This window comes from Microcaecilia unicolor, chromosome 13 (genome assembly GCF_901765095.1).
Source record: "Microcaecilia unicolor chromosome 13, aMicUni1.1, whole genome shotgun sequence".
In the NCBI taxonomy this organism is placed as follows: domain Eukaryota; kingdom Metazoa; phylum Chordata; class Amphibia; order Gymnophiona; family Siphonopidae; genus Microcaecilia; species Microcaecilia unicolor.
The window spans coordinates 46,937,535-47,081,713 of record NC_044043.1 but is presented as its reverse complement, the minus strand read 5'-3'; the positions used below and the strand labels follow the sequence as shown (position 1 = coordinate 47,081,713).

At 44.5% G+C, this 144,179-nt stretch overlaps 2 protein-coding genes across 3 annotated transcripts in view; one reads left to right on the top strand and one right to left on the bottom strand.

Annotated features, from left to right (window-relative positions):
- The window catches only part of PPM1D (protein phosphatase, Mg2+/Mn2+ dependent 1D), a 56,720-nt gene extending 11,753 nt beyond the window's left edge, over nucleotides 1-44,967 (bottom strand). The window contains exons 1-5 of one of the 2 annotated variants that reach the window (XM_030222279.1): nucleotides 44,141-44,967; nucleotides 30,260-30,488; nucleotides 25,562-25,686; nucleotides 3,216-3,406; nucleotides 2,702-2,944 (exon numbers count right to left, since the gene is read on the bottom strand). In XM_030222279.1, coding sequence (XP_030078139.1) covers nucleotides 2,702-2,944; nucleotides 3,216-3,406; nucleotides 25,562-25,686; nucleotides 30,260-30,488; nucleotides 44,141-44,648 — 1,296 coding nt within the window. In that variant the 5' untranslated portion in view covers nucleotides 44,649-44,967. The remainder of the gene's footprint in view (nucleotides 1-2,701; nucleotides 2,945-3,215; nucleotides 3,407-25,561; nucleotides 25,687-30,259; nucleotides 30,489-44,140) is intronic. The other variant, XM_030222280.1, reaches the window with a different exon arrangement.
- A 43,076-nt stretch (nucleotides 44,968-88,043) lies between these two features.
- Nucleotides 88,044-143,330, top strand: APPBP2 (amyloid beta precursor protein binding protein 2). The gene is made up of 13 exons (XM_030186288.1): nucleotides 88,044-88,207; nucleotides 116,208-116,296; nucleotides 117,772-117,923; nucleotides 118,280-118,403; nucleotides 118,925-119,093; nucleotides 122,541-122,630; nucleotides 124,880-124,947; nucleotides 125,024-125,129; nucleotides 125,790-125,914; nucleotides 126,268-126,353; nucleotides 127,009-127,199; nucleotides 132,556-132,721; nucleotides 139,680-143,330. Exons 1-13 carry the CDS (start codon nucleotides 88,070-88,072, stop codon nucleotides 139,931-139,933), a joined length of 1,758 nt encoding a protein of 585 aa, XP_030042148.1. The 5' UTR covers nucleotides 88,044-88,069; the 3' UTR covers nucleotides 139,934-143,330.
- Nucleotides 143,331-144,179: the final 849 nt, after the last annotated feature.

Genomic DNA, 144,179 nt, shown 5'->3' with positions numbered 1-144,179 from the left:
TACTGTAATACAGAAGATATAGAATGTGTAAAGGGGTCTTGAGAATTAGAGGAACACCAGTCTGAAAAACGTTTCTACTTAAGGGCGTAGGCATTCCTGGGAGACTGTTTACTGGACTGTAGAAGAACAGATTCCACAGCAGTTGATAAGTTTAAGAATTTGAATGGTCTCCGCTCAATTTCTAAGAAGTGAATGCCAGCCAGCGGATGTTTGGGTGAAAAGTGGTTCCTTGATCTTGTGCGACGAGGTGTTGGCGCGGAGGTAGTTGGCTGAGTTGTTGAAGAAGAGAAAACCAGGGTTTACAAGGTCAATATAGAGCTACTAGGAGAATTTGAGCTCTGTCCTGGCAAATTTTCTGAAGGGTTCTCGATATCAAGGGAATCAACAGAAAGGCGTACAGGAGACTCGTTGACCAAGAGATGAGGAACACATATTTGGCTATGCTGGGTTTGCAAGGGCAGAACTTCTTGCATTTGGTATTGAGGTCTGATGCAAAGATGTCTATAGATGGGAGACCGAACTTCGTTGTGATCTGGTGATAGTGAGGTTGAGAGACAGAGACCACTCATGAGGTTCTGGAGATGGTGACTTGAGTGAATCTGCTAAGACATTTCGGTTTTCAGGCATGTAAATAGCTGTAAGAAAGATGTTGTGAGACTGTACAATTGCCAAATGTGAGATGCTTCCTGGCAAAGAGGAAAGGAACCCATGCCACCTTGCTTGTTTATATAGTACATAGTGACTTGATTGCCAATCTGTATTTGTACTACTTGGTTGGAAAGTAGCACTTGAAGTGCTTTGTGAACTGCTCTCAATCTAAGTAGTTTATATGGAATGTTTGTTTGAAAGGAGTCAATTTTCCTTGGGTTTGAAAATGAGATGTGCGAGCTCCTCAGCATGTGTGGGAGGTATCGGTGGTAAGTGTGGTTTGCGTGTGATGCTTGTGGTTTGAAGATTCAACATAAGGTAATCTTGATACTAATTCCATCGAGTGTGAAGGTCCCATTGTAAAGGTCTCATGTTTAGATGCGCAAATGGAACAGCATACACCGATACTGCTATGTGTCCCAATAGGCGAAGAAAATGCTTTGAAGGAGAATGGGAAATGGAAAGAGTTGCTACAGTCAAGAATAGAATTTGTTGAGCTTGGAGAAGTGGTAGAAAATTGTGCCACTGGGGATGAAAGGATGTGCTCCTATGAATTTTAGGGACTGTGAAGGAGATGTGCTCCTATGAATTTTAGGGACTGTGAAAGTTGGAGAATGGATTTCTTGAAGTTGATGAGGAGACAGAGATTGCATGAGAAGATGTAGATGGCATAGGATGTTCTTGTGCAGATGCACATGCTGAGTTTGAATTGTCAGGAGGCTGCGGCTCTTTAGTTGGAGTTTTATGAAGAGAAGATTGAAGACCATATTGGGATTCCAAAGATTAGTAAAGACTGGATGTGGCTGAGGCGAAGTGAAGACCTTTTGTGTTGGCTGAGATGTAGAAAGAAGGCTATTCTCTGATAGGATAGGAGGACAATTGCTAATACGCTTCAGCTTGGCTGTATGCTTCCTTTTTTAAAAAGGTGGAGAGCCAGGGAAGGGGGGGGGGGGCGGGTAGGACACAGGTGGGATAATTAGCAAATATTGAAAAGTTTAAGAAAAATTTTTTGAAGTCTACTGAGGTTTGGATTTGAATGTTACAGTTGTATACGAAAAGTGTACTGGCTTTACCTATGTTTATGTAAGATTTGTGGACAGGTGCATCATTCTTATTGTATCAAAGCAAATCTGTATTTTTGAATTGCATAATAAAGACTTCTTACAAATAAAAAAAAAAAAAAAAAAAAGGTGGAGAGCCAGAGTCTTTAGAGAGAGGAGCCTGCTGAATTATTGAAGTAGGAGACCAACACTGATCTTCTATGTCAGAAGAAGAACTTGAGAGCAAACGCCTGGAGAGATGGTGGAGGTCTCACGGTAACATTTTTTTTTTTTGCAGTACTTGCAACGAGCTGCATTATGGATTAAGCCCAGACAAAATAAGCAGTGCTGATGAAAATCCATAGCATACATTTTCCTGCTACATTTTGAGCATCTCTTAAAACCCAGCTTGTTTTCCATAGTAAAAAGAAGAGCTGCCAAGGTTAAATTCAATTTTGAAAGTCGCAAAGAGAGACAAGGGTAATGTGCTGCCAACCGCTGTGGCAGTTAGAAAATAACTGATGCTCTTGAGAGGTTTAAATAAGGGCAGGTATTACTGGGCATGTTCTGAAGCCTCCTGAGCTATGTGACAAGGGCCAATCAGCGCCACAAGCTGTGGCATCACCCATTTGTGTGTGGCTGCTGTGCATCTGGCTTGTCCATGGAGAATGCACCAGCTTCTAATAGGTCAGTGCTTCCCCAGATTTATTCTGTTTAATGACACAGCTTGCCAGGTTTTCAGGATATTCACTGTGGGTATCCTGAAACCTTGCTAGCTAAGAAGTCAATAGGACAGCTTTGGGAATCCTTGCTATATTTTCTAGATGATAAAGATCAGAAAGAAGGTTTTGAAGTAGTTTAGAAGTCCACAGACAGACTACTTGGTGTAGCACTCTCAACAAAGCAGCTCAACTGGAATGCACCTTCCAGATCATGCTACTCCAAAAATGTAAATTAAAAAGATCTGAGCATGCACATCTGCACTGCATTTCCCTGAGCTGCTATAATATTACCTTGATTGGATGACTGGGGCAAGGGGATGCTGACATCAGATATATTTCTTGGCTGTTGTAGCAAGGGCTCTCTGCCAAGTTCAGGTGTAGCTCCTCTTCACCGACAGTGCTGCTATCTCTCCCAGACAGTGAAGAAATGCATATGACGATAGCACTTGTGTTATCTGCTCGGAGCATGCGCTGCCGCCAGCGCCCCAATGCCCGGTTTACCAGCATTTTGGCACAGGACTGGCCAGGTTCGCCCTATGGAATGGTAGTAAGAGGGGAAATAAGCAAGCATTAGGTTTAGATAGCAAGACATCAAGTTAACTACACAGAAGTGTAATGAAATCCTCAGTGAAGGTACTTTACTTGGAAGCAAGGAAGCGTTTAACGTAACTCCAAATGAATAGCAAATTACAGTCATTCAATGCTGTAAGTACAAAGACTTAGGGAAGAGGAAGGGAAGGAACAGGAAAAAATGCATAAAAGCACCAAGTTTTGTAAGTGTGGGAAGATGTCCAACTGTGCTCACTGTTAATCCTTTCCTCTCCTCCTGCTCCTGGCACATAGAAACAGCATCCTGGGGAGGGATCATATTCCAGAGCCCGTCACTGCCCAAGATAATGTACTTGTACCGATGGGGGTCAATGGTGTGCACACTGGTGTCTGGCTCAGGAGATACCACAAACTTGCCGCTGTAGAAATCATAACTCCACAGGTCACCTAGAAGGCAAAGGGAAAGGTGGAACACATTTTAACAAAGGGACACTAACAACTCATTCACTTCAAATGCACCGATCAACCTGTCATAGATATAAGAATTCAATCCACAAAGTCTTGATCAGACAAAGCAAGGGAACAGATAATGATTCTGAATTTTGAAGCATCAAAACACAGTTCTGATCACATTTTAAGGCAATGGAACTTTGGGTACACACACTCCCTACAACTGTACTGCCTGAATCTGTAGCTGCCATGCTGTATAATCACAAAGTAGTAAGAGACCACACATATCCAGTACTGCAAAAAGCAGAACAAGGAGAAATTATTATCTTACCTGATAACTATTTTCTTTAATCAGCGACAGTGTTCAGAAGCAATGGGTATTATTCCCTTCCTACTAGCAGGCAAAGGTAGAAAAAACTGAATTCTGCCAGTGACATCACTAGCATAAGCAAAGGTGCTCCCTGGAACAATCCAGTATGCATGTGCCCAAGCAGCTGAAGGTCCCTTTGTAATGCACCCATGTTCCATCAATCACTGCAGCTGCAATGATAATCAAGTGAGCAAAACACCCCAGAGTGGCACTCGCTACCCTGCATATACCAGGATATAGCCCTATCACAAAAACCTGTACGGCTGTCAAATCACAAAGTGAAATTTTTTTTTAAAGCACAGAAAACGAAGCACAACTTACACACAGAACCCCAAGCCGAGGACTTTCTTAGCGTCAGTTCCACTGTTCTGAACTAATGGGATGTACTGAAGCAAATCTATTGGGCAGGGGAAGACAAAGCCTCCCAAATGACGGCTCTACCAAAGTTTGAGTGAGCTCTGGCCAGCACATGCAATTTCTAGTGCTTAGCAAAGGAATGAAGCAACGACAGAAGATACTGTCCGGGCCTCCACCCAGGAAGCAACCCAAGCCCTAGTAGAGTGGGCTTTAAGGCCCTGAGGCACCAGACTATTCTTACCGATGTAAGCAGACTCAATAGCTGCCTTAATCCACTTCGCAATGGAGGCATTCGAGGCTGCCTGGTCCTTCCAAGGGCCATGGAAAAGTAAAAAGAGGTGGTCCAAGAGACAAAATTCCCTACTATCCTTGAGGTACCTGAGGAGCAGTGTCCTTCAGACGTCCAGACTGGGACCTCTGGCAACGATAAAGGAGGGCAAACACACCTCCTAATTCACGTGGAATGGAGACACCACCTTTGGAAGAAAGGATAGTACTGTGCGCAAGGACACAGAATCCTCCGAGGAAAGATGGAAATCCCAATATAACAAGGCCTGCAATTCTGAAACCCTCCTAGTAGATGTGATGACCACCAAAAATACCATCTTGAGGGTAAGATGGAAGCCAAGTGAAGGGGCTCAAACGGAGCCTCAAACAGCGCCCAGAGGAACTGATTTGAGGTCCCGACGAAAGGAAGGACAAAAGGGAGGGGGCGGAGATGCACCACTGCTTCAGAAACTGAGCTCTCTCTATGCAAAGTCAGAGAAATGCCCTTTAACTTCCCCCAAAAGCTGGACAACACAGCCACCTGGACCCTCAGGGGGCTTAAGGTCAGCTCCTGATCTAGGTTCTGCAGCAGAAAACCCAGACCATTGGGAACCTGAGCCCTCCAGGGAGACAGGGATTGTTCCCCACACCAGCATACAAACACAAACCAGAGATATAAGAACATAAGAATAGCCATACTGGGTCAAACCAATGGTCCATCTAGTCTAGTGTCCTGCCTCCAGCAGTGGTCAATCCAGGTCACAAGTACCTGGCAGAAACCAATTAGTAGCACCATTCCATTCTACCAAATCCCAGGGCAAGCAATGGCTTCCCCATGGCCATCTCAACAACAAATTATGGACTTTTCCTCCAAGAACTTGTCCAAACCTTTTCTAAACCCAGATACGCTAACTGCCATTACCACATCTTCTAGCAACGAGTTCCAGAGTTTAACTATTCTTCCAGTAAAAAAATATTTCCTCCTATTTGTTTTTAAAGTATTTCCATGCAATTTCATTGCATGTTCCCTAGTCTTTGTACTTTTCAACCTCCACCCGCACCACACCACTCAGGATTTTGTAAACCTCATTCATATCCCCCCACAGCCATCTCTTTTTCAAGCTGAAGAGCCCTAACCTCTTTAGCCTTTCCTCATATGGGAGCAGTTCCATCCCCTCTATCATTTTGGTCACTCTTCTTTGAACCTTTTCTAATTCCACTATATCTTTTTTAAGGTATGGCGACCAGAATTGAATGCAATACTCAAGGTGACATCGCACTATACAGCGATAGAGGCAACATAATATGGTTTTATTTTGTATCCCTTTCCTAATAATTCCTAGCATACTGTTTGCTTTTTTTGGCCGCCACCACACACTGGGAAGAAGATTTCAATGTATTACCTACAATGACACTTAGGTCTTTTCCTTGAGTGCTAACTCCTAGAGTGTTCCCTAGCATCAGATAACTACAATTCGGATTATTCTTCCCAATGTGCATCACTTTGCATTTGTCTGCATTAAATTTCATCTGCCATTCAGATGCCATTTTCCAGTTTCATAAAGTCTTCCTGCAATTTTTCACAATCCACATGCGTTTTGACAACTTTGAGTACTTTTGTGTCATCTGCAAATTTAAGCACCTCATTCTTGTTCTGATTTCCAGATCATTTATATATATGTTAAATAACACCGGTCCCAGTACAAATCCCTGCAGCACTGCACTATTCACCCTCCTCCACTGAGAAAAGGAGAAATTAGATATGTCCTGCTAATTAGCTTTCCTTTAGTCCCCTATCTGTGTGAGCGGGTTCCAGAGACGCCACCCTGCTATCTGTGTGAGCGGGTTCCAGAGACGCCACCCTGCTATCTGTGTGAGCGGGTTCCAGAGACGCTTTCCCATTATTGTGTAATTTGATTTTAGTGATGATTTCCTGCTGTTGTATGTGCAGATTCCTGAGACACGTTCTAGTTATTGTCTGAGTGGGTTCCTGCTTCACTTCCTTGCTTCTGAGTGTGCAGTTTCCTGAGGCTCTGTCTACATTGTGGGGTATTCTCTCCTTTAGCTTCCCTGCTTGCTCCCGCTTTGGAGGCACCCCAGCGCTAGTGATGCTGCCTTACTTCTGTTATAGTAATTCTGTTCCTGTCAAGTCTCTTCCTTGTTTCTGGGAAGTAGCTCAGTTTACCGGTGCTACTCCACCTAGTGCTCCGACTGCGGCCTAAGGGCTCACAGCTCAGATCATAAGAATTCGGGGCACTATACAGGGCCAAACTGAATTGATTACAAATATTTGGTACAGCCCTAATACCAGGGCATTTATCCCCTGAGAGACCAGGTCCCTCCAGCGACTGAAAAGGCATGCCGCCTTCACATTGGCTCTGGACATCATCAAGTCGAACTGAGTCCCCCAATGGTCCACAATGAGATGGAAGGCCTGAAGCCCCAGCTCGCATTCTCCCAGCTCCAGGAAAGAGCGACTGAAAAATTCCACCTGCACATTGTCATTGCCCATAATATGGGCCACAGAGACCCTGCAGATGCGTCTCCGCCCACATTACAGACTCACTGCCACCAGACTCCTGATTCCACCCTGCCTGTTGATATATGCCACCAACGTGGCACTGGCCGACATCACTCTGACCACTTTCCCTTCCAAGCGCAGGATAGCCTTGTTCTTCAAGCGGTTGATGGACCAGGATGCCTCCTAGCTTGACCACGTACCCTGTGCCACGTGCCCAGCAAGCTCCCCAACTGAGGAGACTCGTATCCATGACCAGCACCCAGAGGTGGATCCACAGATTCACCCAAATGTCCCACCAGGCCAGACTGATCCTCACAGTGGGTGTGAGTGGAAGAGAACGATGGAAGCCCTGAGAGCCTGCTGTAGAGGGCACATGTGAGTCCTCACCCACGGCACCAGAGTCGCAGCCATGCAGCCCAGAAACTGCAGAGTCCTAGACTGTGGGTCTTTTGAAATTCATACAACCAGTGCTTCTGTGCCCACTCCTATAGAAGAAAAGCATTCCCTGGCTCATATCGAAGGCACTCAAGCACCTGAGAGAAGGAGTGAGGTGGCACTTGGACTGATTCACGACTTAGCACAAAGACTCCAAAACAGATGACCTGAGCAGTGGCCTGACTGCCTTCCGCCAGACAGGGGGGTTCGGGTTCACCTGTACCATGAGGACTCAGAAAGTGTAGTTGAAGATTATCACCTAAGCCCCTATTTCTATTGGACATCTGCACCGGCGCAGATCCATGAAGGATCTTAAATGGGAATGGGGCTTGATATACCGCCTTTCTGTGGGGGTTTTTTTTTTCCTACATTCAAAGCGGTTTACATAGTATATACAGGTACTTATTCGTACCTGGGACAATGGAGGGTTAAGTGACTTGCCCAGAGTACACACCTTAAAGGAAACTCGTGTCTCTACTGGTCTATCAGCAAAGGGGAGACTAATCACATCTACGGGAAGAATAAATCTGCTTGAATCAGCCAGTCGTCTAGATACAGGTGAAACCGAACCCCCTGAAGCTAAAGACGCACAGCCGCCACCACCATCACTTTGCAGAACATGTGCAGTGCCATAGCCAGGCTAAAAGGCAAGGCCCAAAACTGAAAATGCTGCCCCAGCACACAGAAGCACAGATATCTCCTGTGATGAAGTACAATTGCAATGGGGAGATAAGCTTCTGTAAGGTCCAGGAAAGTCAAATACTCCCCTGGCCACACCAATGTGATAACCAAGCACAGAGTCTCTATCTGAACATGCTGGACTCTGAGGCAAGTGTTTGACCCCTTTGAGGTCCAAGATGGGCCAGAAGGAGCCACCCTTCTTCAGGACCATTAAATAGATGAAGTACCTGTCCAGGCGGCATGCTGCAAGCATAATAGATTCCACCACTCCTATATAGCAGAGATGATGAAGGGTAATAACGACAGCCTGTCACTTTAGAGCCAAGCCACAGGGAGAGGTCATGAAGGGGCAAACTCCAAGGAGTACTCCCTCAACCACTTCCAGAACCAACTGACCTGAGGTGATGTGGACTTACTCGTTGCTGAAGACTGCCTGCCTCCCACCGGAAATGAGGGACTTGGCGAGCCCTCATTGGGTAGGCCAAGTGGCTGCAGTCCCGCCTGAGGGATCTACTCTGCCCCACACACACACACACACACTTAGGCTGAAGGTAGATGAGTGACCCTGAGGCAGCCTGCCCTCTTGAGGCCGAGGGTCACTGTGCACCTTTGCTGCAGTTCAGGGAGGTGGAGAGCCAAGCCTCCTCTATATTCTGCATCTACTTCTCCAAGTCATCACCAAAGAGCAAGTGCCCCCCTAAAGGATAGTTGACTCAAAAGCTTCTCGGAAGCCACCCACACCCAGTGGCAAAGCCACAGCCAACAGCGATCCTCAATGCCGCCACTGAGCGGGAAGCCAGACTGACCAGATTGTATAGGACATCCGCCCAAAAAGGTCAACTTAGGCTCCAGGCAAAAAGTCTCACCTGCTCGTAGGAAGGGATAACATCCATTGATTCAGAACAGTGGAGCTGATGCAAAGAAATGACAATTAGTTAGTAGTCCTGGTATGCCACACTGCAATTACAAAACCTTATCTGTGAAAAATCTGAAGAAACCATTAACAGATAACCTTCGATGCTGCTGTCGATGGACCAGACTTAGAAGCGCCAAAATGTTTCTCATGCAGCACCTCTCGATTCTTAAGGTAAAATTATGTATAATCATACCTGATAATTTTCTTTCCATTAATCATAGCTGATCAATCCATAGACTGGTGGGTTGTGTCCATCTACCAGCAGGTGGAGATAGAGAGCAAACTTTTGCCTCCCTATATGTGGTCATGTGCTGCCGGAAACTCCTCAGTATGTCGATATCAAAGCTCCATCCGCAGGACTCAGCACTTAGAGAATTACACCCACGAAGGGACACTCTGCCTAGCTCACCACCGCCGAAACGGGGGAGGGGAATTAACCCAGCTCATCCCCACACAAGTGGGGGAGGGGAATCCGTCCAGCTCATCCCCGCGGAGCGGGGGAGGGACACCACACCCGCCGATGCGGGGGGATCTGGCTTATCCTGCAACCGCAACCGCGGGAGGAGCTGACTGACCCTAACACCGCCGAAGCGGAAGGGGTACAAAGCTGCCCTACAGCCGCACGAAGCGGGAGGGAGTGCCGGCAGAATTTTAAGTCTCAATCCAGCCCCGTAAAACGGAGGGGAGAGGAATGCAGCAGCTCACTGTAACACAAACTCGTCTCAACTCTTGAAGAATCCAAGTGAAAAAACTTGAACACGAAGTCTTTCTGAAGTAACTGAAGACTAAACTTGAACCTGAAATGCAACCAGAATAAAAACAGTACAGATATCTGGGAGGGGCTATGGATTGATCAGCTATGATTAATGGAAAGAAAATTATCAGGTATGATTATACATAATTTTACCTTCCATATCATCAAGCTGATCAATCCATAGACTGGTGGGATGTACCGAAGCAGTACTCACCCAGGGCGGGACATTGAAATCCCTGACCTCAACACTGAAGCTCCAAACCGGGCCTCCGCCCGTGCAGCCACAGTCAAACGGTAATGCTTGGAGAATGTATGAGCCGAAGCCCAAGTTGCCGCCTTGCATATCTCTTCCAAGGAGACGGATCCGGCCTCTGCCATCGAGGCCGCCTGAGCTCTTGTGGAGTGAGCCTTCAGCTGGATAGGCGGCACCTTCCCCGCGGCCACATAAGCCGCTGCAATGGCTTCCTTGACCCATCTTGCCACTGTAGGCTTAGCAGCCTGCAGACCCCTACGAGGACCTGCAAACAGGACAAACAGATGATCTGACTTCCGGAAATCATTGGTCACTTCCAAGTATCTGATGATGACTCGTCTCACATCCAGATATTTAAGAGCAGAGTACTCCTCTGGGTAGTCCTCCCTACGAAAGGAAGGGAGACAGAGCTGCTGATTCACATGGAAGCGAGAAACAATCTTGGGCAGGAAGGAAGGCACTGTGCGAATAGTCACTCCTGCCTCAGTGAACTGCAGAAAAGGCTCTCGACAAGAGAGCGCCTGGAGCTCGGAAACTCTTCTGGCTGAAGTGATAGCCACCAAAAAGACTGCTTTCAACGTCAGGTCTTTCAGAGATGCCCTCGACAAGGGTTCAAAAGGCGGCTTCTGCAATGCTCTTAGCACCAGGTTGAGATTCCACGCAGGCACCACTGAGTGCAGAGGAGGGCGCAGGTGATTAACTCCCTTGAGAAAGCGCACCACATCTGGCTGCGAAGCCAGGGAAACACCCTTCAGGCGGCCCCTGAAGCAAGCCAGAGCCGCTACCTGGACTTTAAGGGAACTGAGCGACAGGCCTTTCTCCAGACCTTCTTGCAGGAACACCAACACTGAAGAAATTGGAGCAGTGAAGGGAGAAAGTGAGCCTGCTTCACACCATGCTGCAAAGATACGCCAAACCCTGGCGTAAGCAGTAGAAGTAGAGCGCTTCCTCGCTCTCAGCATAGTGGCGATGACCTTGTTTGAGAAGCCCTTCTTCCTCAGACGCTGCCGCTCAATAGCCAGGCCGTAAGACCAAAGGGGGAGGGATCCTCCATCACCACGGGACCCTGATGTAACAGGCCCTGCTCCACTGGCAGCCGCAGAGGATCGTCGACTGAGAGCCTGATCAAGTCCGCATACCAGGGACGTCTGGGCCAATCCGGACCCACCAGGATTACCCTGCCGGGATGCTTTGCCACCCGGTCTAGCACCCTGCCCAACATGGGCCAGGGCGGGAACACATAGAGAAGCTCTTGTGTCGGCCACTGTTGGAGAAGAGCATCTACTCCCAGGGAACGAGGGTCCCGTCCTCTGCTGAAAAAGCGCGGCACTTGGCAATTGGCCGATGACGCCATCAGATCTAGGCTCGGCTGGCCCCAGCGCTTCGTGATGTCCAAGAACGCCTGAGCAGATAGCTGCCACTCTCCGGGCTCCAAGGTATGGCGACTGAGAAAGTCCGCCTTGACATTCATGACTCCGGCAATGTGGGCCGCTGAAAGCTGCTCCAGGTTCGCTTCCGCCCACCGGCAAAGATTCATAGCCTCCTTGGCTAGAGGGGCGCTCTTGGTACCTCCCTGGCGGTTGACATAGGCCACAGCCGTGGCATTGTCCGACATGACCCGTACAGGCTTCAACACCAGTACCGGGATGAACTCCAAAAGCGCCAACCGAATGGCTCTGAGTTCCAGGAGGTTGATAGACCACTTTGCCTCTGCAGGAGACCAGAGCCCCTGCGCTGTCCTCCCAGCCCGACAACGAGGCGTCCGTCGTGACGACACTCCACTCTGGGGTCACCAGAGGCATTCCCGCAGACAACTTGTCTGTCTGCATCCACCAGCTCAGTGCCTTGCGCACTGCTGGGTCCAGGGGAAGGCGCACAGCATAATCCTCCGACATCGGAGTCCAGCACTGCAGCAAAGAGTGTTGAAGTGGTCTCATATGAGCCCTGGCCCAGGGCACTACTTCCATCGTGGCCGTCATAGAGCCCAACAGCTGCACATAGTCCCAAGCCCGAAGAGGAGAGGCTACTAGGAACTGGTCCACCTGAGCCTGAAGTTTGACAATCCGATTGTCTGGCAGGAACACTCTGCCCACTTGGGAGTCGAATCGAACTCCCAGGTACTCCAGGGACTGAGTCGGGCGCAGCTGGCTCTTCTCCCAGTTGATGATCCATCCCAGGGAGCTCAAAAGAGCAACTACCCGGTCCACAGCTTTGCCGCACTCTGCATAAGAGGGGGCTCGGATCAACCAGTCGTCCAGATAAGGATGGACTTGTACCCCTTCCTTTCGTAGGAAGGCCGCGATGACCACCATTACTTTGGAAAAGGTCCGCGGAGCAGTAGCCAACCCGAATGGGAGGGCTCTGAACTGGAAGTGTCGTCCCAGGACTGCAAAACGCAGAAAGCGTTGATGAGGAGGCCAGATGGGAATATGCAGGTACGCTTCCTTGATGTCCAAGGATGCCAGGAACTCTCCTGCCTTCACTGCCGCTATAACAGAGCGGAGAGTCTCCATGCGAAAGTGCCGCACTTTCAAGGCCCGATTGACCCCTTTGAGGTCGAGGATAGGCCGGACAGAACCTCCTTTCTTTGGTACCACAAAGTAAATGGAGTAACGTCCCTTGCCAAGCTGACTTTCTGGCACCGGAACGACCGCGCCCAGGCGGATCAGATTGTCCAAGGTCTGCTGTACTGCCACAGCTTTGACCGGAGACTTGCAGGGAGAGAGTACAAACCCGTCTTTTAAGGGTCGGCAGAACTCTAGCTTGTAGCCGTCTCTGATGACTTCCAGCACCCACGCGTCTGAAGTTATTGTGGTCCACTCGCCCAGAAACGAGGACAGCCGTCCTCCAATCTGCACTGGGGCGTGGACCAAGGCCCCGTCATTGGGTACGAGACCCTAGGGGAGGACCGGAGGAAGCACCTCCGGGACGGCGGTCTCTGCGAAAGGAATGCTGCTTGGGGGAGAAATTCCTCTTAAAGGAAGAGGGGGCAGAGTAACCCGACTTGCCCGGGCGGTACCGACGGGCTTCCTGCAACCGTCCTCTGAAGGTACCGGGACGAGTACTAGCTCGAGCCCTGACCTCTGGTAACTTCTTGCCCTTAGACGTGCCGAGATCGGTCACGATTTTGTCTAGCTCGACCCCAAAGAGCAGCTTGCCTTTAAAAGGCAACCTAGCCAGGCGGGATTTAGAGGCGTGGTCAGCAGACCAATGTTTCAGCCAAAGCCACCGCCGCGCAGAGATTGTCTGAGCCATGCCTTTCGCTGAGGCCCTCAAGACATCATACAGCAAGTCTGCCAAATAGGCTAAGCCCGATTCCAGGGCCGGCCAATCAGCCCTCAAGGAATGATCCGAGGGGGAAGCCTGCTGCACCATAGTCAGGCACGCCCTGGCCACATAGGAGCCGCAAACTGAGGCCTGCAAACTTAAAGCAGCCGCCTCAAAGGACGACCTTAAGGCCGCCTCCAATCTTCTGTCTTGGGCGTCCTTTAGGGCCGTGCCACCTTCCACCGGCAACGCCGTTTTCTTAGTCACCGCAGTGATTAAAGAATCCACGGTAGGCCACAGATAGGCCTCACGTTCACTCACCGCCAAAGGATAGAGGCGGGACATAGCCCTAGCCACTTTAAGGCTCGCTTCTGGGACATCCCACTGAGCCGAAATTAAGGTGTGCATGGCATCATGCACGTGGAAGGTTCTAGGCGGGCGCTTCGTCCCCAGCATAATGGCAGAGCCAACAGGGGCTGAAGGAGAGACGTCCTCCGGAGAGGAAATCTTTAAAGTGTCCATGGCCTGTACCAACAGGTTGGGCAAATCCTCTGGGCTAAAGAGCCGCGCTGCAGAGGGGTCATCCGCTCCATCCGAGCGGGGATCCGTCTCCTCCAAGGAATCCGCAAAGGACCGTTGGGAGACCTCAGACACGCTGCCATCATCTACATCGGAGGAGACAAATTCCTCCAAGGCCTGGGAATCAACCCGAGGGCGTTTGCCTCTGGGAACCTCAACCTCTTTTCTAGACGAGGGAGCAGGGGCAGCGTTGTGCATGAGGAAGGCCTGATGCAGCAGCAAAACAAACTCGGGGGAGAAACCCCCCAGACTGTGCACTTCCGCAGCCTGGGCAACAGCCCTAGACGCACCCTCAACCGGCGCTCGCAAGAGCGGGGGAGAGACATGCTGCGCATCCAAAATGGCGTCCGGCGCGACACTCCGCGAAGGAGCCGCGCGGGAAGAACGGCTCTTAACTTTAGCTGCTTTTGTGCCGTCGCCCAAATGAAGGGCGTTCATGGCATTAATGTCTCCAACCTCAAGGGCGGCCCAAGAAGAAGCCGTCCGAGCCGCGTGGCCGGCCAAGATGGCGGAGGCGAGGAGCGGGGGATGGGCGTTTATGGCGGGAAAAACCGCCACGCCGGAGGAAGGACCGGGACATACATCGGTCACGAAACTGTCACCCGACAAGGGCGAATCAGGCTTTAAGACCCCCGCATCCCCTCTAGAAGCGCTCAAGCGATCCGGGGAGCGACCCTTTGCGCCCTTGCCCTCCGACGCCATATGCCACGAGGAGAAGAATCGGGGAACCCCCTGCCCGCTATAAAAAGGTAAAAATTACCTGCTGTCCGCTCCGAGCTGTAACGACCTGGTGTCCCAGTGAGTAGCTGCAATAGACGCTTAAATAAACGTCGAAATAAACGCCTTTAAGGACGTTCAAAATTTTTTTTTTTTTTTTTTTTTTTAACGGAGCCAGCAGGAGGGGGGAGAAAAGGAGGGACCTGGCACCACCAGGTTTGCACTTGCTCAAAAGAGCCCTCAACCCCAGGCACTCAACAAAACCTAAAAATTAGGCTTGGAGGCCTAGCCAGAGCTGCTGCTGTGTGTGACCACCACCTGCTGAGATAGAGAACATACTGGGGAGTTTCCGGCAGCACATGACCACATATAGGGAGGCAAAAGTTTGCTCTCTATCTCCACCTGCTGGTAGATGGACACAACCCACCAGTCTATGGATTGATCAGCTTGATGATATGGAAGAGTCCTTTTCTGCATTTAAGGATAGAGTTTACAATTAGAGGCCATACAGTCAGGTCCAAGTTATGGTAAGCACTAGTTGTGAGGGTCAGTCACTGACATGATCTTGCCACAATGAGAACATTTTTCTTTTAAACCACTGGGAGTTTGTTTGGGTTTTTTTTTTTTTTTTTTTGGGGGGGGGGGGGGGGAATATAGCTGCAGTGAAATCAAACAGCTCAATTTTGAGATGGTGGAAGAATATCGTGCAAGTCCAAGAAGTGAGTAAGCTATAGATTACCATTCCCTCCATTAGTTTAGCAAAGAATGGAATGGAGGCTACCGGTCTGTAGTTAGAAATCAGTTGTCTAGGTTGGTTGGGGTATTTTGGTATTGGTGTAATGATGATTTTGGCCAAGCTTTGGGGAAATATTCCTTGTCACAGTTGATAGAGACATAGAAACATGATGGCAGATAAAGGCCAAATGGCCCATCCAGTCTGCCCATCCTCCATAACCAACTCTTCCTTTTCCTAAGGGATCCCATGTGCTTGTCCCATGCTTTCTTAAATTTTGACACAGTTCTCGTTTCCACGACCTCCACCGGGAGGCCATTCCATGCTTCCACCACCCTTTCCATGAAAGAATATTTTCTTAGATTCCTCCTAAGCCTATTTCCTCTTAACTTTATCATATGCCCCTTATTCCAGAGTGTTCCTTCATTTGAAAAAGGCTCACTTCCTGTACATTAATGCCCCCGAAATATTTAAACATCTCTAACATACCTCCTCTCTCCCAGCGGATACACGTTGAGATTCATAAGCCTATCCCCTATATGTTTTATGTCCAAGACCGCTTATCAATTTTGTAGCCGCCCTCTGGACCAACTCCATCCTGTTTATCACGGAGACGTGGCTCAATGGTTCCCATGAATGGGATGCAAACATACCAGGCTATAATCTATTTAGGAAGGATAGAGAGGGTCGTAAAGGTGGAGGAGTAGCTCTGTATGTGAGGAATGATATCACTGCGACTGAAATGACAGGGACCTGGGGAAAGGAAGAAGCGATATGGATCACCTTAAAAAGAGATGATAGAACCTCTGTCCACGTGGGTGTTGTCTACAGACCTCCGACACAATTGGAGGAATTAGATAAAGACCTGATCACAGATATTCAAAAGTTGGGAAGCAAGAGAGAGGTGCTGTTGCTGGGAGATTTCAATCTGCCGGATGTAGATTGGAAGGTTCCGTCTGCGGAATCGGAAAGAAGTAGAGGGATCGTGGATGCTTTCCAAAGTGTTTTGCTCAGACAAATGGTGATGGAACCCACGAGGGAGGGAGCGACACTGGATCTGGTGCTCACAAATGGGGATAGCGTGTCAAATATCCGAGTGGGTGCCCACCTTGGCAGCAGTGACCATCAAACGGTTTGGTTTGATATAACAGCTAAAGTGGAGAGCGGCCACTCAAAACTCAAAGTCCTGGATTTCAAGCGTGCTGACTTTAGTAAAATGGGGGAATACCTGAGGAAGGAGATGATGGGCTGGGAGGAAGTACAAGAAGTGGAAGGACAGTGGTCCAGGCTGAAAGAAGCTATAAATAGGGCCACAAACTTTTATGTAAGGAAAGTAAATAAAAGCAAGAGAAAAAGGAAACCGATATGGTTCTCCAAGCAAGTGGTTGAGAAAATAAAGGCTAAAGAGTTGGCGTTCCAGAAATACAGAAAAACTCAAGAAAAGGAACACATGGAGGAATACCGGATGAAACTGAAAGAAGCCAAGAGAGAGATACAACTGGCAAAAGCGCAAGCGGAAGAACAAATGGCTAGAAATGTAAGGAGGGGTGACAAAAATTTCTTCAGGTATATTAGTGAAAGGAGAATGACTAAAAAGGGAATTGTGAGACTAAAAGATACTGCGAACCACTATGTGGAAAATGATGAAGAAAAAGCAAATTTGCTAAATAGATATTTTTGTTCTGTTTTCACAGAAGAAAATCCTGAAGGACCGCGATGGACTGGAAATAGAACAAATGAGAATGAAGTGGATAGAGCACCATTCACGGAAGAAAGTGTGTATCAACAACTTGAAAAGCTAAAGGTGGACAAAGCCATGGAACCGAACGGGATCCATCCCAGGATATTGAGGGAGCTCAGAGAGGTTTTGGCGGGTCCTCTTAAAGATTTGTTTAATATATCCTTACAGACGGGAAAGGTTCCGAGGGATTGGAGAATGGCAGAGGTGGTCCCTCTTCACAAAAGTGGTGATAGGGAAGAAGCTGGAAACTACAGGCCGGTAAGCCTCACTTCGGTTATTGGAAAAGTAATGGAAGCGATGCTGAAGGAAAGGATAGTGAATTTCCTGGAAGCCAATAAGTTGCAAGATCCGAGACAACATGGTTTTACTAAAGGGAAATCGTGCCAAACGAATCTCATTGAGTTCTTTGATTGGGTGACAGGAGAATTGAATCAGGGACGAGCTATGGACGTAATCTACTTAGATTTCAGCAAAGCTTTTGACACAGTTCCCCACAGGAGGCTCTTAAATAAACTGGATGGGCTGAAGATAGGACCTGAAGTGGTGAACTGGATTAGGAACTGGTTGATGGACAGACGCCAGAGGGTGGTGGTGAATGGAATTTGCTCGAAGGAGGGAAAGGTGAGTAGTGGAGTGCCTCAGGGATCGGTGCTGGGGCCGATTCTGTTCAATATATTTGTGAGTGACATTGCCGAAGGGTTAGAAGGTAAAGTTTGCCTATTTGCGGATGATACTAAGATCTGTAACAGAGTGGACATCCGGGAGGGAGTGGAAAACATGAAAAAGGATCTGAGGAAGCTAGAAGAATGGTGTAAGGTTTGGCAATTAAAATTCAATGCGAAGAAATGCAAAGTGATGCACTTAGGGAATAGAAATCCACGGGAGACGTATGTGTTAGGCGGGGAGAGTCTGATAGGTACAAGCGGAAAGAGGGATCTTGGGGTGATAGTATCTGAGGATTTGAAGGCGACGAAACAGTGTGACAAGGCGGTGGCCGTAGCAAGAAGGTTGTTAGGCTGTATAAGTCGTTGGTGAGGCCCCACCTGGAGTATTGTGTTCAGTTTTGGAGGCCGTATCTTGTTAAGGATGTAAAAAGAATTGAAGCGGTGCAAAGAAAAGCTACGAGAATGGTATGGGATTTGCGTTACAAGACATATGAGGAGAGACTTGCTGAACTAAACATGTGTATTCTGGAGGAAAGGAGAAACAGGGGTGATATGATACAGACGTTCAAATATTTGAAAGGTATTAATCCACAAACAAACCTTTTCCGTAGATGGGAAGATGGTAGAACGAGAGGACATGAAATGAGATTGAAGGGGGGCAGACTCAAGAAAATGTCAGGAAGTATTTTTTCACGGAGAGAGTAGTGGATGCTTGGAATGCCCTCCCGCGGGAGGTGGTGGAAATGAAAACGGTAACGGAATTCAAACATGCATGGGATAAGCATAAAGGAATCCTGTGCCGAAGGAATGGATCCTCAGGAGCTTAGTCAAGATCAGGAGGCGGGGCTGGTGGTTGGGAGGCGGGGATAGTGCTAGGAAGACTTATACGTTCTGTGCCAGAGCCGGTGGTGGGAAGCGGGACTGGTGGTTGGGAGGCTAGGATAGTGCTAGGCAGACTTATACGGTCTGTGCCAGAGCCGGTGGTTGGGAGGCGGGGCTGGTGCTGGGCAGACTTATACGGTCTGTGCCCTGAAGAGCACAGGTACAAATCAAAGTAGGGTATACACAAAAAGTAGCACATATGAGTTATCTTGTTGGGCAGACTGGATGGACCGTGCAGGTCTTTTTCTGCTGTCATCTACTATGTTACTATGTTTTATATCCTTCCGTAGGTGTGGTCTCCAGAATTGCACACAGTAATCCAAATGGGACCTTACCAGAGACTTATACAAGGGCACTATCACCTCTTTGTTCCTGCTGGTCATTCCTCTCCTTATGTACCCAAGCATCCTTCTGGCTATGACCATTGTTTTTTCTACCTGTTTGGAAACTTTAAGGTCATCAGACACAATCACCCCTAAGTCTCGCTCTTGCTTTGTACACAGAAGCACTTCACCCCCTATATTGTACCATTCCCTCAGATTCTTGTGACCCAAATGCATGACCCTGCATTTTTTAGCATTAAATCTTAGTTGTCAAATACTGGACCATTCTTCAAGCTTCACTAGGTCCTTCCTCATTTCATCCACACCTTCCAGGGTGTCCACCCTATTGCAGAATTTGGTATCATCCGCAAAGAGACAAACCTTACCAGACAGCCCTTCCGCAATATCACTCACAAAGATGTTAAAAAGAGCTGGCCCCAGGACTGATCCCTGCGGTACTCCACTGATAACATCCCTATCATTAGAGCAAGCTCCATTTACCAGTATTCTATGTCTCCTTCCATTCAACCAATCTTTAACCCAGTCAGTTACTCTAGGTCCCATACCAAGGGTACTCAGTTTATTTATGAGTCGCCTGTGCGAAACCATGTCTAAGGCTTTGCTGAAATCTAAGTACACCACATCTAGTGCCCCTCCCACGTCCAACTGTTTGGTCACCCAGTCAAAGAAATCAATCAAATTCGACTGACATGACATGCCTCTAGAGAAGCCATACTGCCTCGGGTCCTGCATTCCATTCAATTCGAGAAATCTCATGATCCTCCACTTTAGAAGCATTTCTATTTAGTTTACTCACCATCGAGGTTGAAAACAAATGCAAAAGGGGATGGATGTATGGTAGACCAAGACCCATTCTCAGAGGACAGTGTTTGTAAGGAGCTAGCTAAAATAAAAGTAGACAAAGCGATGGGGCCTGATGGGATACGTCCGAGGGAGCTCAAGGAACTCGGAGAAGTTCTGGCGGCTCCACTGACGGACCTCTTCAATGCTTCGAGTCAGGAGTGGTCCCGGAGGACTGGAGAAGGGCGGATATGGTTCCTTTGCACATGAGTGGAAATAAGGAGTAGGTTGGAAATTACAGACCTGTCAGTCTGCCCTCTATGAAAGAACACTAGCAAGGAATGTTGGTGGGGCAGTGGTCATTAAGTAGATAGGGCAGATATCTAGTATGCATTTGGAAGAAGAATACTTTGAAAATATGATGGTAAAGGCATATCATTGTGTGTTATCAAATTCCTTCCACATTCTATTTGAAGGGATGCCTTTTTTTTAGGAGACAGGAAGCTCTGGAATGAGGGGGCACAGGATGAAGGTGAGAGGATATAGTCAGAAGTAACTTGAGGAAAGTTTTCACGGAAAAGAGTGGTAAATTCATGGCATGGCCTCCCAGTGGAGGTGATGAATATAAAAACTATATCTGAATTCAAGAAAGCTCAGGGCACATGGATTGTATGGATGGGCAGACTGCATGGGCCATGTGGTCTTTATCTGCTTTCAATTATTTTTTTCTATATGAAGAAATCAAGCTAATATCTGGAGGTCTGCTAGAGCTCTCCCCTAAACCATCCCATGTAACCAGGCAAGAGAAATGTGTAGGAGGAATCCCAAGGCCAGACTCAAAGAAGCCCTTTCTCCAACCAAACTGGGACATTTGCTCATATAGGCTAGAACATTCAGAACAGACAGCATGACCAGGCATAAGGCCCAAACCTAAGACCTGGTGTAGTGTCATATTAACTTACACCCAAAATCTTAGAGACTTAACACAGTTTCATTTTAAAAACTAGGCCATAAGTGTAGGGCCTCTAGCCCTATGACGAATCAGACTCAAAGCCATCCTGGGCCATCGTGTACTATCATCAACCAACCCAGAGACTCATGGATTCCCCAAGGACCCAGATGAAAATGTGCTATACTGACAGAGGTGCTCGCTTTACTTCAACTGAAAATTCAGCTGCTGGACATCTATAGCAATGCAATGGTTGATCGGACACTTGGGCAGAGTGTGGGAACACTGATTCCACAGGCTGCTGCCACCACTACTGAAGCAGTACTCCAGCTCCAACCTGTGTGCAACAGCTGGCTTCCAGTGCCACCGCTACACGAATCTCCCCTTGTTTCTTGATGAAAGCCACTGCCATGACATTTGTTCAGACTGCCTTTTATTCAACTAGTATGCCACTATCATTCTGCCCGAACCCTTCACAAACTGGTATGTAGAAGTCACAAATTCCATAAATCAGATAGACTTTTCATATTGTTTCATGGGCCATACAAAGGGAAAGTGGTCTCAGTCTCTAATTGCTCAATGGATTAAGGAAGCAGTAGAAGCAATTTACCTCCTGAATTAGAAGGGGGTCCTAGCAAGCCTGAGAGCTCATTTGACTACAGCTCAGGTGACTACCTGTGCAGAAGTTTGAGTAGTCAGCAACTTGGTCCTCAATGCATTCCTTTGTGAAACATTACAGGATTGATATTCCAGGCCAGAGGAAATGCTGACTTTGACAGAGCTACATTACAAGAGGGGGGGGGGGGGCTTATGCCGAGGGGGATAAAGCTTTGGTACATCCCAGTCTGGACTGGTCTAGCAGGATGATAAAGAAGACAGCTTTACCCAATAGTTTCCTTTCCTTTTCTATTCTGCCAGGACCAAGCTCAGTCCCCAGCCCCCAAGATTCAGACTTGGCTCTGTCCTCAGGAAGACACTGCAGGGCAAGCACTGACTCAATACTTTCTAAGCCCTCTCCAAACAACAACAAGCGACCCCAAAAGCCTAGCTTACTCTAGCACAACTTGGAGGCTGCATCTACTGACCAGTGTTGCAACCACAGTATCTATGTGCCACCACATTAGCTACCACCAAGTGGGTGCAGATACACACCAGGTCATATAGGGCATCCACTAAAAAGGGCATCCTGGATTCTAGCCAAGCTACCTCTACAAAGGTAGGCAACTGCTGCTCCCAACCCAAGACAGCCCTGGCCACACAGGTGCTGTAGACAGCAACCTGGACTTCAAGAGCCGACATTTTGTCTTGCGGTCATGGGGATCTTTAAGAGCAGAACCATTCTCTACCAGGATAGCAGTCTTCTCAGTGGAGGTCCTCCAGAATGGAGTCTCTGTTCACAGGCCCCTCCCATGCAGGCACAGAAATGCAGAGACCTAATCAATTAAGGAAGTGAGCTCCTCCTAACTGAAAAGCCTCACCACCAGAGAATCCTCATTCTTGTCCAAAGACAACTCCATCTTTTCTTAGAAGAGAACCCCATCATTTGCGTCCTCCTCACCCCACATCTTCCATAGAGGACAAAGGCTGGATTAGAACCTGCTCAGGATCACCACCACTAGGAAGGCTGAGATTGTGCCCCCTCCCCAAGGCCCTTGGGACTCAGGGGGACCCCGAAAGGGCCAAAGTCCAACCTCTGAATTCTTGCAAAGCTGTATTAAGCAGTCCCAGAAGGCGTGTAATATATAAAGCTCCAGGTCCCATGAGGGTCCCAGAATTGGCATCCCCAGACTCAAAGGGCACTGAAACTAAATATAATAAGGAAACAGTCTGGGTCAGGCTGAACTCGCAATCCCCAATTGTGGAGGAACAAAAATTGTATCCCCCATCTCAAACAAGGCAATAGGAGCCAGCTGTGGTACTCAAGCAACTCCCACACAACCCCCAGTGCCTGCCTCCTGGTATGAACAGCTGCTGCATCCATTGTTGATGAAAGACTCCCTACTGAGAAAACAATTCAAGCTGCTCCCACCTCAAGCCTTGTACAGGCCTACTCAATTAACTTAACAAGCTAGGAAAAACCAGTATTAAAAAAATAAAATACTCGGGTAATTTAACTTTAAGTATGTATGCACCTCCTCTCTCTCAAAAAAATAATAATAATAAATTAAGTCTGTAGAGGTGAGCTCTGGGGAATAAGAGCATTGGGGGGGGGGGGGGGAGGAGACACCCCTGCAGGATAAGGCCTCTTGGAGTCAGCACCGACTAGTCTCACAAGTGAAGCCTGTGAGCTCGAGCTTGGGGCCACAGAAGAAGATCCATAGACCAGGCCAAGGCTCGACCTCAAGGACTGCAGACCATGGACAGCACCCTGGGGAGACAGAAGAAATAAATATCCTACTGCACTAGTCCAACCTGCACCAGTCTCTGCCTCCATCTGCTGATAGGGAGAGATAACCCCTCAGTTCGGACTCCCAGCAGAAAAATAAGGAAAGTTACATAGTAACATAGTAAATGATGGCAGATAAAGACCTGTACGGTCCATCCAGTCTGCCCAACAAGATAAACTCATTTTACATGGTATGTGTTACTTTGTATGTATACCAGAGTTTGATTTGTCCTTGCCTTTCTCAGGGCACAGACCGTAGAAGTCTGCCCAGTACTGTTCTTGTACTAAGTTCTGAAGCTAATGTCAAAGCCCCTTAAAATTTACACTCCAGCCCATCCCTATCTATTCATCTATAAGTTGATTTACTCCTTAAGCTTGTACTCCATTATCTCACTACATTTTCAATGCTCCCCTATTAAAACAAATAAGAAGAAATATTTTTGTCACTCAAAGAATAGTTAAACTCTGGAACTCGTTGCCAGAGGATGTGGTAACAGCAGTTAGCATATCTGAGTTTAAAAAAAGGTTTGGACAAGGTCCTGATGGATAAGTCCATAGTCTGTTATTGAGATGGACATGGAGGAAGCCACTGCTTGCCCTGGGATTGGTAGTATGTTAATGGTGCTACTAATTGGGTTTCTGCCAGGTACTTGTGACCTGGATTGGCCACTGCTGGAAGCAGGATACTGGGCTAGATGAACCACTGGTCTGACTCAGCATGGCTATTCTTATGTTCTTATGTAACACTGGGAGACAGGTCAAAAATTGCTCAGTGAAAACTAACTTATCTGCATATAAAGCAACCTGAGAAATTTGTTCTTAAATATTAAATTTCCTTTCCTAAAATTCTATTAGACCAGTCCACAACACACCTGGGAACAGCATAACTGCTGAGAGACCCCTGTACTTTAGAATTTTTGGTGACAGAATATGTTTACAAAGTCTGTCTCTGAAAAGAGGCCAGTGATCAGTGACATCTCTGATCCATCATTTCCTTTTTTAACTCTTCGTCTGAGGGGTTTTATTGTCCAGAAAGAGGAAAGGAGTCCACCTAGCTCATGGCTTTGCTATTATTTTTTCTCCCTTCTAGGAGTATTTTGCATTCTTCTTTGACATTTTCACTAGCAAGTGCCTAAGCTGCATCACTCTTATCCTTATGTTCTTTAAACCAGCAATGTCATAACTGGAAAATGTGTTCTCTGCCTCCATCTGCTCACAGGGTGGCATAACTCACATATCTGGACTGTTCTAACAGATGGAAGGAAAGGAGATTAGCCGGTAAGAAACTTTTCCTTCAGGGATTTACAATTTACAGAAGTGTATACTTTATAAACATGAATCATTTTTTCAGCATTGTTTTGTATGCCTAGGTACATTTTTTTTTTAAGGAGGAAGAATTTTTTGCAATTTATACTGGAGAGGAGAACAGAGAGAAAGAGGATCAGGAAAGATGCTGCAGGGCTAGCACTGCACTAATCTGTTCTCTCATCAATCTATTCTCTTCTCCCTTATGATCCCTACTTCCAACACAAGTTTTGCAATAAAAAGAACAGCAGCACTGTAGCCCCCCTGGCCAAGTCCTCCTTTTCTACTGCCCAGGACCAGAATGCCATGGTTTGAACCACACAGGAGGCCATAATGTTGTGCAAATCAATACATAACAACCTAACCCCAGGCAACAGAAGAGGATATAACCTAGGGTACTATGCTACCCTTCTTTTACTGAAAACCCCAAATTGTGCATACTGAGATGAAATAAGCACAGGCTGCTGCTTCTGCAATAAATGGTCTATTGGTATCCATTTACCCTGTGGGGAATAGGGAAATTTAATTCTTGCCACATGGATCTTTGACACAGGCTAAAAGGAAGTGGGGTTCTTTTTTAACTCTCCTATTGTTATGGCACATTTGGGTGAGATAATGGAAGAGGATATTAAGCTATTAAGTGGTGCTGTTCTTCAGGTCAGTAGTAAGATCTCTTGTTCCGAAAAGAGGAATACAGCTCAATACTTGAAATTCTTATTAAGAAGTGGAATCTGCCAATGGGTGACAGTATATTACTACATTCTCACCACTGAGAGGCCTCTGGGCAACTAGAATAGAGTATTTGGTGAAACCACTGACAATTAAAATTGAACTAGACACACTGCACATATAGTGGCAGAGTCTTAACTCCATGGTACTATAGGTACCGTGCCAGTCAGGAAACGGAGAAAATCTGGACTTGTGGAAGTAGACTGTGGCCTAGTACAATATATAAAATTAAAGGGGGGGAGGGGAGGACAGGAACTAGTCAAGCAACATATAGCACAAGGAATGAGTGTCTGCCTTTTTAAGTCAAGGAAAGTGAGACTACTGTAAACCCTTCCACCCACCAAATCTATGTAGCATATCAGAGGGACCAGGGGAAACATTCATCTGTATTCAGGAATCTTTGTACAATCACCACTACCCTAGTATAATGCAGGTTTCTCCAACATCTGATTTCCACAGAAAGAATGCACACACACAGACAAGCTGTTGTCTTTGATCCCCTCCCACCCCCAAACACTTACCAAGAGCCCGTGCCACTGCCAGAAAGGGGATCTGATCGATGACCGTGCTACGCCGCACAGGGCCATTGTGCGTCAATCGAGGCCGCTTCCACACCACCCGATTCACACCAGATTTATTGATCACACTAATAGAAGGGAAGAGGAAACTGCTTTATAAAATTTAATCTGACTGCACAGAGATCAGTAATTATGTAGTTGATACTATGATGTGCTGCTGTAGTCTGTGTATGGCAAAGGGTGGAATCTGCATGGCATTGCCAAACAGTAGCAATATTCTGTAATGTGAGTTTGAGCAGAGGGATCTCACACAAAAAGGGAGAGATTATCTGCCACAACTGTAGTAGAAGAAGAATCTGTATTAAATCCCACTCGCATAGGCCAAACTTTATTCCTAGGTTTATTTCCCAGTCTCTGGACAGAAAAAGGGTTGCTGAAGTGGGGCACCTTATCAGGTGCATATTTACAGTGAAATTTATTCATAGCTGTTAATTTCCTTTCCTTGAATACTGCCAGACCAAGCCATATAAAAAGGTTGTGCACCTTCCCAACCACAAAATGGAGGTAGAGAAACTGATTTGTTCCAGTGACATCACCTGTACAAGGGCTGGTGCAGGTTAAAATTCCCCAGTATGCAATTTCCAAAACAGAAGTGAATACTAATTTGGATCACTTGGGAAACCATTACAGAACCCAAATCGTTCAACAAAGTATATCTGCTTCTAGTCATTGCTACCCTTCTCAAGGCTTGCAGGCAATCCACCTCCTTGGCCTATATCCAAGTGTGGAATGTTGGGCAGGCCTGTCTCCTTTGACGGTGCAGTTGCACTCTATCCTAGCATTATTTTTTTACTTTCACATTTTTTTTATTAAAGTTTTTGAATATAAGTTACAACAAAGAAATTCACCACAAACATTTAAATACACTAACACCCCAACCTAAGCGCCCCTCCCCAATATACCAAAGAATGAACCGTGCAAAACACCCATCAGTGGTTCTTCACTGAGCGCCAATTCCTTTTAGAAACAAAAGCCCCCCCCCCCCCCCCCCCGAAAGCATAAAATCCACAGTTTCAAATATGGGAAAGCAGGAGAGAGCGCTGAATCTATGCCTCGTGATGATCAAAACAGCCCCAATGCCGGTCAGTTGCTCCAAGTTCCGAACCACCCGGAAGCAAGTTGCCCAATCATTGAAGGTGGGACTACTGAGTTGCTTCCATTTTGCAGCTATATCACATTTTACCGCTGCCAAACAAATCCTTTTAACTGTGGTTTGCCATCTGTGACCCCTTGCATTGCCAAGGCAAAGCAGACAAAATTTAGATTCACAACGAAAAGGAGTACCCAAAGCCTTTGATATCAACTTTATCCCTCCAGAAGGTTTGCAATTTAACACAAGTCAATCATATATGAAAAAAGGTCCCCCTACCAGACTGATATCTCCAGCAAACGTCAGTAGCCATATCTGGAAACATCACTTTCAATCTATCCAGCGTATAATACCACCGTGTAATTATTTGAAAAACATTTTCTTTAATCAACACACACACACTGAAACTTCTTTAATTTCAATGAACACCCCTTTCCACTTACTCATAGTAAGTTCTTCACCCAGATCCCTTTCCGAATTTAACATAAAGTTATACTGATGAAACTCCCTCCCAAGAAATCTCAAGATAAAGCCTTTTAGTTTACCCAAAGCCACATGCAAATTTTTAAGATGTTCTGTATCTTCAGGGTCCCACCCGCAGCCAATTCTGGGCAACAATGAAATGCTTAACCTGCAAATAGAAGAAAAGATCTCCCAAAGGCAGGTGATACATCTCTTGTAAATCTGAAAAGGGTAAGTTTCCCCCACGTCCAGGAATAAGGAAAAAAGGTATCAAATCCTCATATTCCCACCTCGAGAAAATTCTACTTTCCCTCCCCAAATGCTGATTCATAAGGTAGCGGGACCAATAAGGAAAACCTATCTATACCTCCATATCATTTGTTAACTTTCATCCAGATCCTCAACAAGTGCCTCATGAAAAGGATCTGAGAGATGTTACAAAATTTTTGCAAATCGTGGGACTTAGTATCAATGGTTGTTCCCATTTGGATTATTGATTACAGTTGGTGGTAAATCCAGGAAAGTGAAAGGTATAACTGAAGCCTGGAAAGCTCTAGCCGACTTAGGATGTACTAATTTTTCATGCTCCAGCACGACTTCTGCATCTTGCCAGGAGAAAACATCGAGTGGCAGAGGGTCCTGGGCAGTAGGTCTAAAGTAGCCTCCTTGGTTACACGCCTGGATACCTGAGGTCTTAAACTTGTAATGATTTTACATTTATTTCCATACAGAGAACACTGTTGGCTCTGGTCAATTTGTTTTTTTTGGTGCGGTCAGAATATGATAGTGGCCGATATGTTCCACTGTGTTTGATGTTGCTGTTACTCATGTTTCTTTTTCGCATTTTGCTGTTTTTATGTGGGGCTCCAAAATTGGAGATGTTGTAATAAAGATTACTCTGCTGTGGAGGGCCTCACAAGGGAGACAGAAATGTTTGGTGATCTGACTCCCCGCTGATAAGTACTTTCTTCCAGGAAGTGGGCTGGCAGCTAGGACAGAGTTCCAGCCAGGAGGGAGGAGGAAGAGTTGGGAGGGAAGGATAATGTATGGGTAAAGTGGAGCTAGCAAGATCTTGAAAAACAGTGATCTTGGAGTTCTCCCAAATAAGATCTTTCTGGAGGCGGGCTCTGTGCACCACCACTTCCTTCACAGAGAAATCATAGAACCAAGCGATATCATGTGGTACTGCATCCCTGTGTAGCCCGTGACTAGATAGAACTCTCTCCTTCCTGCCTTATTCCGCATCTTTTCTTACTGCCTGCCTCTTTTTCTGAACCCTCAAGTAAAAATTCACAAATCTTAGTGACCACTTGCTTACAGTCTTCTCATCCTCCGAGTATCCCTTTAAAATGCAAGTTACTCCTGTGGGACCAATTTTTCAAATCCTCTATCATTCCCAGCAAATGCTGGCGCTGCCGCTGAAGTTGTCAGTTTGAACAGTGCGGAGCTCGCCTTCCAAAACCCTCCACACAGTTTTCCACCTGTTCTAGTTGGCAACCTATTTTTTTTATCACCACTCCGTATCTCAGCCAGAGCAGCCTGATTGCACTCCGCAGTGCTTTCATCTCGCTTTTGAGAGCGTTAAACCATCAGGGTCATATCACGTTTAGTGACTTCCTCATTGCCTGCTACGCCGACCACAGAATCCTCCTCCTCCGAGTGCACAAGTGCCATCTTTGAAAGCTCCGCAGGTGACTTGCTTACTTACGAACGCCAGATGTTCTCCCGCCGCTACCGAGACAGAGTATACTGGAATTTTTCTAGACATTTTTGAGTGGCCATGATGCTCTCACTCAAGTAGCAAATTGAATGTTGTTATATTCAGTCTGGAGTGGAAAAAAAACAACTTTTATTCCGAAAGAGCTTAGAAGCTAATCATCCATCTCTCTCCTTCCTACCCTGGCATTCTTATAAGTGGATACACTATACAATATTAAGTTCTCATATGCTATAAAAGTGTAAAACACAGTGCTAACAAAGAACTTTCATAAATCCTTTCAAAAAGATGTTCCTCATATATATAAATTTATATGTAGGGACGTGCTCATATGTTTTCAAGGGAGAAACACAGACTCACTGGTCTTCAAAGTTGTCCGGGCATATAATCATAGAACGACTCCACTGTTTAAAGTAGTGCCCCCAAGTGGCAAATGGAATTTTTTATATAACAGTTCTGTAAACTTATCTCTTAACTTGCTAGATGAAATAAATGAAATGTGTCCCAATATGGTCCATGTTTCGCCGGAGCTGTTTCAAGACACTCACTATATAATCTTAAGACCTGAAGCAGGAATTGGTCTTCAATTCTTTTAAAGTTCATGTTCAGCCCTTTCCTAGTTCAGAGGTAGGATTATAGGATTCAGAGCGTTTCCCTTGTGCCCCCCCCACCCCAACCCCCTTTATGATAATACTCAGGATTCAGAGCGTTTCCCTTGTGCCCCCCCCACCCCAACCCCCTTTATGATAATACTCCTCCTCTTCTAATCTTGTTCAGAAAAGAAGGCAGACTGTATTTCCGGGACCATGGTGCCAAAATCTTCCATGGAGGGTCCTAGACTGGTCTAGCAGGATTTAAGAAACAGAAAAGAAATCAACAGGTGTGAATAAATTTTACCTTCCTTTCCATTGTGCTAGACAGGGGTTTCTCAATCCAATCCTCAGGACACACCAAGTTGATATCTTTAAAACCAGACTCTCAATTAATATGCACGAGATTGCTTTCATTGTATGCAAATCTATGCATGTTTCTCTACTTCCATCTATTGGTTGGGAAAGAACACAACCCAATCATATGAACTGGTCTAGCAGGATGAGTTACTTCTAACCTGCAAGCTGTGGATTAAATTGACAATCCCCCCCCCCCCCCCAACACACATTTCCAGTGAGAATTACATGAGGTTTCTTTACTAAACTCTACTAAAACGCATACAGACACGATGTAAAAAATATCTAATCAGCCCAGTGCTTGCACTGACCAACATAAAGCAAAAAATGTAAGTTTCAACAAATATAAAAAAAAAAAATGTCAGGTTTCAGCCATTCAAGCAATAGAACAAAAACAGAATACAAAGTCAGATGCAAAAGGGTACCTGCCACCAAGCCCCTCAATTCGCTCCCTTTCCTTGGGAAGTTCCGGCTTGTGGTCTTGTGTGACCTCCACGGCTCTGACAAAGTCATCTCTTGGGTTGTCCTGAACTCCCACAACCACTCCAGAATCTCCAACATGTGCAACATACATCTTACTCCCACGGATTATTACCACACTGGCTGTGGTTCCTGAGGTACTAGGAAGCCCAGTCATGGTCCTCGGCCATTCTGCTACAGTATTTAAAAAGAATGTAAAATATTAATCAAGATGAACTTAGAGAATATCTACAAAAGCAAGGGTGAGGGGAATCAAACAGACCATATTGTCTGCTAAAAATGGGAAACTGGGTACTCTGAAAACTGGAATAATGCAGCAAATATTGTTATTCTCTTACAAGCAATGGCTGCCTTAAAAGAGCACAATTAACAAACATGAATAAAAAAATGTACAGATGAGAAAGTGGTGATCTGATAAAAACATTCAAATACAAACAGGCAGCTCTGATAAAGATCAAAGTTTTGATATTTTCCATAGAACTAGCAGCAAAATAACAAGGAATCATAATATGAAGTTCAGAAGTATTAACGAAATATAAGGAGATGCTGCTTTACTAAGAGAAACATTTAAAAATGAGAATTGCCTACTAAATGTAGCAGCAGCTCAGTAGAAGAATTCAAACATGCTTGGTATAGATAAAGAGGCCAATAGGAAGAGCAAGGAGGGAAATGACCAAAGACAGTAGGTCAGTGGTAACAGCAGATAAGGACCTCTTCTTGGCTCACTCGGTTGCTCTAACTGCCAGGTTTGATGTCTATTATAGATCAGATTTGCATGGTGCTGAACTTTTAGAACAGCACTTCTCCATTTATCAAGATTTTTTATAAAATAAAAATTATATAATCCTAGAAAGTGTTACTATGTAGAAAGCATGGCACTACAGTATGTGTCAGCAACTTAAGCACACAAGAATTACAAACCCCCTTCTCACTCCTCTCCAAGCTCTGTCAATAAAATAAAATTGCCACAGTTAAAAATGTTTCAATGAAAGGTTGGGGGCAGGAGGCAATGCTACATTCATAAGGAGAAATTAAGCCTTGCCTGATAATTTTCTTACCTTGAGTTAGCTAAACTTTTCTGCACAGATAGGTGCTATCCCCTCTTACCAGCAGATGGAGGTAAGAGGAAACCTGTATTGCTGGAAATTGTACTACTCATGACTTGACTCCATTTTTTATTATTATTATTATGTATTTTTAACACTGCAAGAGAAATTGTAGAGCACACACAGAGTCCCGAGCCCAAGGGTGGGCTGCAGAACAGCGTAGATAATTAAAGGAAAGAAAATAATCAGGTAAGACATAATGTTTCCTTCCTTAATGGCAGCTCCACTGTTCTGCTTCTGTACATCCCACTTGTGCAAATCTACTGGGTGGGGGAAGACAAGCCCTCCCCCCACCTCAAATGATAGCCTTGCCAAAGTCTGAACAGACCCTGGCTGTCACATCCAATCTGTAATGCTTGATAAATGAATGGAGTGATGACCATGTCACTACCTAAAACATTTCTTCAGGAGACACTGCCCAGGCCTCTGCCTAGGATGGGGTTGGAGCCATTATGGGGTGGGCCTTCAGGCCCTGAAGCACCAGATTATTCTTACAAATATAGGTCTTAGAAGCTATCTAACCCTTCCTTTGGGCCATGAAAAAGAATGAAGAGATGATCCAAGAGGTGAAAATCGTTAGTCTTCTTCAGGCACCGTAGCAGCGTTCTCCGGACATCCAATCTGTAGAGCCTCTGGTCCACAGCAGAGCCCCCCCCCCCCCCCCCACAAAGGAGGGCAAGCAGACTTCCATCAAATGGAACAGAGAGACCACCTTAGGGAGAAAGGAAGGGACCATGCGAAGAGAAACTGAATCCTCTGCAATGGAAGAGATATGGATCCCAACAAGACATCGCCTGCAGCTTGGAAACTCTTCAAATCGAGGTCTTTAATGGAAGCTGAGCGCAGAGGCAGAAATGGAGCCTCGAACAGCACTCAGAGAACCAGACTGAGGTCCCATAAGGGATGAATTGGGGGGCGCAAATGTGCTATACCTCTCAGAAAGCACGATACCTCCCCATACAAAGCCAGAGAGGTACCTTTCACGACTGGACACAGCAGACACCCAGACCCTCAGGGAGACCAATGCGAGACCCCGATACAGTCCTTGCTGTAAGAATATTTCACAAAGACAAAGACCGCCCCAGACACCAGGTTTCAAAAACTTTCATACCCTGATGTAAGCCAGAGATATGGAGGATGTGCAGATCGAACCACAGAGGGCCCCAGCCATCCAGAATGAACTGATAGGCCTTTTGCCCCAGCTTCCACTCCCCCTCCCCCAGATCCAGGAGAGAGCAACTGAGAAAGTCTGTTTGCACATCATTGTCCTTGCCAGCAATATGAACCGCTGTGAGGGCCTGTAGGTGTCTCTCTATCCACCGACAGAGATATGCTGCTTCCAAGGCTACTGCCTGACTCCTGGTACTTCCCTGTTTGTGATGTTACTACTACTACTATTTATCATTTCTATAGCGCTACAAGGCATACACAGCACTGTACACCATACACAAAAAGACAGTCCCTGCTCAAAGAGCTTACAATCTAGATAAGACAGGTAAACAGAACAAATAAGGGTAAGGGAATAAATAGGTAAGGATAAGGACAGGGCAAGTGAGTAATGGTTAGGAGATAGCCATTATATTGGCATTCCAACAGGATCTGGCTAACCACCCAGGTCCCAAACAATTGATGGACCAGGCTACCTCCAGTAGGTCCTGGTATCTCAAGTAACATGGCCCAGCCAATGAGCTCCTCAGCTGAGGAGATTCACATCCATGGTTATAAGCACCAACTGGGGGGGGGGGGGGGGGGGGGGGGGTCGTCCAACAACCCCTTCAGGAGGTGAACTGTGCTGTCCCACCAGAATAGACTGATTCTTGCCTTGGGCAAAAAAGGCAGAGGATAGTGGAAGACCTGAGAGACTGGAGACCACCGAGACAACAGGGCCCACTGCAGGGGCCACATGTGAACCCTTTCCCAAGGTGTGATCTCCAGCGTCACTGCCATGGAGCCCAGGAGCTGCAAGCTGTCCCATACTGTGGGAATCGGAAGCTCGCACAGTCTGCGCTTCTGCACCCGAAACTTCTCTGCTCAGTCCTCTAGGAGGAATACCTTCCCCCGGGCAGTTTCGAAGCAAACTCCCAGGTACTCCAGGGCCTGGGTGGGAATCAGGTGACTCTTCCTCTGATTCATGATCCAGCCCAGGGTCTCCAATTGGAAGATGACTTGAGAAATGGTCAGGCTGGCTTCCGCTGCAGAGTCCACTCGAATCAGCCAGTCATCCAGGTAAAGATGTACTCTGATCCCCTGGTGGCACAGATGAACAGCGACCACCACCATAACCTTGAAGAGGTGTGGGGGACCGTAGCCAAACCAAAGGGATAGCCTGAAACTAGTAATGGCACCCAAGAACACACAAGCAAAGATAACGCCTACGAAGGGCTGTGATGGGAATGTGCAAATAGGCATCTGTGAGGTCTAGAGATGTCAGAAACTTGCCCAGCCAAACACAGACAATCACTGAAGTCAGGGTTTCCATGAGAAAATGCTGAACCCGCAGGCAGACATCGACCCCCTTCAAGTCCAGAATGGGATGGAAGGAGGGGACCACAAAGTAAATGGAATAATGGCCCAGCCACACTCTTTGCAAGGAACAGGCTCCACAGTGCTGAGCTCCAACAGGTGCTTGAGAGTAAGGGCAACAGCCTGTTGCTTCTGCTCCAAGCCACATGGGGAAGGCATGAAGACATCGGGAAAGGAGTGGGCGAGCTCCAGGGAGAATCCTCTCGACTACCTTCAGAACCCACTGGTGTGAGGCGATGTGGACCCATTAGAGGTGGAAAAAAAAAGACAGCCAACACCCCCTTGAACCACCGAGGGGCCAGGCACATCCTCATTGGGTAAGACAGGCAAATGGAGTTCCGCTTGGAGCTCTGCCTGTAAGCGCTGAAGAACCGTTCTCCTAGGGCCCTGAAAGGAGCCCAACTGAAAGGGCCTCCTTGAAGTGGAGCCCTGGGTCAGAGCACATTAGGCTGGCCAGAAACAGCTCGCCCCTATAGAGCGACCCCTGGAAGCAGAGGATCACTGGAGACCCTTTGGGCTCATATCAGGGAGACAAAGGGGTTCTAGACTCCCAGTATCCTTCACTAGCTTCTCCAGGACCTCTCCAAATAGCAAGTGCCCTCAAAGGCAGCTGACAAAGAAGTTTCTTGAAGGCCACATCCGCCACACAGTGGCTGAGTTACAGCCAGCGACAGCCCACCACAGATAAGAACACTGACTGAGAGGCCAGGCGAACCACATCATACAGGACATCAGACAAGAAGGCCACCCTGGACTCTAGACAGGGAATTTCTATGGACTCTAGCAGCTGCTGCAGCCAGCACAGCCACCATAAATTGCTGCTTGGATGCTCCTACCAAAAAGGCTAAGCTAGGAAGGAAGACCAAACGACAGCCAGCATGGTTAAAAAGTGAGGTGAAGGAAGCTATTAGAGCTAAAAGAAAATCCTTCAGAAAATGGAAGAAGAATCTGACTGAAAATAACAATAAACTGAATAAAGAATGTCAAGTCAAACTGCTGATAAGGAAAGCAAAGAGGAACTTTAGAAAAAAAAGATTGCGTTGGAGGCAAAAATCACATAATTTGTTTTAGGTATATTAAAACAAGAAGCCGGCAAAAAAATCGTTGGACCAATAGATGAACGAGGGGTAAAAGAAGCTATTCATGGAAAACAAAGCCATAGTGGAGAGATTAAATTAATTCTTTACTTCGATCTTCACTGAGGAAGATTTGGGAGAGATACCGGTGCCAGAAATGGTATTCAAAGCTGATGAGACACAGAAACTGAATGAAATCTATATAAATCTGGAGGATGTAATGGCGCAATTTGACAAACTGAAGAGTAGCAAATCCTGGACTGGATGGTATTCATCACAGAGTACTGACAGAATTGAAAAATGAACTTGCAGAACAATTATTAGTAATATGTAATTTATCTTTAAAGTCAAGCATGGTACCAAAAGATTGGAGGGTGGACAAGATAACGCCAATTTTTTAAAAAGGTTCCCGAGGAGATCCGGGAAATTATAGACCGGTGAGCCTGACGTCGGTGCTTGGCAAAATGGTAGAGACTATTATAAAGAACAAAATTACAGAGCACACTCAAAAGGGAAATGGGACTTGATATGCCACCTTTCTGAGGTTTTTGCAACTACATTCTAGTTGGATTAATGCCATGGATTAATGAGACAAAGCCAACATGGATTTAGTGAAGGGAAATCTTACCTCACCAATCTATTATAGTACTTTGAAGGGCTGAACAAACATATGGATAAAGGTGAGTCGGTCAATATTGTGTATCTGGATTTTCAAAAGTCATTTCACAAAGTACCTCATGAAAGGCTCCAGAGGATATTGGATAATCATGGGACAGGATGTGTACTAAAACTGGTTAAAAGATAGAAAACAGAGAGTAGGGTTAAATGGTCAGTATTCTCAATGGAGAAGGGTAGATAGTGGGGTTCTCAAGAGGTCTGTGTTGGGGCCACTTTTTAACATATTTATAATCTAGAGATGGGAGTTAACTAGTGAAGTAATTAAATTTGCTGACAACACAAAGTTATTCAAAGTTGTTAAATCGCAAAAAGATTGTGAAAAATTACAAGAGGACCTTATGAGACTGTGCATCTAAATGGCAGATGACCTTTAATGTGAGCAATTGCAAAGTGATGCATGTGGGAAAGAGGAACCCAAATTATAGCTACGTAATGCAAGTTTTCACATTAGGAGTCACCGACCAGAAAAGGGATCTAGGCATCATTGTTGATGACACTTTGAAACTCTCTGCTCAGTGGGTGGCGGCTAAGAAAGCAAACAGAATGTAAGGTATTATTAGGAAAGGAATGGAAAACAAAAATGGGGACATTATAATGCCTTTGTATCGCTCCATGTTGCGACCGCACCTTGAATACTGTGTTCAATTCTGGTCACCGCATCTCAAAAAAGATATAGTGGAATTAGGAAAGGTACAGAGAAGGGTGACGAAAATGATAAAGGGGATTGGACGACTTCCCTATGAGGAAAGGCTAAAGCAGCTAGGGCTCTTCAAATTGGAGAAAAGACGGTTGAGAGGAGATATGATAGAAGTCTATAAAATGAGTGGAGTGGAAAGGGTAAACGTGAATCACTTGTTTACTCTTTCCAAAAATATTAGGGCTAGGGGACACACAATGCAGCTACAAAGTAGTAAATTTAAAACGAATCTGAGAAAATATTTCTTCACTCAACGTGTAATTAAACACTGGAATTCATTGCCAGAGAATGTAGTAAAAGCAGTTAGCTTAGCGGGGTTTAAAAAAAAAAGGTTTGGCTAGCTTCCTAAAAGAAAAGTCCATAAGCTATTATTAAAATGGACTTGGGACATTCCACTGCTTATTTCTAGGATAAGCAGCATAAAATGTATTGTACTTTTTTGGGATCTTGCCAGGTATTTTTGACCCATATTGGCCACTGTTAGAAACAGGATGCTGGGCTTGATGGACCTTCGGTCTGTCCTAGTATGGCAATACTTATGTACCTAGGTAGAACACAGAGTAATGTCATTCTTTTTTTGAACCCCTTTCTAAAAACAGCTGCTCCTGGTGTCAGTGCCACCAAATACATGTGTATTTCCCATGGCCTTAAAGATATTTTACAAAAGTCTTCACATTCAGCGAGCCTTTTGTACAATACTTTGCTAATTACAAATGTCCTGATTGAGAGTCCAGTTTGGGGCCTCCCACTCCACCGCTACCACAATGTGGGTAAGTGCCTTATGAAGCAGAAAATGCTTCAGAGATCTGGAAGGCCCTCTACGACAGAATCTTCCTCCAAGGGTCCACACTCCACAGCAAACAACTTGAGTATCCTGAGAGTCTCTGTAACCTCATCAATGAGAGCAGAAATCTCATCACAATGGAACAGCCAGATCACATTAAACTGCTCCACCTCCTTCTGAACCAGAGGGACAGAAAGGACCTCTAGGTCTTCCCTCAATGCCTCAGCACCCCCCCCCCCCCCATCTTCCCTGCAGCGTTTTTAATCCCACAATGGAGCTGCAGCTGGAAGCATTCAGGACCCTAAGGCCAAACCAGTAGCCTAGGGGCCAGCTGCCTCCTACAGGGCTTGTTTGACAAATGTCAAGCTCTGGAGCCAAAAAAAACCCAGGGACCCCATTGCATGCAGGCCTGAGGTGAGAGGGAAGGCAAAGCCTCCCCCCCCTCCCCAAAGCCCCATTGGGGACTGTGAGGGATCCTGATGATGATAAATAGCAGCAGAAGAAAACACAGCTAGGACAAAATTACCACTGTTACCGCCAAGGCCATCGGACACAGGTTCCGATGCTTCGGCGCCACCACCAGGCCGTTTCCAAAGTCAGAAATAGCCCATCATAGGAGAGACAGAGCTAGCAAATGTGCTGCTCTGCTAGCACTTGCAGACACTGCAGTATCTACCTGCAGGAATGCTCAGCCACATACCTAGCCATTCGAGTAAGCTTGGGCCCAGGTCTCCAAGATCCCTCTGCTCTCTTGGGTGTGCTCTTGTTTGTTTGTGTCAGCAAAGCTTTATTCCCTGCACCCAAAAAGCTAAGCCAGACAAACCAATTAGTATTTTCTTTTTAATCATGCCCAGTAGATGCAGAAAAGCCCACGGGAAGGACACCCGAACAGGGTGAGCTGGATGAAGGGTGAGGGATGGGGGCCCCACACCCCACAGACAGGGTTCCACAGGACCAAGTCACAAGCCTCACCCCATGGACACTAATAAGCACGACAGTGGAGCACAAACACTGTGCTTGTCCAGGTCCAGTCTGGGGACTGGAAAATCTTGGAGTGGCACTTAGGCTCAACCAAACTGTGCAGTCATAGCTAGCAGAGTGAGGAGCTAGGCCAGGGATAGGAGCACCAGCCAACATGACCTACCATTTGCTAAGGTAGAGAAAATACTAGAACTTCCCAGGGAGCACCACCAGCTAATACCAGTGAGGTTACTGGTATAACTCATTTTTTTTTCTCTATCTTCATTTGCTGGTAGAAGGGGATACAACCCACCTGCGCAGAACAGTGGAGGTAACACTAAGGAAGGGTCCTAAGTTTAGATAAGCACCAAGGCATCCTGTGGTAAAATCCCAATGTGCACACGCAAACCACACGCTAAAAAAAAAAAAGGTCTGAATTTTTCTCAGAAGGAGCAGAGAGTGGGCATGACAGCGCAAATCAGTTAGAGCAGACACATTAAACCACGCTGATCAGCACAGGATTAATGTGTGAGCCCTTACAGCCTACAAAATGGGTAGCGGTAAGGGTTCGTGCCTAATTTTTGTTAACGATCAAGCACTAATGACAATACTAGCGCATTCGGAAAAGGGAAAATCAGCCATTTTCAAGCTGTGGTAAAAATGGCTTTAGCGCACAGGAAAGACCTGCTTAAGGGCATGTAGCTTAGAAAAAGGACCCCATAGTACCTTTTATAACTAGAGTGTTATTATAAGTAGCTATAAAAGATACTATGGGGTCCTTTTACTAAGCTGCAGTAAAAAGTGGCCTTAGTGTGCCTTTACACAGGTCTTTCCTGCATGCTAAGGCCATTTTTACTGCATCCAGAAAAGATCAAATTTTTTCTTGCCTGCTAGTTTTCTTGAGTCCTGCTACACCATTCCAGACAAGTGGGTTCTGTCCTGACCAGCAAATGGAGGCAGAGAAAACAGACAAATCAATAACATCAAGGCATCAGTATAAATTATGGTGCAGCCTTGAAACCTGTCATTATCAACAAAGCAGATGTGCAACACTTCAGAGTACTATGAGCCACAGTTATACAACAAAATCCATAAACATTGGAAATAAATACAACCAAATCAAAATAAAAGAGAACCAGTATAATACAATCCCTCCACATCAACATATAATAAACGAGTACACAGATAATCATGTGCTACCTAGGCCCTTATCAAATGTGCACTAATACCCGATGCCTCATGGAAGAAAGTTAATGTCATTGTCATAAGCAGCTGTGTCTAAATCATAGAGGACAAGATCTGATCAGCCATTACCTTGCATAGGTAACACTTTCTTAGCCATCAATCTGGTATTTTGACACTAAGTAGCATCATTAACCATCACCTGTTGGCCTAATTTCTTCATACCCTCATTGGCCCATTGAAGTCCTGAAGAAAAGTCACAGCATCAGAAGGCAGTGATCAGCTACACAAATGCAAGGAATTTCAAAGCAGTTGCTGGAGTTTGCAAGGAGAAAGTGGGGTAAACACATTCTTAGATTTGAGAAGAGAACACGCTTGCTGTAGTTTGGAGGTATTTTTGATTGCTAGATATTTAGGGTAATGTCCTGGTGTTTACTGTGACAAGGCAAGCCCCAGAGACTCCCCAGTGAAGCAGGTGAGCCCAGAACTACGGGTCCCAGAAGTCCTTGCAAGAATGAGTGAGGAGAGTAGTCCTAAAAAGATGGAATGGATTCCCAGCAGGGGGAGCAATGGCTCGAGACAGGGTAAGCCTGTTACTCCCTTCCCCACTAGAGAGCGAGAGAAGGATGAAGCTCAGTTTCACTGGCTTCACCATCAGTATATAATTCTCCCCAGCTATGAGAAGAGGAGAGCAGATTTCCTGGAGGCTCTCACAGGCAGATGATCAAATGCATGTTGGACAGGGCTCACCATTCCTCTCCAATGATCTGCAAACCCTAGCGCCAGCTTGGAGCTGGCATAGGGTTTGTTGCGGCCAGCAACCCAATCTTTGGCGCACTGGACACTGATCATTGGGGATGAATGCGTTAAGCTCTGATTAGCATGCATTTACAGGCTACTTGTGCTAAGAGCCCTGTTTAGCATGCATTTGTATGTTACTTGCGCTAAGAGCCCTCGAGCGCGTTGTTTCACGCGCTTGAGGGCTCTGATCATGGGGTGGTAGCAAATGCTGGCGCTAGTATGGCGCTAACAGCCTCTAGCGCCGGCGTTTGCTTTGGATCATCTGCCTGTCAGTCACCAGAAGAAAGGAGAGACGAATGGAGAGAGAGATTCCATGGAGTATGTGGAGGAAGGAAGTAGCCTGCCACTAGAGCTGCCTAAGGGTAGGGTTACCATATGTCTGGATTTCTGGACAAATGGGTGGGCAGGCGAGCAGCGCCATGGGTCTCTCCTCCCCTACTATCTGCCCTGGTGGTCTAGTGACCTCTTTGGGGCAGGAAAGAGCCCCCTCTTTCCTGCCCGGAGCGCTGCCTGCCCTTGCCCTGCATACTTCTCAGTCTCGCCTCTGGATTCAAAATGGCCACCGAGAGTTGAAGCAGCCTCGCGAGACTTCAACTCTCGGTGGCCATTTTGAATCCTGAGACTGAGAAGGATGCAGGGCGAGGGGGCTCTTTCCTGCCCCGAAGAGGTCACTAGACCACCAGAGCAGTAGACAGTAAGGGGAGGGGAGGTGACGGGGGGCAGGGGAGGGGAATATGTGACAGGGGGCGGGGTGAGAGCAAGAAAGGGCGGGGCAAGGATCCGAAAGGGACATGGTGTGGGTGGGGCATGGGGCATGGTGTGGGCAGAGCAGGGGCATGACATGTGTCCTCTGTTTCAGAGGACAAAACATGGCAACCCTACCTAAGGGAGAGGAGCCAGCTCCATAGTGGGAGAATTCAAAGGTTGCCCTGCCCAGCACTTGAAGGCAGTAGAGGAGGCCACACAGGGCGTGGTGCTGAGAGGTGGGAGAAACTGCCAACCCTGCAGCGAAGAGCGACTAAAATGATAGCGGGGATGGGACGACTTCCCTATGAAGAAAGACTAAGGAGGCTAGGGCTATACAGCTTGGAGAAGAGACGGCTGAGGGGAGACATGATAGAGGTATATAAAATAATGAGTGGAGTGGAACAGGTGGATCTGAAGCGTCTGTTCACGCTTTCCAAAAATACTAGGACTAGGGGGCATGCGATGAAACTACAGTGTAGTAAATTTAAAACAAATCGGAGAAAATTTTTCTTCACCCAACGTGTAATTAAACTCTGGAATTCGTTGCCGGAGAAAGTGGTGAAGGCGGTTAGCTTAGCAGAGTTTAAAAAGGGGTTGGACGGTTTCCTAAAGGACAAGTCCATAAACCGCTACTAAACGGACTTGGAAAAATCCAAAATTCCAGGAATAACATGTATAGAATGTTTGTACGTTTGGGAAGCTTGCCAGGTGCCCTTGGACTGGATTGGCCGCTGTTGTGGACAGGATGCTGGGCTCGATGGACCCTTGGTCTTTTCCCAGTATGGCATTACTTATGTACTTATGCTCCTTACAGGGTTCCCTCTGTGCTGTGAAAAGGCAGGTGATTTGTGGTATTGGTTTGATGTGCAAAAACTGTCCATGAATATTTGTTCTGAACTGTTGCGCTATACTGGAAGTGTGCTGAACTCTTACTAAACCCTTCTGAAGGAGGGGCAAGGGAAAGCTAATGCCCTAATAGAAGACCTGAGGTCTTGAGGAGCTGAGCGTTTGCTGAGGAATTTTGGGACCTGGACTGTACCTTTTTTTTCTTTTGAAGATTATCTTATGAGGACTGTACCTTTTTCTTTTGAAGACTATATTAAGAGGGCTGTACCTTTTGTGTTGAAGAATATATTATGATTTTTGGTATGAAATTGCCTTAATAATAAAAGACTTTGTCCCCGAGTCCCTGTATCAGCAGCATTCTGTCCTGGAACCTTGGGTGCCCCACAGGCTTGCTGGCTCCACCCAAGAGGAGGAAGCGGACCCCTCCTTTACATTACAAATGTATTTAGATTATGGTGAAGGGCCAACCAGAAACACCACAAAATCTGCACAATCATACCTAAACTTCCACTACCCAAGCAGCAAGACTCAAATATAAATCCAGCTATACAACCGGCTTTTTCTACCTAAGCGCACAACTATGGAATGCATTACCAAAAGCAGTAAAAACCACGCTCGACCACCTAAATTTTCAAAAAGCACTAAAGACAGACCTGTTCAGAAGAGCATACCCTACCGACCCAACAAAAATACCTGGACGCTTGCAACACAATGTAACCAAAGACCGTAACGGACATTACCTGACTCTTCTTCCCCCTTAACCTCCCTAAGTTCCCCCCAATTGTACCTACTATACATGTACCTCATTCTACCACAATATCACTTTGTATTCATTCATACTATATATTTGTTCAGACCAGAATCAGCTAACGCCATTAACGGTTTATATGTAAGCCACATTGAGCCTGCAAAAAGGTGGGAAAATGTGGGATACAAATATAACAAATAACATGCTTTTTTTTTGCCTTGGGCCTACACCAAATGGTTACTCTGTCCTAGTTGCCCCGATAAACTATATAAATGGAGCACAAAAGCAAATCTGTCACAGAGAAGAGAATGCTCTAGAGTACAGGTTCTCAATCCAGTCCTCAGAACACATCAGGCCAGTCTGGTTTTCAAGATACCCATTGTATGCAAATGTATCTTGAAAACCATCAGACATGATGTGTTCTGAGGACTGGGTTGAAAACTGCTGGCCTAGACAAGGGGTCACAAAATTAAGCTTCCAAAAGAAACACTAGAAATATTGTAAAAGGATTTTTTTTTAAATCTGAGATACACCCAGAAGCCAAGACAAATCAACGAGGTTCTACGTTGCACCAGTAACAGGAGAGGATTGAGTCTAACAAGACCTCCCAGGCTTAACAGCCGTTTCAAAGTCTATTTCCCCGCAATGTTTCCCGTAAATGAGTTGTTCTCACAACCAGAAGTAAAGAAACTACCTGAAAAACTGATTACCCCATTTAAAAGGTGTCACATGAGACATGTAAACTTTTCCACACACCCCTAACCAACGCTCCATTGTAGAACCTACGACAAGGCCCCCGGCCCATGCGTATTACTGCTGGAGCGCTTTCTGATTGGTGGCCAGAATAGCTCCTGTCTGCCTATTGGTTCCTCTGAACCCTGTTAATCCCACTTCGGCCGGCGGCGTCGCGACTCGGAGCTTTAGAGCTCAGCTGGTGGTGCTGCAGGGAGTGGAGGTCTGTTACCCAACCTCCCCCTTGCGACTCGAGTCCTACTCCTAACCCCTTTAGTGAGCAGTAATACCAAATTATCATAAACATATAAAAAAAAAAATGGGTTACAGCTTTAGCAAACTGCAAGTGTTGAGCCTGCCTCTGATATCTAGTCTCAGGTTCCAACACCGAACCCACTTTGATTTTTTTATTATTATTATTATTATTATTTGCAGCTTCCGAAGCAGTTTGGCGCTTCAGTTCAAACGGACATTTTATCTCCCTAGCAGGCTACCAAAGGCAAATCGAAACACCATAACGCTTACTCCTCTACTTAATACCTTTTGGTTTCGCATAAAGGGCATACCGCTTGCTGTATCCAACCTTATTTCGCGAAAGTAATAAACTTTCCTCCTCCTCGCATGTTGTTTTACTTAAACTGCAAAATTTACATTTTTATTTTGGTCTAGAAAAGAGCACAAGTCCAGACTACTTCTTAATTAACCGAACTACAGCAAAATAGTCTTTCAGACACTATATTTTCAGTGAACTTCATTACCTTAAGCGAAAACTATGTCAAAACTAATTATAGATTGTGCATTTTTTGTAACGAAAGCGCAGCATGCACAGATGTGCAGTCAGATCTGCAACCAGGATTCATGATTTTTTTTTTTTTTGCAATAATAAAAACATAAATGTTTCCTCTTAAGTCAGTTTAGAAACATTTTACACAACAGCTTTACTTACGCAGTTTCTTCCACATGGCATGATGACAGGCCACGAAGCCCTTTCGAATGGCGGTGCAAACCTCCTGGGGATCGAGCGATAGAAAACCCTTTTGTTTCCGGATGAAATCCCACAGGTGGTCGCGAGCGAACTGCGCAGCTTCCCGACCCCCATGCCCATCGTAGACGGCAAAAAAGGCCATCGAGCGGCGGCAGCGGCGCCGCTGTAGCCGCGCGGGACTCTGCTCCAATCTTTTGGCACTGTCGCTCCTAGTTTTGCATCGGCTCCACTCCGCTACCGCTTTGACGGCAGAGGCCGGTCCTGTACTGCTGCAGCAGCCCGCTGTACCCGAGATGATGTTCTCCCATCGCCCGCTGCCACCATCCTGTTTTGTTTCAGCGGGAAGTGGCAGCAGCTCATCATCCTGTCCGGGCTCCGGTTCCACTACGATCTGCGTTACATCCTCCATGTATTTCCTTCCACCTTGATCAGAAAACACACTCACCCCCAGCGTGTACAGACCCTCCATTTGCTTCTTCCTCCCTTCTTCAGCTTCTGTCTCTCTCCTCTTTTTTTTTTTTTTTTAATCGCTTTCTTGTAAGCACCGATATGAAAGTTTTGCTTTCTCACCCCTACCCTCTGCGATATTGTCGTCAGGCGAAGTGAATATACCCCAGCCAGTCCAGAGGCCGCCACCACCACTCCGGACTATTGTTTATTTTCAACAATGTTTGGGCATGCCCGAGATCAGTGACGTAACAATCCGAAACCTGAACGATCTCGGCCACGCTCACACAGACTACGCCAAAAGCTGGCCTCAACCCGCCAGGCAACTCACTGATGGAAAGAACAGCGTTCTATTCCACGCGAGAGTTGCCCACCTTTCAGGCATGCGTGGAGGAATACATGAAAGCCTTATTGAACGCCATCTTGCTTAAGGAAGAGAATGTCGCTAAATTGCTAATATGTGTCTCGAGTCGACTGCTAGCTACACATAAGCAGCCAAACGGGTCGGGATGGGCGTAGTTGCAATGCCCAACATGACATCAACAACTTTATTAGAGAGCTTCGGGGTGGGGTTGGAAATGGATTTCTTTGGCTCCTCTAAACAAAAGATGTTCTGCTTCCTTTTTCGTCACGTGGGGTTGGAAATGGATTTGTTTGGCTTCTCTAAACAAAAGATGTTGTGTTGTCTTTTCTTAGGCTCGTGGGGTTGGAAATGGATTTGTTTGGCTTCTCTAAACAAAAGGTGTTCTGCTGCCTTTTTGTTTTTCGGCTCGTTGGGTTGGAAACGGATTTGTTTGGCTTCTCTTACCAAAAGATGGTCTGTTGCCATTTCTTCGGCTCGTGGGGTTGGAAATGGATTTGTTTGGCTCCTCCAAACAAAAGATGTTCTGCCTTTTCTTGGGTTCACGGGGTATTTTTGTAAAAAAAAAAATGTATATATATATATATATATATATATAAAACATCTTATAAAGATACACCATAATAGAAAGCAGTGTTAAAGAGCTTAAGGGCCCTTCTACTATGCTGTGGTAAAAGGGGGACCTGTGGTGTCCTCAGCATGTGGATTTGCTGCACACCAAGGTCCCTTTACTGCATCAGGGTTTTATGAAAAAAAGGAAATGGCAGTGCAGCAAGTATATACTTACTGCGTAGCCATTTCCTAGGGGAGCCCCTACCCCCACCTGTTTAGGAGGCAGTAGGGGCTCCCGCCAGGGGCTTAGCCAGACACCCAATTTTGGGTGGGCCTGGGCCCAAGATGGGTGGGCAGAAGAACTCCGCCTCGCCCCACAAGTGTTATGGTCTCGCCCTCTCTCGCCTGCATGCCATATGGTCTCTCAAACATCCCCCCCCCCCCCTGCATACCTTTTAAATAGTAGATTTTCATTGGCAGTGAGCAACAGCTAGTACACACTGCTCATGTTGGCCCCACAGCATGTACAAGTTGCTGCTCGCTGCAGGTGAAGATCTGCTGTTTACAAGGTATGCAGTTGTTGAGAGTTTTCACCTGGTGGGGCTTGGGATACCTGCCAGCCACATCATAGGTGTGCTGCTACTGAGTGGGCCTGAGCTCAAAGTGGGTGGACCTGGGCCCACCCTTGGCTACGCCACTGGCTCCCGCACTAACCAGGTAAGCCCGCAGCAGAGAAAAATAAAAGATAAGTTCCAGTGCACCGAAAATGGTGTGTGGTAAGGGCAGCACTACTGCCGGCTCCCACGGTAGTGCCGAATTGGCACACGATAAAGCGGCAGTACCTCTACTGTCACTCTGTAAAAGGGCCCCTTAGTTTGAGTCACAGTAAAATCACAAAATGCACACCTACAGAGTGAAGTACCCCCCATTACAGTTTTTTTGCAGTTTTCTCAGCAACCACTTTGAATTTCAATGAGAAATTTTATGTTCTTGTTTAATGGTAATACTTAAGTACCATGACTAAATAACATTTAATTATCTAAGCTATGTTGATGTTACATTTTAACATTACAATCTAGCAATTATTTGAGCTAAGACAAAATAACATCATTTGAGTGATACAGTTAATGTGTCAGAATTTTGCAGGCACACGGACAACTTATCACCTTTGTTCCAAAACCTTGTTCACACAGTGTCAGGATTAACATTTTGTCCGCTGCTGACACCATCCCATGATTGCCGTCCGATCTGAAATGCTTTTAAATAAATTATCTGTATTACGTTATCAAAAACAAATTATTGTTTACAAAAGTCTATGTCGTGATTTCATTTTATTCCAAATAAGTGCAAACATATCTTTAAAATCGAGCATGGTACCGGAAGATTGGAGGGTGGCCAATGTAACGCCGATTTTTTAAAAAGGTTCCAGAGGATATCCGGGAAATTATAGACCGGTGAGTCTGACGTCGGTGCCGGGCAAAATGGTAGAGACTATTATAAAGAACAAAATTACAGAGCATATTCAAAAGCATGGATTAATGAGACAAAGTCAACATGGATTTAGTGAAGGGAAATCTTGCCTCACCAATCTACTATATTTCTTTGAAGGGGTTAACAAACATGGATAAAGGTGACCGGTTGATATTGTGTATCTGGATTTTCAGAAGGCGTTTGACAAAGTACCTCATGAAAGACTCCAAAGGAAATTGGAGAGTCATGGGATAGGAGGTAGTGTTCTATTGTGCATTAAAAACTGGTTAAAAGAGAGAAAACAGAGAGTAGAGTTAAATGGTCAGTTTTCTCATTGGAGAAGGGTAGTGGAATTCCCCAGAGGTCTGTGCTGGGACTGCTGCTTTTTAACATATTTATAAATGACATAGAGATGGGAGTAATTAGTGAGGTAATTAAATTTGCTGATGACACAAAGTTATTCAAAGTCGTTAAATCGCAGGAGGATTGTGAAAAATTACAAGAGGACCTTACGAGACTGGGCGTCTAAATGGCAGATGACATTTAATGTGAGCAAGTGCAAAGTGATGCATGTGGGAAAGAGGAACCCGAATTATAGCTACATTATGCAAGGTTCCATGTTAGGAGTCACGGACCAAGAAAGGGATCTAGGTGTCGTCATTGATGATATGTTGAAACCTGCTCAGTGTGCTGCTGTGGCTAAGAAAGCAAATAGAATGTTGGGTATTATTAGGAAAGGAATAGAAAACAAAAGTGAGGACATTATAATGCCTTTGTATCGGTCCATGGTGCGACCTCATCTCGAATATTGTGTTCAATTCTGGTCACTGCATCTCAAAAAATATATAGTGGAATTAGAAAAGGTGCAGAGAAGGGCGTCAAACGATAAAGGGGATGGGACGGCTTCCCTATGAGGAAAGGTTAAAGCGGCTAGGGCTCTTCAACTTGGAGAAAAGGTGGCTGAGGGGAAATATGATAGAGGCCTATGAAATAATGAGTGGAGTTGAACGGGTAGACATGAAGCGTCTGTTTACGCTTTCCAAAAATACAAGCACTAGGGGGCATGCGATTAAGCTAAATTTTTTTTCACTCAACGTGTAATTAAACTCTGGAATTCATTGACAGAGAATGTGGTAAAGGCGGTTAGCTTGGCAGAGTTTAAAAACGGTTTGGATGGCTTCCTAAAGGAAAAGAGTGGATGTTTGATGTTGAACTGCATCTGTGTATGTGTGTTGAAGATAGGTATATTTATTGTTTGTTTGGTGGGTTTGAAATAGGTGTGTGTGGTGGTTCCTTTAAGGTTAATTAAGTGGGTAGCACTAGGTGGGGCAGTAAAGGTATTTAAGTGGATAAAGCCCTTCTGGTGTGTGCTACGTTTTGCTTCCACACACAGAGTCAGTGTTTTGGATGGTAGTCTGTAAGTATTTGGAATGTATGTTTAAGATAGGTACAATTGTTGTTTGGTTGATGGTTTTGAGATATATGTGTGTAGGTGGTTTTTAAGGTTAATTCAGCAGGTAGCACTGGGTGGGGCAGTAAGGTATTTAAGTGGACAAAGCCCTTCTGGTGTGTGCTATTTTTTGCTTCCACACACAGAGTTAGTAGTCTGGAAGGTAGTCTGCAAGTATTTGGAATTTTGGTTTGGGTGGACCGTGGGGCCCGGGGCCGACAGGGATGGCCGGCCTTCGCCGCGGGTCCTCCGGTGGCCGGCCATCGCCAGCCAGTAGGGAGATGCGGCCATTACCCTTAGTCCGGCTGTCGAGGATCGCCGGCTGTTCTCGCCTTGTTCCCGCCGATGGCCGGCTTTCCAGTTCCGGTATGGAATCCCAGCAACATGGCGCCGGCGGAGGATAGCCGGCGACTCTTCCGGTTTACGGGGTCAAGCAGGAGAAGCGGTGACTAGCGTCACCTCGGATTGGCTACGCAAAGCTCAACCGTAGGAAGCACCAGCTGGGGCCCCGCGCTAATGAGAAGGCATATTTAAGGAGTACCACTCCTCCTAGCCAGTGCTTCGGCTTCTCGTTCCTGAGAGCTCCGCATTGTTGGATGGAACTCTGTATCGTGCTATCGGACTCTGCCTGCCTCGACCATTGCCTGCTACTGATTCTCCTTGACCGCTGCCTGCCTCGACCATTGCCTGCTACTGGTTCTCCTTGACCGCTACCTGCCTCGACCATTGCCTGCTACTGATTCTCCTTGACCGCTGCCTGCCTCGACCATTGCCTGCTACTGGTTCTCCTTGACCGCTGCCTGCCTCGACCATTGCCTGCTACTGATTCTCCTTGACCGCTGCCTGCCTCGACCATTGCCTGCTACTGGTTTTCCTTGACCGCTTCCTGCCTCGACCATTGCCTGCTACTGATTCTCCTTGACCGCTGCCTGCCTCGACCATTGCCTGCTACTGTCTCTCCTTGACCGCTGTCTGCTCTTCTAGAAGCCCTGTCCGCCCCCTGTTCCCGAAGCCCTGTAGGCTGCCCGCACCTGGAGGCTCAACTTCCAGGGAACGGCGGCCTTCCCAGGCGAAGAGTGGGGGTGGGTCGGCTGTCCTCTGGAGAAGAAAGGGTTTACTCCGCCATCTCCGGCCAGATCCAAGAGCTCACACCAGCAAGCTGCGCATCCTTTGGCGGAGCAAGACACTCAGTTTGTTTAACTAATTGTGCTTTATGTTGTAGGCAAGATTGTCCAGTTGTCAAAGTATGGTCATGCTGAGGGTCCCCCCGTTTGCCCCTGAAGAAGCCCTGTGGTGGTGAAACGGGTCCGTTGGGCAGGGAAGCCCGATGGCGACCGCTTTGCAGCTAAGTGATGTTTAACATTATGGGCAATGCAGCTTTTGATATTCAGTATTTGATATTTAACATTTGATTTGTTTGTTATAAAATTTGAGCACATAGGAGGATGGTGAGAAAGTGACCAGTGATTGATTGGCAGTGACGCTCATGTAGAGCACAACTTGTTCAGCATTATTGCTGTATGTCACTTATCTGAGGTTCTTTCCACTTTTCCTTATCACTGTTTTTGAACAGGGTTCCCACTCATATAAACCCGCTCTTTTCTTGTTTGGTATTTTGGATTTTTTGAGCGATAGTTCTCCTACTGAGTATTGTTTCCTAAAGGAAAGTCCATAGACCATTATTAAATTGGACTTGGGGAAAATCCACTATTTCTTTTATAAGCAGTATAAAATGTTCTGTACTTTTGGGGGATCTTGCCAGGTATTTGTGACCTGGATTGGGCACTGTTGGAAACAGGATGCTGGGCTTGTGTTATGTCTGTGCTCACCTCGCCCTCTGGTGGCCAGAATCGGTGGCTGCTGTTGACCGTCACCCGTTCCAGATTTCAGCGTAGTCCGGTCCGGATCTTCCAGGCTGCCAGGTTTGCTTGTGCTATTTGAGCCTGCACAGCACCCGTAGCTGCCTGGCGATTGCAGCAGCTGAGTTCCAACTGCTTCTGGGCTTATCAGCCATCTTGGAACATTTCTGCTTGCCTTTGCATTGCGTCTAAGGTCCCAGGTATGTTGGTGCTTGTTGCACTCCTGCCTTGTTTGGTTTCTTGTCCTGGTTTCTTGCCTGATTCTGCTGTCTGCCCAGACTCTGCTTGTTTCCTGGTTTATGCTACTGATTTGCTGCCAGCCCTGAACTCTGCTTGTTTCCTGGTTTATGCTACTGATTTGCTGCCAGCCCTGAACTCTGCTTGTTTCCTGGTTTATGCTACTGATTTGCTGCCAGCCCTGAACTCTGCTTGTATCCTGGTTTATGCTACTGTCTGCTGCCTGCCTTGACCCAGCTTGAACCCTGGTTTATTCTACTGTCAGAGTTTTGCCTTGCCTCTGGTGTGGGGTGGTTTTGCCTGCCACTGCTGCTCCTCGGCAGTGGCCCAAGGGCTCACAAACCCTAGGTTCCAGCTTTGAAAACGTGACAGCTTGATGGACCTTTGGTCTTTCCCCAGTATGGTAATACTTATGTAACTATTGTTAATAAGATATAATCAAACATATAAACGGCAAGTGACCATACGCACTTGCAAATGCGCAGTACAGACTTCCCTCTCTGTCCCGCCCTCGCGTCAAGACGTCATGACTTCAGAGGGTGGAACAGAGAGGGAAACGGAGTTGAATTGTCGGACGCCACCGCTGCGCCTGGAAAGGAACATCGCGCGAAACAACCTCCACCCTCCCCCACATCCCTATCCCCTCCGCCGCTCCCCTCCATGTCCAGTCCCCTGCACTGACCTGACAGCGCCTCTCACCTCCGTGTGGAAGCGCTGCAGGCAGCAGCAGAGCGATCTGCTGCTGCCTGTAGCACTTTCACACGGAGGTGAGAGGCACTGTCAGGTCAGTGCAGGGGGCCTGGCACGGAGGGTGGAGGGAGCGCTGGCGATGAGGGTAGCTGGATATGGGGGGGGGCAGGGGGGAGAGGCCATGGTTGCTGGACGGGATGAGAGCAGGGCACAGAGGAGGGTTGCTGGACATGGGGGGAGGGGGGAGGCCAAGGGAAAGAGGAGGGTCGCTGGATATGGGGGGGGGGGGGAATCGGTGGATGGGGTGAGGCCAGGGGAGAGAGGAGGGCTGCAAAACTCACCCGTTTTTACGGGCTAGTTTATACTTAAAATCAAGCTTCCTTAGCATCCCTGGCCATCTTCAAATCTAAGCTAAAAGACCACCTTTTTGATGCTGCTTTTAACTCCTAACCCTTATTCACTTGTTCAGAACATTTATTTTATCATCCTCACTTTAATATTCCCTTATCTCTTGTTTGTCCTGTTTGTCCTAATTAGATTGTAAGCTCTGTCGAGCAGGGACTATCTCTTCATGTTCAAGTGTACAGTGCTGCGTATGTCTAGTAGCGCTATGGAAATGATAAGTAGTAGTAGTACAACTTCAAGAGGAATGTAATTTACATGGTACCTCATTCTTTTCTTGGTTTCAATTTCAAAATGTCATTAAGAAACTCATACATTTCAAAAGTACTGACACTGTATTATTGATACCTTCATTAAAAAAATAATAATCATTTCTTCCTCATTGCGCTTAAAGCTGTACAATTAAGTAATAAAAACTACAGCAATGGAGCACAAAATATTTGGAGAAAAAGATCTAAACGATACTTTTTCTGATGACTTATGGCATACATTTTGGTCAAAAGGTCCAAAAATCTCAATGTGTGTGTCCATTACTCATACTCTTTACTTTATCCAAATTAGGTCACGTTGGACTCCAAGAAAATCGAATTACTGTAGTGGTCACTCAATATCTGTCCAGTACTAATCTTGTCACAGAGAAGTTAGAACTCTCTCATATGCTTTTTGAATGTTGTACTCTTCAGCTTTTCTGGAATGCTGTATGGATTAAAATCACAGATATTCTACAATTCAATGAAGCATTATCACTTAAACGATATTTGGAAATACATTGCTTTATCCACTTCTCTTACAAATAAAGACAAATGTCTAGTTCACTTCTCTTTAGCATTTAAATTAATAGTCACTCACTGAAACACAATTCCAATCTCTCTATTCAGCTGCAGTGGAACTGGGTTTTAATGTACAAGAAATATTAAAATATTCTGGAATTTGAAAGTCATCAATTTCACAAATGGAAAAAAAAGATGATACATTTCTCTCAAAATAATGATAACATGCTCTTTATTTTTCTTTAGGTTGCTTAACAGTAATTGTTGCTCATGCAATTGTATGGCATTATTTAGTTTTTATTTTCATACTGTTGTTCAGATTTATTTGACCCATTGTTATAATTCTGTTCTAAATGTATACTATAGACTACAAAATCAATAAACTATAGTTTAAAAAAATTACCCTCCAAGTTTTAATTAAGATTTACTATCCAACCCATCATATTGAAAGTCTAGGCAGCTTACAATCTAAAACTTGCTTGGGGGGGGGAGGGGGAGAACTATAATCATAATAGGACAATTAAGAGGTGATGGGAGGGAAGGTTTATCTAGTCTGTCAGGTCCCTCAGTCTCATCTCTCATGGATAGTAATAGAGAGGGGATTAGGAGTATGCATCAGAAAAAAAGGAAAGTTTTATGTTCCGACTTAAAACCTTGAAAGGATGTCTGGTGACGACTATGGTAGTCTATTCCAATGTTCTGGTCCTTGGACTGAGAAGGTTGCTTTCCTGGTGTATTCGTGAAAGATTTCACAGAATGAAGGCACTACTAGTCATTTTGAAACAAAGATCACAGTGTTCTTTGGGTGGAATAGGGGAGCAGTAAGCAAGACCCCTTCCCCAGAACCACCTGAGCCAACCGGCCTTACCTGAACACAAGAGTCAGGAGCGAAGCCATCCTGAAAAATGGCAGCGCTCTGTCCCATGCAGTGCATTCTGCAATGCAACAGGGCAGTATCTGTCTACTATATAAGGCAGAATTTACCTTGCATGGCAGACTGGCCCCGCCTGGTGCATCTCCTGCACTGTGTGGGACAAGGCGCCACCATTTTTTATGATGGCACCATAGGCAGAGCGAGTGGGCATCACTTCTGCTCTATGTGTTCAGGTACCGCAGGTGGGCTTGAGCGGATCTGGCAAAGGGGTCAAGGGGGTAGGAAGGTGCCTCTAAACACCAAGGATATAATTTATTTTAATCTGGGGAAAAATGAGAGAGGGCCACTAGACTACCAGGGACTTTTTTTTAGAAGAGGGAGGGGGGCCACTAGACTACTAAGTGTTGTTTTTTTAAATATTGGGGGAAGGGGCACTAGACCACCAGGGAATTTGTAGGAAGTGAGGAAAAGGAGGAGAACCACTAGATTACCAGGGGAAATGTTTTGTGGTGTTTTTTTTTTAATATTGTAGAGAAGGGGGATTGGGGCAGGTAGGAATAGAACGAGCCACCGTGCTTGAGCCAATTGCCACTCACTGACAGAAGGATGACGTTTTGCAATGAGCAGCAGATTACTGCTGCAATTTTAATGCGGCAGTAATTTGCATGCTCATTGCTTGTAGCATGCCCCAGTTGCTTTCCAGTGATAGTTTCACAGTAGAGCTACATGCATCAGCCACTGTGTCAGGATGCATTTAACCACAATTGTGTTGGTTTTCTTAGGCTGTTTTATAAAGATCCAAAGACACCTTTGTGTTTTTATATAATAGCCTCAAAATGGGCACAAACTTTAACTTACAACCTAGATGGCCTATTGTAAAATTACCCTTGAGTTTCAAGTTTACTATGATTTGATATACCACTTTAAGAATTTCAGAAGGGTTTATTTTTATACAACCATTATATAACGAGGAGGAAGAGGAACTACATTGTCAATAGGACTGGAAGAAAGGAGAGTAACGTTGCAACCTCCAGCCCCCGAAATTCTAGAAATGGCGCCCAATTGGACACACACATGGCACCCAGTTGGACACGCAGTTATAGAAAAGAGTCAGTTACGCGCATAACATAATTGACTGGTACTAAAGTGTGAAGTAATTGGTGATAAATACCAGTAATTGGTGTTAACAAGCACTAATGATGCTAATTTGCTGTTATGTGCATAACTGACTTATGCGACTGATAAATTGAATGTCCTTGGTATGGGTCCTAGAGTAACTGATTGATTGGATTCAAAGTTTGGTTGAATGGAAGGAGACAGAGGTTAGTGGTAAATGGAGCTTGCTCTGAAGAAAGGGATGTTATCAGTGGACTACCTCAGGGATCGGTCCTTGGGCCGGCTCTTTTTAACATCTTTGTGAGTGATATTGCGGAAGGGCTGTCTGGTAAGGTTTGTCTCTTTGCAGAGGATACCAAACTGTGCAACAGGGTGGACACCCTGGAGGGTGTGAATGACATCAGGAAAGACCTAGTGAAGCTGAAGGAATAGTCCGATATGTGGCAACTAAGATTTAATGCTAAAAAATGCAGGGTCACAAGAATCCGAGGGAACGGTACAATATAGGGGGTGAAGTGCTTCTGTGTATAAAGGAAGAGAGGGATGGGGGTGATTGTGTCTGATTACCTTAAAGCTTCCAAACAGGTAGAAAAAGCGACAGTCAAAGCCAGAGGAATGCTTGGGTGCATAAAGAGAGGGATGACCAGCAGGAAAAAATAGGTGATTGTACCCTTGTATAAGTGTCTGGTGAGGCCCCATTAGAGTACTGTGTGCAGTTCTGGAGACCGCGCCTACGGAAAGATATAAACAGGATGGAGTCGGTCCAGAGGGCAGCTACAAAACTGGTAAGCAGTCTTGAACAAAAAAAATATAGGGACAGGCTTATGGACCTCAACATGTATACTCTGGAAGACAGGAAGGAGAGAGGAGATATTATAGAGATGTTTATCTTAGGGGGCATTAATATACAGGAAGTGAGCCTTTTTCAGCTGAAGGAACACTCTGGAACAAGGGGGCATACAATTAAGTTAAGAGGGAATAGGTTTAGGAAGAATCTAATTATTATTTCATGGAAAGGGTGTTGGAAGCGTGGAGTTTAAGAAACCGTGGGACAAGCACATGGAATTCCTTAGGAAAAGGAAGAGTTAAGGGTTTCAGAGGATGGGCAGACTGGATGGACCATTTGGCTTTTATCTGCCATCATGATTCTATGTTTCTATGCCCCTATTCTCTTTAAAAAAAAGTGCCTTTCATACTCAAAAGCAAAGGGGATTTTAGTGTGGGAGGGGCATGGGTATGTCAGGGGCATTACGACTATTGCGTGCTCTGTATAGAATAGTTGTATTTGTACGCCCAACTGCTGCATTTAGGCACCACTACTTATGGCAGCCATAGACATGGTGTAAGTGGTGGCGCCTAAAGTTTGGCACATAACTGCAGATTTACACTAGTATTCTACAACAGATTTGGCACAGAACTCTGCTGTTATTGAATACTAGCTGTCCACTCGTGCCACCCAGCTCAAGGTTGAGCTAGTAGTCACAGCTAACAGAAGAACCACCCACCCAAACAGAACCAAACAGAGGATGCTCAGGGCTTTGCTAGTAGACATAGCTAAACGGAAGAACAGCCCACTCGTGCCACACAGAGAGACCGCTCAAGGCTGAGCTAGTAGTCACAGCTAACAGGAAGAGCAACCCACTCGAACTCAAAACAGAAACCTCACAGAGAGGACTCAAACAAATCACACAGAAAACTCAAGACAAGGCCACAGGGCCATAGAAAAGGAACACTCGTGGCTGTACCACACAGCACTCAAGGGAAAAAGGAAGCCATTCATAGGAGCACTGTAAGCTGTACCATACAGCACTCATGGAAAAGGAAAACCACTCAAATGAATACTCAAGGGTGTGCCACCAGGCACTCAAGGAAAAAGGGAAGCCACTCATGGGAATACACAAGGCTGGCCATGCAGCACTCAAGGGTACAGGGAAGCCACCTATAGGAATACACAAAGCTGTGTCACACAGCACTCAAAGGTAAAGGGAATCCACTCATAAGAATACACAAGGCTGGCCACATATCACTCAAGAGTAAAGGGAAGCCGCTCATAAGAATGCACAAGGCTGGCCACACAGCACTCAAGGGGAAAGGGAAGCCACTCATAAAAATATACAAGGTTGTGCCACACAGCACTCAAGGGGAAAGGGAAGCCACTCAGAATACACAAGGCTGTGCCACAGAGTCAAATAACGGACACTAGAGACAAAGGGAAAAGCAAGCAAACACATAGTAACATAGTAGATGACGGCAGAAAAAAGACCTGCACGGTCCATCCAGTCTGCCCAACAAGAAAACTCATGTGTGCTACTTTTTGTGTATACCCTACTTTGATTTGTACCTGTGCTCTTCAGGGCACAGACCGTATAAGTCTGCCCAGCACTATCCCCGCCCCCAACCACTGGCTCCGGCACAGACCGCACAAGTCCGCCCAGCACCATCCCCGCCTCCGGCACAGACCGTACAAGTCTGTCCAGCACTATCCCCGCCCCCCAACCACCAGCCCCGCCCCCCACCACCAGCTCTGGCACAGACCGTATAAGTCTGCCCAGCACTATCCCTGCCTCCCACCACCGGCTCTGGCACAGACCGTATAAGTCTGCCCAGCACTATCCCCGCCTCCCAACCTCCAGCCCCGCCTCCCACCACCGGCTCTGCTATCCAATCTCGGTTAAGCTCTGAACAGGATTCCTTTATGTTTATCCCATGCATGTTTGAATTCCGTTACCGTTTTCATCTCCACCACCTCCCGTGGGAGGGCATTCCAAGCATCCACCACTCTCTCCGTGAAGAAATACTTCCTGACATTTTTCTTGAGTCTGCTACCCTTCAATCTCATTTCATGTCCTCTCATTCTACCGCCTTCGTATCTCCGGAAAAGGTTTGTTTGCGGATTAATACCTTTCAAATATTTGAACGTCTGTATCATATCACCCCTGTTTCTCCTGTCCTCCAGGGTATACATGTTCAGGTCAGCAAGTCTCTCCTCATACGTCTTGTAATGCAAATCCCATACCATTCTCGTAGCTTTTCTTTGCACCGCTTCGATTCTTTTTACATCCTTAGCAAGATACGGCCTCCAAAACTGAACACAATACTCCAGATGGGGCCTCACCAACGACTTATACAGGGGCATCAACACCCCCTTTCTTCTGCTGGTCACACCTCTCTCTATACAGCCCAACAACCTTCTAGATACAGCCACCGCCTTGTCACACTGTTTCGTCGCCTTCAAATCCTCAGATACTATCTCTTGAAGAGAAAGAACAGCCGTTTCAGCCCATGAAGAGGAAATCGCTCTCATGGAATGCGTCTTAAATGCGTCAGGCGGAGACCGTCCTGACAGCAGATACACAGCAAAAATGACTTCCCTGAGCCAACAGGCAATAGTGGCCTTAGATGCCGGGCACCCACGTCGAAGACCTGTCAACAATACAAAAAGGTGATCAGAAGTCCTGAAGTCATTTGACATCTTTAGATACTGCAACAGTGCCCTGTGGACATCCAAAATATGCAATTGCCCAAAGAAATCCGGAAAGTCTTCTCTAGAAAAGGAAGGAAGAAAAATGGGCTGGTTCAGGTGAAACGCTGAAACCACTTTAGGCAGGAAGGAAGGCACTGTACCTACCGTTACTCCGGACTCCAAGAATTGTAGAAAAGGGTCTCGACAGGACAGCACCTGAAGCTCAGATACGCGTCTAGCCAATGTCATGGCCACCAAAAAGACTGTCTTGACAGTCACATCCTTCTCCGAAGCTCGCTTTACCGGCTCCAAAGGCGAACGCTGGAGAGCCTTCAACATCAGCCCCAGGTTCCAGGCTGGACAAGGCAACCGCACAGGAGGACGGAGCAGAAGCGCCCCTCTGAGAAAATGGGCAAGGCTCACAAAAATCAAGAGACAAACACAGCAGACAGAGTTAAAGCAGGCTAAAGGGAAGGGCTGCTTCTAATACACGTCAGAAAGAAGCAGGGCTTACACTGCAGTCAAAGGTTTAATGCAAACAAAGGGAAAAACAAACCATGTTCTTACCAGAACTCAGCCAGCACACAGCTGGGTAGGGAAAGGAAAGGCAGACAGAGCACATACAGCTGCATGGAAGCAAGATAATCAAGGAAAGCAGCAAGGCTGGGGAAGCAAAGTAATCAAGAAAAGCAGCTGTGCTGGCAACAACCAGCTCTCTGAACAGTGAAAGGTAACAAGGAAAACCACACAAGGAAACAGAACAGGCTTATGCTGAAGAGACTAGATAACAAGGAAATAATCCATTCAGGTTCAAACCAGAACCATACACACAGAAAAACAGAACAGGGCTTTGCTTGGGAGCAGAGTTAACTGGTAAGTAATCCATACATATTTAAACAAGAACCACACATACACAGGGAAACAGAACAGGGCTTTGCTTGAGAGCAAACAGGAAAGTAATCAAACATAAGAACATAACATAAGAACACATAGGCACTGCCATACTGGGAAAAGACCAATGGTCCATCAAGCCCAGCATCCTATCTCCGACAGCGGCCAATCCAGGCTTCAAGAACCCGGCAGATTCAAACCAAAACCACACACACACAGGGCTCAGGGTAGTGCCCAGAGGCACAGCCTAACAATAAGACCAGTTCCCTCAGAATCAAACAGTACAGCAAGAAAAAAGAAAATAGACCTGTTGCAAAGGCAACGCAGGAAAGCTCCCTGGGTCCTTATAAAGGAGTAGGCTGATGATGTCACAACTAGGAAATGAAGCAGAATCAGGGAGACCAAAGCGAGGCTTGGCTAACAGAAAGAACAACAACAGGAAAAAAGGCAGACTGGAGAGGTCACAGAGCTAGATACAGAGAAACAATAGGTCTGGACATAAGGGCACGGCCACAACCGTGACAGGTGTAACTCTTTACAAAGTTGGCATCTGATTATAGTGTCATTCAAAAGGTGTATAATTAGTAGACCAGCCCATTCTGTTGTTGACCTGGCAGGTTGCCCATGTTCTTTTATTATAGCTTAGAATTGGTGTTCAATCTGGCACCGTGCACCTTCATTTTTACTACCCAAGATTATTCCCGATTTTCTATCTTCCCTCATTTATGTTTCAACATTTTTTATTGAAGACACAACAAGAACAGTCTTACAATCAGTGATACCACATCTGCCAAGCCAAATCTATACAACAACCTATTATTACAGTCTCCAAATGTTTTTCCTTTTCCCCCCCCCCTTCCTCCCCCATCCCACCCCTCCCCCCATTTTATTAGTACTTATGCTTTGTTATCATCTGAATGTGTTGAGGACCAAACTTCTTCCCTTATGAGACAAAGAATCTACATAAGCACCCCAAATTTTCATAAATGTTTTCTTTCTTTTTAGTGAACATTTGGCTTCTTTAGCTTCCCACATCATTAACTGGTGGATAAGGTTCCGCCAATGCCAATAATCTGGCCCTATATCATTTGTCCAGTTTTGCAAGATACATTTCTTTGCCAGCAATGTTATTTTACGGAAAAATAAATTGTGCTCTGGTATTTGACCTTTAAATGATCCTGGTAGATTTAATAGCATCTGCACTGGTGTACCTGCTAGTTTTCGGCCCAATAATTGTGATATATAATGGGTTATTTTCCCCCAAAACCTTCTAATCTTCCAACAGCTCCAAAAACTATGGTAAAATGTGTTGTTTGTTCTCCCACATCTCACACACAGGGGCGCCTGCAAACCCCCAAATTTTGCGAATTGCGCAGGTGACATGTATGCGCGATGTATAAAACGGAATGCACATTCCCTATATTGAGCTCCGCTGACCAATTTCGGTATCCCCTTCAGTTGCCTTTCAACATCCCATACCAATAACTTGACTCCTAAATCCTTCTCCCAGCGCTCTTTTATCTTTTGAAAGCTTTTGGGTTTCTCATATGGCCACAGAGCTTTATGTATCCCTGAAATTGATGGCATTTCTTCAGAAATTTCTAGAAAAAATTTTTTTAGTTTCAATCCCTGTTTCTGTTCCAATCGGCCCTGATCTATTGACTGAATAAAATGTTTGAGCTGGCAGTGCGCAAATGTATCACCCCATTGAATTGTATCTGTTTCCAATAGCTGATCTAAAGGTTTAATCCCACCATTATCGCCTATTACATCGTCCAGACAATCTAAACCTCTGTCTTCCCATCGCTGAAAAACTGGGTTTTCTATACCTGCTGTAAAGATTGGGTTCCCTCTAATTGTTAATAGTTCTGTTACCCCTCTCCCCATCTTCAATCTGTTCCCCAAGAATTGCCACGCTCTCCTAAGTGGTTTTAACAGCACATTGTCCCTGTGTATCTCGGGTACCTGCGTCGTTTCTAATTGTATGAGGGATTTCAAACGCAGCAGTTCAAAATATTCTTGTTCTAGTTCTAATGGTGTATAGTATGTTGTTTCGAATATCCAATCTCTCACATGCCGCATTAAGCAGGCCATATTGTATATCTTCAAGTCTGGTAATCCTAGCCCTCCCTGCTGCCAATTGCCCATCATAAACTGTTGTTTCATCTTAGCTTTCTTATTGGCCCAGCAAAATTTCATCACCATCTTAGTGAATGTTTTCAGGTCTTTCCCCAATATACATATAGGTATGGTCTGCATGACATACAACCACCTAGGTAGGATCACCATACGAATTAGGCATATTCTACCCATCAGCGGCAGCTGCAACTGTCTCCAACTCTCCAATTGGTGTCTAGTCTGAGTCAACAGCATCTTAATATTAAGTGAATATAGATCTACCACTTCTGGCGTCAACTCTATACCCAAGTATCTAAATGACATGGTTGCTCTTCTCAGTGGGAACGTTCCCTGCCAGGGCGTTGCATTCTGTACGTTACTAACCAATGCTTCTGATTTCTCCAGGTTTAGTTTGAACCCAGAATAGGTTCCAAACTCTTTAAACACCTCCAGTAGTGCTGTTAAGGACTCCTCTGGATTTGTGAGCATAACTAACAAATCATCTGCAAAGGCAGCTAATTTGAATTCCTGTTTCCCAATCACCACTCCTCTTATAGCTGGCATCTCGACAATATCCCTAATCAGTGGGTCTAAGTATAATGCAAAAAGAAGTGGCGACAGGGGACACCCCTGTCTAGTTCCTCTTCTTATTTCAAAGGCTTCCGAATAATTGCCATTGACCATTATTCTAGCTTGCGGTGATGTATATAGTGTTCTAATGGCTGTAATAAACCACCCTGCAAATCCATATGCATTTAGCGTGGCAAACATATAACTCCAATCAACCCGATCAAATGCCTTTTCGGCATCAAAACTGATCATCAATGTTGGCTTTAATTTCCTCTTTACATGTTCCAGCGCTGTGATGATTCTCCTCAAATTTTTAGCTACTGATCTTCCTTTGACAAATCCCACCTGTCCCTCCTGCACTAATTTTGGTAATACGCGACTCATGCGTCCTGCCAATATCTTAGCAAATATCTTCATTTCACAGTTCAGCAGAGAAATGGGACGATATGACTCTGGCAATGTATGATCTCTCTTGGGTTTGGGTAGCAAAATAATCTGAGCCATGTTCAATTGTCTAGGAAGAAATCCACTGTCTACCCACCCATTAAAAGTCTCTACCAATGCAGGCTGTATGTCTTCCCCTAATAGTTGGTAAAATTCTACTCTTAGACCATCTGGTCCTGGCGCTTTCCCTGGTGTGCTATTAGCTATTGCCCAGTGCACTTCATCAATACTTATTGGTTCGTTTAATACTTTTTGTTCCCTTTCAGAGAGGACCGGATGGGCTATCCCCTCTAAGTATAAGTTGCTCGGAATATCTGAGTCATGTTCTTCTGTATATAAGTTCTGATAGAAAGTTTTAAAAATATTTTGGATTTCCAAATCTGTAAAGCACATTTTGCCCGACTTATCCTTTAAAGTTATAACCCTTCTCGATGACTGTTTCCGAGCTATAAGTCTAGCCAACATCTTTCCACCTTTACTACCATGCTTATATAATTGGAACTTATAATAAGCTTGTGACTTCATCTCTCTCTCATGAATAAGGGTATTTAAAGCCACTTGAGCTGACACCAATTCCTTCCTCACTTGAGCACTGGAACACCTGTCATACCTCTTTCGCAATGTTACAATTTCTTTCTCTAGTCTCAGTATCTCTCTGTCTCTAGCTTTTTTAAATTGGCTTACATAACTAATGATCTCTCCTCTCAGGACAGCTTTTGCCGCCTCCCAGAATACAATTGAGTCGGAGGCTGTGTTCTCATTAAAACCTTTATATTCCTTCCAACTTTTCAACAAATGTTCCCGAAATCCCGCATTATGGGTCAAATAACTTGGGAATGTCCATTGCTTAAATTTACCTCCCGCCTCCCCAGGGTTCCAAGTCGCCCAAACTTCCGCATGATCGGATATTGCATACGGTCCTATTTGGGTATCCTGGATCTCTCCCATTAATGTGCGTGACATCAGTAGATAGTCTATCCTTGACTGTGTGTTATGTGCTCTGGACATATGTGTGTAATCTCTATCTTGTGGATGAAGAACTCTCCAGATGTCCAATAGGTCCAAAAGGGAACATAAGTTCGGTAGTCCCTTTGACATCCAGTGAGTTGGTGTCTGTGTGGCATTTGATTTGTCTATCTGCGGGTCCCATACTGTGTTAAAGTCTCCTCCCAAAATTAATTGGGAAGAGTCTTCCACTATTAAATGCCCTAGTAGCTGTTGATAAAATTTGGTATCCATTTGGTTTGGTGCATAAACACTACCCAATAGTATTTGTCTCCTTGCCAATATTACCTTGCAAAAGATGTATCTTCCTTCTGGGTCTTTAATTACATCACAAATCTTGTCTACCACCCCCTTTCTTATTAGGACAACCACTCCACCTTTTCTCCCTTTTGCGGGTGAACCAATGCATTCTCCTACCCACCATTTTTTAAGTTTTTCATGCTCTATCTCATTCAGGTGCGTCTCTTGTAATAGAGCAACATCCGCTCTGATTCTCTGTAGATATTTTAATATCTTAGAGCGCTTTACTGGTGATCCGATGCCTCCCACATTCCAGGTCACTATTTTAACCATCTTTCACGGGTTGTGGTGGCATCCGATCACCCACAAAAGCTCTTTATCTTCTGGGAACAACCACCCCAGCCTATGGTTCCCCCCTCTTATCATGTATTCCCCACACATTCTCTTATGCTGTATAGTACCATTTTTCTCGGCCTTATTCTTTATCTGACTTACGTCTATTTGCTTCCCCCTGCTCCCTAACCCTCCCCAACTCCTCCCCCCCTTAACCTCCCATCCCTCCCTACTACTTCCCTTCCTCCCATGTTCCCTATTACCCCTCTGTGCTTCGTCCCTATTTGTGGGACTAGTCACGTTTACGCCCCTCTCTGCATTCCATATAATTGACCTCTGTTCCAAAGTTTACTTCCCTCTTATTTATATGAGCCCTTATATTAATTCCCCTTTTCCTCCCTCTCTCTCCTCATATTCAAGGGTACCTCTTCTCTTTGTCAGTGGTCTATCCTTTCTAAATAACTTTACTCAATATAACAGTTCCTTTACATTTTGGCAATGCCCTTTCCTATATTTTGGATTCTTGTATATTATATATAATAACTCCAACATTAACCTTTAACCTTATAATTCCCTTAATCTAATGTCTTTTCATTGCCTACATATATTTCATCACCAATTCTTCCCTCCTTTCTGTCCCAAAGGAGTGATAATGTCTTATATCTGTTAAGCATTATCCTCATAAGTGTTTAATTCCAGCTTGTCAGGTAGACCAACAGTTACTCCTCCACTATGCCTTCCATGCTACCTCCAAATCTCCTCTCTTGTTGGATAGTAATATTGTCTGTAGATGCCCGCCTTGGCTCCCACCTATCCAATCAGCAGTTGTAATCCACAATCACTAAGACGGCTGATCAAGTTTCCTCTTCCAATCAGCAGTTGTAATCCAAGAAAACGTGACAACGGTTGCTCAAGTTGCCTCCTCAACCTATTATTCTTATTGTAGACCGATAAATTTCTCTTGCAGCGTATATTTATTGTCTAGGCCTCGGTCATAAATATTTTCCTAAGTTGTAACCTTTCATGGTCTACCCTGTTTCATGTCTTCAAGGACGCTTGACTCCTGTAGTCAGTTTCCTGAAAGTTCCAACTCACAGTTACCTGCCGCTTTATTCTCAATTTTGTAATCCAATGCACTCCAGTTGCCTGCGTTATTCCACAGATTCAACTTATCCGATCACTTGAATCATCATCTCCTTTTTTTGTTGTCTCATACTTATTGTTGGGCCTCTGAGACCAATTCACAATTTTTACCAAAAGAAAAAAAAAAAGAAAGGAGAGACAATATAAAGAGTCAAAAAAAAAAAAAAAAAACCACCGGAGTGAATCCTAATCTCTTTCATGAATGTCCATTGATATGCGTCCCTGAGCTTCTGTCTGAATCCAGAACTGGCCCGGTATTCATTCAGATCTTATGTTTGTCATGACCCCAGAATCTAGCTTAATCAATCCAAACTCAGGTTATCACTTTGTACCATTAAGGTCATTTTATCCAAAGGTTTTCAACTTCCTTAACTCAAATATTTTAACATTGTCAGTAATTTAAATCCAACATATTCAACTATATCTGCTCCATGTCCTTCCCAGTCGCAGCAGTATCCGTTAATCATTCATCTCCTGTACTCAGTATTTGTCTCACATATTGTTGTGCCTCAGGAACCGTCTCACAAATTTTAGTAGATGATTGGTAGAAGATCTTTAACTTTGCTGGGTATAACAGCGCGAATTTGATCTTATGCTGCACTAATTGCGAACAAGTCGGCGAGAAAGCCTTCCTCTGCGCGGCAACTGCAATTGAATAGTCTTGGAAACAGAGAATTTTTTGATTGTTATAAGTCAGCGCTGCTCCACCGCGTATGGCCTGCATAATTGCAGTTTTATGGGTAAAGTTAAGTATCCGACATATTACTATTCTGGGCCTACCCGCACTTTGTCGCATGGGTCCTACTCGATGGGCTCTCTCGATAATTAGGGGCCCCATTTCTGATTGCAGCTTTAGTTCTTTCACTAGCCACTTCTCCAGGAAAGGGCGAAGCTCCCTTTCCCCTATCTCCTCAGGCAGCCCGACAAAACGCAAGTTATTGCGTCTAGATCTGTTCTCCAGATCTTCTATCTTCTCGGCTTGTGTTTCCACTGTTTTTAGAAGTTTGCCATACCTCTGTTCCATAGCTGTAACTTGGTCTTCCAGGGCCCTCGTTCGTTGCTGAAAGCCTGCCATATCCTGGGTAAGTTGCGTCATATTGCTCTGCAAACCTGCCAATTTGGAGTCCAGTCCCTGTAACTTTTTGTCTAGAATTACTTCCAGGGCTGCGGTAACCTCTCCCACTATTTCGGCGGTCCATGCTGAGCTAACCGACAGATTTGATGGGCTCGCCGGAGCCGCCATCTTGTCTTCTCCCGTTTTTCCTCTATCCTTGTCTTTACGAAGCGATTTCGCGGCCATTGCTGCTTCGGACTCCCGATCTGTGGTGGTACTCGATCGGGCTAGCCTCGCGGTTTGTTGTTATCAGTTTTTAGCTGTTTTCCTTTTTTTACTTCGAGGGTTTATGGCTTGGAATGCGAGAGAGGGCACGGAGCTAATCTTTTAGCGACCGCTCGCGTGCATCGCGTCACGTGACCCTATCTTCCCTCATTTAAAAAGTGCATGGTTGGATCATTTTAGCAACCTGTAACCTGGCACCCTTCAGAACCTTGCCATCATGGACACTGACTGTGATCATCTAAGCATTACTCCTACACAACTGCTAACCCAGTGGCTATAAATGATACTATCTTTGCAGCATTGCTAGTTTTAGCCAGCCCGGAAGCAGGAAACTCTAGCATAGAATCGGACATGGTAGTACAGAGCATGTGGCATTTGAGCCCTTGGGCCAGTCCAGCCAACTATCCCTTTCTAACAAAATTAGTGCTAGGTCACTTTTCCTGAAAGTTGTTGGATAGATTGTATATGGCCTCCTTTTGGTAAGATGAACACGTCTGAACCTTGAGCTAAGGCCAATCTGTTCTTAGCCTTTTAGGCAAAACTGAGAACATACTGTATATAATGGCTGATTAATGCCCTGACACCCAGGTTTACTGTGGACTGTAAACTATTTATATCTTGACCAAAGCAGGAGAATACAATCTCTGTTTAAAAAAAAAAAAAAAAAAAAAACTTTGTCATGTTCCAACACTTCCATTCGACCAAAGAAGTTGTGTTATTTTTTTTTAATTCTGACTCTTATCTTAGTTCGATAATGTGTAACACCTGCCAAATTTCAGCTTATTTATATAACATCAGTACTCAATGCATCACACAATAAAATTCACAGGATTACTGTTTGAGGATCACATGTACTAAAGATCTCCCCTCACTTCCCTTTTCTGTCTTTGGAAAAAGTACTTAGCAGTCCTGATACTAAATACAGAAAGTTGTTTCAAAATCAGCAAGTCCTGGAAAGCAATGTGCAAAACCGGAATCTCCAGGCTCAACCACTGTGCTGGGCAGCTGTCCAATCTACCTCTAACAATAGCTCAAGACTTTATTCAGTCTGCAAACCACACGTAAATAGGACAAGCAAAATGACTCATTGAACAGCATTTTATTCATCTTCATTTTAAGCACGTCATCCTTATTCTTATTTCTAATAGATTTAAATGGTATCCCTTTCAGAGAGAGGATTACTCAATTTAACACTGCAGTTATATCTTCAGGTTTACATAAAAATGACAATTCACCCGTATTTGGATATCAGTAGTTGAAAGTCTTATCATACATGTGCATGGCTGAGAACTCTCTAAAAAAATAAATACTGTACCTCTTACTTGGTAACAAAAGTTATCTTACTTACATAAGTACATAAGCACTGCCATGCTGGGAAAAGACCAAAGATCCATCAAGCCCAGCACTCCGTCTCCAACAGCGGCCAATCCAGGCCCCAAGAACCTGGCAAAATCCCAATATGTAATAACGATCAATGGACTTTTCCTTCAGGAATCTGTCCAGACCCCCTTTAAACTCAGCAAGGCCAGCTGCCGTCACTACCTTCTCTGGCAATGAGTTCCAGAGTCTAACCACGCGCTGAGTAAAGAAAAACTTTCTCCAATTTGTTTTAAACCTACCACATTCTAATTTCATCTTGTGTCCCCTAGTTCTATTATTGTTAGAAAGCATAAACAAATGCTTCACATCTGTCCGCTCTACCCCACTCAAAATTTTGTAGACCTCTATCATATCACCCCCTCAGCCGCCTTTTCTCCAGGCCATTTGCTGCATATAAATGGGAATGTAAAGCATTTTCACCATGTGGCATATTCACTTCCTCTTAAACACTTTCAAATAGTGGTACACGTGGTTTCAGTAAATGGGAAGAATGTTGTTGATGGTATTTCAGCAGTTTGAGATATTTTTTCTCTTCCCCGAGAATCTATTCTAATTTTCGGACTTCCATGTGGCATGTGTCAGATCCCAATGCAACTGTGCCAATCAGATACTATTTTCCTAGAAAAATATTTCACAGAGCTTTGTAAACTATAAAATGCTTGTTTGATCAAGCCATAATAAAAAGGGCAGATAGCCAGGGCCGTGCCAACCCAGTAAGCAGGGTAAGCACTGCAGGGGGGCGCCTGCCTTCAAGGGCGCCACACCAGCCGCTGCGCAGCTGGTTGAGTTCTATTTCAAAATTGAAAAAATAAACCGTACCGTACTGCATTGGCGTGTCGGTGCCTATGCGCATGTGCTGCTGCCTTCCCGCATGCAGCACTCGGGCTCGGCTCTCCTCCCTCCCTCCCCATCAGCGCCTAGACATATCTGCCTGCGAGCTCTACACCTGGGTAAGTGAAGCGGGGAATCTATCTCTTCAGCTGCTCAGCGAGCGGCGAGGGTAGGGGCGCGATTTATCTCTTCAGCTTTGCTTAGCGGGCAGGAAGACGCGGCCTTAGCTTCCTTGCTACTGTTTCCTGAACTATTACTGGGGCAGGTGTTGCTTGCGGTGTGGCAAGTTCTCACTCTGACCGAGTCGAGGAAGACCGGCAGCGGATGGGGGGCTGTGGGGTGGAGCTGCTGCTTGTCACAGCAAGTGTGGGCTCCGTGTGTGACAAGGTGGGTATTGGGGGAGGGAAGGGTCCACCCTGAGGAAGGCCTGTAGTGTCCACGTAACTCCGGCTCCTGCAGTTGTGAGTCTGCAGGGGGAGGGGGACACAAAGCACAAACCAACTTACCAAACTCTTTTCTGACAGTACGTCTCCCTGGACGTAGTGAACAAGTTTGTACTCTCTGCTGACAGTACTCTTTCCTGGACACGCTTGAACAAGTTTGTGCTATAGTGGTGATGCTCAAGCAACCACTGCACTCATACAGTTGACATTTTTGACAGATAGGACTAGCTGTTCATTTATGTGCTATGAATTTTACTATTATTTTGTGCAATTAGATTTTGTTTGAGTTTATTATATTTGTTGTGACTCATGGCTTCAGTACTGGGCGTCTGTCTTCAAGGGCGCTGCGCCGGCTGCGGCGCTGGCGATCGAGTTCTATTTCAAAATTAAAAAAATAAACCGTACCGAACTGCGTTGAGAGAAAGGAGATGCCACACGGGGGGGGGGGGGGGGCACCAACTGATAGTCTGCAGGGGGGCGCCAGAGACCCTAGGCACGGCCCTGCAGATAGCAACATAGATGACCCCCTCTCTTAGGGAGTGCAATGGGATGAGATGGAGGGGGGAGAGAACTCGGTTCAATTCCCACTGCGGCTCCTTGTGACCCTTGGCAAATCACTTAGGGGTTCTTTTACTAAACTGCAGTAAGCACTAATGCATGCTGACCACAACTTAAAAGGGCCTACGCTGGCCTAACTGATTAGCGAAGGATTAGTGTGTGAGCCCTTAACACCTACAAACTAGGTTATGGTAAGTGCTCATGCACTCATTTTTATTAATGGCCATGTGCCTGTAGATAGCTGGGTGGCTGGTGGACGTGAGGATCACCTGGTCATTTATCTGCCTACATAGGATTTTAGATAGTGCTGGGAAGGAGCGCCTGTCTTGGTATATGTGGATACCAATGACAGAGAAAAATGTGGGAGATTGGTTCTGGAAGACAAATTTAGTCTCTTAGGTAGAAATCTGAAGTCCAGATCCTCCAGGGTAGCATTTTCAGAAATGCTTCATGTTACACACGCAGGACCCAAGAGGCAGGCAGAGCTCCAAAATCTCAATGTATGGTTGAGATAATGGTGCAGAGATGATGGATTTACGTTTGTTAGGAACTGGGCAACATTCTAGGAAAGGGGAAGCCTCTTCTGAAAGGATGCTGGCACTAACTTTTAAAAAGGAGATAGAGCAGCTCTTTTAAACTAAACTGGGAGGGAAAGCCAACAGTCACCCAGGAGCACATGATTCAGTGTGGAGTATCCTTGAAGGATACTATTGAAACAGGACAGTTAGGAAAACCTCTTTATTGGGATTCCCTAAATGTCCTGTTTCAACAATGGTGAAATAAAGCCTGGTGTGTTTAATGAGAAAACAGGTAAAGGATGCACATTATCTCCATGAACTTCTAAGCAGCTTGTAGAAGCAAGGGGAAAAAAAACCAATTTGAAGTGCCTGTATACAAATGCTAGAAGCCTAAAAAATAAGATGGGAGAATTAAAGTATATAGCACTAAATGATGAGGTAGATACATCTCAGAGACTTGGTGGAAGGAGGACACTGTGTTAACAGGGTACAAATGATATTGCAATGATAGAGGGGATCAAATTGGAAGGAGGGTTGTACTATATATTAAAGAAGGAATTGAGTCAAACAAAATAAGCATTCCACATGAAACAGATAGCAGCGAGGATGTCACAACTGTCAGAAATGGTGAGCCCTTGGACCACTACCGATAACCGGCAGCAGCAGGAGAACCACCCAAACACCAGAGACAAGGCAGAATTCTGACAGAAACAGCTAGACTTCACCTGCACGTGACCGCCCTTCCCTAGGAGTTGAGCCCCTGGGTGCAGGCGGCTGGCAGGTCTTACCGGACAGGGCAGGAACAGGGACTGAGGGTCAGAGGGGAAAGGAATATACATGGGCAGCAAGGCAGGCGAGCAGGAACCAGGACCAACCGCAGACAGCAGGACAAGCCGGGTCTTAGTCAGGCAACAGACAGTAGAATAAACCAGGAGACAAGCCGGGTCTTAGGCAGGCAGCAGACGGTAGAATAAACCAGGAAACAAGCCGGGTCTTTGGCAGGCAGCAGACGGTAGAATAAACCAGGAGACAAGCCGGGTCTTTGGCAGGCAGCAAACGGTAGAATAAACCAGGAGACAAGCGGGGTCAAAGCTGAAACTGGAAATAACTCAGAAGCACTGCAACAAACTCTCACTGAAGGAAACTCCTCTGAGGACCTCTGTTGCAAGGCAAAGCAGAAAGTTTCCAAGTGGTTAATAAAGGCAACATACAAGGGAGTTCACCAGGTAAGGGTGCTGCTAAGTTCAAAAAAATCCCCAAGACAAACTGGACAGCTGGAAGATCCAGACCGGACCGGAATATCTTCTGGAACATGGAAAACAGCAAGTTGTCAGCCACCATGTCTAGCCACCAGGTGGCGAGATGAATGAGAGCATGAAACATAGGCTAAATCGTAACAGAGGCTAAATCGTTGTGGATAGAAATTCCATGTCTGAAGGAGAGGAGTATTCTTGTAGGACTGTACTACTGTCCACTAGGACAGAATGAACAGACAGATGAAGAAATTTTTACACAAATTAGGAAAGCTGGCAAATCGGGCAACAGTATAATAATGGGTAATTTCAATTAACGTTACATCAGGGAGATAAAATTCCTAGGTGTAATAAATTACTACTTCTTGGAGCAACTGGTACAGGAACTGACAAGAGGGGGAGACATTTTAGATCTAGTCAGTGGCGTAGCGGGGGCGGCTGCCACCCGGGGTGGATCACCACTGCACCCCCCCGGGTGCAGACCAACACGACACCCCCCCACCGGCGTGGACCCCCCCCCCCCACCGGCATAGCGCCACCCCAACACGGTCCCCACCTGCCTACGAGCTCCATCCATCTGCAGCGCTGCTGTAAAGAAGAAATCGCTTCGTTGGCCCTTCCCTCATTCACTGTGTCCCGCCCTCTGACGTAACTTCCTATTTCCTCAAGGGCAGGACAAAGTGAGTGAGGGAAGGGCCGATGAAGCGATTTCTTCTTTACAGCAGCGCTGCAGATGGATGGAGCTCGTAGGCAGATGAGGACCGTGTCGGGGGGGAGGCGCTGCACTGGAGGGGGGGGGGGTGGATGGATGCACCACCCCCATCCATTGACACTCGGGGCGGACCGCCCCCACCGCCCTGCCCTTGCTACGCCACTGGATCTAGTCCTTGGTGGAGTGCAGGGCATAGTATGAGAGGTAAAGGTGTTAAGTCCCCTGGGAAACAATGATCATAATATGAAAAAGTTTGAACTATAATCCGGAATGAAGCCACAAAGTAAACCTACTGTAGCAGCATTTAATTTTCAAAAGGGCGACCATGATAAAATGAGGAAAAGGAAGGTTAGGACATTAAATCTGACCAGATGCATTCCATGTATCTACAAAGGTGGAAAGAAGAGAAAACAACAGCCACCACCACAGTTAAAAGGTGAAGTGAAAGAGGCTATTGGAGCCAAAAGAATGTTTTTCAAAGAATGGAAAAAAACACCCAAATGAAGAAAATAAGAAGCAACATAAGCACTGACAAGTTAGATGCAAAGCATTGATAAAGAAGGCTAAAAGAGACTACGAAGAGAAACTTGCCACAGAGGCTAAAACTCACAGTAACAACTTTTTCAGGTACATCAGAAACAGAAAGCCTGCGAGGGAATCCGTGGGACCATTAGATCATGAAGGAGCAAAAGGGGCACTCAGGGAGGACAAGGCCATAGCGGAGAAACTGAATTAATTATATGCTTCGCCTTTTTCGGAAGAAGATGTAAGAGATCTACCAGTACCGGAAATGGTTTTCAATTGTGATGATGCAGAGGAACGGAAAAAAATCTCAGTAAACCTGGAAGATGTACTGAGCCAATTTGACAAATTAAAGAGTAATAAATCACCTGGACCAGATGGCATACATCCAAGGGTACTGAAATAACTCAAATATGAAATTGCTGATCTGCTGTTAGTAATCTGTAACCTGTCATTAAAGTCGTCTGTAGTACGTAAAGATTGGAGGGTGGCCAATGTGATGCTGATTTTTAAAAAAGGGTTCCAGGGGTGATCCAGGAAATTACAGACCGGTAAGACTGATGACTGTGCTGGGTAAAATAGTGGAACTATTATGAAGAATAAAATTACAGAACACATAAATAAACATGGTTTAATGGGACAAAGTCAGCATAGTTTCAGCCAAGGGAAATCTTGCCTCACCAATTTGCTTCATTTCTTTGAAGGTGTGAATAAACATTTGGATAAAGGTGAGCCAGCTGATGTAGTGTATCTAGATTTTCAGAAAGCATTTGACAAAATTCCTCATGACAGACTTCTCAGAAAATTAAAGCGTCATGGGATAGGAGGCAATGTTCTGTTGTAGATTAGGAATTGGTTATTGGACAGAAAACAAGGGTAGGGTTAAAGGCTAGATTCTCTATATGTTACCTGAAAATTCTGCGTGGGAAGAAAATAGGCCTAGGTGTATTCTTTAAAGTATGCCTAAATTTGATAGATTAGGCTTAAATTTCTACACTGTATATAGAATTACCTGAGCGCTTCTCCACACGTTCAAATTTAGTCATGGCCATTTATTACACATTTTACTTGGCATAAATCTCAACAGCTAAATCAGGCACAGATTGGGTGTATTCTATAACACGCATAGATTTTAAAAACACCCACGCCCCACCCATGACCATGCCCCCTTTTCAACTATGTGACTTAGAATTTACACGCACCACACTACAGAATACACTTAGCAAGTTCTGCGCATAAATCTTAATGCCAGTTAGTGCTGATAATTTGCTTGTTAACATCCAATTGACAGTGCTAATTAGCTAGTTAACCAATTAAGTTATGCGCATTATTAGAGTAGAATTCAATTTCCATACAGAAATGAAGGCACGATATATAGAATCCAGCTGTAAATGGCCATTTCTGTCAATGGAGGAGTGTGAATAGTGGAGTGTCGCATGGATCGGTGATATTTAACATGTTTATAAATGATCGGGAAATCAGAATGATGAGTGAAGTGATTAAATTTGCAGATGACAAAAAAACTATTCAAGGTTGTTAAAACACATGAGGACTGTGAAAAATTGCAGGAAGACCTTAGGAAATTGGAAGACTGGGCATCCAAATGCAGATGAAATTTAATGTGGACAAATACAAGTGATGCACATTGAGAAGAATAATCTGAATTATAGTTACCTGATGCTAGGGTCCACTTTGGGGGTCACTAACCAAGAAAAAGATCTAGGTGTTATTGTAGACAATATGCTGAAATCTTCTGCCCAGTGTGTGGCAGCAGTCAAAGAAGCAAACAGGGTGCTAGGAATTATTAGGAAAGGGACGGTAAATAAGACCAAGAATACTATAATGCCTCTGTATTGCTCCATGGTGCAACTTCACCTTGAGTACTGAATTCATTTCTGGTCATCATATCTCAAAAAAGATATAGCGGAATGAGAAAAGGTTCAAAGAAGAGCAAACAAAATGATAAAGTGGATGGAACCCCTTTTATATGAGGAAAGGCTAAAGAGGTTAGGGCTTTTCAGCTTGGAAAAGAGACGGATGAGGGGAAATATGATTGAGTCTACAAAATCCTGAGTGGTGTAGAATGAGTAGAAGTGAGTTGATTTATTTTACTCTTTCAAACAGTACAAAGACTAGGGGACACTCAATGAAATTAAATGGAAATACTTTTAAAACAAATAGGAGGAAATATTTTTTCACTGAACAAAATAGTTAAGCTCTGGAACTATTTGCCAGAAGATTCAGTAACAGCGGTTAGCATATCTGGGTTTAAAAAAGGTTTGGGCAAGTTATTGGAGGAAAAGTCCATAGACTGCTATTGAGACAGACATGGAGAAGCCACTGCTTGCCCTGGGATTGGTAGCATGGAATGTTGCTACTATTTGGGTTTCTGCCAATACTTGTGACCTGGATTTGCCACTGCTGAAAACAGGATACTGGGCTAGATGGACCATTGGTCTGACCTTGAATAGCTATTCTTATGTTCTTATGTAATTCGGAAAATGGAAAATCGTCGATGTTCTGGCTGTGGTAGAAATGGCCTTAGTGCATGAGACATATCTTTGTAAGGATGCGCTAAGGCCACTTTCTACTACAGCTTTATAAAAGGACCCCTTAATCCTCCATTGCCTCAGGCTGTAAATAGATATGGACTGCACACTGCAATTTGCTTGTATTCACTTACTGCACACTATCACTCATGCACCTACACTGTCAATACACGTACGTCATTTCTGGCAGAAATCGGTAGTTGGTGTGGGCGACCGGTCACCGTGTGTGTAGCATGTGAGCCCTTACTGCTAGATCAATGGGTGGCGTTAAGGGCTCAGGCCTGTTTTGGACGCGCGCTGCTTTCAGTTTTACTGCATGCCCTTTTCCTCTCCCATTAAATAAAAGCCCTTTTTTGCAGACACGGTAAAAGCTGACCCGGTGCGCACCCAATGCATGTGCCTGCACTACCGCAGGCCTCTTTTTTACGTGGCTTAGTAAAAGGACCCCTTACTGTCAAGGCCGGTCTTAGGCAGGGGCGACAGGAGCAGTCGCACGGGGCCTCACGCCTCCAGGGGCCCCATGGCGCTTTCTGTCGCTCCCTGCCATATTGTCACTCAGCTGCTTTCCTTCCAGCCGCCCTGCATTTAAAAAGTCGCAGCGGCGGCAGCAGCAGCAGCGAAAAAGCAGGCTCACCTCTAGCCTTTAAGCCTTCCCCTTCTCTCTCAGCGTGCACTGATGCAATTTCCTGTTTCCGGTTTCCGCGAAGGCGGCACAGTGTGCGCGCTGAGAAGGAAGGGGAAGGCTTAAAGGCTAGAAGCAAGCCTGCTTTTTCGCTGCTGCTGCAAATTTTTTAACACAGTGTGGCTGTAAGGAAAGCAGCTGAGGAAAACTGAAGGCACAGATGGGGCTGGGGTAAAATGGGTTGGGAGCTGAAACTCGGGGGCTGAAAAGGGGGGTAAGTTAAGTTGGGGGCTGGGGCGGGCGAGTCACTGGACATGGAGGGGAGGACAGAGGAGAATCGCTGGACATGGATGGGATGGGAGGGGATGGGATGGGAGGGCAGGGGACAGAGGAGAATCCCTGGATGTGGATGAGAGGGGATGACAGGGGGCAAAGGAGAATCTCTGGGCATGGATGGCTAGGGAGGGCAGGGGAGAGAGGAGAGTTGCTGGACATGGATGGATGTGAGAGAAGACAGGAAGGAGATGGATGGAGGGGAGAGAGGAGAGGGCAGGGGACAGAGGAAAATCACTGGATGTGAATGAGAGGGGAGGAGGGGCAAAGGAGAATTGCTGGGCATGGATGGGTGGAGAGGGCAGGGGAGAGATGAGAGTTGCTGGACATGGATGGATGGAGGGGAGGGCAGGAGAAATGCTGGACATGGATGGAGGTGAAGGAAGACAGGAAGGAGATGCACATGGATGGAGGGGAGAGAGGAGGGGGCAGGGGACAGAGGAAAATCACTGGATGTGATTGAGAGGGGAGGACAGGGGGCAAAGGAGAATCACTGGACATAGATGGGAGGGGAGAGCAGAGAAAACATGGATGGGTAGGGAGGGCAGGGGAGAGAGGAGTTGCTATGGATGGATGGAGGGGAGGGCAGGAGAAATGCTGGACATGGATGGAAGTGAGGGGAGAGTTGAAATGCTGGATATGGATGGAGGGGAGGGAAGAGAGAGGACGTGAGATGAACATGGATGGAGGGGAGGAGAGAGAGGAGAAATGCTGGACAAGGATTGGGGGGGAGGGAAGAGAGAGGAAGGAGATGCATACTGATGGAGATCAGGGAAAGGGAAAAAAGGAGAAAACTGCACATGGTTGGAGAAAATAGGCAAAAGCTGAATCCACGCTATACCTCCTCCAGTCAAATCCGCGGAGGACCCAGCTTTTACGTATGGATGTAGGGCAAGAAATTAAGAAGAAAGGAGGAAAGTAAAGAAATAAATGGAAAGGAAGCCCTGGAAGTGGAGTTAAGGGAGCAGATACAGAGCAGCAGAATCAGAGACTGGGACCAACACGATCAGAAAAACAGTCACAAGACAACAAAGGTAGAAAAAAATCATGTTATTTTCGTTTTAGTGTTTGGAATATGTCCAATTTGAGAATTTACATCTGTTGTCTTATTTTGCAATGTATAGCAATGTTCTGTTTTTCTGGTATTGTGCTGCATGCAGAATCTGTATGCTAATTTGGTTTGCGTCATTTTGGGTATACTGGAGCTGTAACAGCTTACTGAAATTATTTATAATGAAAAAAAACCCCAAGTTATTTGTCTTCTCCTGTACTGGTGTAATATTTTCAATGATTACTGTTTATATGCGCCATGGCTGGTAAACGGATGTGGCTAAATGTGTCAACATTGTCCAGTTCAGCACACTATTAGCAGCCAAGTTCATACAAAGTTAATTATGTTCAGTGGAAAATAAATCTGTTGGCTTAGGCTGCTTGCTATCCGAATATTCAATCACTGTTTCATTATTGCTACCAAGTATTACATATTAAGGGAATTAATTTTAATTCATTTATCTAGTCCTTACGTGCACATGGTTTTGCTTTTTAAACCCAAAGGCTTCCTAGTATAGCATTTTTCATGTTTGAATTAGTTTTTCTATACAAGTTTTGCTTGATTTGCCTTTATTTGAAATAAAAGAAAATGTTTAAAACATATCTTGTCAACAAGGGGCGGGGCTGGGGGGATGGGCCCAGTTAACTGGTCTGCACAGGGCCCCGCAGTTGCTAAGACCGGCCCTGCTTACTGTGTGATGAAGAGTTTCTCTGAGTGGTAACCATATAGGAACATGCTGGGAACACCCCGAATAGTTACTGCACAGTAAGTGCAAAACTTTACTACCCTATAGTAAAAGGGCCTCTTAAAGTTACATGCAACATAAATTATTGTAAAACTCTCATAGTACTACTACTAGGAGGGAAGAGTTGTGGGAATTGGAGCATAAAACTGAATTAATTCTACAGGAAGACAGATACATAGGTTAATTTACCTCCATTGCTCCTTGGAAGTTTTATTACTTGTTACTTGTGTATTTTGCTAATGAAAATGATTACATTAAATAAAATCTGAAAATATATTTTTCACTCAATGCATAATCATGCTGTGAATTTTATTTTATTTTTTTGCTGGAATACAGGGTTAAGGCTTCTAACATAAGCTGAATTTCTAAGACGTTTGGACAATCTCTTGGAGGAAAAGTTTAAAACCAATTATTAGCCATGTAGAATTGGAAAAGCCACCCTTATTGCTGAGGAGTAAGCAAGATGGAATGGATTTACTCTTGGGATCCTGCTAGGGAACACTGACCTCGATTAATCACTGTCATAGACCGGAGGGACTACTTGTTCTTTTGATCTGATCTAGAATGGCACTTCTTATTGTTGTTTTACAATTTTAAAAGCTATTTCATAATACACCTGCCAGATTTTTTTTTGTTAGCACATCTCATAAAGTCTACTGTAGGTATTGCTCCCTTCCTTTATTCCAAATGTACTTTCTTATATAGGTTCAACATCTCTTCCATTATACTTTTTTTTTTTAACTTGTGTAGGTTGAAGCCAACTTCAAAAAACTGCAGGGGGATAAAACAAAAAAAAAAAAGCTTTTTGAAAAAAACTGTAGTATCACTGCAGGTCTTGTTCTGTCTGTGCAATTTTAGAAGAAGCAACACAGCAGCCCACAAGTACTACAGTTGAATTAGTTCCTCTCTAGAGTCTAAAACTGGAAATCTCCAATGGTGTCCAAACAATGGTGCACTCAAAATATTCTAAGTTAACTCTAAGCATCCACAGGAAAAAAGGAACAGCATTCTCCTTGTGAAAAATATTTTTTTTCCTTTACACATAACTGTGTTTCACCACAAAGAACATAGGTTCTTTTCCAATAAGCAATAAATAACACCTGAAAGACTTCAGGAAGGATTGAAGAATAGGGTATGATTTTGGCACTACTCATGGAAGTGTTCTGACTCCAAGTTTCTGAAAGTGGATGTATAATTTCTCATCCAAAATAGTGGCTTAACATTCTTTTTGCACTTACAGTGTTTTAATTCCATAGTGTCTCAAAATATCAGTAAACCTTTTAAGATAGTCAGATATGATGAGAGGTTTATCTGTGGCCATTCCCTATTGGGAACAGAAGGAAGTCTTAGGGCCATGTCTACAAAGGTGCACTAGTGTTGTAGATGCCCATAGGAATATTATGGGCATCTACATGGTTAGCGTGTGCTAAAAAATGCTAGCGTGCCTTTGTAAACAGGGCCCCTAGGGTAAAAGATACTGTGCTAGCCAAGTGGTTCAGTGATATGACCTGTGTATTACTACATAAAAAACCTTAGTTCAATTACCAGGCTAGGACTCTGCATCCCAGACCGGTGGATGCAACGAAGGCAGCACCATTGGCCCCTGACAGGAAGAAGTCTTAGCTATCATTTTAATGATGGCGCCTAGGGCCAGATTCAATAAATGGCGCCAAAGGTTAAGCACCATTAAGATCCGTGCTAAGCCCCAATTCTGTACAGGTCGCTTAGCGCTAAGCAACTTTTATAGAATAGCATTTCGCATAGATTTTTGCGCGATGTATACTTACTGAAATCTGGTGTAAATCTTTGCACCCAACTAATAACTATTAGATGCATAAACCCAAGTAATCTATATCATCGCACCTAATTTATGGGAACACCCATGATTCACCCATACCCCTCTCATGGCCACACCCCCTTTTGAGTTGCACACTATAAAACAGATGCAGGGCAGATGTGCACAAAACTCCTTGTTACTGCCAATTAAGTGCCAATTAACTCCAATTATTAGCACCTAATTGATTATATGCATATCTGGGATCCATGCCCACATTTGGGTGCCCAACTTTGGATAACCTATATAGAATCCAGGGGCTAATTACCAGATTTAGGGTCCACATTAATCAGGTTCCAGTTTCTAATCACTGACTGAAGACTGTCACTGTGATATTTGATTGCAGGACACTATAAATCCTTGGTGATTTACACAGAAAAGAACTGAAATCCTTAAATGGCAAATAATCTTTTTGCTTTATTTTGGGCTAGCTACTTCCTTCTAATCCTCTGGCCTGTCAGCTCAGTCAGAACTGGGGCTGGAATCTAGAGCCATGAACCTGCATTCAAACTATCAGATATCTGTCCCCTATTTTATTTCATCCCAACTCACCCAACTAGATATAGGCCTCAGCCAGGGGCCATGCACCAGAGTTTTTTTTTTTTTAGAGTTTTGTCATAGGTGCCAGGTATACAGTGGGGGAAATAAGTATTTGATCCCTTGCTGATTTTGTAAGTTTGCCCACTGACAAAGACATGAGCAGCCCATAATTGAAGGGTAGGTTATTGGTAACAGTGAGAGATAGCACATCACAAATTAAATCCGGAAAATCACATTGTGGAAAGTATATGAATTTATTTGCATTCTGCAGAGGGAAATAAGTATTTGATCCCCCACCAACCAGTAAGAGATCTGGCCCCTACAGACCAGGTAGATGCTCCAAATCAACTCGTTACCTGCATGACAGACAGCTGTCGGCAATGGTCACCTGTATGAAAGACACCTGTCCACAGACTCAGTGAATCAGTCAGACTCTAACCTCTACAAAATGGCCAAGAGCAAGGAGCTGTCTAAGGATGTCAGGGACAAGATCATACACCTGCACAAGGCTGGAATGGGCTACAAAACCATCAGTAAGACGCTGGGCGAGAAGGAGACAACTGTTGGTGCCATAGTAAGAAAATGGAAGAAGTACAAAATGACTGTCAATCGACAAAGATCTGGGGCTCCACGCAAAATCTCACCTCGTGGGGTATCCTTGATCATGAGGAAGGTTAGAAATCAGCCTACAACTACAAGGGGGGAACTTGTCAATGATCTCAAGGCAGCTGGGACCACTGTCACCACGAAAACCATTGGTAACACATTACGACATAACGGATTGCAATCCTGCAGTGCCCGCAAGGTCCCCCTGCTCCGGAAGGCACATGTGACGGCCCGTCTGAAGTTTGCCAGTGAACACCTGGATGATGCCGAGAGTGATTGGGAAAAGGTGCTGTGGTCAGATGAGACAAAAATTGAGCTCTTTGGCATGAACTCAACTCGCCGTGTTTGGAGGAAGAGAAATGCTGCCTATGACCCAAAGAACACCGTCCCCACTGTCAAGCATGGAGGTGGAAATGTTATGTTTTGGGGGTGTTTCTCTGGTAAGGGCACAGGACTACTTCGCCGCATCAATGGGAGAATGGATGGGGCCATGTACCGTACAATTCTGAGTGACAACCTCCTTCCCTCCGCCAGGGCCTTAAAAATGGGTCGTGGCTGGGTCTTCCAGCACGACAATGACCCAAAACATACAGCCAAGGCAACAAAGGAGTGGCTCAGGAAGAAGCACATTAGGGTCATGGAGTGGCCTAGCCAGTCACCAGACCTTAATCCCATTGAAAACTTATGGAGGGAGCTGAAGCTGCGAGTTGCCAAGCGACAGCCCAGAACTCTTAATGATTTAGAGATGATCTGCAAAGAGGAGTGGACCAAAATTCCTCCTGACATGTGTGCAAACCTCATCATCAACTACAGAAGACGTCTGACCACTGTGCTTGCCAACAAGGGTTTTGCCACCAAGTATTAGGTCTTGTTTGCCAGAGGGATTAAATACTTATTTCCCTCTGCAGAATGCAAATAAATTCATATACTTTCCACAATGTGATTTTCCGGATTTAATTTGTGATGTGCTATCTCTCACTGTTACCAATAACCTACCCTTCAATTATGGGTTGCTCATGTCTTTGTCAGTGGGCAAACTTACAAAATCAGCAAGGGATCAAATACTTATTTCCCCCACTGTAAGAGTGATCGGGACTGTTGAATCACAGAACTAGAATCCAATCCCCTCTCCAAACCAAATATATGCATGAACTTGATTTGCATACATTGCCTCTGTTATATGCACATCTTTCAAACATATTCATTGTGGATATCCTGAAAACCTGACTGGCAAGGGGTACTCCAGGACCAGACTTGGGAAACATTGCTCTACTGGACAGTCAGAAAGAGATGGTGGACACAGAAGTTGGAGGGAGAGGAAGAGGGATAGATGCTGGACCAGCAGGGGAGTAGAAGGGATGGAGAGAGAGACTGAGACTAGAAGAGAGGAAGAGAGGGAAAGCCACTAGACCCAGGAGGGAAAGGGAAAGACACTGGACCCAAGAGTGAGATACAGTGGGCTGGTGGGGGGGGGGGGGAGAGGAGAGACATACTGGCTTCAGGGTAAGGGGTGTGGGAGAAAGGGAAAAGAGAGAGGAGGAACGAGGGATAGAGAAGAGATATTGGGCATGTAGGGAGCATAGGGACAGAGACACTGAAGAGCAATGCTGGACAGAGAGGAAATAGGGGCACACAAGGACAATGTCAGTCACGGGGGGGGGGGGGGGGTAGGGATGCTGATCACAGGAGAAGGAATATGGTCAGGATTTAAATGCAGGACAGGTCAAGACAGGGATACAAAGAAGAGAGATGCTGAAAATAGGGGAGGATAAGGTCACTGAAAGAGCAGATGCTGAACGTGGAGGGAGGGAGGGATAGGGCCAGGGATATAGAGGGGAAATGTTGGACAGGACAGATAGGAAAGCAGAGGGAAGATGGTTGGTGGACATAGAGAGAGAAGAAAAGTAAAACGGACAGGAGACCCTGCAAAGACAGGAAAAAAAAGCAGAAAAGAGACCCCAGGACCAAAGTGAATAGAAAAATAAAATGTTCAGACAACAAAGGTAGAAAAAATGTATTTTATTCTGAATGTATTAATTAGAACATGTCAGCTTTTGGAAATGCGCATCTCTGGTATTTTGCATTTCAGATTTTATTTCTCTATTATTGTTGTGTGCAGATTCTGACTTCCTGAGGTTTCCAGTTCAGTTTCTTGCCTTCATACCTCTATTACTTATGTGTGGTCCTTTGTTTCATATTTGTTGAGGGTCTATCTGGGTTTTGTGTGTGCAACTAAGGCAGTGATTCCCAAGCATTTTACTATGGCAGAACCCCTAAAATATTTTTCCATACATCGAGGAACTCTCAATTTATGTAAACATACATACAAATAGATTCTACAATCTAATTTCTTGAGGAACCCCTGAAGAGAGTTTGAGGGTGCGTGGAGCCCAGTTTGGGAATAATTTGACTAAGGTGTGGTATTCTTCTAGCATGTAGTGCCCGTGTATGCTTTGTGTGTTTTTGTATTTTTTCACGAGGTAGTGTATAGGTGTTTTAGGGCACAGTGTAATATTTACAATGCTTCCTCTATAACATTAGCAAAATTTGCCCTTTCCTCTCTGAGCACACCACCCGAACTCTCATCCACTCTCTCATTACCTCTCGCCTTGACTACTGCAACCTACTCCTCACTGGCCTCCCAGTTAGCCATCTATCCCCCCTTCAGTCCGTTCAGAACTCTGCTGCACATCTTATCTTCCGCCTGGACCGATATACTCATATCACCTCTCTCCTCAAGTCAATTCACTGGCTTCCGATCAGGTACTGCATACAGTTCTAGCTTCTCCTACTAACCTACAAATGCACTCGATCTGCAGCCCCTCCTTACCTCTCTACCCTCATCTCCCCTTACGTTCCTACCCGTAGCCTCTGCTCTCAAGACAAATCCCTCCTTTCAGTACCCTTCTCCACCACCGCCAACTCCAGGCTCCGCCCTTTCTGCCTCGCCTCACCCCATGCTTGGAATAAACTCCCTGAGCCCATTCGCCAGGCCCCCTCCCTGCCCATCTTCAAATCCTTACTCAAAGCCCACCTCTTCAATGTCGCCTTCGGCACCTAACCAGTTTACCTCTATTCAGGAAATCTAGACTGCCCCAACTTGACATTTCGTCCTTTAGATTGTAAGCTCCTTAGAGCAGGGACTGTCCTTCTTTGTTAAACTGTACAGCGCTGCGTAACCCTAGTAGCGATCTAGAAATGTTAAGTAGTAGTAGTAGTGCTGTCTTTTCGTGCATAATGTTGTTGCTTTTTGAGTCTTGGGAGTTAGTGCTGTTAAGGTTTGTGCATTGTGTTTTGTACTGGAGGGACTGTGTGTTGGCCTTACTGAGGTGAGATAAAAACTTCCACACCCACTGTGAAGTTTACATGTCATAGAAATTAGGTGTGGTGTTTATAGGAGTGTAAAGCAGTTACATAAGTATAAACCAATTAGCTCCAATTAGCACTGGTTAAGGCTAGTTATTGATACTTAGTGCCAATTAGCCAATTAATTTATGTACATAACTTACCATATTCTATAACCACATGCCTAATTGCACGCCTCATTTTGGAAGCCATTTACAGAAAGAGGGGGAGAGATTGTGCCATCCTAGCTTTTACAGAATGTATTGTCTACAGCAGTGTTTCCCAACTCTGTCCTGGAGTACTCCCTTGCCAGTCAGGTTTTCAGGATATCCACAATTAATATGGATGAAAGAGATTTGCATAACCCACAGCTCCTCCCCAATGCCACCCCCAGTGCTGCCCACTTTTTTGTCGAGTGGTCTGTGGTGATATTCAGTGCCGTTAAATATCACAACTTAGGCAGTGGCGAGTTAACAGGGCAGGAACAGTTCCTGCCAGCTTAAATTACTGTAAATATCAGCAAGTATGTCAGATCTGCCGCCAATAGAGGGAAATTAGTTGTCTATTATTTTTTAATTTTGTATATTCATGCTGAATTGGCTAATTTCAATTTGTTGTAAATAGTATGTTTGTTACTGTTTATTTATTTGTTATATTTGTATCCCACATTTTCCCACCTATTTGCAGGCTCAATGTGGCTTACATCGCTCCGGAGGGGCGATTGCAGACTCCGGTGTAAACAAATACATGGTGAAGTTGTGGTAAGATAACGTTCATGTGGTATAGCCACATGGCAGCTGTTGTGATGAGGTTATTTTGTACATTGTTTAAATACTTGATAAATGGACAGATAATCTCAATATGGCCTAATAAAAGGTGTAAAAACAAAAAAGTAGTGTGATCAACAAAACTCTTCCAAAAATCCAAGGAGACTTAATGAAGAAGTAAGGTTTTTATTCAATACTAGAGTTGGACTCTACTTGGCACCATGTTTCAGCAAAGTGCCTGCCTCAGGGTTTTTTTTATGTAGTTAAGTGAATCCAGAATCACCACATCTTCCTTGTTGAGCTTCCTTTCTACTTCAGCTCTCAGTATGCCTCTTAATTCTCTCCTTTTGAGAATCTGCATACACTCTTGTTTTGCTGAACCCTGACCGCCTCATCACCCACAATGTGCACCTTCCTGCCACCGGAGGCCTCAGCCACTAGGTAGTCATTTAGCTCCTTTCCTCTCTGGTTTTTGCCGCTACATGAAAACGAATAAAGACCATACTTCTTCATTACGTCTCCTTGGATTTTTGGAAGACTTTTGTTGATCACGCTACTTTTTTGTTTTAACTTTGTCCTATTCATAGCAGATCTAATTTCTCCACCCTGTGGTCTTTCTTTGTTTTGCTTTCTAATAAAAGGTATAAGAGTAGTGTAGGACTACTTGTGACTCCTGGTAAATCACTTAACTTGCTATTGCCGCAGGTACAAAATAAGTACCTGTATACAATATGTAAACCGCTTTAATTCAGTGGCATAGCTACATGGGGCATGGGGGCTGGGCCTCCCAAAATTTGCTTTGGGCCCCTTTGCCCAGCGCTAACCCCTGCCAGCTGAAGCCTTCGTCCAGCGCTGGTCTCTGGTGCTGCCGCATCGCCTGCCCTGCTCTCTCTTCCCCTCATGTGCTGGACATGAGGGGAAGAGAGAGCAGTGCAGGCAATGCGGTGGCACCGGAGACCAGCGCTGGATGAAGGCTTCAGCTGGCAGGGGTTGGGGACCCCTGCCAACCATGGTACTTGTGGCAGCAGTGCTTCAGCTGGCAGGGATTACGGATCCCCCACCAGCCAAGATATGTTAACAGCAGCAGCAGTGGGTGGGGTGAGCAGGGTGGCGGCGGACCAAAATGTGCCCCCCACCACCACCACCTTGGGCTCTGACCCCCTCCCACCTCGAAGTCTGGCTACTTCCTGCTTAATTGTAACCACAGAAAGCTGTATATCAAATACCATCCCCATTCCCCTTACTGGGTAATAGAGTTGGATTTTCAAAGCTGTTAGACTTACAAAGGTTGCATTGAAAATACGCCTCCACCACGTCTCTCAGCAGCTGGCACTGTCACAGACAGGATTCTGGGTTAAATGAAACTTTAGTCTGCTTCACTTTACCAAATGTTTATTCAGTTTTGTTTGTAGCCCAACTAACGCGGGCTAGTTTACCCAGTGGTGTGCTGGAGCCAGCTCGCTCCGGCTCGCAAGAGCCGCTTGTTAAAGTTTGACAGCTCTTGAGAGCCGGTTGTTGTTGGGGGCGAGCCGGCTCCATTAGGGGAGGTAAGCATGGCAGGAGGGCGACAGGCCATGCTTACCTCCCCTCCCGCTCCCAAACACGTCCAACGATGTCCTTCGCCCCCACCCTCCCCTCTCGCTCCGATCCATCAGTTTCTCTTACCGCCCTCAAAGCGCCGCTTATTTAAAGCGCTGCTGCCCGTCTTCAGCCTTCCCTGCTTGTTTCGGATGAGTTCTTCCCTCAGTCCCGCCTTCTGACGTCATTCTGACGTCATTTCCTTTTTCCGCGAAGGTGGGACTGAGGGAAGAACTCATCCGAAACAAGCAGGGAAGGCTGAAGACGGGCAGCAGCGCTTTAAATAAGCGGCGCTTTGAGGGCGGTAAGAGAAACTGACGGATAGGAGCGAGAGGGGAGGGTGTGGGCGAAGGACATCGTTGGACGTGTTTGGGAGCGGGAGGGCAGGGGAGGGAAGAGAATTGCTGGGCATGGATGAGTAGAGGGGGCAGGGGAGAGAAATGCAGGGCATGGAAGGGCAGAGGGGGGCAGGGGAGAGAATTGCTGGGCATAGATGAGTAGAGGGGGCAGGGGAGAGAAATGCTGGGCATGGATGGGTAGAGAGGGGCAGGGGAGAGAATTGCTGGGCATGGATGGGCAGAGGGGGGCAGGGGAAAGAAATGCTGGGTATGGATGGGCAGGGGAGAGAATTACTGGGCATGGATGGGTAGAGAGGGGCAGGGGAGAGAGGAGAGTTTCAGGACATGGATGGAAGGAAGGGCAAGAGAAATTCTGGACATGGATGGAGGGAAGGGAGAGAGAAGAAATGCTGGACATGGAGGGAAGATAGAGGAAGGAGATTAGATGAGGGAAAAGGAAGTGAGGAGAGAAACTGCACATGGATGGAGAAAATAGGCAGAAGCTGGGTCCACTGTACAGTCAAGTCTGCGGAGGACCAGAAATGAAGAAGAAAGGAGGAAAGAAAAGAAATAAATGGAAAGGAAGCCCTGGAAACGGAGTCAAGGGAACAGATAGAGAGCAGCAGAATCAGATACTGAACCAGCATGATCAGAGAAACAAAGTCACCAGACAACAAAGGTAGAAAAAAATAATTTTATTTTCATTATAGTGTTTGTAATACGTCCACTTTGAGAATCAGGTGCTGAACCTTAAAAGTTTATATTTATTTACTTATTTATGGCATTTTATCCCATATTAAACATGAATTAGATTGGAACCTGGGATCATTTTTTTTTTTTTTCCTGGAGAGAGTAATGCATTGCCCCCCCCCCTCCGGCTATAGCCAGCTCTGCAATTTTAGGGGGGGGGGCGCAGAGGTGGATGGGGGGGGGGGGGGAGATAGCCTGTTGTTAAAAATTTACCAGCACACCACTGAGTTTACCCCTCCTAAGCTGGCCATTTGGCAGCTCTATCTCAACCGTACTGCGCTTGGAAAAAAAAGGCACAGCACTGATGCAGGAGAAACGCACTTTTCTTCTCTAAGGCGGCGTCCCCCAAGGGGAACGCTACGTTTCCTTTCTCTTCCCCTTCGCTCATTCGGCTGGAGGGGAAAGAAACAACAGCTGACTGAGCCTACTTATCCAGTTACAACACTCTGCCGTTCCCTTTCCCCTTGAACACGGACAGGGAGTGGGGCAGGCTCATCAGTCATCTGTTGGGAGTCAGTCGAACTTCTATCCCACGTATGCGCGATGATGTCACTGCGCCGCGCTACGTGGAGAGCGAGAAAGATAATAAAAGCTGGAAGTCCGCGGTCGGTAGAGAAAAATAATTAAATAAATGCCGCGAAGGTGGTGGCTGGTAGTGGTCCCCTGTTAGGCGGTGGTGAGGGGTGCTGGTTGTATGTTTTTTATTTTTTCCCCCCGGGTCTTTCTTGTCTCCCCTGGATGTTTGTGCGGAATTCTGTCCTGCGACGCTAGGTGGGGGGTGGGGGGGAAGGGGGAGAGGAGGTCGGCGTGACGAGACCCGGGGGAGGGATAGAAAAACAACATGGCGGCGGCGGAGCTTGAGTGGATCCCAGAGACTCTCTATAACACGGCTATCTCCGCCGTGGTGGACAACTATAGCCGCTCACGCAAGGATATCCGCTCCCTGCCCGAGAACATACAGTTCGACGTGTACTACAAGGTAAGAGTGCCACCGTGGTGGGGGCTAGGGGTGGCCTGGAGCTGCAACCTCATCGGTGTTCCTCCTTCATTACCCCCTGAAAAAATAAATCCAGGATTAGACAGCTGTTAGTTCTGGCTTTTCCAGAGTAAAATGGGCAGTGTTCTGCAATACTGTAGTAACATCTTTTGGTTCGGTACCTCTTAGCTTCTGTCTACTTAACGGTTTTTGACTGCATTGCTTTTAATGCCCCCCCCCCCCCCCCCCAGGTGTAAAGGGAAGAGGGGTCAGTGGCACTGACAAGGTTTTTCTCTTTTGGCTTATGTTACTTCAGAAAGGTCATTCTCCCTTCATTGTCCCTATTTTGTCTCTTATGTGTGTGTCTAAAAGAGTGATGGATGAAGGAAATAGATTGGGATTCCTTCTCCCTTTTGTGAAAAAGTGATCAGAAATAATGCCAAACTGTACTTATATGAGTATAGGCTTTGTTGTTGTTGTTGTTATTATGTTGTTCCTTGTTTGAGAAGCAGATGATGGTGGCAAGCAGACAGCTGTCACAGCATCGCCGTGGCTGGCTTACTGACTAGAGTGTGCTATTTATGTAAACTACATTATAGTAATGTTGGTTTAAAAGTTAGGGGAATTCACTGCACTGTAGGGTTTCTAAAGGTGTCCTTTTTTTTTTATTTTTAAGGGGTCCTAATACAAAGGAGCGCTAGTGTTTTTACGGCACGATAAAAAAAGTGCTAATGCGCCTTTGTAATACAACCCCTAAATTTGGGATGTCCCAGTAATATGTTCTTCCATTATATGCCAAGAAGAAATGATTGCATTCTTGGAATGAGGCACAGTGCTCTTTTCTAGATTATTTTTCTTGTAAAGAAATTTATTTATTTGGATTTTGCTCACACCTTTTTCGATAGTAGCTCAAGTTGAGTTGTATTCAGGTACATGCAGCTGTTTTAATAGGAAAATTGATTCATAGGGCCCTGTTTACTAAGCGGCGTTATAGGCGTGTTAATGTTTTTAATGTATGTTAACTATGTACATGCCTACAATATCCCTATTGGCGTCTACATGGTTAGCATACACATTAAAAATGTTAACGCACCTTAGTAAACAGGGCCCATAGTCATAGTCCCTTAACTAAACTGTAGTTCCAATCAAAATTGTTTTAATCATCTAAGCAGCAGAAGGTTTTTAATGCAGTGATCTACTTGTAATGTTTCATTAGCCATTAATTTTTGTAATTTTTTTTCTTTATTCAAACAATTTAAACAAGAACACTCTTGTTATGAAATACAGCAAGTAATATGTAAACAAACCTGTTAACAAAATAATTTTCAAGCTTCCTTAGACCACAAAATTCTTTAGGGGGGGGGGGCAAATGAAAAGAGAAGATTACATACCATATTTATTTTAATTAAGGCCTTATACCTCCCATTATTAAAGTTTAAGATATTATTTCAGTTGTCTCATTTCTAGGAATGATTTGAGCTGTTCTGGTGAATAAAATACATATTTCGTCAGTCCCATTTTTATAATACATTTACAAGGGTAGGCTAAGAAAAAGGAACCCCCCCCCCAATCTCCAATGTCCCTTTTTTCAAAGCCAAAAATGTCTTCCTCTTTTGCTGGGTTTGCTTGCTGACATTGGGATAAATCCATACTTTTTCTCCTCCAAAGAGGGACCTAGCATTTTTGTAGTAGTGTCTCATAACAGAGTTAAGTCTTGCTCAAATACGAAAGAGACTAAAAGCGTAGCTCTTTGTGTTGCATTTTTCAGAGATTGTTCCAGTAGAAGCAAAATATTCGTCAAGTCAATTTGGCCTTCACCTGCGTCTCCAGTTCCTCCCACTTCTCGTTTGGAATTTTCAATATAATATATTTTATTTATTAGGGGTATAGCTTCATTAGGAATTTTTAACATTTTGTTAAGGTATCTTTTAAATAGATACATCGGGGAATTTCCTAGGAGCTTAGGGAAATTCAGGAGGCGCAGATTTAGGTGTCTAATATAGTTTTTTATTTGCTCTACTTTTCGACGTAACTCTGTATTATCTTTAATTGTTATCTTAAAGTCTTGCAATTGTTCAATATCTTTTTCTACTTTAGTTACTTTTGCTGTAAGTTCTTGTTTCACTACTCCCATCATATTTTTAATCTCTTCAAATTTCCCATTCAAAAGTTGTAACTCACCTGATGTCTTTTGTAGGGAACCTTCCATTTTATTCAGCATAGTCCAAATCATTTCAAGTTTTACCTCCGGAGTTTTTCCTTGTGCGCTTGCCTCAATTCTCGGCATTTCTTTCGGCAGCTCCAGTCCCTCGGTTGACGGCTTTCCTACCGCACTTCCGGTGGCAGGTAGAGTCGTCTCCAGGGCTGTTGTCGACACCGGACACGGAGGGAGTATCAACATTGGTGGTGAAAGGGAGATTTCCTCTCCCCGTGAAGTTTCCTCTTCTCCGGCTGACTCCACAATGGGATCCCTCCCCCGATTATTCTGAGAGGAGTCGGTAAAGAAACGCTCTATTCTCGGCTGCTCTGGCGTAGAGGTCGTGGGGGGCGAGGGAACCCATTTCACCACTCCTTTCCGCTTTGTATGCGGCATATTTTAGTGAAGAAGAATCAAAAAAAATTGACGAGTAAAGACGAGCATTTCGCCACCGTTCACTATGCGGCCATCTTGAAACGCCCCCCCAATTTTTGTAATTATTATTATTAAGATTCAGTTTGCTGATACAGTATGTTCTTTCTTTGTGGCTACAGTGATCACAATGGTGAGGTGTTTCAATGCTGTGTATTATCACTTAAATTTTGAGACCAGATTTAATGGTGTTTTTCTCATATCAGCTAGGAAGTAAAATCCATTTTTTGAGTTATTTTTCCTTTAGTAGCCAAAGAGGCATATTTTCAAAGCACTTTGGGAGGCTAAGTTCCATAGGTTTCTATGGAACTTTGGGAGGCTAAGTGCTTTGAAAATATGCCTCAAAGTATTCTATACAAATAAGTTTTATCGGACCAATATAATATTTTACGTTTTGAGACATAAGTCCTTTCTTCAGGTGTAACTTCAAGATGTTGGCAGATAAGGAAACAACTGGGTATAATGGGTAAACCAATTAATCAAATACACTACTCTAACTCTGGCTATATCCCAAGTCTCAGCCACACAGGCATGACCACTTATCTTCATTCTGATTCTTATGAAATTGTAGATAAATGAGCACATAAGTTTCCATACTTACCAATACCCAGGACTCCATCCTCTCACTGTTTACCTATCCATTGAATCCTGTTCATACCATGATCTCCTATAATAAGTATTATGGTTGGAGGAGTAGCCTAATGGTTAGAGTGGCAAGCTGAGAACTAGGAAATTTTGTAAATTTGCAGCTCCTTGTGATCTTGGGCAAGTCACTTAATCCTCCATTGCCTCAGATACAAACTTAGGGGCCCGTTTACTAATGCATGTTAAGAGTTAGCAGTTACCACGCCTTAACACAATAAATTAACATATGGTAAGTACAAATCTAACATAGCAGCTATTGGGGTGTGTGCCTGGCATATCCTTTGCAGGTCCCAGATAAAATTTCTTTTAGCATGTGGGACTGGGTTGCAATTAGTGTAGATGCACTTAACACACTATATGGACCCACACTAACTGTACAAGTGTCGATTTAACAGAGTATGCACTGTGCACTAACTGCAGTATACTGTTTCCTAGAGGCGGACCAAATTTTGGTTTTGGCACTGAAACTGACCCAAAATTTAGTTTCGGGTTTCAGCCGAAAATGTTTGTGCATTTTTGGCTGATATTGAAACTCTCTTCCCTCTCTCGCAATTACGGTAGCAGCCCTCTCTTGGGTGTACCTTTTCATTGGTTGGTAGTGGGTGTAGGAGTGTCCTTACTTGCTCCTGCTCCTGAGCATGCCCAGTTCCTGCTTTCTTGACAGTGCCGGTTCCAGTCTCAAGATGGCTGCCAGGACCTCCCGTGGCAGTCTCACTAGACTGCTGCTGAAGTCCAGGAAGCCATTTGCTGAGCTGGGTGTGCGCAGGAGCGAGTGAGGATGCTCCTGCATCCACTACTTACCAATGAAAAGGTAGGCCTGGGAGGACTCAGGAAGGGGCAGCTGCTGTCAGGGGGAGGGGCAGGGCTTCCGTTTATACCAAAACTGAACAGCCAATTTTATATATATATTTTTTATAGCCTTATCTGCTTTGCAAGACTGAGTTATCTTCATGTTTAAATTTTCAGACTGCTACTTAGATGAGTCCATGTTTTTTTAAATGTATTTGTTTAGCTGTGAAATTACAAATAGTAATGAATTAACAGGAAGGGTATTAAAGGTTTCCCACCCATTCTGTACCCGTGCCCCACCTAGTTAACACCCCTATCACAAGATCTTATTAGATGAATTAGGGTTCTAATAAATAATACAAAACCACTTATCTCACCTTTGTGGTACCAGTTACTATGTGCAGTTTTGATATTTAACTGCCTAACACACTTTAGTAAAAGAGCCCCTTTGATTGTAAGCCCTCTGGCAACAGGAAAATACCTACTGTACCTAACTGAAAAAAGGCATGATCCAAATCCAAAAACTATTCCCTGAAGCACAAATACTAATTACATAGGAGATGACAACAGGAAAGATCAATTCTCCCAGTCAGTCTGTCCAGACTTGGAGACTGGGCGTCTGAATGGCAGATGACGTTTAATGTGAACAAGTGCAAAGCGATGCATGTGGGAAAGAGGAACCCGAATTATAGCTACGTAATGCAAGGTTCCACGTTAGGAGTCATCGACCAAGAAAGGGATCTAGGTGTCGTCGTTGATGATACATTGAAACCTTCTGCTCAGTGTGTTGCCGCGGCAGCTAAGAAAGCAAATTCAATGTTAGGTATTATTAGGAAAGGAATGGAAAACAAAAATGAGAACGTTATAATGCCTCTGTATCGCCCCATGGTGTGACCACACCTCGAATATTGTGTTCAGTTCTGGTCGCCGCATCTCAAAAAAGATATAGTGGAATTAGAAAAGGTGCAGAGAAGGGCGACGGAAATGATAAAGGGGATGGGACGACTTACCTATGAGGAAAGGCTAAAGCAGCTAGGGCTCTTCAGCTTGGAGAAAAGATGGCTGAGGGGAGATATGATAGAGGCCTATAAATTAATGAGTGGAGTGGAATGGGTAGACGTGAAACATCTGTTTACTCTTTCCAAAAATACTAGGACTAGGGGGCATACGATGAAGCTAGAAAGTAGTAAATTTAAAACGAATCGGAGAATATTTTCTTCACTCAACGTGTAATTAAACTCTGGAATTCGTTGCCAGAGAATGTGGTAAAGGCAGTTAGCTTAGCAGAGTTTTAAAAAGGTTTGGACGACTTACTAAAGGAAAAGTCCATAGACCATTATTAAAATGGACTTGGGGAAAATCTACTGCTTATTTCTGGGATAAGCAGCATAAAATGTATTGTACTTTTTTGGGATCTTGCCAGGTATTTTTGACCTGGATTGGCCACTGTTGGAAACAGGATGCTGGGCTTGATGGACTTTTGATCTGTCCCAGTATGGCAATACTTATGTACTTATGCCTCTGTCCATGTTGTTAAGTGTATATTCCAGCTATTAGTCATAGAGCTTGACTTCTTGTAAGATGCTATCCAGGGCATTTTTTTGCTATCTTCCTAATATAAAAAAAAACCCTAAAACACAGTGATAAGGTAACGTGATTCTCTTAAGTCTATTGGTCCCTAAAAGCTGTTTGTTCTTGTATGAGTTTACAATGTTTTGGCTGTAGCTGTACTGCTCTCTAATCATGTGAGCAAAATGAAGTGAATAAACAGAAATCCGTTGAACTGGTGCATAGGTTTTCATCTAAACCTATGCACCAGTTCAACGGAGTGATATGCCCTGGAATCCTAACTCATTGTTTGCTGGCTCTTGGCATGAATGAAGTAGTTTTATGCCAAAAAGGTATTTTTACATTTGTATGTGTTGAACATTATTTGATTAAGATTTCTCATAGCTTTTAAATAAACTGAAATGCAACATGCTTTGACATTTAAGGATGGGAGAGGAAGAGAGGAGATAGCATGGATGGGCAGACTGGATAGGCCATATGGTCTTTATCTACCTTAATTTTTCTCTGTTTCTATGTAAAAAAAATTGGAATGAGTAACTGTACAATTAGGGATATTTGTAAAAAGAAGATACTAAATTATGAGCTTGGCCATAAGAAAATAAACAACTAGCTTTAAAAAAAAAGATAGTAAAAAGTTAGCTGACTTGTTTGGAAATGCACAGCACATAAAGGATTCGATTTCATAAATAAATAAAATAAATAAACATGGTGCCTAAAAAGTTAAGAAGTGCCTGTTTTATAAAGGCACAAAAAGTATCCCTTGCTGTGAAATTAAATATCACCATAAAAGTAGCACATCAAAATATAATGCTTATTCAAAATTAAAAATAATTTGGACCTTCAGAAAAGTGGACAATCAACCTCTTTAGTGAGAAAAACCCACAGTGTTGCAAATGCCACTGCATGTAAGATCCAGTCATCGGTCCAACTAATTATGAATTAGTATCTCAACTCAAATTCATTGTACATGTGTTTAAGCAATTCAGAATCTATCTATCTATATATATATATATATATATATATATATATATATATATATATATATATATATATATATATATATATATATATATATATAAAAATCAAAATAGGAACTTATTTTAATGTCCCAAAATAATCTGCAGTGGCGCAGTGCTATAGTCTTCACTCTAACACAGCACTGCATTTTGAGACTCCGCTCTTCAGGGAGTGTTCACTTATTCAAAATGCATTGCTGTAGGAAGTTTTGCCCCCTCATCTCAGGCTATTAACTCCAGTATGCTTGCTTTTTGCAACTCTGTTATCCTGGAAGCAGGATACTGGGCTAGATGGACCATCAGTCTGCCCCAGTATAGCTATTCTTATGTAATTTGCAGTGTTGTAGGAAATGGTACCTAGAAACACCAGGAACTTCTGGTAGTCCCTCAATATCTCTGCCGCTATTGTACGCTGTTCAGTTTTTTTCTGTTCAGGTTCCTCAACCTTGGAACCAGCTACCACTACACTTGAAAACCCTGCCAATCTTAACTCAATTTAAAATAGACCTGAAGGCACACCTTTTTCAAGAAGCCTTTGGTCACTGAATGGTTTACCCTCTCTTTTTTTCTATCTAAAATTGTAGTTCTCCCTTCTGTCATGTCTTAGTTTGCTATGTGTATTTCCCTCCCCCCCCCCCCTATTTTAGCCTGTACATCACCTAGACACACTGTAGATTGGTGGGATAGAAATCGTTTAATAAATTTGAACTTCAAAGTTTAAGCACCCCTAGTCAAAACTGTATGTTTCAATTAATCCTTGAGCAGGTCTTTTACAAAGTGGTCTTTTACATGTTGGGCTTACTGCTCGCTGATCCGGAACTACTGCTGGCCCAATGTGGCCGCCGGTGGTAGTTCCAGCTGGAGTATGTGCCATTTCTCGGTGCTCTGGAAATGTTTTTGTTTCTGTAGTGAGGTGCTAACCTGGCGTGGTAATTGGGCAGGATTACCACAGGAGCTGTTACTGCCACCTCAATGGGTGGTGGTAAGTGCTCTCTGCTGCATGGCTATGCGGTAAGGGTTATCTTACCACATGGCCATTTTTGGGGGGAGCATTTTACACGCTGTGATAAAAAGGGCCCTGGCGCACAGGAAAAATGGCCCCTGCTGCTAACCCAGTGCGCTTTTTCTCACAGCTTAGTAAAAGAACTTTTAAGTGAACAAAAGCTTTGCATGATAATTAAATATGACATCTTTCTGCAATTTTAATGCATAATTACTATTTGTTAATTCAACAGATTAAAAATTATGAATAAAATGAGTGTGGTAGGTGCAGAAGTTTGGACAACCTTTCAGTGCCTTTTATAGCAAACTAGTAATAAAGGCCCGTTTCTGGATGAAATGAAATGGGCGCTAGCAAGGTTCCTCCCCTCCCCCGGTCTCTCACTGTGTCCCCGCCGAGTTGCATGCGGTCCTCCATGCCCTATGTTTGTGCACAGGAGTGGAGGTAAGGCTAGGTAGTGCAGTGTAGGACAGGAAGGGAATAGCGTTAATCTCAGTTTCCCCTGCCCCGTGTAGCCCTCATCTCCATACACTCAAAGAAAAGCAAACGTCAGAGGTGCTGCATCGACGTTGTCCCACCGACGTTCACTGTGTCTGGTTGGCTGCCTCCCCCACCCCCGAAGCGGTTTTGTCGTGTAGTTGTACAGGTGTTTGGGGGGCCTTGTTGGTGTCGTCGGCGCCGTGGGAGCTGATTGTGAGGCACAGCGTGTTTCCCTCGTCCTCCCTTCGTGTTGCGTGACTTGCATCCCTTTTGTTCACTCCTCCCTTCCCGTCGCGTCCGTTTCGTTCATGGCGTCGACGTCATCGTGAGGGCGTGTTAGAGATAGATGGACAGACGGTCAGTCGAGAGGCTTCACCACCACGAATTTACAAACCCTTCACGGAAGTGGGTGGAGCTTGAGTGGCTTCATTCGAACGTTGGGGTTGCGAATTATGTCCAGAAGGGGCGTGGCTGAGGGCAGGTGTATGAGTGAGAGTGAATGGTGCTGACAGGCTGCAACACTACAGGGCTTCACTGTTTCCCTGCTACACTGTGAGCTTCAGTGAGCTTCAGAATTGGAGGTGAGAATTATTTATATAGATGAGATTTTATTTATTTGTTACATTTGTATCCCACATTTTCCCACCTATTTGCAGGCTCAGTGTGGCTTACATAGTACCGTAAAGGCGTTCACCAATTCCGGTATGAACAAATACAGTAATGATGTGGTAGAATAAGGTTTGTGTGTATAATATCTTCCAAACATTTCCTCTGGCCAATTAATTGGCTATTCTTGCTTAAAAAAAGAATAATTCTAATTTAAGTATAACATTACAACTTGCTAAAGCAATACCGGCATGGTATATAACAAAATAGATATACATTAAAGCAAATTGTCAGCCTCCTTATACATGACAATGCCTGGAGCTGGTTTGTTTTGAAGGGTCTCTGTTCTAGGTAGTGTGAATGGTTTCCCTGGAATGCTATTTCTTCTCTTCATGTCTATCTGTGAGGAAGGTTGCCTTTGGCTGCTTTGGTAGGAGAAATACTGACTGAAGGAGGAGCTGGCCATCCTGTAAGACTTAGTTCAGTACAGTGATCTCTATCTCCACCTGCTGGTAGATGTACACAACCCACCAGTTTTTGGATTTTTTTTCTGCACTCAGGGGCCCTTTTACAAAGCTGTGGTAAGGCTACCATGTGGGTACACCAAACTAGCCCTACCATCAAGGTAGCACAGGAGCCCGGTGGTAGTTCCAAAGTTGGCGTGTGCAGTTTCCCGCAGTAGAAAATAATTTTCTACCGTGGGGGGCATTCCTGGCGGTAATCGGCAGTGCAGCCACATTGCCGTGGTTTTAGCGCGAGCACTTACCACCCATGCTATAAATAGAATTTGTGTATATACTATTTAAGGTCAGAAATTTATTAGTGGAGGGATACGAACACAGGTCAACAAAATCCCAAAACCCCACACTGTATTGTGTATGGAGTTTTGTAAATAGAATTTCGGCTTTTATGCAGACTTGCTAAGAGGTGACCTGAGCGCGCGGGAAAATCACGCTCTAAAAGTAGCATGTCTTTGTATGTTTAAATGTTTTTTATTGATGACAAACAGAAAGCATAAATTCTTCATTAAAAGACAATTTCCACAGCCGTGTACATTTCTCCAATATTAAGCCATTCTAACAAATCCATTATACAGTCATCAAGTTTTTATTTATTCTCCCCCCCTCCTCCCCCCTCTCAACTGTAGAAATTTATACGTCAACACTTTACTGAGGAACGTCCAAGGTAACAACACCCTCCACATTTCAAATGCACAAGAAATCAGTTTTAAACCAACAAACCCATAAACATATGATCTAAACGGTAGCGTACAGCCATCAAACTTGTTTATCAGGCCTTCCCCTCCATCCCCTCCCCACTCTCTATTTACATCTTCTCATAGGTAGTACATTAGATCATAGTTCCCCTTCAACTACTGTATCCTCCAATCCCTCGTCCTCCCTCCAACTATGCCCCTCCCCCCTCCCTCCCCTTACAACCCATACTTCCAACCAGGTTACCTATATTCCGACTAAATATATACCCTCCATCCTTATGAGTCCACACTTGCTCCCTCCCCCTCCTCCCTTCCCATTCTGTTTGCATGTCCCACCTCTGACTCCCTCTGGCCCCTTCCAATATCCCATGGTAATCTATTCAGTATTTGACTACGTGCTCTTGGCGATATCGTATTTATATATTTCCCCCATATAGTTAAAAAACTCTTTTGCCTTTTTGGTGTCAGTCGCGCCCCTCTCGCTTCCCAGAGCATCAGTTGATGTACCCTATTCCTCCAGTACCAGTGAGAAGGAGGCAAGTAGCATGTCTTTGTAAAAGGACCCCTGAAGGAAGGAAAATTATCAGGTAAGACATAATTTTACCATATAAATCTTTAAGAAATTGTGGGTAAAATGAACCTACATACATTTTATACCTGCTTAGGAGCAAGTATAAATTGTGAATCCACCCAAAACCAGTTCCGAACAGGCCTACACCAAAGCCACATAAAAGATGGATTATTTTAACACAGGCATTTGTACGTGTATATTCTGGCTTATACACACAAAAAAAGTGTTTATACATTTACCCTCTGCCCCCCCCCCAAGCCAAGCACCTACGTGGAAGAGAATGCAGGGCATGCTTACCAAGCTTGTGTGACTGCCATGCTTTCTCTGTGTGTTTGATTTGAATACCGAGAAGGAAATGGCAAGGGTAAAAAAAAAAATGTGAAAAAAAATAAATTTACTTTGTACTCTTTAGATAATTCTGTTGAGGTAAATTTTATTTAGCAATCACTGAGGAATAAGTGTTCCAATCCTTCTGCTTTTCTTGCCGACATACTGGCATTCTTTTGGTTAAATCAGAAAACCTACAGCATGACTTGATAATCTATTAATACTTTGTGGATGAAATTATTATTGGCCAGCATGTTTTTGAGGGATGATAAATGTGCTTACTGTGATCCAAAAAAAAATTTAGGATGTCTTTTACTAAAGATTAGTGCATGCTATCTACCACAAGACCCATTTTATTCCTTTGGGCTTTGCTGCCCATAACCTGCACTAATATTTATTAAAAGACCCCTTAGGGTGATTGTAGTTGTAATGCTACCACCTCCTGTTATTTCCATCTCTGTGCATAAGACGTATACATTCATTTTAAGTATACATTGATTTGTTTACTTAGTGTTACACTTGATCATCTCCCTATTATATTAAGGAAGCATTATTAGAGGAGGCTTGTCATTTTTGTCCTAAAATTGGATCAGCAGTTTCCTTGTCATCAAGCAGATGAAGCCATTACGTATGGGTTATGTCCATCAACCAGCAGGGGAGATAGAGAGCACTCAAACTTTCACAGTGCCCTCTTGGCCAGCTAGCTCCACTGCCTCTTCAGTATTCTCTATCTCCTTAGCAGGGTGGCTGCAGCTTGTTCGAGCTCCAGAAAAATCTGCCGGGAGGTGGTTCCTGGCTTGCCAGTTGTTAACCGGGGTGTTGGAGGCTATAGCAGCCTCACTTTAAAGGCACATAGGTTAGCCCTTTCCCTGCCTTACCCATATTGCCTTGCTTTCCCTGTCCTTACCCACCAACAGTGGATGCAGGCATATAGGTTCGCCCTTTCCCTGCCTTTCCCACTCATCTGAGCCTCCAGAGTCTTCAATACCTCTGCTTTCCTCACAGCTTAAAAAAAAAAAAAAAATCGCGTCGCGTTTTTAAACGCAGAGACGCTGGAACAGAGGTTTTTTGACCTGATTTTCAGCAGGATCGTAGTTGTACACTAGATCCTTTGAGGTAAGAGTGTTTTCCAACTCCTCCGGGGTGGGCCCGCGATCGGGGCGATTTTGGCGCGAAACCGCCATTTTGGATTTCACCGCCATTTTTCGGCGATGACTGCGGACAATGTAAAGCGCTGTTCCACTTGTGGCAAGCGCAAATCAGCAGCACGGCTCTGTAAATCATGCTGTATTGGCGTAGGAGCCGGCCTGAGCATGGCGAGCGATGTTTCTTCCCGCTCTGAGCTGGCAGCGGGCGCCATTTTGCTTACACCGCATGGCGCGGCCTCCGTGGACACGGAGAGACCTGAGCCGGGTGGGGCACCTCGAGATGAGGTTATTTCAGGAGTGGCTAGCACCGGACAGGATTTGGGTGCCCAGGGTGAGATTTTCTCCCCGGATTTTGTGCTTTTGCTGCATAAAGCATACATGATGAAAAGAGCCCTTCCTCAAGGGTCGCCTGAGGCTCCTCTGATTGCCCCCCCCCCCCCCCCGATGGATTCTGGCCTGGGACTGCCCAGTGAGGCTTTTTTCCCGGATGCTTGGCCTAAAGATAAGCGCAGAAGGGTTAATTCCCCTTCAGATTGTGGTGCACCTTCCCCCCCCCCCCCCCCCCCCCCCCCCCCCCCCCCCCCGTGGTCGGGGTGTGAGGATTCGGAGAACTCTGACAGACGTTCTTGGTCTGAGGAACCAGAGTCAGGTGCGGATTTACCACAGGATCTGGATGATCCCTCCGCGGTGAGGATTTTCCACCGTGATGAGCTGCCAGCGCTTATTTCAGATACCCTGCAGGCCCTCTCGATTGAAGATCCTGACAGTGGCATGGCCTCCTCGGGTAATCCCAGGATGGCTAGTACCAAGAAAGCTGCTCGGGCCTTCTCTTTGCATGACTCCATCCTAGAGCTTGTTTCGGCTCAGTGGGCTGACCCCGAGGGACCTTTGACAGTTTCCAGGGCTATGGGACAGTTATACCCTCTGCGTGAGGGACATATGGCTCGTTTTCAAATGCCTACAGTGGATGCCCTAGTCACTGCGGTGACAAAGAGAACTACCCTCCCTGTTGAAGGAGGTGTTGCCCTGAAGGATGTTCAAGACCGTAGGCTGGAAACAGCGTTGAAACGGTCCTTTGAAATTGCAGGTCTCACTGTTCGGGCGTCTGCATGCAGCTGTTATGCTGTGAGAGCCTGCCTAGCTTGGCTGCAACAGGCAGTGGCTCAGCCCGGAGATGGAGCGGAGCCCTTCTTGGATGTGGCTCCGCGGATAGAGGTGGCCTTGTCCTTTCTGGCTGATGCCCTTTATGACCTTGTCAGAGCTTCGGCTAAACAAATGGCAGTAGTAGTGGCGGCTCGCCGTCGTCTGTGGCTACGACACTGGGCAGCGGACATGGCCTCTATGCAAAGGTTGGTGAAGTTGCCTTTTCAAGGACTTCTCCTATTTGGTGAGGAGTTAGAGAAAATTGTGAAAGGCCTGGGTGATCCAAAACCCCAGCGCTTGCCCGAAGATAGGCAGAGGCCTTCCTCTAAGGGCCAGGCGGTCCACTCCTCGTACAGACCTCGCTTCCGTGAAGCTAGAAGGTACCGCCCGGGGCGTTCTGCTGGGTTCACTTCACGTGCCCGTGGTCAGCAGAGGAACTCCTTTCGCTTGGACAAGCGTTCCGCAGCCGGAGGCTCAAGACCAGGAGTTCAGGGGCGACCCTCTCAATGATGGTGCGCCGGCCCTCTCCTCGATGCCTGTCATCGGAGGAAGGCTTTCCCTCTTTGTCGAGGAGTGGGCCAAGATTTCCTCAGATCAGTGGGTTCTGGACCTGATCAGAGATGGATACTGAATAGAATTCAACGCCCCAGTAAGAGACGTGTTTGTGGAGTTCCGATGCGGTTCTGCCGTCAAACAGGCGGCGGTGGAGGAGACTTTACAAGGTCTGATTCAGTTAGGGGCAGTGACCCCGGTGCCTCCTGCCGAGCAAGGCTGCGGCCGATACTCCATCTACTTTGTGGTGCCGTGAAAAGGTGGGTCCTTTCGCCCTATTCTGGACCTAAAAGAAGTGAACAAGTCCCTGAGAGTGCGGCATTTCCACATGGAATCCCTGCGCTCCTTCATTGCGGCGGTTCAGCCAGGAGAGTTTCTCACGTCTCTAGACATGAAAGAAGCTTACTTGCACATACCGATTTGGCCCCCGCACCAGAAGTTTCTGAGGTTTGCGGTGTTGGGAAAACATTTCCAGTTCAGGGCCTTGCCTTTTGGCCTCGCCACAGCTCCCCGAACCTTTTCGAAGGTAATGGTGGTAGTAGCTGCTTTTCTCAGGCGAGAAGGTATCAGGGTTCACCCGTACCTAGACGACTGGCTCATCAGAGCAGACTCTGCAACAGAGAGCTTACAAGCTACAGCCAGAGGGGTCTCAGTACTGCAATCTCTAGGCTGGGTCGTCAATATGGCCAAAAGTCACCTGTCCCCTTCACAATCTCTAGAGTTTTTGGGGGCCAGGTTCGACAGTCTCGGGCTATGTGTTCCTACCCGAGCTAAGGCGGTTCAAGCTTCAGAATCAGGTCCGTCTGCTCCTGAGGATGCCCCGCCCGCGAGCTTGGGACATTGTCCAGCTGCTGGGATCGATGACAGCCACGATGGAAGTGGTACCCTGGGCGAGAGCGCACCTGAGACCTCTACAGTATTCCCTACTCCAGAGATGGTCTCCTATTTCTCAGGATTACCAATGCAGACTTACTTGGCTCCCTGCGGCCCGTCTCAGCATGGAGTGGTGGCTCTCAGACAGCATGCTGCGGCGAGGAATGCCGCTGACGCTCCCCGTTTGGTGCCTGGTGGTAACAGATGCCAGCCTGAAGGGCTGGGGCGCACATTGCAAGGGGAAGCATGCCCAGGGTCTATGGACACCCGAGGAGTCAGAGTGGTCCATCAACCGCCTAAAGTTGAAAGCGGTGTTTCAGGCGCTTCTGGCCTTTCAAGTGACCCTGGAAGGATTGGCTGTCAGAGTGATGTCGGACAACACGACAACGGTGGCCTATATAAATCGACAAGGCGGAACAAGGTGCAGAGCACTAGCCGCGCAGGCCGAACTGATTTGCCACTGGGCCGAGCTGCATCTTCAGTGTCTGTCGGCAGCTCATATTGCAGGTCAGAGCAATGTGCAGGCCGATTATCTGAGCAGGCATCAGATCGATCCAGCAGAATGGAATCTGGCAGACGAAGTATTCCTGCAGATCTGTGCCAAATGGGGCAAGCCCGTGATGGATCTAATGGCGACAAGTGCCAATACCAAAGTCCCGTGCTTCTTCAGCAGACGGAGAGATCCTCGCTCGGCGGGGTTGGATGCCTTGGCTCAACCCTGGCCTCCGGGTCTACTTTATGTGTTTCCCCCATGGCCCTTGACAGGGCGCCTGCTCTTGCGGATTCGGCTGCACCCAGGAGAAGTGGTCCTCATCGCCCCGGATTGGCCAAGGAGACCTTGGTATGCAGACCTCCGACAGATGCTCCTGGAGGCTCCTCTGCCGTTACCTCTGGTACCGAACCTGTTGACTCAGGGACCGGTAGCCATGGAGGACGCCGGCCGCTTTGGTCTTACGGCATGGCTATTGAGAGGGCGCAATTGAGGGATAAAGGTTATTCCAATAAAGTTATTTCCACTCTCCTGCAAGCCCGCAAGCGGTCCACTTCCGTGGCTTATGCCAAGATTTGGTGCCTGTCTTGGTGTGCTTCCAGAGCCATTGTTCCAATGCGGGCTCCTGTCTCGCCGATTCTGGACTTTTTGCAGGAAGGTGTACAAAAAGGCTTGGCCTATAATTCCCTGCGGGTGCAGGTGGCAGCGTTGGCCTCCCTTCGTGGTAAGGTGGAAGGCGTGTCTTTGGCTGCTCACCCAGATGTGGCACGGTTTCTTAGAGGGGTGCTTCGGCTCCGACCTCCAGTGCGAGCACCCTGTCCAGCTTGGAACCTGGGGCTAGTTTTGAAAACCCTGCAGGCATCTCCTTTTGAGCCGCTTCGGCGAGCATCGGAGAAAGACTTGACACTGAAGGCCGTTTTTCTGGTGGCCATTACCTCGGCGAGACGGGTGTCAGAGCTCCAGGCGCTGTCCTGTAGAGACCCATTTCTGCAATTTTCAGAGTCCGGAGTCACGGTTCAGACCGTGCCTTCCTTTATGCCTAAGGTGGTTTCAGCCTTTCACTTAAACCAGCCTATTTTCTTGCCCTCTTTTTCAGAGGAAGAGTTTCCAGAAACTTTTGGGCAGCTGCACCTTTTGGATGTGCGCAGGACTCTGCTGCAGTATCTGCGAGTTACTAACTCTTTCAGGACTTCTGATCATCTGTTTGTTTTGCTATCCGGTTCTCGCAGAGGGTCTCCAGCGTCTAAAGCCACTATTGCCCGCTGGCTCAAAGAAACTATCTTTTCAGCTTATCTGCTGGCCGGCAGGGTTCCGCCTGTAGCCTTTAAGGCACGTTCTACTAGAGCGATTTCTTCCTCTTGGGCTGAAACTGGAGCACTCTCTCTTCAAGAGATATGCAGTGCAGCAACATGGGCTTCTAAGCTCTCCTTTGCCCGACATTACAGGCTGGATGTGGCTGCCAGGAGGGATGCACGTTTTGGTGCACAAGTGCTAGCGCGTGGTGTGGCTTGTTCCCACCCTATCTAGGGATTGCTTTGTTACATCCCATACGTAATGGCTTCATCTGCTTGATGACAAGGAAGGGAAAATTAGGTTCTTACCTTGGTAATTTTCTTTCCTTTAGTCATAGCAGATGAAGCCATGAGCCCTCCCTGTATGATTGTCTGTATGCTGTGAATCTGTTTTTCAGGTTCTGTTCTAATTTCCTGAAGTTCCTTCCTTGGGAGAAAGTTGGAAAACAATCTTCAGGATTCATGTTCAGTTTAAATTTAGGAGGATGTGTTCATTCCCTCCAGGAGGCGCGTGTGTTCCCCTCCAGTTCTATAAATAGGAGGATGAGTTCATTCCCTCCAGTGTGTTGGGAGGATGTGTGATTCCCTCCAGGAGGCGCGTGTGTTCCCCTCCACTTATACAATAAGGAGGATGTTTATTCCCTCCAGGAGGATGTGCATTCCCTCCTTTATGAGTTCATGCCCTTGTGATGGGCCATCGTTCGCTGTGAGGAAAGCTCTTGTGATTCCCATTGCGGTTTGCCATACTGCTTTGGAAGCTTCAAATACTGAAGAGGCAGTGGAGCTAGCTGGCCAAGAGGGCACTGTGAAAGTTTGAGTGCTCTCTATCTCCCCTGCTGGTTGATGGACATAACCCATACGTAATGGCTTCATCTGCTATGACTAAAGGAAAGAAAATTACCAAGGATCGAACCTAATTTTCCCATCTGAACGACAGGTTTGGCAGCAGAAATCAACTGGGAAATACAAAAATGCCAGATAATTTTAGGGGGTCTGAAGATGGGTGGGGATCCCACAACTGCACTGGTTTTCAGGGTAATCGTAATGAATATGCATGAGAGACTTGCATTGGAGACCAGCATATGCAGGTCTATTTCATGCATATTCTTTGTGAATATCCTGATAACCCAACTAGTTATAGGGGCCTCAGGTCAGATACACGAGTTTCTTGCACACGAAGCACAAGAAATCTGTATTGTTTCTGAATAGTATACGTTTATACGAGCTTTTATAAATAAATATCTGTTTAAATTTACATGGAATTTCACCGAAGACAGGCAAGCATGATACGTGTGAGTGACTTCATCAACAGAGCCTGATAGGACACTGCCATAGTGCAGTGTCCCCGCTGCGCATGCGAGAGTGCCTTCTCGCCCGATGCTTGAGTGCAGGACTAGCAGTCTAGTGTTTTCCATGGAGCAGAGAGTTTGGGTTTGTAACCTCTCCTCAGTGTGTCAAAGTTTGCTTTTTTGGTGCCTTCCTTTTTTGGGAGGATATTTTTTTCATATTCTTTTTCTTAATTTTGTTGATTTTTTTTTTTTTTCAAATTATTTTTCATTTTTTCTCTTTTAGGCCTTTAGGGCCTCTGAGCTCTTTTTTTTTTTCCTGGAAAGCATTGACATCAAGTATCGAACTACTCAGCCTCCACGGACCATTGAACCTTTTGACCTTTCATTGGCCATTGTGGCTTTAAGAAGTCTACTCAGTGCAATAGGACCATTTCAGGCACTGGCCCTCATAACTAGTGTGTTCAGTGCTTGGATCCGGATCACTGGGATATACAGTGTGGCTTCTGCACATGCAGGTGAGGACACATAAAGTCTGTAAAATCCAGCTTGAAAACCTTTTGGTTCTGCATTGACATCCGCGTCGAGCATGGCAGGAGATTTGGCACTTGACGAAGAACCTGCATTGACATCGGGTGCCCAAATCAACATTGAGAGGGTCGAACATTGGACTTGGTTCCACCACCATATAAGGACTCTACGTTCTCTTTGTCGGTGCCACATTCATCGAGGCACCTGCAGAGTAAAAAACCTAAGAAACATCACCATCATTCTCCCTTCAGGCACTCTGCCAATACCTCCCCTGCATCGACATCCTTGACACACAGGAAGCATTGATGCCACAGTGACCACTGTCCTTCTCTACAACTTATTTCTCATCGAGAGCCTTTGAGGTCCTTGAGATCTTCTACTCCTGCACAGGCTATAACTCGAGCTGTGTCCACACCGCTTTCTCAGCTATTACCGACACCTACTCTACAGGAGGAAATCCAGGCTTTCCTTGTCATCAGCAGCAGATGAATCCATTAACTGATGGGTTGTATCCGCAGGTGGAGATAGATAACACTGAAAAACCAGAGTGCCTCTTGGACGGCTAGCCCCCAACTGCCTTCAGTATTTCTCTATCTCCCAGCAGGTGTGGACGTAGCTTGATCAGCTCCTGGATTTCAGACTGCCTGGGGTGGCTCCTGTGCTTTGCCAGTTGAGCAGGGGTGTTGTGGCTGGTGGTGCCTACTTTGAAGGCATATAGGCTCGCCCTTTCCCTGCCTTACCCATTCCCCCCGCCTCCCAGAGTCCCTCTGTTGCTGCCTGCCTCCAACTTTCCTCACAGCGTTAAAAAACAAAACAAAGCGCTTTTACTGCGTGGCTGTTCTGACGCTTTTTCCAGTGATTCTGGTTCTGTGCAGCTTGACCGGAGCTCGTTGACTTGGTCCTTTGAGGTGAGAGTGGTGCCCAGCTCCTCCGGGAAGGTCCCACGGACGCCGTTCTGATCAGGGTAAGTTTTGGCACGAAGCTGCCATTTTATTGCTATATTTCCGTCTGGTCGGATGATGGCTGCTGAAGGAGTTAAGCGCTGCTACCGTTGTGGTAAACGCAGATCAGCAGCAGGGCTGTGTAAAACGTGCTCCTTAAACGCTCAGATTTGCCTCTGGGCCGCACTACACCTGCAGCTTTGTTGGCTGCCCACATAGCAGGTCAGAGCAACGTACAAGCCGATTTTCTCAGCAGGCACCAAATCGACCCAGCGGAATGGGAACTGGCACAAGAAGTTTTTATTCAGATTTGTGCCAAATGGGGACTCCCGGATTGGATCTAATGGCGTCAAGTGCAAACGCCAAAGTGCCTCGCTTTTTCAGCAGAAGGAGAGATCCTCACTCAGTGGGGTTGGATGCTCTGGCTCAACCCTGCCCCTCGGGCCTCCTGTATGTGTTCCCTGCTTGGCCCTTGATAGGGCGAGTCCTACTGCGGATTTGTCAGCACCGAGGTCTGGTGATTCTCATCGCTCCAGATTGGCCAGGGTGTTCGTGGTATGCGGATCTCCGCCGGATGTTGGTGGACGTTCCGGTGATTTTGCCCCTGGGGCCGAACCTGTTGGTGCAGGGTCCGGTGTCTATGGAGGATCCCTGCCGATTTGGTCTTACGGCTTGGCTATTGAGAGGGCGCAATTGAGAGACAAGGGCTACTCTAACAAGGCCATTTCCACTCTCTTGCAGGCCCGCAAGCGGTCCACCTCTGCAGCTTATGCTCGGATCTGGTGCAAATTTGAGGCATGGGGTGTTTCAAAGGCGATCACTCCCACGCAGGCTACAGTCTCGACAGTGCTGGACTTTTTGCAGGAGGGCCTAAAAAAAGGCTTGGCTTACAGTGGGGGAAATAAGTATTTGATCCCTTGCTGATTTTGTAAGTTTGCCCACTGACAAAGACATGAGCAGCCCATAATTGAAGGGTAGGTTATTGGTAACAGTGAGAGATAGCACATCACAAATTAAATCCGGAAAATCACATTGTGGAAAGTATATGAATTTATTTGCATTCTGCAGAGGGAAATAAGTATTTAATCCCTCTGGCAAACAAGACCTAATACTTGGTGGCAAAACCCTTGTTGGCAAGCACAGCGGTCAGACGTCTTCTGTAGTTGATGATGAGGTTTGCACACATGTCAGGAGGAATTTTGGTCCACTCCTCTTTGCAGATCATCTCTAAATCATTAAGAGTTCTGGGCTGTCGCTTGGCAACTCGCAGCTTCAGCTCCCTCCATAAGTTTTCAATGGGATTAAGGTCTGGTGACTGGCTAGGCCACTCCATGACCCTAATGTGCTTCTTCCTGAGCCACTCCTTTGTTGCCTTGGCTGTATGTTTTGGGTCATTGTCGTGCTGGAAGACCCAGCCACGACCCATTTTTAAGGCCCTGGCGGAGGGAAGGAGGTTGTCACTCAGAATTGTACGGTACATGGCCCCATCCATTCTCCCATTGATGCGGTGAAGTAGTCCTGTGCCCTTAGCAGAGAAACACCCCCAAAACATAACATTTCCACCTCCATGCTTGACAGTGGGGACAGTGTTCTTTGGGTCATAGGCAGCATTTCTCTTCCTCCAAACACGGCGAGTTGAGTTCATGCCAAAGAGCTCAATTTTTGTCTCATCTGACCACAGCACCTTCTCCCAATCACTCTCGGCATCATCCAGGTGTTCACTGGCAAACTTCAGACGGGCCGTCACATGTGCCTTCCGGAGCAGGGGGACCTTGCGGGCACTGCAGGATTGCAATCCGTTATGTCGTAATGTGTTACCAATGGTTTTCGTGGTGACAGTGGTCCCAGCTGCCTTGAGATCATTGACAAGTTCCCCCCTTGTAGTTGTAGGCTGATTTCTAACCTTCCTCATGATCAAGGATACCCCACGAGGTGAGATTTTGCGTGGAGCCCCAGATCTTTGTCGATTGACAGTCATTTTGTACTTCTTCCATTTTCTTACTATGGCACCAACAGTTGTCTCCTTCTCGCCCAGCGTCTTACTGATGGTTTTGTAGCCCATTCCAGCCTTGTGCAGGTGTATGGTCTTGTCCCTGACATCCTTAGACAGCTCCTTGCTCTTGGCCATTTTGTAGAGGTTAGAGTCTGACTGATTCACTGAGTCTGTGGACAGGTGTCTTTCATACAGGTGACCATTGCCGACAGCTGTCTGTCATGCAGGTAACGAGTTGATTTGGAGCATCTACCTGGTCTGTAGGGGCCAGATCTCTTACTGGTTGGTGGGGGATCAAATACTTATTTCCCTCTGCAGAATGCAAATAAATTCATATACTTTCCACAATGTGATTTTCCGGATTTAATTTGTGATGTGCTATCTCTCACTGTTACCAATAACCTACCCTTCAATTATGGGCTGCTCATGTCTTTGTCAGTGGGCAAACTTACAAAATCAGCAAGGGATCAAATACTTATTTCCCCCACTGTACAATTCCCTGCAGGTGCAAGTGGCAGCTTTATCATGCTATCGAGGGAAAGTCGCTGGCTTGTCCGTTGCTGCTCATCCGGACATTGCCCGATTTCTCAGAGAGGGTGCTTCGGTTCCGCCCTCCTGTCCGGTTGCCCTGTCTGGCCTGGAACCTGGGGCTGGTGTTGAAGGCTCTACTACTACTACTACTTATCATTTCTATAGCGCTACAAGGCATACGCAGCGCTGTACACCATACACAAAAAGACAGTCCCTGCTCAAAGAGCTTACAATCTAGATAAGACAGGTAGACAGGACAATAAGGGTAAGGGAATAAAGAGGTGAGGATACAAGGACAGGGCAAGTAAGTAGTGGGTAGGAGTCAAAAGCATTGGTAAAGAGGTGGCTTTAAGTTTGGACTTGAAAACGGCCAAACACGGGGCTAGACGTACAGGCTCGGGTAGTCTATTCCAGGCGTGAGGTGCAGCAAGATAAAAGGAACGGAGTCTGGAATTGGCAGTAGAGGAGAAGCGGACAGATAAGAGAGATTTATCTACAGAACGGAGAGGTACTGGGGAGCGGCAGAGTGAATGCACTTATAGGTCAATAAGAGAAGTTTGAATTGAATGCGGAAATGGATAGGGAGCCAGTGAAGTGACTTAAGGAGAGGGCTAATGTGAGCATAGCGACTTTGGCGGAAAATGAGTCTTGTAGTACCCGCATAACTCCCGGCTCCTCCCTAACACTACCCTCTGTACCGCCCCTGACCAATCCACTTTTTATGGGGCTGGTCAGAGGCGATATTCAGCATCACTGCCCGCTTTAGTGCCACTAAATATCGGGGGTTAGATGGTGGTAAGCAATTTAAGTGGGAGGCCAGTGAGGTGTAGGTTGCAGTAGTCAAGGCGAGAGGTAATGATAGAGTGGACAAGAGTTTGGGTGGTGTGCTCAGAGAGGAAAGGGCAAATTTTGCTGATGTTATACAGAAAGAAGCGACAGGTCTTGGCTATCTGCTGGATATGCACAGAGAAGGAGAGGGAGGAGTTTAAGATGACACCGAGGTTGCGGGCAGATGAGACGGGGAGGATGAGGGTGCCATCGACTGAGATAGAAAGTGGAGGGAGAGGAGAAGTGGGTTTGGGTGGAAAGACAATAAGCTCTGTCTTGGCCATGTTCAGTTTCAGGTGGCGGTTGGACATCCAGGCAGCAATGTCGGATAAGCAGGCCGATACTTTGGCCTGGGTTTCCACAGTGATGTCTGGTGTGGAGAGATAAAGCTGGGTGTAGTTAGCATAGAGATGATATTGGAAACCATGAGATAAGATCAGGGATCCCAGGGAAGAGGTGTAGATTGAAAAAAGAAGGGGTCTAAGGATAGGTCCCTGAGGAACTCCGACAGAGCGGGATGGGGGTGGAGGAAGGTCCATGAGAATGTACTCTGAAGGTACGGTGGGAGAGATAAGAGGAGAACCAGGAGAGGACAGAGCCCTGGAACCCAAATGAGGACAGTGCGGCAAGAAGTAGATTATGATTGACAGTGTCAAAAGCGGCGGATAGGTCAAGGAGGATGAGGATGGAGTAATGACCTTTGGATTTGGCAAGGAACAGGTCATTACAGACTTTAGTGAGTGCCGTTTCTGTCAAGTGTAGAGGGTGAAAACCGGATTGAAGCGGATCAAGGATGGCATAAGAGGAGAGAAAATCAAGGCAGCGGCTGTGATCGGCGCGTTCAAGTATCTTGGAAAGGAAGGGTAGGAGGGAGATGGGGCGGTAGTTGGAGGGACAGGTGGGGTCTAGTGATGGTTTTTTGAGGAGTGGTGTGACTACAGCATGTTTGAAGGTATCAGTAACATTAAAAAAAAAATCCAGGCCTTCATTCTGGTCTTAAAAACCTATAATGCCTCAATTTAAGACTGCCCCTAACTGCCTCCAATTAACATTATTATTTCCAGTTATTTCTTGGATAAAGTTGTGTGGGTGCCATGTGAGTCCTCTCCAGTGTTCGCCCTTCAAGTTGCTGTTTCGAGCTTCGGAGAAGGATGTGACTCTCAAGACAGTCTTTTTGGTGGCCATTACATCGGCTAGACGTGTGTCTGAACTGCAGGCGCTGTCCTGTCGGGACCCTTTTCTGCAATTCTCGGAGTCCGGAGTGACGGTACGTACAGTGCCTTCCTTCCTGCCTAAAGTGGTTTCAGCGTTTCACCTGAATCAGCCAAGTTTCCTTCCTTCCTTTTTCTAGGGAAGAATTCCCGGACTCCTTTGGGCAGTTACATCTTTTGGATGTCCGCAGAGTGCTGTTGCAGTATCTTCAGATGTCAAATGACTTCAGGACTTCTGATCACCTTTTTGTCCTGTTGTCAGGTCCTCGGCGTGGAGGTCCAGCATCTAAGGCCACTATAACCCGTTGGCTCAAGGAAGTCATTTTTTCTGCTTATCTGCTTTCAGGTCGATCTCCGCCTGAAGCGTTTAAGGCGCATTCCACAAGATCAATTTCCTCCTGTGGGCTAAAACGGGTGCACTCTTTCTTCAAGAGATATGTAGTGCGGCTACTTGGGCTTCTCAGCTCTCTTTTGCCCGGCATTACAGGCTGGATGTTGCAGCGAAGCAAGACACTATTTTTGGAGCTCAAGTATTGGCTCGTGGTGTTGCCTATTTCCACCCTAAGTAGGGATTGCTTTTGTACATCCCATCAGTTAATGGATTCATCTGCTGCTGATGACAAGGAAGGGAAAATTAGGTTCTTACCTTGGTAATTTTTTTTCCTTTAGTCACAGCAGATGAATCCATGATCCCTCCCTGTCTGGCTTTGTTTTTTGGTTCAGATCTTTCATGCAGATATCGCTCTCATTGGGAGAAGTTGGAAAACAGTTATCAGAATTTCTACATGATGTTCTACTACAGGAGGTTGAGATTGTCCCTCCTTTGTTGCTCCTGTTCTGGGGCGTTTGTTCGCTGTGAGGAAAGTTTATGTTACTATACCTTTATGGTTCACTCTGCTTTGGAAATCTCAAATACTGAAAGCAGTTGGGGGCTAGCCGTGCAAGAGGCACTATGGTTTTTCAGTGTTCTCTATCTCCACCTGCTGGTAGGCGGATACAACCCATCAGTTAATGGATTCATCTGCTGTGACTAAAGGAAAGAAAATTACCAAGGGTAAGATCCTAATTTTCCTGTGCTGAAAGAGCCGCTCTCGGGGCTACTGCACACATAGCCTATTCAGGCTTACAGGGTGCCTGTGCCAGCCTCAGCCCAGCCTGTAGATACATTGGAGAGACAGTCATAGGAGAGGTCCCACACACCAGCTTGGCATCATGATGGCAGAGGAACTTTCTCCAGCCTCGGAGACTCATCTCCCTTGACGCTCGCCAATGCAGAGCTGGTACTCTCTTCCTTGTACTTCCCAAGAACAGTGCTTTGAAGAGCCAGACTGGGAGACAGAGCAGGACCCACAGGACCTCTCAACTGAGGTGTCCTATGATATTCCATCTGCTCTTTCTCTGCCACCTGAGAGACATGTCCCTGTTTTTTCTTTGAGCTGCTGTAGGCGATGATGCCTCCCTGCAAAACAGCTTTAGCCGTATCCCAGTAAAGAATAACATCCGAGGCATGTTGTGAATTAAAATGCTTACAGACAATCCACTTGGTGCGTATATAGTCTAAAATTTGTATGTTAGACTATAAATCCAAGGGGAAACTCCAAGATCTATCAGGGCTATTCTGTCCTAACCCTTTGAGGTTCACCCAGACAGGTGCATGAGGTACATGATCGGATATTGCAATTGAATCGTTCTGCCCCCATCAAATGGGAAAACAAGGTTCTGTCTAGTAAAGTATAATCAATTCTAGAATGGATCATATAAGCCCATGAGAGATGAGTAAAATATCTGCCTGCAGGATGGAGTGTTCGCCAGGCATCAACTACATCAGGGGTATTGCAGAGTAAGGGGATTCCCTTAGTGTTTATCCCTCTTAGCTTTATTTTATTTATTTATTTATTGCATTTGTATCCCACATTTTCCCACCTCTTTGCAGGCTCAATGTGGCTTACAATACATCATGAATAGTAGAAATAAGAATAGACATTTGGTATTATAGAAGGTTTTTGGGTTACATGATAATGTTAGAAAATGATAGTAATATAACAAGAAAACATTATGAGACAATTTATGAGGATTAAATGTCTTATCCAAGTCTGGGTCCGCTATGATATTAAAATCACCCACTATGATCTTAACTCCAGTAGCAGACGAGTGTTTCAATGAAATAAGTTTTTGAAAAAATTGTTAGGGGCATAAATATTACATAGTAGCAGGGGTACCCTATCAATGATAGCCTGAGTGATTATTTATCGCCTCTCTGGATCAACAACAATATTCTGCTTTTGAACGTATAAAGATTTGTGGAACAGGATAATGACCCCACTTTTTTCCCCTTAGCAGGGGCATCTATATATTCTCTAACCAAAGGTTAGAGACTCCCAAATCTACCTTTCTACCCCTGATATCTCACCTTGCATCCAAACCAAAGTTTCAGCTTGCTTGTCTGACATTGCTGTCTGGATGTCTCAACGCTACCTGAAATTAAATATGACCAAAACCGAGCTTCTCATTTTCCCCCCCAAACCCACCTCTCCCCGCTCCCCCCCCGTTTTCTATTTCTGTTGATGGCTCTCTCATTCTTCCTGTCTCCTCAGCTCGAAACCTTGGGGTCATCTTTGACTCTTCTCTCTCCTTCTCTGCTCATATCCAGCAGATTGCCAAGACCTGTCGTTTCTTTACAACATCCGTAAAATCCGCCCCTTTCTTTCCGAGCACTCTACCAAAACCCCATCCACACCCTTGTCACCTCTCGTTTAGACTACTGCAATCTGCTTCTTGCTGGCCTCCCACTTAGTCACCTCTCCCCTCTCCAGTCGGTTCAAAACTCTGCTGCCCGTCTCATCTTCCGCCAGGGTCGCTTTACTCATACTACCCCTTTCCTCAAGACCCTTCACTGGCTCCCTATCCGTTTTCGCATTCTGTTCAAACTTCTTCTACTAACCTATAAATGTACTCACTCTGCTACTCCCCATTATCTTTCCACACTCGTCCTTCCCTACACCCCTTCCCGTGCACTCCGCTCCATGGATAAATCCTTCTTATCTGTTCCCTTCTCCACTACTGCCAACTCCAGACTTCGCGCCTTCTGTCTCGCTGCACCCTACGCCTGGAATAAACTTCCTGAGCCCCTACGTCTTGCCCCATCCTTGGCCACCTTTAAATCTAGACTGAAAGCCCACCTCTTTAACATTGCTTTTGACTTGTAACCACTCGCCTCCACCTACCCTCCTCTCTTCCTTCCCGTTCACATTAATTGATTTGATTTGCTTACTTTATTTATTTTTTGTCTATTAGATTGTAAGCTCTTTGAGCAGGGACTGTCTTTCTTCTATGTTTGTGCAGCGCTGCGTACGCCTTGTAGCGCTATAGAAATGCTAAATAGTAGTAGTAGTAGTAGTAACCCACCAAGAGCTCAATTTCTTATGTTCATCTGCTGTCAGATGAGTCTCCTGAAGCATAACCACAGCAGCTTTTTTCCTGTGTAAACTATGTAGAATCTTTTTTTCATTTAATAGGGAAGGAAATGCCTCCTACATTCCAAGAGAGTAACTTAACACCCATTACTGTCTTTAATGTATAACTCCTTTCCTCTTTCCTTTCTCTTACCCTGTCCATCCTAAATAGATTATAGCCCGGTATAACTGTATCTCAGTCTGTGACAGCCACTAAATCCAAGTTAGCCTCTTCCATCGTAGCTTCTGTCCACATCCTTATTTCCTATACTAGAGGCATTTATACAATTTCAGATGCTACCCTTTTCCATTTTTACTTACCTGGGGGGGGGGGGGGGGGGGGGGGGTCGCGACGCGGGTGGTCATTGTTTACTCATCCCTAGCAATTCTAGTTTAAATCCCTGTAGAGTAGGATAGCCAGTCTGTTGCCAAGGGATACTCCATTCTTTTATTGATAGGTGAACATCATCTCTGTTCAGCAGCCCTTGGAAAATTATCCCCATAGTCCAGGAAGCTGAAATGTTTTTGATGCTATTCATGCAGCCATGCATTTGTCTTTAGGATGTAAACCTCTCTGCTTCAGCTTTTGCTCTCAACAGGAACATTTTATATGGTACTGTAAATCAATGTGCTTTACTATAAACTATATAATAAGGTACTGTAAATCCCTTCTCCATTGAGCGTACAACTTGTGTGTATACCAGTACAAAATAGATGTCTTGCCTAAGATCATAATGAGTGTTGGTAGCAGAAGCAGAAATTTTCAGTGTATTATTCTAGTCACATAAACCACTCACTATTTCCTTATTGACATTTTGAAAAATATTGCTAGTATTTCAATTAAAATGTTTTTTTGTCTTAAATCTAATCCTTTTTTTTTTCAGCTTTACCAGCAAGGCCGTTTATGTCAACTGGGTAGTGAATTTTGTGAGCTAGAAGTTTTTGCAAAGGTGCTACGAGCATTAGATAAAAGGTAACATTTTTAACTGCTATGTTTTATGTGGATACATTGTGGCTGATCACGTGTATATATATATATCATGTGGTGTATTTGTGAGTGTGTGTAAAATGTGTGTGAGTGGAGCATGAAAGGACCCAGGATTAAAGCAGCAGATTACCATCCTTTCAACATTTTGAAACAGTGTACTGCAAGAACGTTTGTGGGGAAAGTGGAAGGGTAAACTTACCTGTTCTTCTGTTTCTTCCTTGAGTTTGATGGATGAATTTGTAGGAGACTGGTTAGCAGCATGTCCCACACCAGCTTCAGAGCTGGGAGTGGAGGAACGTGAGACTCCACCTACTGTTTTTTTTCTCCCCTACAAAGACACCCTACTCAAAAGCAGTAGGTATATGTTCTGTGTTGGGACCTTGACACCCCCCTTCCCTGCCTGTGGAAACCCTCAAAGGATAAAACTAAAAAAAGAAAGTTGTTGGCTAGTATTTCTGCAATGAGTATGTATAACTTGTCTAAAAGGAGTTTTTCCCTCATCATCATCTCCAAATAACACAATTTAAGGATTTATATTCTGCCTCTTTGATCAAAAAATGTATAGAGTAAATTATAGTGGAAAAAAAACAAGGTGAGGTGCAATGTCCAAAAAAAAAAAAAGCATATAAAAAAGCAAATAAAGACAAACAAAAAATGTTTTAAAAAAATCATTATTTCATAACATTCCTCAGATCAATCCAGAGATTTGTTAGTTATGTTCATCTACCAGCAGCTGGAGATAGAACATCAGAGCTCTTTTGTATATGGACTCTGGTAGCAGCCTTACTTTCAGTATTCTCTCTATCTAGCAGGTAGTCAGACACACCCTGGCAGCTCTGGGTTGATTCAGGCTCCTGGTCTTTGTGATGGTTCAGTTGAGCAAGTCTGTGTGGCCTTAAGGGTACATGTCCCTCCCCCTTTTTTCTCCTTGCCCCTTCTCCCTTGTTTGGGTTGAGCTCAGGATTGGGGAGAAAGAAAACCAGAAGGGTTTGGTGGCAAAAGCCTTAGGGTGGGGGGGGGGGGGGGGAACCTGTGTGCTCTGGCCTTTGGAGACTGACTTTTGCAGTCAAGAGGTGCTGCTCTGCCTTTGTTGTGATTTTCCTCTGAGGTGATGAGTACGGTGTGCTTGGGGGTTGTGAACATCATGTCCGTACCAGCTGAAGCAGTAAGACACTGCTCCCAGCATGAGAGCTGGATAGCAGCATTGGGGATCTGCATGGCTTGCTCTTCGGTTTCTCCCTTACCTCTTTCTCAGACTGTTGTCCCTTCCTCTCTGTTCTCCAATACATCAGAGGTCTTTCCCAGATCAGTTTTGGCTGACTGAGTGTACCTGATGGTTTCAAGGCCACTATTTTGGATACAGCGTTAAAAAAATAAATAAATAAATAAAAGTGAGCAAACGCTTCAGAGAAGTTGATGATATTAATAGGTGACTTAATTCCTGGCTGTCTTGTTTTTAGGCATCTTCTTCATCACTGTTTTCAGGCTTTGATGGATCATGGAGTGAAAGTGGCCTCTGTGTTGGCTTATTCATTCAGCAGGCGATGCTCATACATTGCAGAGTCTGACTCCCAAGTAAAAGAAAAGGCAATTCAGATTGGGTTTGTACTAGGTAAGTGATGATGGAATGCTGTGAGGATGGAACTTAAATAAAATCTTTATTTAGAAATAATACATGGGTTGTTCTGAAATGTCACTGGAATTCAACTTTTAATTGTTCAGATGCCAGATTAAGATCCTTTTTACTTTTGTCTAGTTTGATTCTCTCTTACTTGATGACTTCTTTTTTGAGTTGTTATTCATCAAGCCTTGTTTTGTCTGTTGTTTTGCCTAGCTGGGAGTAGTTTACTGTGTTTTGCTTGATGCACACTGATGTTTGAGCTGTGATAGTCATCTTTCTGCAGAAGGGCAGTAAAACAGGCTAGCAGTAATCCACTGATTTTGGACACATAGCTCTTATTCATTCAGGGGGATTTCTGTCTGATGCTGGCTGGTATAGTGATGCCGAGAAGGTCTTCCTTTCCTGCCTTCAGCTGTGTACCCTCCACAGTGAGATGCTTCATTGCTTTCGGGCAGTGGAATGTTGTGTAAGGTAGGCTTTAACACATTTATTCCTACTTTTTTCTTGATTGATTTTTTTTGTTTGTTTTAATGTAGTTTTATGACTTCTGTGGTCATTGTGTGTATGACCATAGATTGTATATTTTAAAAAAAAGCAACTTGTTCACCATAGAACACTTCCATATCTAGTTTTTACAGAATTTTGTAGAATACGGCCCCAGAGCTTTTTGAGGAGGAGGGGGAACCGAAGATGAATGGGAACAAAGATTAAAAAAAAAATAGTAGTATTGGAAGGTGGACTAGAAGAATCTGCATCCCAGGATAGAGAAAATTGAATATATATGATTGTTCTGAAATATCTCTAACAAGAATTCCTCTTCATAGGCAAGCTGTTTTTTCTCTATTTCTCTGTGAAAGAGCGAGCAATTGAATATTAGTCAAACTGAGACCGGCAATCCCTTTCTTATGTAGTACACCCAGTATCCTAAAACATAACCATATTGCCTACATTTTCTGGAAGTCATTTGTGTTTTTAAATTATTTCTTCCTTAGGTTGCTACATGTTCGAAATGGCAACTGTAAATACCATTTGGGAGAAGAAACTTTCAAACAAGCACAGAACTATATGGACAAACTTGCCAAACATGGACAGCAAGCAAATAAGGCAGCGCTCTATGGAGAACTGTGCGCCTTACTCTTTGCAAAAAGTCATTATGACCAGGTGAGTGTGTAGCAGTATACTGGCAAAATTGTATCCCAGTTAAGAGAAAACTGATTACAGGCTAAAAGAAGTAGTAGGCTTCACTATAGAGGCAACATTCAAGTTCTACAGATGGGGAGGGAGCACAGTCCTTGTGCAATGGTAGCACCTACTTAGTGGATGTAGGGCCTTTATTTCTGAGGTTCCAGAAGAAGGTCTGGTATATGATCCGTGGTTGAACTCTGTGAGTCACTGAGCTAGGTAAGTTGGGAGGGGTCTGAAAATAGGTTGGAGGTAAAGAATGCATCTCATCTTTAGTTGTGACTGAAGAAGAACAAGAAGGAACAGAAAGGAAAACTGGCAGGACAAAAAGAAATAGGCACCACGTAAAATCTTTTGGTCAAAGACCAAGAGCATGTGTGTCATTTCAATCCTTTTTACTACTTTGTATCCCACAGCATTTTAGTTTTCTTGTAATACCTATAAAAGTTTTTTTTATTTGGGTAAGAACGTTTTACGCACTCATTTTCACATAAGCGTTGCCATACTGGGACAGAGAAAGGTCCATCAAGCCCAGCATCCTGTTTCCAACAGTGGTCAATCCAGGTTACAAATACCTGGCAAGATCCCAAAACAATACAATACATTTTACGCTGCTTATCCTGGACTTAAGAAGTTATCCAAACCTTTTTATACCCCGCTAAGCTAACTACTTTTACCACAATCTCTGGCAACGAATTCCAGAGTGTAATTACACGTTGAGTGAAGAAATATTTTCTCAGATTTTGTTTTAAATTTACTACTTTGTAGCTTTATTGTGTGCCTCCTAATCATAGTATTTTGGGAAAGAGGAAACAAGCAATTCATGTCTACCTGTTCCACTCCACTCATTTTATAGATCTCTATTGTATCTCCCCTCAGCCTTCTTTTCTCCAAGCTGAAGAGCCCTAGCTGCTTTATCCTTTCCTCATACGGCAGTCGTCCCATCCCCTTTATCATTTTCGATACCCTTCTCTGTAATTTTTCTAATTCCACTGTATCTTTTTTGAGATGGGATGACCAGAATTTCTCACAGTATTCGAGATTCGGCCGCTCCATGAGGCGATACAAAGGCATTATAATGTCCTCATTTTTATTTTCCATTCCTTTCCTAATAATATCAAATATTCTATTTGCTTTCTTAGCCTCTGCTGCACATTGAGCAGAGGGGTTTCAGTGTATCATCAACAATACGCCTAGATCCCTTTCCTGGTTGGTGACTCCTAATGTGGATCCTTGCATCATGTAGCTGTAGTTCGGGTTCCCCTTTCCCACATGCATCACTTTGCACTTGCTCAGATTAAACGTCATCTGCCATTTGGATGCTCAGTCTCCTAGTCTTGTAAAGTCCTCTTGTAATTTTCTACAATCCTCTTGCGATTTAAAAACTTTGAATAAATTTGTGCCTTCAGCAAATTTAATTACCTCACTAGATCATTTATAAAGATGTTAAAAAGCAGCAATCCCAGCACAGATGCCTGGGGAACCCCACTATCTACCCTTCTCCATTGAGAATACTGACCATTTAACCTTACTGTCTGTTTTCTATCTTTTAACCAGTTTTTAATCCACAATAGAACACTACCTCCTATCCCATGACTTTCCAATTTTCTCTGGAGTCTTTCATGAGGTACTTTGTCAAATGCCTTTTGAAAATTCAGATACACAATATCAACCAGCTCACCTTTATCCACGTGTTTGTTCACCCCTTCAAAGATGTAGTAGATTGATGAGGCAAGATTTCCATTCACTAAATCCATGTTTAACTATAAACTTTAACATTAATTTGTTAACTTCCCCATGGATAATATATTCTTCATATAAATGTTCTCCAAAATCTCAATTTATATAATTTTATAGAATGCACTTATCTTGGAAAGAAGCTAATTAAATATAATTTGAAACCCTAATGAAAAAACTCCTCTTGTCGTCCTAATTAGAATAATTGACTGTAAGTAAAGAATTGAGCTAAGGATGGGTGGGGCCTGGGGGGGAATGAAAACTGAACTAGGCCCCCCTGTGCTGTCTGTTAATGCTGTGGCAGAAAATTCAGGTCTTAAAGCTATGGTGAAAAGGGTATGGAGACTAGTTAATAAAGTTTGCTTTTTCTCTCTCTCTCTCTTTTTTTATTTTAATTCTTTGTTTATTAATAACCTACAATTCCTCTTTTAAACCCAGGTTACCAAGCACAGAGCAAAATAATGTCACTTACCCAGAGAAATGTCCTCTTCTCTCAGAACTTCTCAGAAAGTTGGAACCATAGTACAAAGGGGCAGTATTTCTGGCATTCACTCATTCTTATATGCATAAGAGGGCCTCAGTAGCAAGATTTTTAATTGTTTTGGCTGATATTTAAAATTTGGTAAAAATAGTCTATAACCTCTTGGCTAAATAAATGAGTCTGGGTCCTACCTTTAAAGTGGCTGAGGTGTCTCATGTTTGTATCAAAATCTATAGAATGGAACTTACCCATTAATTTCACTGCACATCCTCCACAATGTTCTTCAGAAAGTGCATTCCACTACATCACACTAATCTTCCTTTTTCCTTAAGAAAATGCCCAATAAGTGTGGAACCTTGATGGCTTTATTTAAAGCATTTCATTATTCGTATTATTGTTATTTTCCTACCCCCCCACAACAAAACCATCAGAGCTGTGACACGTTGGGGCTCATTTACTAAACTGCACTAATCCCTGGATTCTATATAGTGCTGCTTAAATTGTGAGTGTAAATCCAGTCATATTCTGGATTTGTGCATGCAACTTAATTAGTTAACAAGCCAGCTCAACACCAATAATTGCCACTTAAGCTCAATTATTGACATTGAATTAGAATTTACGTGCAGAACTGTCTAAGCATATTCTATAACGTGATGCATAGTTCAAAAGGGGGTGTGGCCATGGGTATGAAATGGCAGGTCATTGGTGTTTCTAAAACCTATGCGCACGTTATAGAATACACATGGTCTGCGTGTGATTTAGGCATCTGCATTTGTACCAAGTTTTACTTGATGTACGTGCCCGTGACTAAATATAGTTGCGCAGATGGGCGCTCAGTGTATTCTATAAACCATACAGAAATTGGCTTATTTTATAAAGTATGCCTAAATTTAGGCTTACTTTATAGAATATGCCTAGGCATATTTTGTTTCAGCGCCGATCTTTTAGTCCTAAGCAGGCAGTGTGAGGAAAGTGGTTAGATCAAATACGCGGTAATGGGTTTTGTATTAATTTGGCACTTTCTGTGCACTAACTGGGGTGCCAAAAGTGTAGTGTGCAAGTGGGCAGGTATGGGTGGAGAGAGATTAGTGTTCACATTCAGGAAATACCACATGCTAACTACAAAATTTTGATATTAACGTGGAGGCATTTAGCACATCTTTATTAATTTTAATTTCTGTGCTATTTTTCTGTTTTTATTTTAACAGGCATATAAGTGGTGCATAGAGGCTATGAAGGAAATCTCAGTTGGTTTGCCAGTGAAAGTGGTGGTGGATGTTTTGAGGCAAGCCTCAAAGGTAAGGTGTTAAAGATCATTCAAAACTCAAAATACCTTCCTGCTATGAAAGCATAATTAAAAAAAAATTGATTTCTTTATTTTAAAGCTGTCAAATCTGTGACTATAAGGTCAGAGTCTTCCAACTTTTTGAACAACTATGCTAACTGATTTTGTTGAGAGAGTTTTTGCCAATTCTTTGTTTTAATACAGTAGATGCTATCCAGTTTGCCTAGCAACAATTTGTTCACTTGGGGCACTTAAAAATTCTCACCTGGAACCTAACACCCACACCCTTTTGCCTCCATGACCTCTACCTAACCTTTCAAGTACCATTCTCTTTTAGGGTTTTAACTGTCACTATGTGCCGGTTACCCCAATACTTTCTCTTAGATTATCCATTAGCATTTAATATACCTTTTTATGGCATTTTTGGGGTGAAAAGCAATTGAACTGTGAAATGTTTCCAATGTGTTCAAACATGGGTATAAGATTATTTATTTCACATGTATTCAGCACTACAAAATTAGCTCCTAGAACAGAGTAAAAAAATCTGCTTTATTCTGAATGTAAAAAAAAATGTCTATAGGAGTTCCTTTAAAAATGGAGAAATTTAAAGCACTAAATATTAATCTCCTGATGAACAAAGGCTGAATTTATTTTCTTTACAAGAATTATATTTTAGGTAATGGACATAATTTTAAAAACCATTTACATACATAAAATTGTGAGGTTTTTGTGTGGAAGTGGCTTGTTCTAAAATTGCTCAGGTTGCATATGAGTAAAAGTGTACATGGACTACCATTTTGCATATACTTTTAACTGTGGGGAAATGAAGTATATCAAAGGGTGGAGTTGAGAGATTTGGACTTATGTGCTTTTGGATTTTCTAAGATATGCACATAAGTTTTTGTGAAAATTTATGCATACTGAATAGCAGGTGTAAATGCATGCATATTGTTTTGGTGGGTTAATTTTGAAAGGGAAAGTATAGACATACTCTGTCTTTCAAAATTAATTTAATTTGTGCACATAATAGCTGCACATATTAAGAGAGTTTTTATTAAATTAGACTGAAATCAATATTTGAAAGCACTTATGCTGTTAGTGATGGTGCCAACCACATAAATACTTTATTTTTAATAAAAAAAAATTCCCAGCAGTTTTATTTATAACTTTGGTAATTTTCTTTGAAAAACTAATGATCTCAAGGTAGAGAAACAGTATGATTAGGTGGTGGCCAATCCAGAGGGATGCTGGACTGCATAGAGAGACATAACCAGCAGGGAAAAGGTCATTGATGAGACTTTACTTAGAATACTGTGTTCAGTTTTGGAGGCCATATCTCAATGAGGATCTGAAGAAGCAAGAGGTTGTTCAGTGGGAAGAGACTTGAGGACATAAATATTTGCACACTAAAATGCTAAATAGTAGTAGTAGAATCCCCTTAAAGGCAAAAGGATAGAAATCAAGCATTGAGCACTTCAGCTCTTTGCAGCAATGAAATAAATGTCATTGTTTTAAAGAACGCATTTGGGGGAGGTGTTATTTACATGAGAGCAACAGTTTCAACCCTAAGTAAAGGTGTGGGAGAATCCTGCATAGAGTGGTGGTTCAAACCCATCCTGGGCAGACTGGATGGGCCATTTAGTTCTCTGCTGTTATCTGCTGTTTTGTATCTGTAATAAGCACATACTTTGTCATGGGATGAGGGCCACATAAAACTTATATGTCTAAGAGCCAACGGGTAAATTGCAGGTAAAACTTTTTACAGCTAGTTTATATGTTTGGCTAAATGTGGATTTTGAGTGTCTGAACTTACATGGATAGTGCCACTAAAAATTCATATAACTTTAAATGTATAAGTTAAATATTTATAGGTAAATTATGGGTCCACTGCTGGATATTGACCTCCTTCAGTATAGTTAATTTCACCCATTGTTACAAAAAGATGAGATTTCCAGAATACAGAATGGGATTGCAGAATATTGTAGCACATAGAACATTAATTGTTGTTTATATTTTACTTTGCAAGATAAATCCTGTGAGATTCATTTCATATTGAGATTACAATGTAAATTTAATCTTATGCTGTTGAAGTTTGCACAGTATTTGATGTAAACTAATTGAATTTCTATCTCTAAATGTTAAAACAAAACCTGTATTCTACTTACTAGACCACCTGTCTTCTGTAATATAGCATTCAAGCTTAGGCTTGTCATGAAAGAATCTTTCTTCACTTACCCAACTATACTATTTCCTGCCCTTTAGGCTTGTGTAGTAAAACGTGAATTTAAGAAAGCAGAACAGTTAATTAAACATGCTGTATATCTTGCACGGTAAGTAACAATTAAAAAAAAAATTATTATAAAATGTAATATTTCATATTTTATAATACAAGTTATATCTTCACAGGGAACATTTTGGACACAAGCATCCAAAGTATTCAGACACACTACTAGATTATGGTTTTTACTTGCTCAATGTAGATAACATATGCCAGTCTGTTGCCATTTATCAGGTATGTTGCAGTTTATAATGCATATATATTGTTCAGTGCATGAAATATTAGGCAAATATATCGCTGGAGAGTTTTGTAGATGTATGTGAATACCGTCTCATGTCCATTAACCAAAGTTGCATTTCTGTCGACTGACAAACACATCTCAGCATTTATGAGTTAGCTTCAACAAAATCCCATACCATACAGGATTGTCCTCAAGCAGTAGCCAAATCAAATGGGATTCCATGTGTTGCCTCTTATGTCATGTCAGATGAAATAGCCCCATTTTGTCTTGCCAGCTTAACTATGGAGGCAATTTAGGACCTTCCAGGTGGTCTGTTCCTCCTTTCAGGAAGCTGCTCAGTTGTTCAGATACCTTTGATAATCCTAAGAGCATGATCTCTTAAGTTGTACCTGCAACCTTTCTTTATGGGATGTGACAGGTGTGGGAATGTTGTCACAAGAGAGTTCCTGTGCAATTTCAAATATATTTGTTGTGATATGACATTCTGATCTGTAATGTTTGCGTACATGTATTTATATACTTTTGTATGCTGTACAGTATTTAAAAAAAACAAAAAACAACTTTTGCAGCATTTTATTTTGGTATTTATAATGTAAGTTTGTATGGTGTTTGTACTACAGTTTGATCATGAGCTTTTCTTTCACACATTTTAGACAGCTCTTGATATCCGGCAGTCAGTATTTGGAGGCAAAAATATCCATGTAGCTACAGCTCACGAAGACTTGGCCTATTCATCTTACGTTCACCAGTACAGCTCTGGAAAATTTGACAATGCACTGTAAGTACTGCAGTTTTGTTGACAATTTTGATTTGCTGCTTGGACCAGAAAAATAGTATGTTGGCGTTTGAGTAAAATGTTAATTGATGCAATAGGGTTACTGCAGCCATTACATAATAGTAACACCTACAGGTGAAATTGATAGTACATTCATTCCAAAGGTTGCTGCTGCAGCTCAGACACCCCCCCCCCCCCCCCCCCCCCCGCTAAGAATTAAGCCTGTAAATAAATGGGAAGGGAATGGAGCAAAATTAAGAAGAAACTTTCTGAAAGCCACAAGTGAAGGCCCATGGTGCCTCAGTTTCAGAATAATATAATTGCTCTTATGATGTAATTCTTTAAACATTTTGCAGATTCCATGCTGAGCGTGCCATAGACATTATCACCCACATTCTCCCTGAAGACCATCTTCTGTTGGCCTCTTCCAAAAGAGTCAAAGGTAGCAGTCATTTTATACTCATATTAGGTTATTTACTACTGATACTGAGGCAGCTTCTTTTTTCTTATTTTTATCATATTTATTATACAGTTTCATGATATGTTAGGCAGCTCATCAAAATCAAATGCAATTAAATAAACCAACAAATATATACAGCTACAAGCACAGTTAAAGAACTTCTTCTCTTTACTGTGTAGCTCCATACTGTGAATATTTTCTGCCTCCATTCCAGTGATGCACTTAAAGAACTTAGATACATTTGTACGTGTCAGTGGCAAGCCATGGGTGGACAGAGGCCCTCCCAGCAGCAGCACACATCCTTGGTATAGCTGGCAGGAATTCCTAAGGCCTGCCAGCTGAAGGCATCCCTATGCCAGAAGTCCTAAGCTGTCTGAACACTGGTGAAGTTGGTGGTTCACTTCCAGCTGCTCACCCAGAAATTCACCTCTGGCTATGCTACTGGTACATTTATATAAAAATATATATGCAGCTTCAGCAGTATGTGTACAAACTGGAGCTCAGATTATCTGACCATCGGATAGTCCAGCTTGTCTGCTAACCAAAGGTCAGCTAATCGAGACTTTGTTTATGATTTTAATATTTATCATGTTTTCTGCAAGTAGAATACACTAATCTGATTACTTTCTTTATTCAGCACTAATCCTGGAAGAGATTGCAATTGATTGTCATAATAAAGAAACTGAGCAAAGATTACTACAAGAAGCTCATGATCTGCACCTCTCCTCCCTTCAACTAGCTAAAAAAGCATTTGGGGAGTTTAATGTGCAGACAGCAAAACACTATGGTAACCTCGGCAGACTTTATCAGTCCATGAGGAAATTTAAGGTGAGACATAACTACATTCAGAAATGTTTCTTGCTTTGTGTGGTAGGGTCAAGGGCCAGCTGTGGGGCCTTCACAGAAACTGCCAGATGAGGTGTAAAACTAAACAAAAACTTTTTATTATTTCAACTCGGGTATACTGAAATATGTTACTTCACATTCATGTTATTTTGGCAATAAAGTCTCTTTCAAATCAGTGGAAAGTCTTACTAGGGCTGGCTTCTTGCACAGTAGCAACAGGTTTAAAACAGTTATACACAAACGCAGTCCTGGCTCCAGCCTGGATTACAGAATCAGGATTTTCAGGGTGGGTCAATGAAAAGAACCTCTACTTGGGCATCTTCCATTATCTTACACATAGACTGTGGAGACGTAGTTTGTAGGGCTGCTGCTTTCTTCCTGGGGGTCCCTCTGATTTGTCTGTAGGCTAGGTTTATTTATTGTTTGTAATTCAATCTTACAAGTATCCACTTGATTCAGAAATATGATTAACATCTGGAAAAGAACATATACAGGAAAACAAAGTGGGGAAAAAAAAGATAATTACAAGAAAGTAAATTCCAAAGTCAATCCATTAGACCACAAAAAAATGAAGGGAGGAGAAAAGAAAAGAAGGTGGAACTTATTAAAAAAAAAAAAGGAGAAAAAATTAAACAAAGGCAATAAAGCATTGGCATGATGACTATGCAGAGTACAATAATTCAGCTTAAACTAGACTGAGAGGGAATACCTGGGAAGAGCTGCTTCAAATCTAAAAAGGAACATAGTTGTTCCGGGATAAAGAATATGTATCTAGTACCAGCATATGTAATTACACATATCATAATACAAAAGTGGCACTCAGAGACAAGGCCTCCCGCCGCATGGCTAGAAAGGCCTTCTCTCCTGTGTCACTCTCGCCAAATCCGGAAGTATCCATACTCTCCATAAAACTGTGATTTGTAAGTTGCAGAAATTTAAATGCATCACCATATTTTAAATCCTGTTCAAATTTTTAAAAAAATTACAGGCTAGATTTAATCTGCCCCGGTTGAACCATGCCCTCTCTAGTGTGCACTGAGAACCTGGCCTCCTAAGATAGCTCATGAGGGAGTTTCTTTAAGGGGGACCAGTAGTTTCCTAGGCATTCCATCATACTGTGTCTTGATAAATATTAAATATATACAGTAGCATGCCAGAACTGAATGGGCCCCAGGTGGAAAAATTAAAATGGGCCCTCTATAACACCATATCTCCCTTTGGGGGGGAAGGAGGCGGAGGACAAATCACTTGAGAACTCCAGTAAACAAACCTTGCAAAAAGCAAACACATTCCAAACCTACATAGAATACCTGTCTTAGTAATAGAAATAGAAACTGAAATGCAAGATATCAGAGATGCACATTTCTCAAAGCTGATTTCTACCTGTGTTGTGTGAGCATTTCTTTGGTCACAGAGTTTTTCTGCTTTTCTCTGTTTTTTTTCTTAACTCTTTCCAGGGTCTCCTTTCCTTTTGACATTTCCTCTCTCTGTATATCAACCATCTCCTGCATCTTTCCTCTGTGTCCCAGTCCTTGTCTTCTCCCCATGTTCAGCAGCTGCCCTCTCGGAGCGGAGGAGTGGCCTAGTGGTTAGGGTGGTGGACTTTGGTCCTGGGGAACTGAGGAATTGAGTTCAATTTCCACTTCAGGCACAGGCAGCTCCTTGTGACTCTGGCAAGTCACTTAACCCTCCATTGCCCCATGTAAGCCACATTGAGCCTGCCATGAGTGGGAAAGCATGGGGTACAAATGTAACAAAAATAAAAATTGTCCCTAACCTCATCATCTCTCCTCTGAGATCCTATCTTACTCAGTCCAGGATCTCCTCTCTGTTTCCTTGTCTCTATTCTCCCGCTATAAACAGCATATCTTTTCTGTGGCCCTGTCCAGCTTCTTCCCTCTCTTCCCTTTCTCCTGCACCTCTGCTGCCAGCATATCTCCTTCTCTTGCCCCTGCCCCCACCCACTTCAGGACCAACATCTCTCCCGTCATGATCCCTCCTCCCCCCTGTGATTATGTCATAGCAATGAAACTGGTGTGTGGGACCTACAGAAAATCGTATGCTACAAACTAAGAATGTGGTAGCTGCTTTATTCTTGGTGGAAGCCATGCCTTATTTCACTGGGAGTTTTGGTGGGAGTTCCTCCCCCTTTCTCACTTTTGATTCCTACTTTATGTTTTAAGATCATTGCAGACCTGAATGTATCATAAGGACACTGCACAATATTCTGCTTCTTTGGCTGTGTGTCCTAAGCGCTGTCTGACCAGCTTTCTTTTCTTGATTCTTCAGCTGGCTCAGGTGCCTGTCTTAGACTACGTGCCATAATGATGCTGAGTTTAGTGCTAATGTTTAACTGTACCTTTACTTTAGGATGTTTTCACTTGCTTACGTTTTGCTTTACTTTGTATTATAGTTGAGGAAGTAGGGCTTAGGAGCTGTTCTATTCTGGGTAGTGTACTAGGTGTACACAGGAGGGGGGGAGGTTTTGGAGAGGGATGAGGGGAAAGAGGGTGATTGTGGGGCAGGACTGTATAAGTATTCAAGAAGGGTGAGCTGGTTTGTGTGTCTGGGTGTATATGTGTGTGGTTCTCTGGTTGTTTAGATGGGCTTAATGTAGAAGAATTTGATCTTTATCTGATTAAGTACAAGGGTAAGAAGTGTCCTGAGAAGACATGGGGAACAGCTAGTAAATTAAATTGTCCTAATTCAAATGGATAACCAAATGGCAGTGTACTATGTAAATAAGCAGGGAGGTGTACGCTCACAACTCTGGAATCAGGAAGCAGTCAGAATTGGAGATGGGACATCTCTCATGGGATGCTACTGAATCACTTATCTGGTGAGGAAAAACATTGCTTGGCAGACTGAGCAAGTCACACAAGTGGTCCCTCTATATGGGCATTGCCCAAAAGATCTTCCAGGAGCAGGGCGCCCCCTCAGTGGATTTTTGCCACTCATCTCAACAATCAGGTCCCTCAGTTCTGTTTCAGGATGGGATCACATAGCAGCCTTGCCTTAGATGCCTTTCTCCTCAGTTGGAGGATGGGTCACCTGTATATACATACTAGCCGTTGAGCCCGTGAAAACGGGCTACTTTTGGAATGGGGGGGTTTCCGAGCCCCCCCCCCCTCCGAGGTCGCCCCTCAACCCGGCCCGAGCAGCACTGTAAACTTACATCAGCACGCAGCAGCAGGCACATCAGCAAAGCTGCACGTCAGGGTGGGCTTCCTTCTCTGCCTGTGTCCCGCCCTCGTGTGACATAATGTCGGCGAGGGCGGGACAAAGGCAGAGAAGGAAGCCCGATGGTAGCTTTGCTGATGTGCCTGCTGCTGCGTGGTGATGTAAGTTCACAGTGCTCGGGCCAGATGGAGGGGCGGCGGCGGCGACTCCGGGGGAGGGGGAGCAGTTCCGACGTCTGCAGCATGCCAGTAGAGACTTCCCTCTCTGTCCCGCCCCGTCATCACGTATTGACGCGGGGGCGGGGCAGAGAGGGAAGTCTCTACTGCGCATTTGCGAGTGAGTACAGTCACTCGCCGTTTATATGTTTGATCCTCCAATACTTCTCATAGCGAAAACTCTCCTGAAGCTCGAGCAGGACTGGAAAATATGATCCTCATCGTGCCTTATTGACTGAGACAAATCTAGTTCCCTTTACTTCTGGAGCTTGCCTTGGAAGACACATGGAGATTGGAGCACTTTAGATCCTAATCACTCAGAATGAGCTGTTCCCTCTTGTACCCTGATCTCCAGTCCCTAACCATTATGGGTTAGAGGTGAACACTCTAAACTTACCAGAGGGTATCTCTCATGTTTTGCTTGTCTCCAGGAGAGATTCTACGAAGAGGTCATATGATTTCCAGTGGGTTTGCCGTCTGGTGTGAGGGCAAGGTCCTAGATCCCTTTTCCTGTTTTAGTCAAGCAGTTTTTGTGTATCTTCTATATCTATCTGAGCTGGGTCTCAGAACCAACTCTGTTAGGGTTTACCTTCATTCAGTTGGAACTTATCACTGAGCAGAAGGTAAGCCCATCTCTGTTGAGCCTAGTTGTTCACTTCATGAAAGGCTTGCTCTTTATGAAACCTCCCATCAGGCCTTCTGCAGTGTCATGGGATTTTAACATTGCCCTTACTCAGCTGATGAAAGCTCCATTTGAGCCACTTGATTCCTGTTATGTTTTTGGTGGCGGTCATTTCAACTCACAGAGGTAGGAAGCTACAGGTCCTAGTAGCTGATCTACCTTGTACCAAATTTCATCATAACAGAGTGGTTCTGCGCACATCATAGTCAGTTGGTCTTGTGTCTGGAGCAGACTGACGCTCTTAGAAAGTCCACTTGACTCTTTTTGTTTCTTTTGACCCCAATGGGATGGGAGCTGCTATCGGTAAATACACTCTTAAATTGGCTAGCAGACTGCATCTCCTTTACCTATGCCCAGGCTGGGCTGACTCAGAGGATCATGTCACAGCTTACAATGTATCAGTTGCCTTTAGCGGTCAGCCTTCTTAGAGGAGATATTCAGGACTGCAACATTGTCTTTTGTCCACATATTCACATTTCATTACTGTTTAGAGCAAGATTCCCGACATGACAGCTGGTTTGGTCAGTCTGTCCTTCAGAACTTATTTGGAATCTAGAATCCAATTCTTCCCCCCCCCCTCCCCCCCACCAGGCCCATTTGTTTTTGTTCAAGGCTGTCCAAAAAAATACATTTTTCTTCACATTATAGTTGTTGTTGTTTGGATCCTGTCGCAGGCTTCTTCCTTTTTCCCTATTTTTGTTTTTGACAGCTTGGTAGCTAGAGAATCCTATTAGTGGGGATATGATCATTATGCTTGTCCTCGGAGAAAGTAGTTACTTACCTGGAGCAAATGTTCTCTGAGGACAGCAGGATGAATATTCTTACTACCCATCCACCTCCCTTTGGAGATGAATTCTATCAACTATTAGATTAGACTGACTTGGTCCTGTGTGATGATGGTGGATGGGAAGATGTGCATCTGTGTAGATGGACCTTTCCAAAGTTTCTAGAAAAAGAATGCTGGGGAGTGTCTCCACGCTAAGGCTCTGTTGGTGACATCGCCCATAGTGAGAATATTCATCCTGCTGTCCTCAGAGAACACCTGCTACAGGTGAGTAACTTGGCATTTATTGGTGTGTTCACTGGTACAATCCATTTTTTTACTCTTTTGCATAGCTAGTCAGATGATCTAAAAGCAGATTAGCCCATGGTGCTTTTTTAATTTGACTTATAGTCAGTTCTGTTGCTAGACTATACTTACTGAATCTCACTTTCTATAACTAAATGATTGAACAGGGGATGGGGGAACAATTTCTTTCAGGAAGCAGAAGAAATGCATATCAAGGCAATCCAAATTAAAGAACAACTTCTTGGCCAAGAGGATTATGAGGTTGCTTTGTCTGTCGGACATCTAGCTTCCCTGTACAACTATGACATGAATCAATATGAGAATGCTGAAAAGCTTTACCTGAGATCAATAGCAATTGGTAAGTAACCGCTGAAGCTGTCTTCTGCTCTACCAGCTCTGTTGGAGGCTGGTACTAGGAGAGTTGGGGGCTTGAAACAAATTGTTTTAGTAAATTAATGAGAACTGTCTGGAAGTTAATAGTATAAAGCCTGTATGAGCCTAATGGTTATAGCAGTGGGCTGAGAACCAGGGAAGTCCTGTTCAAATCCCAGTGCAGCTCCTTGTAATCTTGAACAAGTCATTTAACCCTCCATTGCCTCAGTTACAAACTTAAATCGTAAGCTCTCCAATGACAGAAAAGTAGCTACTGTACCTGAATGTAAAATTCCGTGAGCTACAACTGGAAAAGAGCTAAGTCCAATCCTTTCTGTGAGGCATCCAAGTAAATTAATCTGAAGACTAGAAAGGTGCACATTTATAAAAGAGAAAATTTCATACACTAGAAACAGATATGAGCCCAATTTTTATTTATTCATTATGCATGGATGTACAGGCAGAAACATAGATGTCTAATCAGGACATTTGCAATTAGCAAAGTATTGTACAAAAGGCTCGCTGAATGTGAAGACTTTTGTAAAATATCTTTAAGGCCATGGGAAATTCACATGTATTTGTTGGCACTGACACCAGGAGCAGCTGTTTTTAGAAAGAAATGGGTTCAAAAAAAGAATGACATTACTCTGTGTTCTACCTAGGTACATAAGTGTTGCCATACTGGGACAGATCGAAGGTCCATCAAGCCCAGTATCCTGTCTCCAACAGTGGCAATCCAGGTCACAAGTACCTGGCAAGATCCCAAAACAATACAATATATTTTATGCTGCTTATCCTAGAAATAAGCAGTGGATTTTTCCCAAGTCCATTTTAATAATGGCTTATGGACTTTTCTTTTAGGAAGCGATCCAAACCTTTTTTAAACCCTTCTAAGATAACTGCTTTTACCACATTCTCTGGCAACAAATTCCAGAGTTTAATTACACGTTGAGTGAAGAAATATTTTCTCCTATTTATTTTAAATTTACTGCTTTGTAGCTTCGTTGCGTGCCCCCTAGTCCTAGTATTTTTGGAAAGAGTAAACAAGTGATTCACATCTACCCATTCCACTCCACATAGTATTTTATATACCTCTATCATATCTCCCCTCAGCTGTATTTTCTCCAATCTGAAGAGCCCTAGCCGTTTCAGCCTTTCCTCATAGGAAAGTCATCCCATCCCCTTTATCATTTTTGTTGCCCTTTTCTGTACCTTTTCTAATTCCACTATATCTTTTTTGAGATGGGGTGACCAGAATTGCTCACAGTATTCAAGGTCTGGTCGCACCGTGGAGCGATACAAAGGCATTATAGCATCCTCATTTTTATTTTCCATTCCTTTCCTAATAATACCTAACATTCTATTTGCTTTTTTAGCCGCCGCACACACAGAGCACAGAGTTTCAAAGTATTGTCAACGATGACTCCTAGATCCTTTTCCTGGTCGGTGACTCCTAACGTGGAACCTTGCATCATGTAGCTATAGTTCGGGTTCCTGTTTCCCACATGCATCACTTTGCACTTGCTCACATTAAACATCATCTGCCACTTGGATGGCCCAGTCTTCCAGTCTCGTAAGGTCGTCTTGCAACTTTTCACAGTTCTTTTGCCATTTAATCACTTTGAATAACTTTGTGTCATCGGCAAATTTAATTATCTCACTAGTTCCCATATCTAGATCATTTATAAATATGTTAAAAAGCAGCAGTCCCAACACAGACCCCTGCTGAACCCCACTATTTACCCTTCTCCATTGAGAATACTGACCATTTAACCCTACTCTCTGTTTTCTATCTTTTAACCAGTTTTTAATCCAAAATAGAACACTACCTCCTATACCATGACTTTCCAATTTCCTCTGGAGTCTTTCATGAGGTACTTTGTCATATGCGTTTTGAAAATCCAGATACACAATATTGACCAGCTCACCTTTATTCACATGTTTGTGCAACCCTTCAAAGAAATATAGTAGATTGGTGAGGCAAGATTTCCCATCACTAAATCCATGTTGGTTTTGTCTCATTAATCCATGGTTTTGAATATGATCTGTAATTTTGTTCTTTATAATAGTCTCTACCATTTTGTCCTGCACCAACGTCAGGCGCACTAGTCTGTAATTTCCTGGATCGCCTCTGGAACCTTTTTTAAAAGTCGGTGTTACACTGGCCACCATCCAGTCCAGTACAATGCTTGATTTTAAAGATAAATTACATATTACTAACAGTAGTTCTGCAAGTTCATTTTTCAATTCTATCAGTACTCTGGGATGTGTACCATCCGTTCCTGGAGAGTTGCTACTCTTCAGTTTGTCAAGTTGCCCTATTACATCTTCCAGGTTTATAGAGATTTATTCAGTTTCTCTCACTCATTAGCATTGAATACCATTTCTGACACCGGTATTTCTCCCAAATCTTCCTCAGTGAAGACCGAAGCAAAGAATTCATTTAATCTCTCCACTATGGCCTTGTCTTCCCTGAGGGCACATTTTACCCCTTGGTCATCTAGCTGTCCAACCGATTCTTTTGCCAGCTTCTGCATATGTAAATGCTGGTAGTTAACATAGTAACATAGTAGATGACGACGGCAGAAAAAGACCTGCACGGTCCATCCAGTCTGCCCAGCAAGACAACTCATATGTGCTACTTTTTGTGTATACCCTACTTTGATTTGTACCTGTGCTCTTCAGGGCACAAACCATATAAGTCTGCCCAGCACTATCCCCGCCTCCCACCACCGGCTCTGGCACAGACCGTATAAGTCTGCCCAGCATTATCCCTGCCTCCCAACCACCAGTCCCGCCTCCCACCACTGGCTCTGGCACAGACCGTATAAGTCTGCCCAGCACTATCCCCGCCTGCCAATCTCAACTAAGCTCCTGAGGATCCATTCCTTCTGCACAGGATTCCTTTATGCTTATCCCACGCATGTTTGAATTCTGTTACAGTTTTCATTTCCACCACCTCCCGCGGGAGGGCATTCCAAGCATCCACTACTCTCTCCGTGAAAAACTACTTCCTGACATTTTTCTTGAGTCTGCCCCCCTTCAATCTCATTTCATGTCCTCTCGTTCTACTGCCTTCGCATCTCCTGAAAAGGTTCGTTTGCGGATTAATACCTTTCAAATATTTGAACGTCTGTATCATATCACCCCTGTTTCTCCTTTCCTCCAGAATACACATGTTTAGTTCAGCAAGTCTCTTCTCATATGTCTTGTAACGCAAATCCCATACCATTCTCATAGTTTTTCTTTGCACCGCTTCAATTTACAAGTTACACTTGTAAGTGGCAGATTCATAAAACTAGACATCCAAGGGGGGGGGGGGGGGGGGGGGGTAAGAATTCTTATATGAAAATCTGAGGTGGTTTTAAAACTGGCGAGGTAAGAGTAATTGCCAATTCAGTCGCTAGTGCGAACCTCAAGTCCAAATGACATGCCTGCCTTGGAGCATGAACAAAAGATGATATCCACATTTTTTAAAGATATGCCAGTATTGATGTTATAAAATCGGAAATACACACACTTTGCTGGCCCACCCAAACCATGTCATGCCACCTTCCAAAGTTGATACTGCAGATCTAAACATGTAAATAGTAGTTTTCTAAAATCACTATTTACAGTACACACAAATGCCACATAAGCCTTCTAAAATGTTCTCTATAAGGCACAAGTAAAATTAGATATTCTTTAAGTGAGATGGCTCTACAAAGAGTAGCTTTTTTTTATAACTGTTCTAGAACCTCACTTAGGGGCCCTTTTACTAAGGCGCCTACTCGCATCCAACGCGCGTCAAATTGGAACTACCATCCGGCTACCGTGTGCCCCAGGCGGTAATTCCATTTTTGATGTGCGTCCAAAACACGCGATAGAAAATATATTTTTTACTGCATGGCGCTAACCTGGCGGTAATTGGCAGTTTATTTGCTCTGATTCCTACTGCCCGGTTAGTGCAGGAGACCTTACTGTCAAGTCAGTGGGTGGCGGTAAGGTCTCTTGCTGCACGTCCATTTTTGGCCACAAAAAAAAAAGAAGCCTTTTTTCAAGTATCCTGAAAAATGGACCTGCGCACCTCAAAAACACGTGTCTACAGCAGCGCAGGTTACTTTTCGGCGTGCCTTAGTAAGAGTCCCTAATTTAGTAATTTTAAAAAACACACCTACAATGCAATGTGAAATGTTTGAAGTATGATATCTAATGATATTTCTCCATCAACTAGTAGAACAAGTCAGTCACACAAGGGGGTGATATCAGCACTTACACACACACAAAAAAAACCTCTCAGACTTCCCGCACAGATGCTGCCCCTCATATTCACCTTCCACCCTTATTTTAGAAATAGCAGCTTTTAGACGTATAGATTGTCATAGACAAGTTGAACTGTTTTAGAAAGGAGACTATTTACACTTGGGTATGTGTGACAGGAGGTGTGGTAAGGGCAGAGTGAGTGTTTTGGGCAGGCTCCATACATCAACATGGATTCCCCATGATTCAAAGGGAAGAGCCTGTCTGAAGAGGCAGTGCCTGTGTCAAGGTCCACCCCCCCCCCCCCCCCCCCCCCCCCGAGGTATGAACACGGCCAATTCCCTTCCCCAAATGCTTCCCAAACCCCAAAAGAAGAACTGCCTGTCTCCTTTTGTATAAACAATCCTCCTAAGGTCCTCCACATACTGATCTCTTACACCTTACCCGGGGACCCTGGTATTGAGCAGGAGAAATTCCCAGTTCTCACAGAAGGCCACTGTGACCTCTTAATGGTAATACCATTACGTTACTGCTAGGGTCACAGTGGCCATATTTGGACCATGAGAGCATGAGCAACTGGGGATTTCTTCTGCTCCTGCTAGACATCAGGTACCCCCACCCCTGATAGAGTTGGGATGAGATTGGGGGAGGGGCTTTGGATATCAAGGGAGTGCTGTTTAGGATGGGGACGGTGTTGATGCTGGCTTGTTCTATGCAAGAGGAGTGATTTTATTTTTAATACCTGATCCCATACATTTGTGGGAGAGGGAGAGTCTTTGCATGGATTATTTCCCTACGTGCAGCTTTTTAATAATTTCTGTTCCATGTGGAGGGTCCTGCACCTGTTTTACGAGAGGCTCTACATTTGACAAATACTTTGTGCCCACATATTGAGTGAGGGTGGTCCTTGTGAGATGGACTTGGGAGGTTAGGATTACAAACTGTCTGACTTTTCAGTAGTCAGCATAATTTTACATTAATGTTAAGAAGGTACAATGACAAGTGGTATGGACATTTTTCCTGAGTTTAAAACTTCTATATGTAGATCTCTAGGACCTGTTGGCTCCCTTTCCCTCCTTTGAGACTAGGTGGGATCTAACCAATGGGAAGGCAGTTAGGGCAAAGGACTGGAATACAGCTCTAGTCACAGGAAGGGAGGAGGCAATCTGGAGAAAGTTTCTATGCTGTAAAAGTGACATTTCTGTATCTGGTGAGAGGCAGAAGATAATGAACCCACCTCAAAAAAAATGCCATTCCTTATTATATGAAGAAGCAGCTTCAACAGTTGCAATATATATACACTGATTCACTGTAACATAATGATTAAGAAATAGCACTTTGCACTTTCCAAACTGCTTTCCCCTGTCATCTCGTGATCACAGACACACAAAGAACACATTAAGCATACCAACACATGAGCTTACATGCACAGAGACACACAAAACATATACACCCCTTGTGCACATGCTCACACACTTGCACATGCAAACATGCACACATACTGGTCAGTGTTTATATTCTGACCATCACCGGCTAAATTAGACATGGATATTCAATGCCAGGCCATGTCCAGGCACCGGTATTGAATATCTGAGTCTGACTGGACATCTCCCGGTCGCTGGTACTTGTTTGTGCCCTGATCAATATTCAGCCAGGCATCCACATAATGTACTTATGTCAGTCTCTCTAACTCCACCGATTCTGATCCCACCTATTTCTCTTCCCTATTCCCCTTCCCAAGAGCATTGTTCCACCCAACGTGGAACCCACCCCCTGTAGGTCCCACCAGGCCTACCTTTTAAAATTCCTGGTGATCTTGCGTACAGTGGACAAGAGCGATCCCCACTCATTCTGCCCATCACAGTTCCAGATTCAAATTGGCTGCCATAACCTCTAAGACTCTTCAGGCTGCCACTTGGAAGTTATCCGAGTACCAGCCGATATATAGTGTCGCTGCCTGGATAGCTAAAGATAGGACTGTTTTTTATGCAGTTACATCTGCCCAGTTAGGTAGACAGGCACTGAATATTGCTAGTGTCCAAATAATTGCTGGCTCCACCCAGACTCTGCCTATGGAGTGCCCCAACACTACCTAGATAGTATGGGTGTGGTCGGTGCTGATATGCAGTGCCACTACCTGGTTAAGTGCTGCTAAATATTAGCAGATAGCCAGATACAAAATATTTAATTGGGCAGGAGCCTCTCCTGCCTGGTGAAATCACTTTGAATATTGACCCCATAGATACCAACACACATGTACATATACATGCACATAAATTTGCATGCAGAAGGGTTGGAAACATTCTGGGAGTCCTCTGCATGCTTTCCCCCACTTGTTAGTGTCATAGACACCAATGAATCTCAGGTTTTCCCACCACTTTTTGCAGTCAAAGATCCTGTGTGTACATTTTATTACTGTTTTTGTATCATCCCAACTGGCAGGCTGTTTCATTCACCTACTGCCCTCTGTGAGATAAGATATTCTGTTCCAAGTTGAAAGCGACAGAGCTGTGTGAGGGATCTTATAGTGTATTTGACTCCGCTTTGTACATCCTTTCTTTGTTTCACAAACACCAACATCTTCTAACACCTCCTAACACCTCCATCTCTCCTGAAACAAAATTGTGTTTTCATTTGGCTTAATCTATTAAACTGTGTCAAATTGAAATTATTACAGTAGTGTCTTCCTTTTCTTTGCTTTTTAGGGAAGAAACTCTTTGGAGAAGGTTATAGTGGACTAGAGTATGATTACAGAGGCCTCATTAAACTGTACAACTCTATTGGCAATTATGAGAAAGTCTATGAGTACCATAATATACTGGCCAATTGGAACCGGTTGCGAGATCGACAGTTTTCAGTTACAGATGCTCTGGAGGATGTAAACAGCAGCCCTCAATCCACTGAAGAAGTGGTTCAGTCTTTTCTGATGTCTCAGAACATCGAAGGACAGAGCTGCTAAGGAACTTCAGTCAGTTATCCTACTACATTTTCCCAGATTACTGGGGGAATTTCATACTGTGAAATTTTAAAAGAAACCATGAAGTTTGTTCCAGGGGTGGAATTTTGCATTGAAACACTGGTCCTATTCATTGAAGACTCTGAGCTACTCAAATGCTTGTTTCCATCTCATCAAGTGCACACATGGATGAATGTTTTGTGATCTGCTCACATCTACCTTTGTTCTTCTTTTGTACTTAACGTACAAGATACCATAAAACCCTTTACATTTTTTTTTTGCAACGCTTACAAGAAGACCGTCAATAAAACAGCTTAAGAGTTTAAATAGAGTTGCATTTCTTATTGTAACTGGGAATTCAGTATCTCTTTGATTCAGACCATTAGTTTTTCTACACATAGATGTATAATATAGTATGCTTACATGTGACATAGCTCTAATGGACAAAATGCAGATATTTTTTTTTTTCACAAACCAGAATTCAATACGTTTTTGTTTCCCTGGTTGTAACAGACGCATTATGGGCTATTGTAAGTATTAATAGAGCTGTTATGAAGGAGAAGATAAACATAGGAGCTACACAGATTGCATTTTGCCAAACTCTGTAAGCTCCAATTAACCTGGTTAACACCAGACATATCAGTTCTGGTGAATAATGTGAATTGTCTTAAAATGGCCTAGTATTTCTTGCTATAGCAGGCATCCTGAAACTACTGGATGTGTCTTCCACCAGCCAAACAATTCAAAGCAGTGGAACTCTGTATAGTGACTTTTTTTCTATTGCATTTCAGCAGGTAAGAACCTTATTGCATTGTGATAATTTCTTGTTTCCTTAATGAGTTGTCTGGCAGCATAGATCCTTTCAATGTAAACACATTTTTCATAGTTTGTTTTCTACTGCAAGAAAATCATAACTCTTAACTGGTGACAAAGGCAGAAATGATATTAATACCTTTAATTTTTCTTATTCCATGTAATAAGAATCTAGAGGAACATGCCATATACCATCAGGACATTCACTGTTTTTTCCTTGGAAAATTAATTCAATATAAAAGGGATCCACTGTACTTAAAATGGCAAATGGATCACTTGTAATTTATTGTAACACTTAAATACCTTTTGTTTTTAGTGATTATGAACCTCTAAAAGAACCAGCAGATTATCTTCAGCAATAAATATCCCTAAGTTCTATTATCCTGGACTCCAGAGTAACTTGAAATGCATAATTAATGTAGATCTTTTCCTTGGCACCAATCTGCCTCCTACTTCTCAAGTAGATTCACCTCCCTGGTTGCACATATGCATGTCCTGTTCTCCTAGACAAAACCTTTATATCAACCTCTTCAGCTTGATAACTTGATTGTGTCTGTTAGAACTGGTGTGTCCTTTATTCATAAATGCTTTGTTCTGATATGCAAGAAATGAGCATTTTCTGTTGAATGGATGTGCCAGCTTAATTGTTACTACTTTCATGGTTCTGTAAGGAAAGCATCTTTTAGTGGCCAGCGTTCAGCTGTAAATAACACAAGCACTATCTAACCAGCAATTTCCTTCAGTACAGTGAAAGTGCTGTACAGTAGGATTTTCTGCATAACAAAACTAGGTAAACCAGAAATAGACAACTTAAAAGATTTGTTTGGACCAGTGTCTTTTATTTAATAATTTCTGCCCCTGCACACAATTTTCTATGTAGCATTTCATTTATATGTGATGATCCAGTGATAATGCAAAGTTTAAATTCACATAATAAATGCAACACTAAATATGAAAATGTGCTTCAACAATAGGTTTGGTATATCTTTCAATTAGTATGACTTTCTGATCTATATATCAAAAGAAAAAAATGTTGGTGCCATAGGCAACATCAGAAATGCATCAACTATCTGTAGCTTTCTCTTTAAATGGGTTCACTCTCTCAAAGATAACAGTAACTTCCATATTGTGGTAGCTGATTTGTCAGTCCAGTTCTTATGCTTCTAAGCTTCTGAAGATACTAAACAGCTTGTACAGTTTTCAGGAGCTTGATGAAAGTCCTTCTTTGCCCTCTCTGAAAGAAACCATCACAGGTAGTTTTAGGTAATGCTTTGTTTCTCTGAGGACAAGCAGGATAGAGGAATCATCAGATAAAGGTGACATTGTCTGTTGGAGCCTGTGCAGGAAACACTTTTTTTTCCAGAACTTTTGAGAAACATCTCATGCCTGAGCACCTTTTTCCTATCTGCCACTGTTGGGTGGAACCTCTCAGTCCTTCATTTTCCTTGGAGCTGGACAGATGTATTTTGTATGCTGTCCTCAGAGTAACTGCAGTAGTTTTTCCTCCACTTTCTTTTTGTCACATATAAGTTCTGATGCTATCTTGTGATATTTTTTCCTGATAGATTCATTAGGTAGCATTTGCCAGCTGTTTACATTTTCTGTCTTTTTCGTCAACAGCTTGGTATGGGCCATTTTCAAGCCTTGGACTCTCATCTGGGTTTATTTGTTCATCATCATTTGATTTTGCTGTAGCTATTTCTCTGAAAGGTATGTCTAAGAAGATCCCCACTAACTTCAAGAGGTGTTCCAATGCAGCAGGATCATATCTTTTACGGGTATACATAGTTAGAGCCTGCAGCACTTGGACCCTGTCAATGGTCCCTATTGTTGTATTCTGTTTCCAAATGTCAAAGAGGATTTTGTGGTAGAAAAAAGGCAGAAGAAAAAGCTTTTTGGTGTAGATACCCAATCCAAAGTCATTGGCTTTGGAAACATCAGTCTTTTTGTGGGTCCTAGAGCTGCATTGGCACCGGGGATGAATCCACATCAAGAGTATCCTCATCATCCTTGACATTGAGCATCGATAGAGGCCATAAGGAAGGGGTTATCCTCCAATTCCTGGCCGAAGAAGAGGAAAGATTCATTCTCATATTCATCAGTATCAATGGAGCATGGATACCAGTTGTCTGGTGGAGGCTGGGATGCATTTACATTAACCCTCAAAGCACAGCACCAAGTGCACAGGTGTTGCCAGTGTCCTCCAAGTGACCTCGTTGTAAGGACTGCTCATCCTGTGTACCATTTGAAATGGTGTCCCAGCCTCCACAGACCCAAGACTTTGGTTCCAGTATACCCCAAGTAACACAGGACAATATGACCACTCCTTTTGTGATACCCACGCCTTTGTTGATGCAGCCTTGTAAAAATTTGTGGAGAGGGTGGAGCATTTCTTTGCATGTTGAGATGCTGTGGCTTTGACGTGGTCAGTGTTGAGGCAAAAGTGGTCTAGCCAATCCTCAAGATATATTTGTTCAATTTATTTAAAATATATATATATATCCCACACTATCCTACCATTACACAATAAAATTATAAAACTAAAATAAGGCAAATGACATAATTCTGAAAGCAGGAACTCAGCAAGCATTAAAGGCTGGTATAAATAAATACGCCTTTATATGTGGGTTTTTTTTTTTTTAATTTATTTTATTATTTTCCAATGGAAACACAACAACTTAATCGCAATATCGTACAGAGATTAATTCTTAATCTGTGAACATGTTTCCAACTATTACCCCCCCCCCCAGATACATACCCCCCTCCTCCCCCCATCTAGTTAGTTTTGTGACATACTCTTTATTCATGTCCATGTGGCGCATTAGTCAGGAGTGTCTGGGATGACAGCCACTGTTCATAGGAATTCCACGCTTTATGATATTGTAGAATATGACCAGTGCGCAAGGCCTTTAGCTTCGACATCAGGTGAATATAGTCCAATCTCCGCAACACTGCCTGTAATTCCACAAGTGCGGGTTGTTTCCAGGCCACAGCCAGCACCAATTTGCCGGCCATGAATAACTGTATAGCAAAGCGATGCGTGGAATTTGGTATTCCTGTTGGTTTAAAGTGGAGCAAGCAATGGTCCATTCTCATCAGGTAATCCGCTCCTGTAACTTCGCATAAAATTTTCAATGCTATTCTTGACCCACTACAATCTGGTTTTCGCCCTCTCCACTCAACCGAAACTGCGCTTACTAAAGTCTCCAATGACCTATTACTGGCTAAATCCAGAGGTCTCTATTTCATCCTCATTTTTCTTGATCTTTCCGCTGCTTTTGACACTGTCGATCACAGCATACTCCTCGATACCCTGTCCTCACTTGGATTCCAGGGCTCTGTCCTTTCCTGGTTCTCTTCCTACCTCTCCCTCCGCACCTTCAGTGTTCACTCTGGTGGATCCTCTTCTACTTCTATCCCTCTGCCTGTCGGCGTA

Coding starts and splice junctions, on each gene's coding strand:
- APPBP2 (XM_030186288.1), top strand. CDS start 88,070: ATGGCGGCGGCGGAGCTTGAGTGGATCCCAGAGACTCTCTATAACACG. Junction 118,404..118,924: donor GCAGTGGAATGTTGTGTAAG/GTAGGCTTTAAC, acceptor TTTCTTCCTTAG/GTTGCTACATGTTCGAAATG. Junction 119,094..122,540: donor CAAAAAGTCATTATGACCAG/GTGAGTGTGTAG, acceptor TTATTTTAACAG/GCATATAAGTGGTGCATAGA.